Source organism: Anomaloglossus baeobatrachus (assembly GCF_048569485.1).
Source record: "Anomaloglossus baeobatrachus isolate aAnoBae1 chromosome 5 unlocalized genomic scaffold, aAnoBae1.hap1 SUPER_5_unloc_25, whole genome shotgun sequence".
Classification (NCBI taxonomy): Eukaryota; Metazoa; Chordata; class Amphibia; order Anura; family Aromobatidae; genus Anomaloglossus; species Anomaloglossus baeobatrachus.
Window position 1 is genome coordinate 29216 of NW_027441801.1, and position 121896 is coordinate 151111.

General features: G+C 47.0%; 2 protein-coding genes across 2 annotated transcripts; one reads left to right on the top strand and one right to left on the bottom strand.

Annotated features, from left to right (window-relative positions):
- The first annotated feature begins 3392 nt into the window (after positions 1-3392).
- LOC142259082 (uncharacterized) lies at positions 3393-121502 on the top strand. The gene is made up of 6 exons (XM_075331600.1): positions 3393-3512; positions 3596-3706; positions 14050-14975; positions 29858-29871; positions 47616-47627; positions 119925-121502. Exons 1-6 carry the CDS (start codon positions 3395-3397, stop codon positions 121420-121422), a joined length of 2679 nt encoding a protein of 892 aa, XP_075187715.1. The 5' UTR covers positions 3393-3394; the 3' UTR covers positions 121423-121502.
- LOC142259090 (uncharacterized) lies at positions 63589-71635 on the bottom strand. The gene is made up of 4 exons (XM_075331608.1): positions 71414-71635; positions 69303-69426; positions 69106-69219; positions 63589-66318 (listed from the first exon to the last, which is right to left on the bottom strand). Exons 1-4 carry the CDS (start codon positions 71633-71635, stop codon positions 65063-65065), a joined length of 1716 nt encoding a protein of 571 aa, XP_075187723.1. The 3' UTR covers positions 63589-65062.
- Positions 121503-121896: the final 394 nt, after the last annotated feature.

Consider the following 121896-nt stretch of genomic DNA (forward strand, 5'->3'; position numbering starts at 1 on the left):
TTCAATTTCTTGAGCTACCCCGCCACGTCACGGCAAATCTCTATTGGGGCAGTCCTACGCTAAAATATTTTTATAAAATGTGCCATATGGCCTCACATATGAAATAGTAGAACTGCTCTTAGCAGCACTCACCTGGTCTATTTCAATCCCGTACCCATGACTGAGTCATGGCTGTGGGCGGGACAGGTCCAAGCAAATGCTGCATGAAGTAAATAGCCTGTGGACAGGGCCTGATGACTGAATGTGAACAGTCACCAACCGCTAAAATCTAGACAGGTGGAATACATCCCAAATTGGGGTGCATAGCAAGGTGGGGGTCAGCCACGGACCACCGATGTGAGCCCTAAAAATGGTTTTGTAAATTCTGTTGAAAATGAGAAATTGCTGATGAATTTTGATCCCTTCTAACTTCCTAACCCAAAAAATGTGGTATCAAAACTTGTGCTGATGTAAACTGACATGTGGGGAATGTAATTTATTAACTATTTGTGTGACATAACTCTCAGGTTTATGGGCAGAAAAATTAAAAAATTATTTTCAAAATTTTCATCAATTTTCCACTTTCTTCACAAATACAAGCAAAAAATATTGTCGTAAATTTATAACTACCCTAAACCACAATATGTGAGGAAAAAACAATGTCAGAATCACCGGGATCCGAGGAAGTTATCACCTCATAAAGTGAGACTGGTCAGAATTACAAAAAATGGCTTTTTATGACGACGCTGAAGTTGGATTCTTATTATTTTTTCTGTTTTTTGGGGGGTTTTTTACAGGTTTTTAGCAACAAAAATAAAACCAATATAATACATTGCAGTGTGGAGCTAAGATGTGAATACACTGAAAAGCACCAACAAAAATGGTAAAACGTGGCATCGAAGGGCGTTACGGAAAGGGTTAATGACTCCACACTGTATTGTGATTGTTTTACATTTGTTGTTAAACCTGTAAAAAAAAACTGAAAAAAAATCTAAATAAGAAACCGACTTCAGCCCCGAATAAAAAACTGACCAATAAGAAACCAACTTCAGCATCGAGTTTTTATTGCTGATGTGGAGCGATACTGGTGGGAAAATAAGGGAAATGTCTGTTATTACCACATACCGTATTTTTCGGATTATAAGAAACACTTTTCCTCTCAAAACTTTGGGAGAAAAATTAGGGGTGTTTCTTAAAATCTGAATATAGCATCTGTGTGGCCAGCGGTTGGCATCTTTGTGGCTTGCGGCGTGTATCTGTACGACCGCCATCCTTGTAGCAGGCAATGGCAGGCATCTGGGCAGCCAAGGACGGGTGTTGAGTGAGTTGAGCCAAGGAATGAGTGTTGATATGCAACACTGATTATTTTGTATATATGGCTGCTTTCTTTACCTGATTGGAGCTAATAAGATTTGGATTGACAGTGGTATCGTCCTATATTTCACACATTCGGGGGAGGGGGTTAGTTCTGTATTTAAATATTTGTTATTTTCATCTTACTTCTTTTATAACTGGGGCTGATATAATGACTCAGCAGTGATCACATATCCTCTGTGTATGGGGGAGAAAGCACCATCAGCTTTTTCTACCCTGTTTCCATGAAATCCTGAAAATAAGCCCTAGTAGGATTTTTAGGGCTTTTTTGAGTATAAAGCCCTTGTTCTGTCCTCCCTACACGAGCCCTGAGGCGTGTGAAGCTTGACAGGCAGGTAAACCTTTATCCACCATAGGTTAATAAGGAGACTGTTGCTGGAAGTCTGTTTTTATTAAACATTGCTAAATGTGTTTGGTGAAACTAGGACCTGAACTTGACTTAAACTTCATTTGAAGTCATTAATTGGGCAGTTTGCATCTCCACCCACATGCAGCAATAAACAGATCACTTCCATAGGAGAGTTGGTTAGTTTTTTTTCTATTTTTTTTTTTTTGGGGGGGAGTGCACACTATTTCCGATCATGCTGTTGTTACCCCCAGTGCAAGCCGATAAACACTGCAGGCGGCTCACACCGGGCTGAGCACCGAGCGTACCCGAGCACAGCGATACTTGCGAGAGTGGTTTGCATATGTAAAGCATCCAATCTGAGTTTGTACCGGACACTGAATTTCAGGTTCACTCATCTCTAGTGGTGAATAAAAATCACTTTTGTAGAAAAAATCAGTTTGTGTCGCCATTTTCTGACATCGGTAACATTATTCTTTTTGCGTTGATGGAGTTGAGTGAGGACTTGTTTTTTCCTTGATGAGCCGACATTTTCATTAATACCATTCTAGGTGCAATATGGATAATTCATCACTTTTCATTGTATTTATATTGCTATAAAAATAATGTGCTACTTTTATCAGTCGGTTTTACTACTTATATAGCACATTTCATGTCGAATTTTTTTCCTACTCAAGTGATATCTTACCTCCCTTATTATCTGCAGTATTTTACATATGGGCTCATCTCCTTCCCATTCAGGTCGTTATAATATCAGATCCTCTCAGTGGTTTTAATCTATATAAGAGAATTCTCCTGATTGCCCCGTGAAGGACTTTCTTGGTGTTTTTCTCTCGCTGATTTCTATGAATTGTGAGGTTTTTGTTCCTTTTCCTCTCATAGATACAGACGCCCCAACTATGAGAGGCTGGAAGTGAGGAAACCCGTCTGCCCTCAGTCCTCGGCCCCTTTCTGCCCTTGGTCCTCGGCCCCTTTCTGCCCTCAGTCCTCGGCCCCTTTCTGCTTTCACTCCTCGGCCCCTTTCTATCCTCACACAGTATAATGTTCCCCAGAATGTTCTCATTATATGTTTCCCCTTATTATCTCCAGTAATTGTATTATTACAGTGGATTCTTTATGATGTTACATCGTCATCTTCTCCCCATTCAGGTCCTTACAATATTGGATCCTCTCAGTGGAGATCTTCTATAGAAGAGAATTCTCCTGATTGCCTCGTGAAGGATGGATATGGACAGGGACAAGATGGCGGAGAGGATATTACACCTCACCCTAGAGATCCTCTTCCGGCTTACTGGAGAGGTGAGAGATTCTGATGACGTCACATTACATCATTCTTATCTATGGGAATAACAGATGGACAGAACTGGAGAGGTGAGGACTCTGGAAATGTCTGTAGTGAGATTTATTACTGTGTCTCTCCATAACCAGGATTACACAGTAGTGAAGAAGACCTCTAGTGAGCGCTGTCAGGCCCCTGTGTCTGAGGGATGGGGAAGACCCCTGAGCCCAATCACAAGGCCTCCACCTCACCCCCTGATACATGGGGACATCAATGACCAGAAGATCCTAGAACTCACCTACAAGATGATTGAGCTGCTGACTGGAGAGGTGACACTGCTGGGAATGCTGGGACATTATACAGTAACGCTATGAAGGGATCGGGGGTGACGGTATCATTGTATGTGTCAGGTTCCTATGAGGTGTCAGGACGTTACCGTCTATTTCTCCATGGAGGAGTGGGAGTATTTAGAAGGACACAAAGATCTGTACAAGGACGTCATGATGGAGGTTCCCCAGCCTCTCACATCACCAGGTAATAGACAGGACTAAATACACACGGCCTATAATTATCTGTATGTAAGGAATGAATTCAGTCCTTGTATGTGTCTCCTCCAGGTCTATCCAGTAAGAGGACAACACCAGAGAGATGTCCCCGTCCTCTTCTCCCACAGGACTGTAACCAAGATCCCGATGTTCCTCAGGTTGTGTTTCCTCCAGCTCTATCCAGTAAGAGATATCTACTCATGTACTTTCTGCACTTATTTTGTATTTACATTTTTAGACTTTGCTCTGTTTTTTTTCAGCTGTATTTTCTTTGCTTCTGATTCTTCTGCTGTTTGTTTCTAGTACCTTCTCTATGTTGTTATGAAGACAACTCAAAGACCTGCAGAGGGTTTGTGAATACCCTATTTCCCTGAAAATAAGACCTACCCCAAAAATAAGCCCTAGCATGAATTTATGGGATTTGTGGAGAATACTTGAAAAATAAGCCCTACTCCAAAAATAAACCCTAGTTACAGTCAGGGCCAGCTTTGGGAGCAATTTTTCAGGAACTCCACTGTCTTAGGAACCCCATCAGTGTTATTCTGGGACGTCTGATGACTTCAAACTCATGTGACATGATGTAACGAAAGGTCTACTAATTGCAGGAGTCTAAGGGGTACTTTGCACGTTGCGACATCGCTACTGCGATATCGTCGGGGTCAAATCGAAAGTGACGTACATGCGGTGCCGGTAACGACGTCGCAACGTGTAAAGCCTAGATGCGCCGATAAACGATTGCAAAAGCGTCGTAAATCGGTGATCTGTGTAGCGTCGGACATTTTCATAATGTCGCACCAATAAGAGATACGATGTTGTTCCTTGTTCCTGCGGCAGCACACATCGCTCTGTGTGAAGCCGCAGGAGTGAGGAACATCTCCTTACCTGCCTCCACCGGCTATGTGGAAAGAAGGAGGTGGGCAGGATGTTTACGTCCCGCTCATCTCCGGCCCTCCGCTTGTATTGGCCGCCTGCTGTGTGACGTCGCTGTGACGCCGCACGACCCGACCCCTTAGGAAAGAGGCGGGTTGCCGGCCAGAGCGACATCGCAGGGCAGGTAGGTTCGTGTGAAGCTGCCGTAGCAATAATGTTCTCTACCGCAGCTATCACAAGATATCGCATGTGCGACGGGGGTGGGTACTATCGCGCTCGGCATCGCTAGCATCGGCTAGCAATGTCGCAGTGTGCAAAGTACCCCTAAAGAACTGAAAAGAAGACAAAGCAAGAAGGCCTGCGGAGACACCATCACATGTTTCTCAACGCTGGCAATATTTCCCAGGGGGCATTGCTCTAGAATCACTGCGTTGAGAAACACGTGATGGTGTCTCCGCAGTGGTGGATGTTGATCTCCCTAAGGTCAACCATCCTTGCTCACACTGAAAAGAAGACAGGCTGGCATGCAGGACTGGCATTAGGGGAAAGGGAGAACAAAGTGGGCAATTTCACAGGGCTCCCATTCTCCTAGGTGCCCCAGTGTTTGTATGCCGATTATAGGACTGCTTAAAAACCTTTTCGACATCACGTCATGTGACCAAAGGTCTTAATTGCAGGAGTATGAAGGTGAAGAGGAGACAGGCTGGTGTGTGTGTTCACGCCAATTTTAATCAGCTTTGCCAAAAAGGAGCAAAGCTCAGCCAGAACAAGGGTGTGATGCCACGGTTTCTCTAATTCATACCAAACTGGGACATTCCCTATGCCAAAAATCTCACTCCAGTCCCTGACGTAATTTTCCAGTGTACATCGCCACAATCGTTGTCCCGGACAACCCCGTTAAATATCTGGCATCTGTCTGTAACTATTTTATTTTCGAAAAAAAAATCTCTTTGAAAATGTCTATGTTGTGGATCACTGTTGCAAGGAGATTTTTGCAGGTTTATCAACTGTCATGGCGGCGTCAGGATCTATGGAAATTATAGATTCTTAAGGGGGCTTTACACGGTAGCGATATCGCTAGCAATTTGTAACGATAGCGAACGTGTAAGTACCCGCCCCCGTCGTGCATGCGATTGTTTGTGATCGCTGCCGTAGCGAACATTATCGCTACGGCAGCGTCACACATACTCACCTGGTCGGCGTCGTCGCTGTGACTGCCGAACAATCCCTCCTTCAAGGGGGAGGGACGTTCAGCATCACAGCGACGTCACCGCAACGTCACTAAGCGGCCGGCCAATAAAAGCGGAGGGGCGGAGATGAGCAGGACGTAACATCCCGCCCACCTCCTTCCTTCCGCATTGTGGCCGGCGGCAGGTAAGGAGATGTTCCTCGCTCCTGTGGTGTCACTTATAGCGATGTGTGCTGCCGCATGAGCGATGAACAACCTGGATAAACAACCCTTACCGATTTTTGAGTTTGGGACGACCTCTCCATGGTGAACGATTTTCACCATTTTTGAGGTCGCTTAAGGTCGCTGGTCAGTGTCACACGCTGCGATATCGTTAATGACGCCGGATGTGCGTCACTAACAACTTGACCCCGACGACCAAACATTAACGATATCGTAGCGTGTAAAGCCCCCTTTATACATTGCATGTTAACTTCTCTGATGTCTGTGAGCAGTGCAGGGAGACGCAGGCGTCGAACCACAGACTTAGGCAGGCTAACGAGTTGTTCTCTGCGGGGCTGCTTGTTAATGTCTTTGATCACATGCTGTAGAGTAGAAAGTATCATTTGCTCCCCTCCTGTATATGCTGGCTGGACTATTTAATTAAAAAAGTTGTCCAGTTACCAAAACTGATTTTTTTTTTCTGATAAATCTTGCTAATATGTGCCCCTCAACACATCTATTATGTTTTTTCAGCAAAATTACCTTTTATTGTGCACTAGCAGCACATGCTCATTGCTGGCTCCAGCTCTGATGGGGTTAATCTCTCCTCTGACTTCCTGTGTTCAGTTCCTACAAGTCCCAGAATTCTTTGTGGCTCTAGGGCGGTGTCTGGCTTATCTAACACACCCATTGTGTCTAATACACCCACTCTGCTCCCACCCAAACCCTCCTCCCTGCCTCTTCCCTGTGGATGTACTGAGAGCAATCATACAGAGACAGCAGCAGCTCTACACAGCCAGGGGAAGAAAGTGTGTGTGCGCGTATATACAGTGTATGTGTATATACAGTGTGTGTGCGTATATACAGTGTGTATGTGTATATACAGTGTGTGTGCGTATATACAGTGTGTGCGTATATACAGTGTGTGCGTATATACAGTGTGTGTGTGTGTATATACAGTGTGTAAGTGTATATATACAGTGTGTGTGTGTGTGTGTATGTCATACTCACCTGTCTGCAGGGTCCCAGTGCCATGCCCGCTCCCAGCTCCTGTCCCAGTACCGCCGCTCTGGCTGTGTGCAGTCTCCCCGGGGCACGTACGAAGCTTGCAGGACCTGGCGGTGGATCACCTGACGCATCAGCTGATCGATTCTCGTGGTGTCGCCGGCTTCTTCGCGCTCGGCCGGCTATCAGCTGATCCTGCCGTCAGGGGACTTCATCAGCTGATTACCGGCAGCTCCTGCAGTGATGGGCCAGGATCAGACTCCGCTGCAGTTTTTTGCACTGATGCTTCAGCTGATTGTATAATCGGCTTTTATACAATCAGCTGATGTGTGATGTGATTCACGTAGTTTAACCTGACACATCATCTGATCGCTTTGCCTTCCAGCAAACCGATCAGATGATATTGGATCCGGATTGGACGGCGCGGGACCCTTAACCCAGGATTACTGCGGAGGGGGGTTTATTTCAATAAAGATGGAGTCACTAATTGTGTTGTGTTTTATTTCTAATAAAAATATTTTTCTGTGTGTTGTGTTTTTTTTTTTTTTATCATTACTAGAAATTCATGGTGGCCATGTCTAATATTGGCGTGACACCATGAATCTCGGGCTTAGGGCTAGCTGATAATATACAGCTAGCCCTAACTCCATTATTACCTAGCTAGCCACCCGGCATCAGGGCAGCTGGAAGAGTTGGATACAGCTCCAGAAGATGGCGCTTCTATGAAAGCGCCATTTTCTGGGGTGGCTGTGGACTGCAATTCGCAGTGGGGGTGCCCAGAAAGCTTGGGCACCCTTCACTGTGGATTCCAATCCCCAGCTGCCTAGTTGTACCCGGCTGGACACTAAAATTAGGCGAAGCCCACGTCATTTTTTTTTTTTTAAATTATTTCATGAAATTCATGAAATAATTAAAAAAAAAAAGGGCTTCTCTATATTTTTGGTTCCCAGCCGGGTACAAATAGGCAGCTGGGGGTTGGGGGCAGCCCGTACCTGCCTGCTGTACCCGGCTAGCATACAAAAATATGGCGAAGCCCATGTCATTTTTTTTTCTTTTTGGGTAAAAAACTGCATACAGTCCTGGATGGAGGATGCTGAGCCTTGTAGTTCTGCAGCTGCTGTCTGCTCTCCTGCATACACTAGTGAATGGAGGATCCTGAGCCTTGTAGTTCTGCAGCTGCTGTCTGCTCTCCTGCATACAATGAACATTTTGAATAAGGAAATGACATCAGACCTTTTTTTTTTTTTTTTTTTCATCAACAATCTTTAATGGCATTGTGCACTGATTAAAAACGCAGTGAGCAAAAACGCAGCAAAAAAGGCACCAAATCGCGGCAAAAACATGACATGCAGCACCGCAGGTGACAGAGCAGAGCAAGTTGGTGACATGCTCTGCTCTGACACATAGTGTGCTGCATGTCACTGTATCCACTCTGGGACTTGTTGTGCAGGTGACCGGATGATACATGTCACTAACTGCCCCACTCTGTGATTTCTGCTGCATAGTACCAACTGTATACACTCTCACCTGCACAACAAGTCCCATAGTGGAGACAGTTAGTGACATGTAGCATCCGGTCACCTGCACAACAAGTACCAGAGTGGAGAAAGATAGTGACATGCAGCACACTAAGTGTCAGAGCAGAGCATGTCACTGTCTCCACTCCGCTGACCTCACAGCCCGTAGACGCTGCGATGGATGCAGGGGGACACAGAACAAGTAATCGGCCGACACTGGAGTCATCTGATTACTTGGGATGAATGAGAAGTAAAATGCTCTGGTGTTCGATGGGCGAAGCCCATGCCGATTTTTTTTAAAAAAAATTCATTAAAAATAAAAAAACAAAAAAATCACATTGTTTGTGGGCTCCCGCTGCATTTTCTATTGCTAAGGGTAACCAAAGCAGCTACTGGCTGCTAGCCCCCGCTGCTTGGTGTTACTTTCACTGGCAATAGAAATGCAGGGAAGCATTTTTTTTTTTTTATAAAGGTTTTTCCCTGAAAACGTTTTTAAGAAAATGACGTGGGCTTCGCCATATTTTTGTATGCTAGCCAGGTACAGCAGGCAGCTACGGGCTGCCCCCAACCCCCAGCTGCCTAGTTGTACCCGGCTGGGAACCAAAAATATAGAGAAGCCCTTTTTTTTTCATTAATTTCATGAAATAATTAAAAAAAAAATAAAAAAAAATGATGTGGGCTTCACCAAATTTTTGAGTCCAGCCAGGTACAACTAGGCAGCTGGGGATTGGAATCCACAGTGCAGGGTGCCCAAACTTTCTGGGCCCCCCACTGCGAATTGCAGTCCACAGCTGCCCCGGAAAATGGCGCTTTCATAGAAGCGCCATCTTCTGGCGCTGTATCCAACTCTTCCAGTGGCCCTGGTGGCAGGTGGCACGCTGGGTAATAAGGGGTTAATACCAGCTATGTTTTACCAGCTGGTATAAAGCCCGAGATTCTTAATGTCAGGCCAAGTTTAACCTGGCCATTAAGAATCTCCAACAAAGGGTTTAAAAAAAAAAAAAAAAGACATCACACAGAGAAAAATACTTTATTAGAAATAAATACACAGACACAGTAGGGACTCCATGTTTATTACTCCCTCTCACCCCTCCACGATGGAGAGATTTCTGTACTGACCATGCCAGGAGAGAGCGAGGAAAAGAGAGCGAGCGGGGGGGGAGAAAGAGAGCGAGCGGGGGGGAGAAGAGAGGGGGGGAAAGAGAGAGAGGGGGGGGAAGAGAGAGAGGGGGGGGGGGGAGAGAGAGAGGGGGGGGAGAAGAGAGAGAGGGGGGGGAAGAGAGAGAGGGGGGAGAAGAGAGAGAGGGAGGGGAGAAGAGAGAGAGGGGGGGAGAAGAGAGAGAGGGGGGGGAGAAGAGAGAGAGGGGGGGAGAAGAGAGCGGGGGGGGAGAAGAGAGCGAGGGGGGGAGAAGAGAGCGGGGGGGAGAAGAGAGCGGGGGGGAGAAGAGAGCGGGGGGGGAGAAGAGAGCGGGGGGGGAGAAGAGAGCGAGGGGGGGGAGAAGAGAGAGGGGGGGGAAGAGAGCGAGGGGGGGGAGAAGAGAGCGAGGGGGGGGAGAAGAGAGAGGGGGGGGAAGAGAGCGAGGGGGGGGAGAAGAGAGAGAGGGGGGGGGAAGAGAGAGAGGGGGGAGAAGAGAGAGAGGGGGGGGAGAAGAGAGAGAGGGGGGAGAAGAGAGAAAGGAGGGGAGAAGAGGGAGAGGGAGGGGAGAAGAGAGAGAGGGAGGGGAGAAGAGAGAGAGGGGGGGGAGAAGAGAGAGAGGGGGGGGAGAAGAGAGAGGGGGGGGAGAAGAGAGAGAGGGGGGGGAGAAGAGAGCGGGGGGGAGAAGAGAGCGGGGGGGGAGAAGAGAGCGAGGGGGGGGAGAATAGAGAGGGGGGGAGAGAGAGGGGGGGAGAGAGAGGGGGGGAGAAGAGAGAGAGGGGGGGGAGAAGAGAGCGGACGGGGGGGAGAAGAGAGAGAGGGGGGGGAGAAGAGAGAGAGGGGGGAGAAGAGAGAAAGGAGGGGAGAAGAGGGAGAGGGAGGGGAGAAGAGAGAGAGGGAGGGGAGAAGAGAGAGAGGGGGGGGAGAAGAGAGAGAGGGGGGGGAGAAGAGAGAGGGGGGGGAGAAGAGAGAGAGGGGGGGGAGAAGAGAGCGAGGGGGGGAGAAGAGAGCGGGGGGGAGAAGAGAGCGGGGGGGGAGAAGAGAGCGAGGGGGGGGAGAATAGAGAGGGGGGGAGAGAGAGGGGGGGAGAGAGAGGGGGGGAGAAGAGAGAGAGGGGGGGGAGAAGAGAGCGGACGGGGGGGAGAAGAGAGAGGGGGGGAAGAGAGCGAGCGGGGGGGAGAAGAGTGGGGGAGAAGAGAGAGAGGGGGGAGGAGAGAGAGAGGGGGGGAGGAGAGAGAGGGGGGGAGAAGAGAGAGAGGGGGGGGGAGAAGAGAGAGAGGGGGGGGAGAAGAGAGAGAGGGGGGGAGAAGAGAGAGAGAGGGGGGGAGAAGAGAGCGAGAGGGGGGGGAGAAGAGAGAGAGAGGGGGGGAGAAGAGAGCGAGAGGGGGGGGAGAAGAGAGCGAGAGGGGGGGGAGAAGAGAGCGAGAGGGGGGGGAGAAGAGAGCGAGAGGGGGGGGAGAATAGAGCATGAGGGGGGGAGAATAGAGCGTGAGGGGGGGAGAATAGAGCGTGAGGGGGGGGAATAGAGCGAGCGGGGGGGGAATAGAGAGAGGGGGGGAGAAGAGAGAGAGGGGGGGAGGAGAGAGAGAGAGGGGGGGAGGAGAGGGGGGGAGAAGAGAGAGGGGGAAGAGAGAGAGAGGGGGGAGAAGAGAGAGAGAGGGGGGGAGAATAGAGAGAGAGAGGGGGGGGAGAATAGAGCGAGCGGGGGAGGAGAGAGAGGGGGGGAAGAAGAGAGTGGGGAAAGAAGGGGGGGGGGGGCAGAGGTGCTCTGTCACCAACTGTCTCCACTCTGTGACTTGTGGTGCAGGTGACAGTGTGCAGACAGTTGGTCCCATGCAGCAGGACAGATGGCAGAGCACAGCGGTGACATGCCTGTCAGTGTCTTGCTGCTGGGAGGAGCAGAAGATCACACTGCCCGACACCGGCCGCTCTCCTGACATCGCAGCAGAGCGGGCGGGTGGACAGTGTGATCACATACTTACGTGCAGGGGGGGATTCAGCTGAACCCCCCCCCCTGTACTGCACACTGGCGCCCCATGCCTCACCATCTGCAGGACGCTTCCGGCTCCACACTGACGTCCTCCGGATCCTCCCCTCGATGCTGAGCTGTGACGTGCGGTAGTCACCGCCCACAGCCCTGTCACTCAATCTGAGTGGCGCCGGCATCCTGTGACGTACCCGTCTTGTTTGAGAGCCCGGAAATGCCGGGACGTCAGAGGATGCCAGCGGCCACAGCTCCAGGGGGTCATGTGACAGGCACTGAGCGTGCAGCATAGCGCCGCTCAGTGCCAGAAATGGAAATACAAGCCAATGGAGAAGACGCCTAGAATGGCAAGTATAACTCCTACAGAAAATAAAAAAAATGGGTGAACCACCCCTTTAATGCCAGCTATAGCTTACCTATACTGGTCTGGTCAGGTGTTGTGATCCAGACTTACGGGTGGTTGTTGTGCATTATTACTGTGAGCTGTTGTGGTGTTAACCCTTGTTGTCTTTTTATTGCTGCTTTCCTGCTGTTTCTTTTCTCCTTAGTCTTTCACTGTTTGTTTCTGTGAGTTTGCGATGTGTTTCATCTGTCTTAATCTGTGTTTCCCATCTGTCTTATTCTGTTTCCAGCATATTTCTGCCCCTTCCTTCCTCTGGGGATTACAGATTAGAAAAAACACCAAAAAGGAGCCAAGACAAATGATATGTGCACACACAGAATGTGGTGAGCCTTCCTCATAAAGATGGCTGCAGCCGAGGTGCAAGATGCTGATGTCACAGCCACTCAACCTCCACACTAGGGGGGAGGGGCGGCTGCTTAGCATAAGACATGCACACTAATAAGGCTTGCACTGGGAGCCCATCATATAATGAGTGAAATGCACAGTGTCTGAACTGTGACCTATAAATGACGCCAGAAACCCAGGTCAGGCGGGCAAAACAGCACTATATAGGTGCATCTCGCACGGATACACGAGACGCACAGTGTCTGAATAATGGCCTATAAATGACGCACAACACCAGGTCCAGGCGGGTCAGTTAGCATTATGAGTACATAACACATGACAGGCTCACCATTTAACCACCTGAATTCAAAAGGTCCACACACATCCTGCAAAAATGGATAAAATGTGCCATACCTCAAATAGTGAGATATTAGTTTATATTTTGGCCCAAAATATGTAAGCTCGCAATCCGTTCGTCAAGGATTCTCACACTTGCGAGTCCCTACACTGAATTAGTTAGAAAAACCACAAAGAACTATATCAAAAAAACACCAAAAAGGAGCCAAGACAAATGATATGTGCACACACAGAATGTGGTGAGCCTTCCTCATAAAGATGGCTGCAGCCGAGGTGCTGTTTTGCCCGCCTGACCTGGGTTTCTGGCGTCATTTATAGGTCACAGTTCAGACACTGTGCATTTCACTCATTATATGATGGGCTCCCAGTGCAAGCCTTATTAGTGTGCATGTCTTATGCTAAGCAGCCGCCCCTCCCCCCTAGTGTGGAGGTTGAGTGGCTGTGACATCAGCATCTTGCACCTCGGCTGCAGCCATCTTTATGAGGAAGGCTCACCACATTCTGTGTGTGCACATATCATTTGTCTTGGCTCCTTTTTGGTGTTTTTTTGATATAGTTCTTTGTGGTTTTTCTAACTAATTCAGTGTAGGGACTCGCAAGTGTGAGAATCCTTGACGAACGGATTGCGAGCTTACATATTTTGGGCCAAAATATAAACTAATATCTCACTATTTGAGGTATGGCACATTTTATCCATTTTTGCAGGATGTGTGTGGACCTTTTGAATTCAGGTGGTTAAATGGTGAGCCTGTCATGTGTTATGTACTCATAGTGCTAACTGACCCGCCTGGACCTGGTGTTGTGCGTCATTTATAGGCCATTATTCAGACACTGTGCGTCTCGTGTATCCGTGCGAGATGCACCTATATAGTGCTGTTTTGCCCGCCTGACCTGGGTTTCTGGCGTCATTTATAGGTCACAGTTCAGACACTGTGCATTTCACTCATTATATGATGGGCTCCCAGTGCAAGCCTTATTAGTGTGCATGTCTTATGCTAAGCAGCCGCCCCTCCCCCCTAGTGTGGAGGTTGAGTGGCTGTGACATCAGCATCTTGCACCTCGGCTGCAGCCATCTTTATGAGGAAGGCTCACCACATTCTGTGTGTGCACATATCATTTGTCTTGGCTCCTTTTTGGTGTTTTTTTGATATAGTTCTTTGTGGTTTTTCGGATTACAGATTAGATCTCATCAGCAGAATAGTAAGGCACGAGACTCAAGCATCTCCATCTTCAGGGGTAATCCAGAGGTTAGGAATAGCTTAGGGTCCTCTAGCGTGAGGGACAGTATAGGAGCCCCCTGTCCCTCATTATCCTGCAGTCACATTGTGACAATCAGTCAGATTATTTACTGTAGCACATTCCAGAGAACTGGTGCTAGGAATGGGAGATCTGAATTAACGAAGAAGTAACAGATGTCAAAATTGGCCAACAGATTAAGAATACATTTTTTCCCTAATTTAATTTCTGATGTTATGGTTTAAAAAAAATAAATTAACTTTCAAGATAATATGATTAAAAAATAACATTCTGTTTATTTTTAGCACATGACTGTATTGGGAGTTCAGATGGATCTCTAATATCTTCAGAATTTATAACCGATAATGACAGTATCACACATAATACATATGAAGAACATGATGTTGTCCCAAATATACCTCCAGTCCTTCTTCGGAAAGCTCTGTCATCTGATCTTTTCAAACAAGACCAAAATTCCAATCATCAAAAAACTCTCACTGGGGAGAAGCCATATTCATGTTCAGAATATGGGAAATGTTTTATTCAGAAATCAAAACTTGTTGGGCATCAAAGATCTCACTCCGGGGAGAAGTCATTTTCATGTTCAGTGTGTGGGAAATGTTTTATTCAGAAATCAAACCTTGTTACACATCAGAAAATTCACACACGGGAGAAGCCATTTTCATGTTCAGAGTGTGGGAAATGTTTTATTCAGAAAAAAGAACTTGTTGGACATCAAAGATTTCACATCGGGGACAAGCCATTTTCATGTTCAGAGTGTGGAAAATGTTTTATTCAGAAATCAGACCTTCTTAGACATTACAAAATTCACACAGGGGAGAAGCCATTTTCATGTTCAGAGTGTGGGAAATGTTTTATTCAGAAAAAAGAACTTGTTTGGCATCAAAGATCTCACACAGGGGAGAAGCCATTTTCATGTTCAGAGTGTGGCAAATGTTTTATTCGGAAATCAGAACTTGTTAGACATCAGAAAATTCACACAGGGGAGAAGCCATTTTCATGTTCAGAGTGTGGGAAATGTTTTATTCAGAAAAAAGAACTTGTTTGGCATCAAAGATCTCACATAGGGGAGAAACCATTTTCATGTTCAGAGTGTGGGAAATGTTTTATTCGGAAATCAGAACTTGTTGAGCATCAAAAATTTCACACCGGGGACAAGCCATTTTCATGTTCAGAGTGTGGAAAATGTTTTATTCGGAAATCAGACCTTGTTAGACATCACAAAATTCACACAGGGGAGAAGCCTGTGTGAAAAGGCTCCACCATGAGTGGTTCTAACCACACAAGGGGTTTCACCAACAGTAGATATAAGAAGACTAGGTTTCAGCAGTTCAGTAGCATTAGATCACATTCTACGGATCATAGTGTGTCATCTCCAATACTAGTCAGTGTTAAAGACAATAGTTCACAAAACATTGACCAAGCGATCCCTCCTGTTCGGACCACTAACTACCCCCCTACAGTCCATGAGAAACACTCATATCTTCTTCCTTCTATTGAGGTTAATAAAATACACATTTCTTCTTCTATTGCTCCTATCACTACTAATACAACGCTTATGGGGACAAATACTCTGTCCTTGGATGGTAATAAGGTTTTTGATACCAATTCAGACAAATTAAACACTGATAAAGAACAGGATTTGGCTATCATTCAGACGCGAATCGATAAATTGAGGCAAGAGATCTGTGGTTTCTTTGATGGCAGCTAATTCCAGCTCCTTTAAGGAGATTGGAATAGTTGACTCTGTATCTAAAGGCCCCGTTACACGCAACGACATATCTAACGATATGTCGTCGGGGTCACGGAATTCGGGACGCATATCCAGCATCGTTAGCGACGTCGTTGCGTTTCACAGCTCCGAGCGAGTGTTAACGATCAAAAATACTCACCTTATCATTGATCGTTCATTTCCAAAATCTCATTGGTCTTTATGGACGTAACTTGTTCGTCGTTCCTGAGGCAGCACACATCGCTACGTGTGACACCCCGGGAACAACAAACAACAGCTTACCTGCGTCCTCCGGCAACAAGGTGGGCATGTCGTTAATGCGGCTGTTCTCCGCCCCTCCACTTCTATTGGTCGGCCACTGTGTGACGTCGCTATGACGGCGCACGAACTTCCCCCGTAACGAAGAGGTTGTTTGCCGCCCACAGCGACGTCGCTAGGAAGGTAACTATGTGTGATGGGGCCTAGCGATATTGTGCGCCACGGGCAGCAATTTGCCCGTGACGCACAAACGACAGGGGCGGGTGCTTTCACGAGCGACAGCGCTAGCGATGTCGGTGCGTGTAAAGCCCCCTTAAGCCTCTGGCGTCTGATAGAAATATTAACCCTCTAGTATCTAATACATGTAGCAATACTTCATTTGATTTGCTTGATCTCACCATTCATAATACAGAGGATTTTACTGCAACCCCTGGTTCATCCTCTACACTACCTGATCATAATAAACTTATCACTATTGATAATTCCACTAATGCTGCAACATTGGTGCTTTTTTTACCCAAGGCCACCCCCGGTCAGAACAATGGGATAACCAATTATCTAACTCCAAAGTCGGTAAAAAGAAAAAGCGTTACAGAGGGACCAGAGCTGGAGCCAAAACAAAGATAAAAATGGGAAAAAGTTCATCTGCTGTATGCTTAAATAAGACAAATGCATAAAAAATCAATGCAGGGAAAAAATCAACTGCTGGAATTCTTCCAACTTCAAGGGGAAACCAGCAGACCCTGTGAAGTAGCAAGCACACCTTAAATACAATTGGTGTATAAGCAAATATGACTAATCAACCGGATGTGCAGTTTACATGACACAGCTGCTTATTCACACTCTGTTGATATCACTAGCAGCAGCGTCATCCATCAAATTATTAACCACCAGTTAAATAATAGCAAGAAGTCCTGATTAGACCCCAGCTACCAGTGCAATTAAAGATTATTTCACAACCGGTTGATATTGAAAAACAATAACCAGGGATGCAATCTCCATAGGTTAACCTGATGCTCTCTATCAGGGAACAATCTCACCCAAATCCTGGTGTCTTGTTTCCCAGAGGGTCAGTGTGTCATCATATTGGCATGGCACAGCATACAGGACCAGCGCTGTGACCGCCTGATTAACCCAGTTTAGGTCTACTCCTTAATGCTCCCCTGATGAATGACACACAGGAAACGCGTCGGGAGGAGGAGAGTCTGGGAGAGGAGAAGTGGGTCTATTCATAAGGGGTCCTAGACCGGCTTGATAAAGGTCTTTTGGATTACGCCGAATATGATGACACACTGACCCTCTGGGAAACAAGACACCAGGATTTGGGTGAGATTGTTCCCTGATAGAGAGCATCAGGTTAACCTATGGAGATTGCATCCCTGGTTATTGTTTTTCAATATCAACCGGTTGTGAAATAATCTTTAATTGCACTGGTAGCTGGGGTCTAATCAGGACTTCTTGCTATTATTTAACTGGTGGTTAATAATTTGATGGATGACGCTGCTGCTAGTGATATCAACAGAGTGTGAATAAGCAGCTGTCTCATGTAAACTGCACATCCGGTTGATTAGTCATATTTGCTTATACACCAATTGTATTTAAGGTGTGCTTGCTACTTCACAGGGTCTGCTGGTTTCCCCTTGAAGTTGGAAGAATTCCAGCAGTTGATTTATTCCCTGCATTGATTTTTTTATGCATAGGCAAGGTGATCCTTCCCTATTTTTAGAGGAATCATTAAAAGTTATATTTTAGGTATTATTGCTGTATTTCAGGTCTTTCACATTGATATACCATACCAGTGGCTGCATTATATTATGCTTAAATAAGACAAATAATATATTTCATCTTTCAGATTATACACCTACTACTGCTGAAATGTCTTTACTTAATAAGGGCCTTTCTTTTTGTCCCACTTTTAATAAAAAATAATTTGATTTATTTACCGATCTACAGACATTTATTAGAAAATTGACTCTGTAGAGACACTATACCATTATGGCGGGTAGGGAGACATCCAATAGTGCACTTTCAGGTGATTCGGTCACCGATCAATTCTTACACACTGACCTTAGAAGGACCTCTCACTTTTATCCTACGGAAAGTAAAGGACACAATTTACACACATTCTGTAAAATGGTGCTTCAGGATTTCAACCTGTTAAAAACCCGATGCGGAAATATTCCTTATAACTTATCCAGATCTGAAAAGAGGGCATTAAACTCTCAAAAAGGGAATAATGATATTATCAGACCAGTTGTAAAATAATGAGTTTATTAAAAATTATTATTTGAACTCATTAAATACAGGCCTTTAGCTTGTATGAATGTATAGACCCCTCATCCCTAAGACGTGTGTTTGTGAGTTTGAAGAATTTCTAGCCAAAGCACCTGACATGATAAATCGCTAACTGGCTGACAGCCAGTGCTATTCTTCATCTGGTCTCTTAGCAATGGTCTGTAATTAGCCATGAAGAGCTTATATACATTACATTAGGTTAAAGGTTAACTACCCTTGTTCTGGTAAACAAGTTCTGCGCATGACATATACATACAACTTAGAACTCATATTCGATGGTTACATCATGCAAAACCAAGAATGGAAATGAGGTGTATATTGGGTTCCGAAGACACTGCAGAACCATGTTTAGTCAGTGTAGTGAGTAGCGCTGTAGCAAAATAGTATATAAGCTGGGTCATATTCTATGGGTTCAGAATGCCCCCATCATTCTCAACCAAAGACTGATGGAAGATTGCCGTGACATCATAGCTATGTAAGATAAATGGACTCTTTCTTTTTCTTCTTATTACTCAATTTTAATTAAGCCAAGCATTCTTTTTCTGTAATGATTTTTAACTCTAAATAAACCCATATGTTTTGCACCTCATTTTCTCTCTAAACAATTATTTTATACTAGCTAAGTATATACGCCAATCCTAATTTTTCCACATTTGGCGAGCTTCAGCCTGATTGATTGAGAGGCACAGGTGTCTTTCCCGTTTTGGCATGCGTGGTGAATTTTCACTTTCATGCTAGTTCTTGCTGTTTTTTGGTTTACGGGACTTTTCTTCCGTTACACTTCCCTGACCTTTTGTCCAAAGAGGGGGGCCAGTGAGGAGGAGTAACGTGTTTGTTCAAAAGACTGTAGGAAAAGACCCACACTGTGTCTAAATCAAACGGAACCTTAGAAGAGTGACAAGGATTGACGTAATTCCACCGCAAGAAGGTCGTATGAGTCGTGCCCTGATGGACATCTGAGGATCCACCCAGGACCATCAATCCAGGAAATCCCCAGAAGAATCCTTCCAGGACAAAAAGACCATCAACCCACAGACGGTTGGACCCATTCCAGGACAAACGCATCTACATATATATTTATATATAGGTGAGAAAATGGATTTTATTCATGATTTTTCTAAGAAAAGTAATGTGGAGTATACATTTGATCATAAGCATAGTGATGCTCAATTATGGTCAAATCTGTACCGTCAATGTGAAATTGAGAATAATAAGATAGATAAGAAAATCTTTACTGTGAGAAAATTGCAGAGGAAGGTACAGAATGTATTAGGCATGGTCTATATCTATAACTCCATGGTGGGTGGGGCACAGCCAACACACAACATCTGCATGGTGACAGACACATCCAATACAATGGACATACACATATCAGATGCAGAAACAACATATTGTTCAATATTAGCTGAACATATTGAAAATTTGGAAGATCAGTTGGAAACTAGAGCAGATTTAATATCAAAATTACGTAAAGATATAAAACATGTGTCTGCCAAAACACGACAAAATCAAAAAGATGCCTCAGCATCACCTGCCTCAGGTTCAGATATTCCTGAATAGTGAAATACAACTGTCGAGGAAGAGCTGGATGAGGGAGAAATGCGTAAAAAGAAATTACATGAAAAAGCAGCCCGTCTTAATATCAAAATCCATGACCAATTGATGAAAATCATAAAAGACATACCCAAATATGATGATAAAATGGACGCGTTCCATAATGCGGACATTTTTTAATCAAACGCAGATAAATACAATCTTACGGACGATCAAAGGAATAAAATATTTAGGGTATGGCTTCCCTCTGATATGACAAAAAGGTTACAAGCCACACCTAGGACAAATGAACACAATGACCTGATCCATGATACAAAGGAAGATAGGCTGAAACAGTTAATTCTATTCACAACAGGAGAATGTACCCCAACTGTTGAAATTTTAGAAAATCTTAAAACACACATACAAGAGAACCCTTTCGTTTTTTTTGTCAAATTCGAACAAGCTTACCGAATGATATTGGAAATCGGATCTGAACAAGAACCGACTTCCATGGTCAAAGCTTTTGTTAAAAAATTTTTAAAATTTTGACCCTGCTTCATTCGAAATTGCTTCTAGGATGGACAATCTACAGGAGGCCACGACATTTATTGATAGAATACGGAGACAAATGAAGCAAAATCAGGTAAAGTCAAAAATAAAGGAGACAAATGATGACAAATCAGTATCACAGAAAAAACAAAATAGTAAGAACAAGAGACCCATACTGAATTCTAAGAACAAGCAGTCAGGGGGGGCAAGCAAAAAAAGCAACATTCATTGCTTCTTCTGCAGCATTCCTGGCCATCTTAAGTGGGAATGTAAGAAATTCCTAAGGGCGGGAGCAGAGGAAAAGCTGGGTAAAGAGAATGGACTGATGCCAAATACATCAAGCGCACCTCCCCCATCTTCAGCGCCTCCTTCATACACACCCACTCATACTGACTACAGGAATAACCAATCACCATATGTACCACTGACCAAACAAATTAGGGAAATGACCATAAAGGAGTTAGATGCAAGGAACAAGACACCTGCTGCTCTTCTACCTTCTCCATCTTCCTGACTAGCAAAGCCTGTCCCCAGACTTCATCCACTGGAATTTGTCACTCGAGTTTCAATGGATAGCTGTGGTCGACCATTTTTAAAGGTAGATCTTAATGGCCAGGAAGTAATGTTTCTCCTTGATACAGGTGCGCAATTGAGCGTAACAAATGTTGATCTACATTTAAAGCCAGATTCCCCTGTATGTGCAATTGTTGGTTTCAGTGGCAAAAATGGAACAAAGGTAACTTTAACTCAGGATGTTTTTCTGGAAATACCTGGTTCTTTGGAAACAAAAATGGATATATGGTGTTGTCAGGATACTGAGAACATAATTGCCACTTATTTTATGGAAAAGCATGGCTGGATTATTGATTTGGGTAACAAAACAATTTGGAAAGACTGTAACGGTTGCAAGGCGGTAGTTATTGATCCATATGAATATAGTCATGTCGGAACCATTTGTTTGAACGATGTAGTGTCCTCTGATCATTTGTGGCCTGAAACTGGTGGTAATGAAGTATTGACTGAGATAGTACAACGGTTTCCTTCTCTTTGGGCTCAATACAGAAATCAAGTAGGAACTATAAAGGATTTAGTGGTGAAAGTGGAAGGGCGGGATGCGCCTCCACAGCGTCAGTATAAGTTGCCCCCAGAGTCAATTGCTCCGATGTCTAAAATTATTCAGGAATTGTTGGATCAAGGTGTCATACGTAAGGCAAATTCTGTTTGTAACAATCCATTGTGGTGTGTTCTGAAAAGCGATGGTAGCTATCGGATGATATTGGACTTATGGATGTTCAATAAATGTACTCCCAATGTTGCACTGATTGTAGCTGATACACATAACATGATGTCAAGATTGAATGCAAAGGCGAAGTATTTCTCAGTATTGGATATCAATAATGTTTTTTTCAGTATACCGATTGAGAAAAGTTGTCAATATAAGCTTGCGTTCAACTATCTGGATCAACAATACATGTTCTGTAGGCTACCTCAGGGGGCGCATATGTCGCCAAGCAATTTTCATCAGGTGCTAGCAAAAATTTTGTCAAAATTTTCTCATCTGGAATGTATATTGCAATATGTGGCCGATATGTTGCTATGTACAGAGGATGAGGAATTGCATATTTCTCTATTGGAAGAGTTGTTTGAGCTTCTGCATGATGCAGGATTGAAACTGAATACCAAAAGGTCAAATTGATGCAGACTGAGGTCAGATTTTTAGGAGTTCTGCTAAGTCGAGGTAAAAGGCGACCCCTACAGGACAGAATAGAGGCAATAGCATCCCTTCCAATTCCAACATCACACAAGGCACTAAGACATTTTTTAGGACTTGTAAATTATTCAAGGGATTTCATTGAAAATTTTGCTGACAAAGCCAGACCTTTGTATGATCTTTTAAAAGGTGATAATGATGATTATTTTGGTCCCTGGAGTGTCGAATAGGAAAAAGCCTTCACACAATTGAAACATGATCTACAACACTCACCTGCATTAACTATGGTGGAAAAGAACGCACCTTTTGCGCTCCAAGCACACACTTCAGAGACAAGTATCTCTGTGGTTTTGCTGCAGCTGCAAGGGAGGAATAGAGAATCTTGAGTTACTTCTCTAAGCTTCTCTCACCTGTTGAGGGGGTTCAAGGTGTGCGCAAGACACCTGGTGGGAGTGTATTTCGCAATAAAAATAACCGAACATATACTGTATTTTTCGGACCATAAGACGCACTTTTTTCCCCCCAAATATTGGGGGAAAGTGGGGGGTGTGTCTTATGGTCTGAATGTAGGGCTGCGTGGAATGAGGGTGCTGCGGTGGAGCGGGTCATCGGGGGCATGAGCAGGCTGTAGCAGCGCCTGCCGTGACCACGTGGACCCGCTCATTTAATATGCACGCCCATCCTCCCGCCCATCATCTCTCTGCGCTGACAGGTGGGCGGGTGGATGGCCGAGGGATAAACAGCAGGCCCACATGATCACCCCTGGCAACTGCAGCCTGGAGTGATCATGTGCGGCTGTATTCACTGCCCCCCGTGCATCATCATCAGCGCGGGGTTCAGTGAATCAGTACACTCACCTGTCACCGTTCCCCTGCAGTACCGCGATCTCCTCCTGGCTGCCGGCGGCCGCTGAGTGGAGCCATCACCGTTCCCCTGCAGCACCGCGATGTCCTCCTGTCTATGCGGCGGCCGCTGAGTGGAGACTAGCGGTGCGCACAGCGATGACGTCATCGCTGTGCGCACATGTCCACACGCAGCCGCTGGCAACCAGGAGGACATCGCGGTGCTGCAGGGGAACGGGGACGGCTCCACTCAGCGGCCGCCGGCAGCCAGGAGGAGATCGCGGTACTGCAGGGGAACGGTGACAGGTGAGTGTACTGATTCACAGCACCCCGCGCTGATGATGATGCACGGGGGGCAGTGAATACAGCCGCACATGATCACTCCAGGCTGTAGTTGCCTGGGGTGATCATGTGGGCCTGCTGTTTAACAGGGACGGGTCCACTCAGCGGCGCTGCAGCTGACACAGACGGGAGGAGGAGCTATGTTGCAGGGAGTGAGGTGAGGTAAGATGAGTATGAACATTTATTTTTTTTTATGTGCCACAGGATGCGGGCCGTATACCAGCATGGGGGTGTATAGCAGGACGTGGGTATATTATGAGCAGGATGTGGGAATATTATGAGCAGAATGGGGGTATATTATGAGCAGAATGGGGGTATATAATGAGCAGAATGGGGGTATATTATGAGCAGGATGAGGGTATATTATGAGCAGAATGGGGGTATATTATGAGCAGAATGGTGGTATATTATGAGCAGAATGGGGGTATATTATGAGCAGAATTGGGGTATATTATGAGCAGGATGGGGGTATATTATGAGCAGAATGGGGGTATATTATGAGCAGAATGGGGGTATATTATGAGCAGGATGGGGGTATATGAGCAGGATTGGGGGTATATGAGCAAGATGGGGGTATATACTGTATATACAAGGCAGGAGGATCATTACCAGGATTCTTAGTAGAGAATTTGGGGACATTACCCCCATAACAGTGTCAGCAGCAGATCCTCACCCCATAACAGTGTGTCATGACTCAATTTTTTGCTTAAAATTTTATTTTTCTATTTTCGTGCTCTAAAACCAGGGTGCGTCTTATGGTCAGGTGCATCTTATAGTCCGAAAAATATGGTAATTGGGTTCAATCGAATTATTCTCCAAACGCCACATTCCACACTAAAGCTCCTCTTTGAGAAAAATATTCCAGGTGTGTCACATCAGAGATTTGCCCATTGGTTACTCTCATTGTCTCCAAATCAAATTGAGGTAGATTATAAGGCCAAATATGCTCTTCCTCAATTGATGCAATATGAAGGACAAACCCATGATTGCCTACAAACGTTCCAAGAACCAAGTCCATCTCTCTTCAGACGTCAGTCGGAAGACACAGATGAACCTGTGTTTGTAGACAGTTCTAGATTTTTCTAGAGGGACACTTTTACACAGGATATGGAATTTTCTATTCCAAAAGAGGACAAGTGGTAAAGCACAAATTACCAAGTCATTTCTCAGCTCAAAGGGCAGAGCTAGAAGCGGTAAGAATGGTCCTACAGCTGAATGAAGCTGATGACTAGGTTCCAATGGTAATTTACAGCGATGGCTCCTATGTTGTCAGGTCCCTAATCGATTATCTGCCTATCTGGGAGAGAAGAGGTTATGTGGATTCTTCCAACAAGACCTTGGTGCACAGTGACACTTTAAAAACAATTTTCTTTGTCGCTCCATTGGGAGACCCAGACAATTGGGTGTATAGGCTATGCCTCCGGAGGCCGCACAAAGTATTACACTAAAAGTGTAAAGCCCCTCCCCTTCTGCCTATACACCCCCCGTGCTCCCACGGGCTCCTCAGTTTTTTGCTTTGTGCGAAGGAGGCAGACATGCACGCATAGCTCCACAGATTAGTCAGCAGCAGCTGCTGACTATGTCGGATGGAAGAAAAGTGGGCCCATATAGGGCCCCCAGCATGCTCCCTTCTCACCCCACTCTTGTCGGCGGTGTTGTTAAGATGGAGGTATCCATTGCGGGTACGGAGGCTGGAGCCCACATGCTGTTTTCCTTCCCCATCCCCCTTAGGACTCTGGGTGAAGTGGGATCCTAACGGTCTCCAGGCACTGAGACCGTGCTCCATCCACAGCTCCTGAGGACCCTGCTGGATAGGAGCCGAGTATCGTTCAGGGACATGGCCCTGCTACTTTGAGGTACTCTGTGTCCCCGTGGGGACCGCGCACAGCAACACTCCAGCATTGCTGGGTGTGCTAGTGCACCGGGGACCGCGGCGCTGACCGCGTTTGTGCCATTATACACTGCAGCGTCGCTGAGTGTGTTTGTGTATGGGGACTACCGCGCTGACCGCCGCTGCCATTGTTATTACTGAGGCGCGGCTGGGACTGTTAGTGCGCCGGGGACTCTGCGCCGGCCGCGCTTATACGGCGGCCGCGCTTATAACTCGAGTCCCCGGCTTTTGGGCCTAGTCTCTTTTTCTTCCCGCCCCCAGCCCTGCCAGTCAGGGGAAGGGCGGGACGCTGTACAGCACGGCAGCACTGAGGGCTGGAGCATGCTTTGCATACTCCACCCCCCTCACTGTGAACAGTGGGGCACCAGTTCCCGCACTTTCTGGGTCACGCCCACGGCTCCCTCCTCTCCTCAGGACGCCGGCAGCCATTCCTGTCAGCTCCTCGGACGCTGCAGAGAGGAGACAAACTCTGGGGGACCCAGGCAGGGATTCTGATGGCCACATAACCGCTTTAAGCGGGCGGTAAGCAGCACCTGAGGTGCTGGCCCCACTTGTGCAGAAGTGTAATTATAGTTTATATGTTTACAGGCTATACCTTACACTGTATGGTGCACAGTTGATTCTGGCTATATACCCTGTTGTGTTGCTCAAAGGAGACAACAACATGGCGCCCACAAGAAGCAGGGGTGCCAAAACACAGGCTTACTATGCTGCCTGCGCCGCATGTACGACCTCGCTACCAGCAGGTTCCACTGACCCTCATTGTGTGCACTGCTCGGCCCCTGTGGCACTTACTCAGCCGGAGCCTCTGCTAAGGGGGCCCAGGGGGAACAACCAGCTAACACTGTCCAGGTGACAGGGACGGAGTTTGCAGTTTTTACTGACAGACTTTCTGAGACTATGGCTAAGATTCTAGAAGCTTTGCAGTCCAGACCGGTATCTCAGACCATGGGCACTGTGGAATCACTGCCCCCTGGTTCCCCTCAGTTGGAACAACAATGTTCCCCCGGGGTGTCTCATAGATCCCAGGGTGAGGTCTCTAACACGGACCGCAGTCCCAGACCGCCTAAGCGAGCTCGCTGGGAAATCCCCTCGACCTCATCACATTGTTCAGGGTCTCAGAGGGATGACTCTCTGTATGATGAAGCGGAGGTAGCTGATCAGGATTCTGATCCTGAGGCCGCTCTGAACCTTGATACTCCTGATGGTGACGCCATAGTGAATGATCTTATCGCGTCCATACATCAAATGCTGGATATTTCTCCCTCGGCTCCTCCAGCGGAGGAGTCAGCCTCTCAGCAGGAGAAATTCCGTTTCAGGTTCCCCAAGCGTACAACGAGTATGTTTCTGGATCACTCCGATTTCAGAGAGGCAGTCCAGAAACACCGAGTTTGTCCAGATAAGCGTTTTTCCAAGCGCCTTAAGGATACACGTTATCCCTTCCCCCCTGACGTGGTCAAGGGCTGGACTCAGTGTCCCAAGGTGGATCCTCCAATCTCCAGACTGGCGGCTAGATCCTTAGTTGCAGTTGAAGATGGGGCTTCGCTCAAGGATGCCACTGACAGACAGATGGAGCTCTGGTTGAAATCCATCTATGAGGCTATCGGCACGTCTTTTGCTCCAGCATTCGCAGCCGTATGGGCACTCCAAGCTATCTCAGCGGGTCAAGCGCAAATTGACGCACTCACACGTACGTCTGCGCCGCAAGTAGCGTCCATAACTTCTCAAACGTCGGCATTTGCGTCCTACGCTATTAATGCTGTCCTGAACTCTGCGAGCCGTACGGCGGTTGCAGCCGACAATTCGGTGGCAATACGCAGGGCCTTGTGGCTACGGGAATGGAAGGCAGATTCTGCTTCCAAAAAGTCCTTAACCGGTTTGCCATTTTCTGGCGACCGTTTGTTTGGTGAGAGACTGGATGAGATCATCAAACAATCCAAGGGGAAGGAAACATCCTTGCCCCAGGCCAAACCAAAATTACCCCAACAGAGGAGGGGACAGTCGAGGTTTCGGTCCTTTCGGGGTGCGGGCAGGTCCCAATTCTCCTCGTACAAAAGGCCTCAGAAGGATCAGAGGAACTCCGATCCATGGCGGTCTAAGTCACGCCCTAAAAAGACCGCTGGAGGTGCCGCTACCAAGGCGGCTTCCTCATGACTTACGGCCTCCTCACACCGCATCCTCGGTCGGTGGCAGGCTCTCCCGCTTTTCCGACATTTGGCTGCCACAGGTAAAAGACCGTTGGGTGAGAGACATCCTGTCTCACGGTTACAGGATAGAGTTCAGCTCTCGTCCTCCGACTCGATTTTTCAGAACATCTCCGCCTCCCGAGCGAGCCGATGCTCTTCGGCAGGCGCTGGGCACTCTGAAGGCAGAAGGAGTGGTGGTCCCTGTTCCTCTCCAGCAACAGGGTCACGGTTTTTACTCCAACCTGTTTGTGGTTCCAAAGAAGGACGGGTCTTTCCGTCCTGTCCTGGACCTAAAACTGCTCAACAGACACGTAAAGACCAGGCGGTTCCGGATGGAATCCCTCCGCTCCGTCATCGCCTCAATGTCCCAAGGAGATTTCCTTGCATCGATCGATATCAAAGATGCTTATCTCCACGTACCGATTGCTCCAGAGCATCAGCGCTTCCTGCGCTTCGCCATAGGAGACGAACACCTTCAGTTCGTGGCACTGCCGTTCGGCCTGGCGACAGCCCCACGGGTTTTCACCAAGGTCATGGCTGCAGTAGTGGCGGTCCTCCACTCTCAGGGTCACTCGGTGATCCCTTACTTAGACGATCTGATGGTCAAGGCTCCCTCTCAAGAGGCATGCCAGCACAGCCTCACCGCTACTCTGGAGACTCTCCAGAGTTTCGGGTGGATCATCAATTTTCCAAAGTCAAATCTAACACCGGCCCAATCGCTGACATATCTTGGCATGGAGTTTCATACCCTCTCAGCGATAGTGAAGCTTCCGCTGAACAAGCAGCGTTCACTACAGACGGGGGTGCAATCTCTCCTTCAGGGTCAGTCACACCCCTTGAGGCGCCTCATGCACTTCCTGGGGAAGATGGTGGCAGCAATGGAGGCAGTCCCTTTCGCGCAGTTTCACCTGCGTCCTCTTCAATGGGACATCCTACGCAAATGGGACAGGAAGCAGACGTCCCTCGACAGGAACGTCTCCCTCTCTCAGGCAACCAAAGCTTCCCTTCGGTGGTGGCTTCTTCCCACTTCATTATCGAAGGAGAAATCCTTCCTACCCCCATCCTGGGCGGTGGTCACGACGGACGCGAGTCTGTCAGGGTGGGGAGCAGTCTTTCTCCACCACAGGGCTCAGGGTACGTGGACTCAGCACAACTCCACAGCGGTGGCTTACATCAACCACCAAGGCGGAACACGCAGTCGGCAAGCCTTCCAGGAAGTCCGGCGGATTTTCATGTGGGTGGAAGCCACGGCCTCCACCATCTCCGCAGTTCACATCCCGGGCGTGGAAAACTGGGAAGCAGACTTTCTCAGTGGCCAGGGCATGGACGCAGGGGAATGGTCCCTTCACCCGGACGTGTTTCAGGAGATCTGTTGCCGCTGGGGGAAGCCGGACGTCGACCTAATGGCGTCCCAGCACAACAACAAGGTCACGGCATTCATGGCACGATCTCACGATCACAGAGCTCTGGCGGCAGACGCCTTAGTTCAGGATTGGTCGCAGTTTCAACTCCCTTATGTGTTTCCTCCTCTGGCACTGTTGCCCAGAGTGTTACGCAAGATCAGGGCCGACTGCCGCCGCGCCATCCTCGTCGCTCCAGACTGGCCGAGGAGGTCGTGGTACCCGGATCTGTGGCATCTCACGGTCGGCCAACCGTGGGCACTACCAGACCGACCAGACTTGCTGTCTCAAGGGCCGTTTTTCCATCTGAATTCTGCGGCCCTCAACCTGACTGTGTGGCCATTGAGTCCTGGATCTTAGCGTCTTCAGGATTATCTCAAGAGGTCATTGCCACTATGAGACAGGCTAGGAAACCAACGTCCGCCAAGATCTACCACAGGACGTGGAAAATATTCCTGTCGTGGTGCTCTGCTCAGGGTTTTTCTCCCTGGCCATTTGCCTTGCCCACTTTTCTGTCCTTTCTTCAATCCGGATTGGAAAAGGGTTTGTCGCTCGGCTCCCTTAAGGGACAAGTCTCTGCACTCTCTGTGTTTTTTCAGAAGCGCCTAGCCAGACTTCCACAGGTACGCACGTTCCTGCAGGGGGTTTGTCACATCGTCCCTCCTTACAAACGTCCGTTAGAACCCTGGGATCTGAACAGGGTGCTGATGGTTCTTCAGAAACCACCGTTCGAGCCAATGAGGGATATTTCTCTCGCACGCCTTTCGCAGAAAGTGGTTTTCCTAGTTGCAGTCACTTCACTTCGGAGAGTGTCTGAGCTAGCAGCGTTGTCATGCAAAGCCCCTTTCCTGGTGTTTCACCAGGACAAGGTGGTCCTGCGTCCGGTTCCGGAATTTCTCCCTAAGGTGGTATTCCCCTTTCATCTCAATCAGGATATCTCCTTACCCTCTTTTTGTCCTCATCCAGTTCACCAATGTGAAAAGGATTTGCACTTGTTAGATCTGGTGAGAGCACTCACATTCTACATTTCTCGTACGGCGCCCCTGCGCCGCTCGGATGCACTCTTTGTCCTTGTCGCTGGCCAGCGTAAAGGGACACAAGCTTCCAAATCAACCCTGGCTCGGTGGATCAAGGAACCAATTCTCGAAGCTTATCGTTCCTCGGGGCTTCCGGTTCCCTCAGGGCTGAAGGCCCATTCTACCAGGGCCGTGGGAGCGTCCTGGGCCTTGCGGCACCAGGCTACGGCTCAGCAGGTGTGTCAGGCAGCTACCTGGTCGAGCCTGCACACTTTCACGAAACACTATCAGGTGCATACCTATGCTTCGGCGGATGCCAGCCTAGGTAGGCGAGTCCTTCCGGCGGCGGTTGCCCACCTGTAGGACGGAGCCGTTACGGCTCTATTATGAGGTATTATTTACCCACCCAGGGACTGCTTTTGGACGTCCCAATTGTCTGGGTCTCCCAATGGAGCGACAAAGAAGAAGGGAATTTTGTTTACTTACCGTAAATTCCTTTTCTTCTAGCTCCAATTGGGAGACCCAGCACCCGCCCCTGTTTTTTTGTGTACACATGTTGTTCATGTTGAATGGTTTCAGTTCTCCGATATTCCTTCGGATTGAATTTCCTTTAAACCAGTTTATAATTTCTTTCCTCCTTCTTGCTTTTGCACCAAAACTGAGGAGCCCGTGGGAGCACGGGGGGTGTATAGGCAGAAGGGGAGGGGCTTTACACTTTTAGTGTAATACTTTGTGCGGCCTCCGGAGGCATAGCCTATACACCCAATTGTCTGGGTCTCCCAATTGGAGCTAGAAGAAAAGGAATTTACGGTAAGTAAACAAAATTCCCTTCTTTGAAATAGCATCTAGGGCCCCAAATAGGTTTGCTATAGTGAAAGTCGCTGCACATAAAAAATCTGATGATGAGTTATCTGTAGGAAATGCAACCGCAGATGCTCTAGCCAAAGAAGCTGCCCGGACTGGAAAAGAAGTGTTTGACTGTGAACCTTCTGAGATTTCAGTGGTTCAAAGAGCAGATACATACATACCTTCATTTGCAGAAGAACAGAGGAAATATCCTTCTCTTGTTACTTCTCAGGATGATCCAAAACCTCCTTTTATCTGTGAAAATGGGGTTTTGTGTCACAATTCAAATGGAGAATTGCGTCCCGTTGTACCAAAACATCTACAGGTAGAATTCACTCGATATAACCACGAGAGCTTAGGTCACTTGGGCCAACAAAAAATGTTAGTCATTCTCAAAGAGAAATTTTATTGGGAAAAAATGAACGAAACAGTTCAAAGTGTTGTACTATCATGTCTCATTCGTGCCCAAATAAATCCAAGACCTAAAGGACAGAAGCCACCACTTCTACAAATCGCACCTGCAGATGGTCCATGGTCTACATTACAAATAGACTACATTGGTCCTTTACCCTCAGGTAAACATGGTCTCAGGTATGCATTGATTGTGGTAGATGTGTTCTCAAAATGGGTAGAAATTTGACCTGTTAGGAAAGATGATGCTTTGTCCACAGCAAGAGAATTGGTACAACATGTCTTTTGTACTTGGGGGATCCCAAGGATGATTACCTCTTATCGAGGAAGCCATTTCACAGGTAAAATCATGCAAACTGCTTGTGCTATTCTAGGGGCAGGACAACAATTTCATGTCCCCCATCATCCACAATCTGCGGGAATTGTGGAAAGAATGAATAGGACAATCAAATCCAGAATTGCAAAGATGCTTTTGGATAAAGGTAACACCTGGGTTGATAAGGTACCCTTCATACTAATGAGTATAAGAGGTTCAATCTCCTCTACAACTCAATTCACTCTTTTTGAGTTGATGACAGGAAGAAAAATGTCATTGTGGTTTCCACATGAGCCATTTTTATCCACTCCGCAAAAAGATGCCATCTCAAGGTCCCAATGGTTGAGAATGCTACAGGAGAACCTGAAAGCGATTCTGCCATATGTGGCATCAAGAATGCAGAAAATGGAGCCACCCTATGAGTCCAAATTCAAGAAGGTGCTCTAGTGATGATCAAAACCTTTCGCAATATCCTGGCTGGAATATACTCAATTGACCACATTTCTAAAAAAGAAATTCCCGGGAAACGCTCTATTATCCAAACCTACACACTTTGAGACCCTAATTTCATTAAAAGCCGAGCCGCAGCATGCCATCGCATTGATCTACAACCTCTTATGTACAGCCCAGTATAAAGGGAAAACAACGTATCTGGAGGCCTGGCAAAGAGAGCTCCAGATTACGCTGTCGGAACAAGATCATCTCAAAATCTTTACACTCTCTCATAAAATGTCCATTTCCTGTAATGCACAGGAGAAAAATTTTAAAATTCTTACACGCTGGTACAGATGCCCTGACGTACTGCATAAGATCTTCCCCACAGTACCAGATAGCTGCTGGAGATGCGGAGTCGAATTTGGTACTATGAAACATATATGGTGGGATTGCTCCTTGATAAGGTCATTCTGGGATTCAATCTTTGAAGTGTACTTTCAACTCTCCGGTATTCGAGTAATCCCCACTCCTCAAATAGCCTTACTGTCCCTAATTCCTGGATCTCTCTCTGTGACCAAAAAGGTATCCTGCGCTTTTTTCTCATCGCTGCTCGTATGATTATTCCAAGACATTGGAAGACAACTACCACCCCCTCTATGAGGGAATTTTTGGAGGAGATAAATAGATTGGAGCGTATGGAATACCTGATGGCAGATGATAGTGACAAATGGGATGCACATGCTGGCACGTGGACTTCCTGGCTCCTTTTCCGAGAGACTCCAGAATATTCGTCTTGGCACAGATAAGGGGCTATACTGTGGTCGTTTATCCCCCAGGTTCCTTTAACTGATATTTGTAATCTTTACGAAGATTCGTATATTTGTGCGTATGAGCTCTCTGGACGCCCGACTTACTCCTATCTATCTATCTATTCCCCCCCCCCCTCATACCCTCTTCTCTTTCCTATACCTATCTCTTTCTTCCTTCTTCTCTCTTTCTGATCTTCACTCAGTCTTTATAGTTAAAATAGTTTCCATAATACTGTTTTGAGAAGTCTTACCATGACACGGTATAATCTGAATTGATTTTCTTTCTCTGTTTTTTCTGTTTTCTTTTCTTACCATTCCTATCTTGGTAAAAGTATTCACAATACAGTGTTATTTGCCTGATCCACATGTTTGAATTAACTTTAACCGATGTACATTTACATCTTATATGTGGTATGAACGATACTTTGTTCACTTTGCCTTAAACTTAATAAAATTATTTACTGGAAAAAAAAACCTTTCGCAAGAGTGGTCCATGGGAGTGTAATTGAAGTGAAGTCTTTGAGACTATGGGACAAGTCATGATTCTCGTGTAGCGAGCATCCAATGTGGTAAAAATACCCGCAGACAACAGAAAGTGTGGGTCCACATTGGCCAGTGCAAATTGTTTGTAACAAAATAATGATACTGCATTTCTTTACAGAAAGAAATGGATTCCGATAAGAACTGGAATAAGAAACCTAAAGACTTTGACGGAAAGATGACATCAAGCCTTCCGGAAAAAGAACATTTTTCCAAGCTCAAGAAAAGCTTCTATGTGATGGGAACTACTTTCCTGCTGCTTTGTCTTATTTCAATCATTATCTACAAGGAAGACATGTTACAAGGAACAATCACCAATGATGTGAATGAGCGGACCAGAAAGATTCAACATTCACAAAGACCGAGAGGATCAGAGACACTGAACTTACTAAAAGAGAACATCACGGATGATTCTGTGGAGATAACAGGAAATATCTGCATGGGATATGGAACAAAATGTTGCATTGAATTGCATTTTATACACAACACAAATATAACATTACATGCTATTGCAGGACCTAAAACTAGATTCACACAATTACAAGGAGAATATGTACATAATAATAAGACAGGTACATAGGACTGTTCTCATACTGATGTACTATACTGGAACATAGAGATCAGAGGTGATGAACCTGCTGTATGGTCCGGTGATATTACAAATGATATGATTGCTAGGGGAAAGTTTGGAAGATCCAAAACAGAAATTTTGTTTAAAACACAGGTTTTTGGGAAAATTTTGGATCCTTCATTACTCTCCATTACAGAAGGAGATAAAGATTGGGTAAAAACATGGAATTTCCAGATAACACGGGACCTGTACAAGTTCAGGTATCTGTAGTGTTTACCGTTACCAACACTATAGTTCCAGAAATAAGGGTTTCACCACAGACAGTACATAATAAACAAAATACATCCCCTATAATGTTAAAATGTAACACAAGGTCTCTGTTGACATGGACCAAAAATTCATCATTTTTGGGAAGTTTTTTAAATAGTCCAACTAATGTCATTCACAGAGGTCAGATTGGTAATATCAGATGGATGGATGATAATTTCATTTTTTCCATAGAAAATCCATCTTCCAGGGACTCTGGAATTTACCAGTGTTGTGTTGAAACAAAGACTCATTACAGACATTGTAAAGACGTTAGTGTGAATATTTGGTCAGCAGCAGATAATGCATGCACAAACACAAGATTCATGCCATCTACTCCTTTCCAACTTAATCAATTTCAGTCTAAGTCCTTATTAAGGGATGGAGAATTTATGACAATGGTATGGACTTTCAATATGTCTCATTGAAAAATCTCTACCAGTTTTCCTCAGTGTCAATCACATCTCACTAACATGGAGATGGGGATAGAACAATGGTTTGGGAGAAGAACAACTCAGACTAGAAGTAAGAGAGGAGTGTTAGAAGGAATTCTGGGAGGAATAGGGACAGTGGGAAGTCTGACTAATGCCATGAATATACAGACACTTAAGTCAGATTTGGATAATATTGGTTTCATTGGAGGAAAAGGAGTAAAGATTCAGAAGAGTTTGAATCAACTTCTTGAAAAGATAGTTCTGAATACAGCTGCTGTACTAGGGTCTTCCGTGTCACATCTACAGGATGCTACATTAGCTCTCGTGGAAAGCACACACGAAACACAAGTAGCTAAAGCGTGCCTGGAGATACAGGTAGAGTATTCTTCTAATCTGAAGCTGATTGCACAAGCTTTACAGAGTGGAATTACTCCACTGGGAATACTGCGAAATTTACCTGTAGAGTATGATTTTGCATTGAATCATACAATTTGTGGGTAAATAAGTGGTTAGGATGTGAACGAAACATTTGTGTTGGCACATCGCTAATCCCAGTGATCGGAAGAGAAGGGACTATTGTTCCTGTTACAGTTTTGGGTATACCTGTGAGTAAAACACAACAAGTGTTCTATCAACTGCAGTACACAGATTTTGCATTTGATGGAGTGAACACTGAACAATTAGACATTTCTTCATCTTTACATTTTGTTTCTAAGGTGATGTGTTTACCTGGACAGGATAAGGTGATCTATCATTCATGTTTCCATAATCATTCTTCTTGTCATTCCAGAATAGAGACTGTACAGACACTACATGATCTGGTGACTCCAGTAAGTCCAAATAAGATTTGTTTCCAGGTCATGTCTGAGACAGACATGTTTCAGACAGACAGGTTTCTGCTTTCTATTCCACTTGTGTACATAAGGAAAATCTACCTATGGGTTTGTATTGTATAGAAGGAAATGTGAGATCTCTTTCAAAGAAGAAAGGAAGTTTTAATATCACTTCTATAGGAAAGAGAAACCTAACGGCATTTCCCATACAATTCAATTTATCACAAATAAATGATTTCCCTTAGGATATGTGGACAAGTGAAATAAAGAAAGATAAGGGTTTGTTAGATTTATTAACGAAACAGTTAAAGGAAGCAGAAATTATATTCAGGCATGAACAAGGTGAATTAAATGATATTGAACACGAATGGAACGGGATGTCAGGTAAAACTTGGTGGAAAAGTTTTGGGAGGTCAGTACATTGCTGGTCTCAGTCATCATTTCAGACAGCGGTTGGAAATATTTTATTTAATCCCATCATAATCATATTTTTATTAGTTTTGATGTGTATTATTTATTAAGCTTTTGTGATGTGTAGAATTCAGAAGATATATAAGAATATAAAAATAGAAATGAAACAGGGAGATAACATTCTTAGAGGAATGTTAAATCGTAAGATGACTTTTTGACAGAAAGTTTCAGATTGGTTTATCAAGTCAGATATTGGTCTAGAATCTTCAACAAGAATGTATGTGACACGAATGATGACACGAATGAGTTAGGATTTCACGGGATTAATCAAATCTTCATATTGGGATTGTAAAATAGTGAGTTTATTATGAATATTTGATTCATAGTATATCTCTTACTTACAGGCCATTAGCTTGTACGTATAGTAATGGATTGGCCTTAGCTGGGGATGAAGTGTGTTTGAAAGCTGTAGATTTCACTGACCAAACCATCTGACATGGTACATCAATAGCTGACAGCTCAGTGCTATATTCTATCTGGTATTTGAACAAAGATCTGAAAATAGCATTGAAACCCTTCTCAGTGTTACACTAAGGTCAAGGGTCAGCAAGCTTCAAAGGGTTTATACATTCTATGCTTAAGGGTAAATTGTTTGGTTTTACAAGTCTGTACTGCGCATGAGACTTACTCTGCAGATTTTGGACCAGGTGATGTGTAGAGTTGAGCGCGGTTCTAGGTTCGAGGTTCTCCAGTTCTAGGCTTGAGTGATTTTGGGGCCTGTTCTAGCTCGAACTAGAACTCGAGCTTTTTCCAAAAGCTCGATAGTTTTAGAAACGTTCGATAATGGTTCTAGCAGCAAAAAAACAGCTAATTCCTAGCTGGCTTTCCGCTGTAATAGTGCAAGTCACTCTGTGACTCACACTATTATGAAATTTCAGTGTATAGTGTGCGTGAACAGGGCCTTAAGATCACTGCTGTTTGTATAATGGCGATCGCCATTTTTTTTTTTTTCCTTGTCTTCCTTCCCTAAGCGCGCGCGTCTTGTGGGGCGGGCCAGCATGTCAGCCAATCCCAGACACACACACAGCTAAGTGGACTTTTAGCCAGAGAAGCAACGGCATGTGTGATAGGATGTCCATGTCACATGTCCCTGCATTATAAAACCGGACATTTTCCTCCAGCACGCCATTATCTGCATTCTGCGTCCTTGGTGTCAGACATCACTGGCGCAGCTCCGTCCTGAGTCCTATCGCCGATACTGCTGTATACGCTCCATACACAGCGCTAGACAGCTTAGGGAGAGCACTTTCTATCAGTCCTTTTAAGGGCTCGTACCGGCAGGGTCAGAGCCATAGGTGACAGGTCCTGAAAACAGAGACAGCGTCTGTGTAGCTAAGGTCAGGGATTTCGTCGCTGCATTTCCCCATTAGGAGGGAATAGAAAGGCAGGCTTCCATTCCTCTACCCAGAGCCCCACAATCCTGGCACTGTACCCTCCTGTCCTCTGCACACTCCAACTCATTATAACTAAGCCATTATACTAGCAAACACTAAGTGTACCTAGTGGCATCCTAAACGTGGCTATTGGACTTTTGTCTAGTCCCACTAGTGCAAAGATATTTGCAGCACGTCTGCCTGCATTGCACACTCAAACTCATTGTTACTTACTAAGACGTTATAATACCAAAAATTGAGTAAACTTAGTGGCATCATAGAACTGGCTGTTGTATTCCATTAGTGCCCCACTGGTGGCAAGCTATTTCTAGCACCTGTGCAGGACACCCTCCTGCTCTGTTTTTAATAAGCTATAATGATAGCAAAAAATACTGCCATTTAGTGGCATCATTGAACTGTCTCTTGTATTCCATTAGTGCCCCACTGGTGCCAAGCTATTTCTAGCACCTGTGCAGGACACCCTCCTGCTCTGTTTTTAATAAGCTATAATGATAGCAAAAAATACTGCCATTTAGTGGCATCATAGAACTGTCTGTTGTATTCCATTAGTGCCCCACTGGTGCCAAGCTATGTGCAGCACCTCTGCATGACACCCTCCTGCTCTGTTTTTAATAAGCTATAATGATAGCAAAAAATACTGCCATTTAGTGGCATCATTGAACTGTCTGTTGTATTCCATTAGTGCCCCACTGGTGCCAAGCTATTTCTAGCACCTGTGCAGGACACCCTCCTGCTCTGTTTTTAATAAGCTATAATGATAGCAAAAAATACTGCCATTTAGTGGCATCATAGAACTGTCTGTTGTATTCCATTAGTGCCCCACTGGTGCCAAGCTATGTGCAGCACCTCTGCATGACACCCTCCTGCTCTGTTTTTAATAAGCTATAATGATAGCAAAAAACACTGCCATTGAGTGGCATACAAAAAATGGCTGTAGGACTCCTTTATTGTGCCACTTGTGCCAAGCAATCTCAAGCACCTCTGCATTCTACCCTCATGCACATTTTGCTATGCTAATTTTATAGCAAACTCAGGGAATTACTTGCTGCATTTGATCATTAGGAGGGATAGAAAGTGAGGCTTCTTTTACTGTCCTGGTACCCACAGAACACGGCCACTGTACCCATCTGTCCACTTTTGCCACGCTATTTAATTTGCCCAAAGAGCTGACTCTTTTTCTGCCATCCTAAAATTGTCTGGAAAACTAAGTTAGTGTTCCTTTGCTGCCAAGCAAGGTACAACACATGTGCATTCTACACTCCTTTCCATTTCTGGAATGCAATTATTAACTGCAGGTAGTCCAGCCAATCTGTAACGAAGGTGCAGGCGTGGATATAATGTAGCCTGCATCCAATGATGGTTCTCTCGATGTCTGACAGCTCAACAATACCTTCTGTTTCCACTTCCAAAACAAGTGACGACCTGCCAATCACACTCCCTGTTGCGGGTAAAGGAGTGGAAGTTCAGTATGAAAAACCATGTGTGACTGCTGTCCCCACAGTCACAGAGGATGAAGAGCACACAGATGCACTTGATGGGGCAGGCGGTGGTTGCACAGGCACGCTAGGCCGCATTGTAGCACAGTGAAATTCACATTGCGACTTATGCTTCATTTTAAGTCGTGTACAGGGTGGGCTCCCCAGTATGCAGCAAAACCAGGCAACAGGAAAAGGACTCTAGGCAGTTGGGTTGATAAATGATTGTTTAACTGTAACGGGGGCAGGGGGCACCTCAGGGGGTGTAGTCGGGTCCCCTCGCCTTGTGGGCCGCAGGCTGAACCCCGGCCCGGCCGTTACTTGCAAAATAGGTGTGTTGTTGGGGCAGACTGTGGATGCATGGGGTCCATTCATGACAGCGTTCTTTCTGTGCTCTCCAGCTCCTTCTTCACTTTCAGGAAAGAGACAATTGCAGGCAGCAGATAAACCAAACACCGATTTATTAAACAAAGCTTCCATCTTTTTGTTTGCAGCAGGTATACTTTAGTACGTTACAAGTTACAGGTTCTTTTCTACAAAAACGGTTTCCTTTTCTCTACGGGCACTTTCCTTTGCCTGTAGGAGACATACGTTAACCTCCTAGTAGCTGCGCTCTAACCCGGATTTACTGTAGGGCAGATCCAGCACACACTACCGGCTCTGGATAAGTTCTCACCTCTCCACTTCTTTGTCAGGGCACTAACCTTCGCCTGCAGGGGCCACTTGTTATCCCCCTGATAGCTGCACTCCACTCTAGTACACACCACCGGCTCCGGACTAGTCCCAACTCTTCCACCGTTTCTCATGGGTTTCCTCTGCTTTCTAGCCAAGAGTACTCACTCAGGCTGACTGCCTCGTCTCACTCCCACACTCTGCCCCGTCACCTCAGACCGAGCTTGCTCGCCTCTCACATCTCACTGCACACTGGACTCTGCATTCAGAACCCTTCCTTCCCCACCTAGGCTGCCCTGCCCCTCCTTCCCTGCCACTGTTACCAGGGGAACCACTGCTCTACACTGGCACCTAGTGGGGAAACAGTTTATGACAGGTAACATTTTACCATCAACATTTACAATTTGCCACCATACTACTGTGGCGTCTTCAGGGGGGAAAAACCGCTCCTTCACTACCAGGGGTCCGACTACCCCTTACATTCCTCCCCTCTTTAACCTCAGCCTCCTGGTGAGGTTCGTACCTGCAAAACAACACATGTAGGAAAACACAATACTTAAAACACACAGACTGGCACACAAGTTTGGTGCCCGGAGTCCCTCCAGGGAAGCTCCCGGTCTTAGTCGCACATCTGCCCGGAGGCCCTCCTCAGGCGCTCCCGGTCTTAGCTGACCTTCTGCCCGGAGGCTATTTCCAAGCGCTCCCGGTCTTTGGGTGGGCAGAAAACAACAGGACAACAAGATTCCTTCTTAACAGTCACGGAAGGAGTCCACGCACAGTTCTGCATTAAGCTCCTCCCGGGTTCAGTACTTTTAACGTTGCTTGAGCTGTAACATTCGCTGGCTCCTAACAGCAAACAGACGTCTCTTCCGGATGACCACCTCTTCACGCTGGGTGGTATGCACGCAGCCATTCGGCCCGCTGGGCCCTCACATGGTTGGAGAGGGACTGTCCAGGTAAGCGGGGTAGCCTACGAAACGGCTCATAACCCGGTGGCTCCGGTACTTCCTTCTCCGGTTCAGGCCCTTCAGCCTCCTGCGGGGGTGAGGGGGTAGCTGGACGGGACCGCAGTGGGCTGCCGACAACAACTACCGGGTGCGACACCATACTCTGATGTATCACCAGTAATGCTGATGCTTCTCTTGGCTTGTCTCCAGCCGTAGGTTCGGCGGCCGCTTTTGGCGCGACCGTCGGGGTACTCTTCAGCCCACAGGCTTCAGCGAGCGCTTGCTTATGCTGAGCGCGCCACGCTCTGTTCTCCATTCTGCTTGGTCCAGGTATTGGAGTTTGCTTCTTCTTCCACTGCCGGGGTTGCAATCGCGCCGGGGAAGGTGGAGGCGGTTCTTTTTTTCCCGCTTCTGCCCATACTCCGCCCCCGGCCTCACCCACCAGGTCGGCACAGCGTTTGCGACGCCTCTTCTTTCTTGCGGCGCCGCCCACGTCTCTAGACCTCTGCAGTATCTCGGGGCAAGCACCTCCCCTCTTTGGGCGGTGCACTCCGGGCTTCTTCCTTACAAGCCAGCCCAGCGCTTTTCGTTTGGCGCCCACTTTTCGCGCCTTCACTAAATCCATGAGGACGGCCGCCATCTTGCCGCCATCTTGTGGCCTGTTCAGTACATCAGGCACCACTTGATCTCTGCTCGGGGTTTCTCCTCTGCGGGCTTGATCCTGCCGACTACGCCAAAATGTAACGGGGGCAGGGGGCACCTCAGGGGGTGTAGTCGGGTCCCCTCGCCTTGTGGGCCGCAGGCTGAACCCTGGCCCGGCCGTTACTTGCAAAATAGGTGTGTTGTTGGGGCAGAGTGTGGATGCATGGGGCCCATTCATGACAGCGTTCTTTCTGTGCTCTCCAGCTCCTTCTTCACTTTCAGGAAAGAGACAATTGCAGGCAGCAGATAAACCAAACACCGATTTATTAAACAAAGCTTCCATCTTTTTGTTTGCAGCAGGTATACTTTAGTACGTTACAAGTTACAGGTTCTTTTCTACAAAAACGGTTTCCTTTTCTCTACGGGCACTTTCCTTTGCCTGTAGGGGACATACGTTAACCTCCTAGTAGCTGCGCTCTAACCCGGATTTACTGTAGGGCAGATCCAGCACACACTACCGGCTCTGGATAAGTTCTCACCTCTCCACTTCTTTGTCAGGGCACTAACCTTCGCCTGCAGGGGCCACTTGTTATCCCCCTGATAGCTGCACTCCACTCTAGTACACACCACCGGCTCCGGACTAGTCCCAACTCTTCCACCGTTTCTCATGGGTTTCCTCTGCTTTCTAGCCAAGAGTACTCACTCAGGCTGACTGCCTCGTCTCACTCCCACACTCTGCCCCGTCACCTCAGACCGAGCTTGCTCGCCTCTCACATCTCACTGCACACTGGACTCTGCATTCAGAATCCTTCCTTCCCCACCTAGGCTGCCCTGCCCCTCCTTCCCTGCCACTGTTACCAGGGGAACCACTGCTCTACACTGGCACCTAGTGGGGAAACAGTTTATGACAGGTAACATTTTACCATCAACATTTACAATTTGCCACCATACTACTGTGGCGTCTTCAGGGGGGAAAAACTGCTCCTTCACTTCCAGGGGTCCGACTACCCCTTACATAACTTTACCAAAACAAACAATAAGAACCATGCATACAATTTAAATAATTTAACAATCTATTCTGTTGCCTACTACCTGCTAATCCCTTTGCGTAGCAGTAATTGTGTGTTTGTGCGTGTGTGTGTGATTGTGTGCGCGAACACGACTTACCAGTGGCGCATCACAAGAGCTTCCAAGTTATCTACCTAAACATAGACAAAACACATTACTCCCCCTGAATACCCTTGTTAGCTGAAGCCTCACAGATAATGCAGATGATAACAGTGTGAATGCAAACCACACAGCTCTGCAACACAGTCATGGAAATCTTGAAAAGCAACAGTCAATGCAAACATGTGTTGCTGTCCCTCTATGATTTAAACTGTATGTGACAATTTGACAGTGCAGAGGCAGCAAGTCTTATTGTCTATAAATAGTCGGCCTACCCAGAACAGATATGTGTTTTGCTAATAAAACAAAGTGTTGCGTGCCCGCATTATTGTCTGGGCACAGCCTACTGTACCCGGGTACTCTGATGTCCAGTTGCCAGAAATACAGACTTTACGCTCCTCTCACGGTAAACAGTATAGACAGCACTGTAAGAATGTTGGTCTGTGGCACAGGGTGCTGCTCACTGGCATTACGGGGCTCATCATCAAAGTACAACATGACTATCCTCACAATTGAACGAAGTGTTTCCGCGGTGGCTCCTTGCTGTAACACACCTTTAGCTTTTCCTTCTGTTCATAGACAGCATCTCCAAGTCCACATCCGAAGAGCAATTTGATATTGCTATAGTGACCAAACCAAGGCAGATCCAAAAAAACAGCAGCCCCTTGTGTGTAGTCTGCAACAATGCATGCAATGGCAAATAAGCATGTTGCATTGACAGTGGCTAAAGCTGAGCAATACACCTTCACGCTATCAATTCATATCCATGTGACACTTCAAGGAGGAACAACTCAAAGGTGTGAGTTTTTGCCTTCTACTTACAGATTGTTGACAAATCTTACAGATTCCATGACTTGGGTGATCCTTTGCGATGTCCATAAATTCACAGGCTAGGCAAGGCTTACAGCCCATGCGACCTGCATAGCCAACACGACTTCTGCTCAGAGTCAAAGTTGTGGTCCAGGATTCAGTTGTTGACTTGCTTCCAGTACTTTGTCTCTGGCCAGGAAGACGCAACGTAACCTCGTCGTCAGTAGCATCCTCCTCCACCTCCTATGCTGACCTCATCGACTGGCTGACTTTGGTTTGACAGTAAGTGTGGTCTCCAACCTCATCAATAACCCTGTGTGTTTTCATTCCCCTCGTCCTGAGTCCTCCGAGAAAACCTCTTCCTGCCCTGACCGAATAGTAAAGTTGTCATTCCAATCAGGTATCTGTGCTCCTCATCATGTTCCCCATTGTCTCCACCAGGAGGATTGACTTTTTGGAAATGAGGGTGTAGATTAGGCTCAGCACCTTCTTCATCGGGGCCTGGATCCCACTCACAAAGCTTCTGGCCATCTGCGCAGATCATTTCCCCTGTCTCATGGAACTCGCTACCTCAACACGTCAGATTATCTGCTACACCCGCAAGCTTCAAACTGAATCTGAAAACTCATCTGTTCAGAAATGACTATAACCTTCAATGAAACCACCACCATACATACTTGACGCTCAACCTACACCACTGCTACTGTCTCCTTCCAAAAATCCTTTTGAATGTTATCCCGCAAGCGCAGGTCCCTCTTCCCTCTGTACCAGTCTGTCTATAGTTACTTGTATATGTATTCTGCATGTAACCCCCTTCTCATGTACAGCACCATGGAATCAATGGTGCTCTATAAATCAATCTATAATAATAATTATACTATAAATCAATAAAAATAATAATAACTTCCTTGTCTGTACTCATTGCAGCTTTGGAGCTGACCTCTGATTCGCAGGCTATAGTGCGACTGAACAGCTATGCAAACTCAACCATCTCTGTTACCCCATACTCAGCAGGGCTGGTGGAAACTTGAGAGCTGTTAGGAAGCAAGTGCGATTGGATTGACACCACAGAGGAATGGAGTATTTGGGATCTTGAAATTGGGGTGGAGGAGAGGCCACTTTATGGAGCACTTCAGATCCATTGAAGCAGCTGCTGTTTTGGCCTCATCTACATTTGTTAGCGATGGTTGTGTCCGTGAAAAAAAGGATCATATCAGATTATCCATGGGAAGAAGTACACCTGTTCTTTTGGATGGTATTTGTTGTTACAAAACCTGTAACCTGAAGCCTGCTGCGGTTTCATTTGCGGCCAGGCGTCAGCTGCCATTTAGGGCTGGGCCTTGGGTTGTCCAGCTGGCTGCTTTCTCCTCCACGTCTAAGTGTGGAGAGGCAGCTAGTGCGCATGCGTGTGCCGATTTACCCCAGCCGCAGCCTAACTACAGTGTTTCGCCTATTGAGTATGCTCAGCCTGACTGTGCCATTGCTGAGGCTAAGTCTTCATTTCGGGATACAGCGCATGCTCCCACACTTAGTGCGAAAAGCCTCTTTGCACAGGTACTTGCACTCCATGCCGGGTCTAGGTCCTGTCCTGTGTTGTGCCTAGACACCATAAAGCTGATAGTCTTTTTTCAGACACTGTATTTCATGCTACTGAGCATGGTCAGGCACTTACTGCATCAGAGACTATGTCCGGTAATGAACTCTTTGGCCCTGCCCCTGATGTGGGAGTCCCATATAGACCACAGGGCATCAGGTGTCCTGACAATGTGGCCAGGCCACTCCCAAATGGCTTGCAGAGGCCCGCCCCTATGACTTGTCACCACATTATTGATGGTCAGACGATGACTGGTGAGGTGTTTGGGTCATGGCAGCCATGAGGTCATCATTGAAGTTGCGGTTCCAAATAGGACGCTAGTTATGCCATTCATGACATGTCACTCTGCTTTTGTCTCCAGGAGGTGCATTGTGGTCCACCCTGGTTTGGGGCAGACCCAGGTTATAAAACGGGCTGGAGCCAACAAGGAGGTGCGCAGTCTTCTATTATGCTCCGAAAGAGCACACCTCCATGTGTTGAACCCATTGCGGCTTTAGGCCAGAGGTAGGCAGGGATAGGGTGTTGATGCAGGCCACCACCACAGTTGGTAACGCAGAACGGTTAAGACCAGCTCCTGTCCTACCAGTCCTGCTTGTGCAGCGCAGTGGCATTAACAGGCCTGCTGCTGCTGATGCACCTGCTGTCCACAGGTGTGGCCCCTATGCACACGGTCAGCGTACTCAATGGCCCCTGTGTTGTTAACAGGGAGTTCCTGGGCTGGGTGGGCATGTGGACCCTGTGACGCTAACAGGGCTCCCAGTCTCCAGATCCGAATGGCGTCTAACTCGGTTCAGGCTACTATTAGTTTCATAGCCACACAGATCTGTATCCTCCACCTAACCTTCCAGTTGCCAACCTCTCCTTTTCCATCTGGGAGCACGGTGGACACTGACTGCTGATGGGGATATATACCTTTCTCTTTCTTTTCTTAATAATTTTCGGTATATAGCGGTAACATAGTATATACCACCTTATCCAAATCTGCCAGTCCCACTGTAACAGATGGTGTTTCTTCAGCAAATGTTACTGTTGCTTAACCACCAAATCCACGGACAAAAACTTTTTTCCCCTTTCCAACACACCTGTTCCCCTTTCCACCAGCATCTGTCCTTTTTCAACTCATTTTGTATATGACCAAAAGTGCAACTCTGCAGGGACACCGTACTCAACGCCATCTCAGCACAGCAGCCAGCCCTCGGTCCCTCAGATGTGGACAAGTAAAAGACCATTTCCTCCTATCCATGACAAAGCGTTGAGATTCACTCTGTGCAGCACTGGTGTTTAGTGGAAAAGCAGATCTAAGATTGCGTACCACCTTCTGCAGATACTCCTGTATACGTGCGTCCATTTTGATGGCAGGAATTATTTTGCCAAATTTTGTCTTGTACCGGGGATCTAACAGTGTGGCAACCCAGTAGTCAGGATTACTTTGAATTCGTACAATCCGAGGGTCATGTTGTAGGTAGTGCAGCAAGAAGGCGCTCATGTGTCTTGTACATCCAGGAGGACCAAGTCCTTGGTGTGTTGGTGGCAGAGAGGTGAGAATCGTGCCTCCTTCCTCTGCCCTCTCCCCACAACCTCGCACAACCGAAATGTGAGCAATCTCTCACTCATCTGCTGAGTCTTCCATGTCCATCGCCAGTTCGTCCTCCATTTCTTCATGGGCTCCTGCACCTTCCTCAACACTTTTTGCTGATACTATGCGCCCTTGTTAATCCCTCTCCCTCACCATGACTGCCGTCTAGGTGCCGCTGACCATCTGGACCTCGTAGATCTTGTTATCACTTCCGCATATGACTCCTCCTGTACTTCCTCCCCTTCCTCTTGTCCCAACACCTGACTCCGAATAATAATTACAGTGTGCTCCATCATGTAGATGACCAGAATTGTCACGCTGAGAATGGCATCGCCAGTGCTAAACATCTTCGTCGACATTTGTAAACTGTGTAGAAGGGTGCATAGGTCCTTGATCTGACACCACTCCAGCAGCGTGATCTGCACCACCTCTGGATCAAGTTATCCCAGGCTATATGTCATAACGTATTGCAGCAGGGTTCGGCGGTGCTGCCACAAACGCTGCAACATGTGCAGATTCAAATTCCTGCGTGTCGGCACATCGCATTTCAGGCGTTTAACCACCAGACCTAAAGACTTCTGTAGCGACGAAAGTTGTTGAGCTGCTGTGTGCGCACGATGGAAGTGAGCACATAGCGAGCGTGCCCGCTGCACAAGGCCATGTAGGCCGGGATGGTGTTTTAAAAATTGCTGGAGAATTAGGTTCAACACGTGAGCCATACAAGGCACGTGTCTCACATTGCCCTGATGATGGCCCGCAGCCAGGTTTGCATCATTGCCGCACACGGCTGTTAAGTCACCAACGGAGTCCGCTCCGTCAATTTGTACTCCAGTCGCCAGGTGACAACGTGTTCCTTTCATGCATAGTGCTGATGATGGGAGAGGAGTCGATGCCAGCGGCGCAGGTGGACGCAGGTTATGCTCACCCACTGGGCTGCATTACCTTGACAGATGCAGAATCTCTGGCTGAATGTAGCTGGTGGGTATCTCACAGATGAAGTACCATCATTCAGCTACAACCAATGGGAAGACAACACACCGTTTTTTATGCCCATCCTGTCTGCAGACCACTGCCAGACATAGCTATGAACCTCTGGTTACTTTTACCCCCAGTTCAGTTTTATGATTTTGTGTGCTTGTTACCTGACTACTTTTCCTGCTTGCTGTTTATGTACCTTGTTGGCCGATCCGCATTTCACCTCTGCTTGTTTTCTGATTAAGTCCTGGCCGTCCCATTCTGTTCCTGTTACTCAATTAATGTTTTGACCCTGCCTGACTACTATTCTCTGGAACTGCAGCCTTCCACAGGTATTGATCACCTTGGGCCCTGTGTAATTCCTAATCCCTGTATAGGGGTTAAAGGGTTTCAGGGTTCTAGGGGTCCTGGTTGGTGAGTGGCTTCCCTCTAGCCTATCATTTACAGCCCATCTGAGTGTGTGGATCAAGGAAGGCGTTACACTGTGCTCTCTGCAGAAGGCCATGTGGGCCAGGATAGTGCTTTAAAAATTGCTGGACAACCAGGTTCAACACGTGAGCCACACAAGGCATGTGTGTCACATTGTCACAGCGAAGGGCCGCACCCATGTTTGCATCATTGTCGCACCCGGCCTTCCCTGGCTGCTGGTTGAGTGGAGACAACCATTGATGAAACTCGGTCTCCAGAGCTAACCGTCCACAACTTCTCAGCGGTGTGACTCACATTTCCCATACATTTCAAAGTAAACCTTTGACCGCCTGATGGCATTGAGCTCTGCTGCCAGCATAGTAAGGAGGTGTGTGGTATTCCTTGTGCGCAGTTACAAGGAAGGGTGGCCTGACCACACAGGGTTTGGGCCAAGGTGGAGGACCCACACGAGGTTGAAGAGGCAGAAGCAGTGTATTAACTTCTACTTACAGAAGGATTGACACAACTCGTGGGGACGGCAAGACTTGTACAGCAGACCCTTCTCCATCTCTCCCCACAGTAACCCATTGCCCAGTCAGCAACATGTAACGCCCCTGTCCATGCTTACTGGGCTAATTATCTGTGGTGAAATGCTCCCTGTCACACAGAGTTTCTCAAGGAATCAGTGATGTTTAGTGCGACATGCTGGTGTAGCGCGTGCACGCCTTTGTTGGAGAAGGAGTGGTGCCCGGGCATCGGCTCTTGGGGCACTGCGATGGGTATAAGGTCTCGAAAATCCTCGGTTAAAAAGGTTGGAAAGGCAGCATTTTGGTAGCCAACAGTTTGCAGATGCTGAAAGTCAACCTCCAAGCCATGTCATGCCCTTCTAAAAGCATGTAAAACACAGCGAGGGGACTCCAACCACAGTCTCCCTCGTTTCCACTAACTGGGCCACACACACCCCACTTGACTGGCATCAGTTGACCCCCCTTTTGAAAAAGAAAAAGATGCTTTGCATGAAGCACTCTCAAAAATACGCGTGCCTTTCCCGTCCCCTGGCTGACCCAGGGGAAGAAAAGTCCTCTGAGAGCCATGACTTGTTCATCTTGGTTCTTTTAGAAACACAGCGAGGGGACTCCAACCACAGTCTCCCTCGTTTCCACTAACTGGGCCACACACATCCCACTTGACTGGCATCAGTTGACCCCCCTTTTGAAAAAGAAAAAGATGCCTTGCATGAAGCACTCTCAAAAATACGCGTGCCTTTCCCGTCCCCTGGCTGACCCAGGGGAAGAAAAGTCCTCTGAGAGCCATGACTTGTTCATCTTGGTTCTTTTAGAAACACAGCGAGGGGACTCCAACCACAGTCTCCCTCGTTTCCACTAACTGGGCCACACACACCCCACTTGACTGGCATCAGTTGACCCAATTTTCAAGATGAAAAAGATGCTTTGCATGAAGCACTCTCAAAAATACGCGTGCCTTTCCCGTCCCCTTGCTGACCCAGGGGAAGAAAAGTCCTCTGAGAGCCATGACTTGTTCATCTTGGTTCTTTTAGAAACACAGCGAGGGGACTCCAACCACAGTCTCCCTCGTTTCCACTAACTGGGCCACACACACCCCACTTGACTGGCATCAGTTGACCCCCCTTTTGAAAAAGAAAAAGATGCTTTGCATGAAGCACTCTCAAAAATACGCGTGCCTTTCCCGTCCCCTGGCTGACCCAGTGTAATACTACTGTATGTTTTGAGGATTTCGATAGCGTAGGGCAATGACAGCCAGAGACGAGTTTGTGGTACAAGATGTTTATGATATGTAACCACGGTAGATACACAACGGAAAAACACAGTATAACAAACACATGAAAATACCTTTCCGAAACGGAGCGAAGGGGATTCCCGGGGCCACGCACCGGACTCCCCCAGGGAGACCACCAGAGCGAACCCCTATACAGGGACTGTCCGGCAATCAACCCCGGAAGGCCTAAATGCGCCGCAGCCGGGACACAAGGGGCAAGCGGTAAAGTCCAGAAGTATCCGTACGGGATGAAAGTCCAGAATGGTTATGAACCGGAGGAAACCGGGCAGACGTGCTGACCAAAGACGGCAGACGGAGTCCGGGCACTGTTTGAAGAAACCGGGTGTGGTCCAGAGTCGGTCGGTAGATTTTCAGGAGGATCCAAAGGTAATCAAGTAGCAGCAGCAGCAAGGCAGGAGCACACAGCAAGCAGTATACTCAGGCACTGGACTAGGCTTAGAGGCGGCCTTTTAAGCAGCTGGACAGGAAGTAGGGCAACAGAACATAAAACTCCATGTTAACCGAGGGCAAGCTCTTTCAAAAGAGGACTGGAAAACCCGGAAACCTGACATTACTCCCCCCCCCAGAAACGGCCTCAGGACGGGTCAGGGCCCGGCTTGTCCGGGTACCGTCGATGAAACTGAGCGATCTTCCGGGGTGCTCGAATGTTACCCACCGGTTCCCAGGAATCGTCCTCGGGGGCGTACCCCTGCCAACGTACCAGATACTGAAGCCGACGACGATGGAGCCGGGAGTCAATAATGTCTTCAACCACGAACTGCTCCTCGCCGTCGACCATCACAGGCGGAGGAGGAGGCACGACACGACCATGAAACGTATTGGGAGAGACGGATTTGAGGAGAGAAACATGAAAGACCGGGTGTACCTTTAGATGGTGCGGTAACCGCAGCCGACAGGCCACAGGGCTCACGATCCCGGTGATCTTGAACGGACCGATGAATTTTTGTCCCAGCTTCTGCGAAGGGACACCCAATCTCAGGTTCTTGGTGGACAACCATACAGAGTCCCCTACCTTATACATGGGTGCCGGTTTCCGGTGAGCGTCTGCCGACCTCTTGTAACGCTCCTGAGCTGTAGCCACAGTGTCCTTCAGAACCTCCAGATTTTGTCGTAGCTCTGTCAATCTGTCCTCCACCGCAGGCACTGAGACCGCAACCGGTGACCTAGGCAAAATAGTCGGATGGTAACCCAAGTTAGCAAAGAAGGGCGTTACCTTAGTGGAGCTGCTCTGAGTGTTGTTATACGAGAACTCCGCCAACGGAAGCATGTTCAACCAATCGTCCTGCAGATGGCTGACATAACAGCGAAGGTATTGTTCCAGGGTTTGATTTGTCCGTTCGGTTTGCCCATTTGTCTGAGGATGGTATGCAGAAGACAAACAGACATCAATCTGAAGTGCCGTACAAAACCCCTTCCAGAACCTAGACGTGAACTGCACGCCCCGGTCAGAGATGATCTCGTCTGGTACCCCATGCAATCGGAATACGTTCTGGATAACCAGATCCACTGTCTCTGCGGCTGAGGGAAGACCGGCACACGGAATAAAGTGAGCAGCTTTAGTCAACCGATCCACCACCACTAAAATGGTATTGTGACCGTCTGAGACGGGCAACTCCACAATAAAATCCATTGAGATAGACCCCCAAGGGCGAGATGGCACGGGTAACGGTTGGAGGAGTCCTGTAGGAGCCACACGAGGGACCTTGCACCGGGCACAAACCACACATGAGTGGACATAGTCCTTTACATCCTTTAAACAGGTAGGCCACCAGAAAAAACGGTTCAGAAATTCCTGCGTCTTCTGTACCCCCCTATGACCAGCCAACACGGAGTCATGGACCAATTTGAGAACCCGAAGTCTTACGGCCTCCGGGACATAAATGCGTCGCTCTCTCAACCACACACCATTCCGAAGAACAAGAGTTACATCATTCGGGGGGGCAGCAAGAAATACGTCACCGTCATAGGCCAGCTTGATGTCCTTCCACAAGTCTTGGTCCTGGATTACTCCAACGAAATTGGCATCCGATAACACGGTCTGAGACGGGGTTCCAGGCACGGAGTCCACGGCGTGGATTCGGGACAAGGCATCGGCTTTCCCATTACGTGAACCTGGACGGTATGTAACGACAAAATTGAACTGGTTAAGGAATAGGCTCCAACGGGCTTGCCGTGGAGATAGGCACCTGGCAGACTTAAGAAATTCCAGATTACGATGATCTGTGAGTACTATCACTTGCTGCGCGGCTCCCTGTAAGTGGTGTCTCCATTCCTTGAAAGCGGAAATAATCGCTAGCAATTCCTTGTCCGCAATGTCATAGTTCCTTTCTGCAGGGGACAACCGGCGGGAAAAGAAAGCACACGGATGTAAGAGACTCTTGTCCCCAGTCCTTTGAGAAAGGATGGCCCCTAATGCGTACGATAAAGGGAAGTGCGGGATTCGGATGTACCAATATAGGCGCTGAGGTAAAACAAACCTTGAGACGATGGAAAGCTTCCTGGGCCTGGGCGGACCACACAAACTTCTGTCCTTTCTTGGTTAACAGAGTGATGGGACGAACGATCTCTGAAAAATTACGGATAAAACGTCGGTAAAAGTTGGCAAAACCGACAAAGCGTTGTACCTCTTTGATGTTCCCCGGTTCCGGCCAGTCTAGAATTGCTTGTATCTTGCCAGACTCCATGTTCAGTCCCTGAGGAGAGATGACATAACCTAAGAATTGTATTTGTGAGCAATGGAATTCGCATTTCTCCAGTTTGATGTACAGGTGGTTTTCCCTCAGCCGGGTAAGTACGGTCTTGACGTGTTCCTGGTGTTCCTGCAGGGAATCAGAAAAGATTAGGATATCGTCCAGATAAATCACCATGAATTGGTCCATGATATCCCTAAAAATATCGTTAACTAGATGTTGGAAAGTCGCGGGAGCGTTACAAAGTCCAAAAGGCATCACTAGGTACTCAAAATGTCCATACCGACATCGGAACGCGGTCTTCCACTCGTCTCCGGGACGTATACGGAGTAGATTGTATGCCCCACGGAGATCCAATTTGGTGAATATTTTTGCCTGTTGGACCCTCTCCAATAGCTCAGGAATCAACGGTAACGGATACCGGTTCCGGATAGTTATTTTATTCAGTTCCCGGTAGTCAATACAGGGTCTCAGAGTCCCCTCTTTCTTTTTCACGAAAAAGATGGGTGCCCCTGCTGGTGAGGTAGACGGACGAATAAATCCCTTAGCTAGACTTTCATCAATGTATTCTTTTAGTGCTTCTAGCTCAGGTGCCGCCAACGGGTAGACATGACCAAACGGGATCTCCGCCCCTGGGAGTAAGTCTATGGGGCAATCATACGGTCTATGCGGGGGAAGCCGATCGGCTTTTCTTTTGTCGCATATATCCGCAAAGTCATTATACACCGGGGGTAGAACAGGTACCTGTACAGTGCCCTCCGCATTCGGTGTTACTGGAACCGGAACAGTTGGACTAATGGTCGGAATACTCTGCGGTGGGAAGGATATTTCCTTAGTTTCCCAATCGATGACCGGATTTGTAGACCGTAGCCACGGAATACCTAGAATAATCGGAAAATGAGGAGAAGAAATTAACATGAAAACAAGGGTCTCCTGCTGACCTGGCTTCATGACGCATTCTAGCGGTACGGTTTCCCGATCAACTGGTCCAGAGATTAACGGAGATCCGTCAACCGTCTCCATGGTAACCGGTGAGGATCTTTGCTGAGTCCGGATACCGTGTTTCCGGGCAAAAGAGGAGTCCATGAAATTTCCCCCTGCCCCAGAATCTATCATTGCAGAGGTAGGTATTAGCTGTCCCTCCCACCGGATCTGAATGGGGAGCGAGCAATGGGTATATTTCCCTTCCGAGTCCTTCCGTGAGGTTGACATTACAGTCAAGGGAAATACCGCATCCAAGTGTCCGCTTGCCTCAGAGATATCGGACTCTGCGTCCGTGTTGTCACACTCTGCCATGGCTGCCAATACCTTATTTGGGCGATTCGGACGTTTCGGGCAGTCGATCAAGAAATGGTCCGATTGACCGCAATAGAAACACAAACGCTCACGGAGCCGGTGTTCGCGACGTTCATTGGTCTCTCGCTTTTGCAGAGAGTCCACTTGCATAGGAACGTCCTCGGCCTCCCGTGGCGTCCTGAGAGCGGGTTCTCTGGAAGGAAATGCAAAGTTGTTCACACGGTTTACAGCTGCCCATTTTTCCTGTCTACGTTCCGTCAAGCGGGTATCAATACGCACACAGTGCTGGAGAAACAGTTCAAAATCCCCTGGCGATTCGGAACGGGCTAACTCGTCTTTGATGGTACCGGACAAACCCTTTCTGAAAACAGACAATAATGCATTGTTTCCCCAGTCGGTGTCTACCACTAACCTCTTAAATTCAGTGGCGTATTCAACGACAGAACGCTTTCCCTGACGTAAGGAAAGGAGAGCCGATTCAGCGGTAGCACGGCGATTTGGATCATCAAACATCTGCGCCATTGCGGTCAGAAAGTCCTCCAGGTGATTTAAACGGATGTCCCGGTTCTCTATCATAGGATTAGCCCAAGCCAGTGCTCGTGAGGTTAATAACATAATTATACATAACACTTTGGACCGGTCAGAACGGTAATAATCAGCATGTACATCAAAAAACAGTATACATTGGTTCACAAATCCACGAAACTGACTACGGTCACCATTGAAACGGAATGGGGGTAACCTAGGCATACCGGCAGCTGATACGGACGTAGTGGGGCCGGCTTCCTGAGCCTCCACTCTGACTTGCAAATCCTGTATAGCCGGACCCAGTACCTGGTGATCATGGCCCAGCTGTGTCTCCACATCTCTAAGTTTAGTCTGCACCACCTCCATATCCTGCTGCAAGGAGTTAATCATAGAAAAGAGCTGATCTATTCGTGTCTCAGTCATTGCCCCAGCGAAATCCTCTTAGTGGCCTGAGTATAATGTAATACTACTGTATGTTTTGAGGATTTCGATAGCGTAGGGCAATGACAGCCAGAGACGAGTTTGTGGTACAAGATGTTTATGATATGTAACCACGGTAGATACACAACGGAAAAACACAGTATAACAAACACATGAAAATACCTTTCCGAAACGGAGCGAAGGGGATTCCCGGGGCCACGCACCGGACTCCCCCAGGGAGACCACCAGAGCGAACCCCTATACAGGGACTGTCCGGCAATCAACCCCGGAAGGCCTAAATGCGCCGCAGCCGGGACACAAGGGGCAAGCGGTAAAGTCCAGAAGTGTCCGTACGGGATGAAAGTCCAGAATGGTTATGAACCGGAGGAAACCGGGCAGACGTGCTGACCAAAGACGGCAGACGGAGTCCGGGCACTGTTTGAAGAAACCGGGTGTGGTCCAGAGTCGGTCGGTAGATTTTCAGGAGGATCCAAAGGTAATCAAGTAGCAGCAAGGCAGGAGCACACAGCAAGCAGTATACTCAGGCACTGGACTAGGCTTAGAGGCGGCCTTTTAAGCAGCTGGACAGGAAGTAGGGCAACAGAACATAAAACTCCATGTTAACCGAGGGCAAGCTCTTTCAAAAGAGGACTGGAAAACCCGGAAACCTGACACCCAGGGGAAGAAAAGTCCTCTGAGAGCCATGACTTGTTCATCTTGGTTCTTTTAGAAACACAGCGAGGGGACTCCAACCACAGTCTCCCTCGTTTCCACTAACTGGGCCACACACACCCCACTTGACTGGCATCAGTTGACCCCCCTTTTGAAAAAGAAAAAGATGCTTTGCATGAAGCACTCTCAAAAATACGCGTGCCTTTCCTGTCCCCTGGCTGACCCAGGGGAAGAAAAGTCCTCTGAGAGCCATGACTTGTTCATCTTGGTTCTTTTAGAAACACAGCGAGGGGACTCCAACCACAGTCTCCCTCGTTTCCACTAACTGGGCCACACACACCCCACTTGACTGGCATCAGTTGACCCCCCTTTTGAAAAAGAAAAAGATGCTTTGCATGAAGCACTCTCAAAAATACGCGTGCCTTTCCCGTCCCCTGGCTGACCCAGGGGAAGAAAAGTCCTCTGAGAGCCATGTCCACATTGTCAGTGGACAGACACGTGTGCTTATCTGCCAGCAGACCCCCAGCAGCACTGAAGACAGGTTCCGAGAGAACGCTGGCTGCAGGACACGACAAGATCCCCAAGGCGTACGTGTCGAGCTCAGGCAATTTATCCAGATTGGAAGCCTAAAATGAGCAGGGCTCAAGTTGCACAGTAATGGCATCGATGTTTCCTTGCATATACTCATATATCTGTGTCTCCTCCTCTTTTTCCTTGTCCAGCTGTTTTGTTTTCACATGAGTATATGTCCTTGTCACTTTCCCATGTGTTTGTGTTGTGTTGTGAGTTGTTTATCACCTTTTGGACACCTTTGAGGGTGTTTTCTAGGTGTTTTTATGTGTTTGTGATTGCCTGCCATTGTTTCCTATGCAGTTCGAGTTCGGTTCGTCGAACGTTCGACGAACCGAACTTGAACGGGAGCTCCGTTCGGCGAACCGGCCTCGAGCCGAACCGGGACCGGTTCGCTCATCTCTAGTGATGTGACATAATGCCATAGCTAAAAATGATTGAAATAATGTTTAAGACCATTTAAAGAGACAAGGGGAATCAGGGGGTGTGGTTATTTATATTTAAGCAGACCACACTTCAAAGAGGTTAGAATGGGACCATTCTCAACCAGACGAACCAGAGAGAAGATGGCTTATCACAACATCACAGCTATGTAAGATAAATGGACTCTTATTCCCTATCTTCTTATCTTTCTCTCTTCACTAACTAAAGCCAAAACATTATTTTTCTGTAATGATTTTAACCTTTATTGAATAAATCCACATATGATTTTGCACCTATTTCTCTTTAATCGTTAATATACTGGCTAAGCACAATATACGTCAAATCCTATTTTTAACAACATGTCGGTAAGTTTCAAAAAAATTGAACTTCCGGTTATTCATTGTTCCCGAGGCAGCACACATCACTCCGTGTGACACCTCGGGAACGATGAACACAGCTTACCTGCGTCCCGCCGGCAATGCGTAAGGAAGGAGGTGGGCGGGATCTTACGTCCCGCTCATCTCTGCCCCTCCACTTCTATTGGCCTGCCGCTGTGTGACGTCCATGTGACGCCGAACGTCCCTCCCCCTTCAGGAAGAGGATGTTCGTCACCCACAGCAAGGTTGTTTGGAAGGTAAGTGTGTGTGACGGGGGTTATGACTTTGTGCGACACGGACAAGAGGTTTCCCGTGCCACACAAACGATGGGGGCGGGTGTGATCGCACATGCGAACGCACGATTAATCGACACGTGTAAAGCAGCCTTTAGACACATCCTGTAGTTATCTGAAGTCCAGCCCTGTTATGTGTCACCAGAGTGGAAGTATGTGGGTGTAACTTGTGTTAATAAAATGCTAATGTCAATTATGATCCTCATTCAACATTGCTGTATAGGATTGTTCCACATTCCATTGGCGTCCTTCCCACTATAAATCTGAATCTATGTTTGTGATGCAGGTTTATTTATTTTCTCTCGTTATTCCCTTTTATTTTATGTAATTTTATATGCTGTATTGTTTTGGTTCCCTTTGTAACATCTTTTATAAACCCCCTACTTTTCAGATTAAATATATAGAATTTAATAGCATGTGGCTTCGGGATGTGGTTTATAGATTAAGAGGAAGCTACCTCTAACATGTGTCCAATCGACCTGTATAAGCAAAAGACCCTGATTCTAACAATGTGTGACTTACTTGGCTGCTTTCTGAAGTATTGATTAACAGTTTTATCTGCTTAAGATCTACCAGTTCTCGAAATGCTCCTCTGTGTATAACCTCACCCACACCACTGCTTTTCAGCTGTGTATAATGAGCATAGACAGAAAGCTGCCAATCAGGTGAGAGCGGGGTTATACAGAGCTAATGGAGATGGAGGGTAACATGGCAGCAGTTTTACTAGCTCTGTAGTGATAATCCCCTAGCGATAATACAATGATTTTATTTTAACTACAACAAGCAACCCAGTAAATGACACTTCATTGGAATCAGACTCACTCTGTCACTGGTAACAGACAGTCCTGTGGTGTCCGAAAATAGAAGGTCACTGCATTTGGCTGGGCAAAATACTCCCTTTCTATTATTTCTGCTGTTAGTATTCAGTGTACTGGTATCTCCTCTGCTGGTTTTTCATCTTTTTTTTCTTTAGGACCCAGGGGAGCTCCTCTTCCCTTCAGCTACTAATAATCTTTATTTCCCATTGGGCTTAAATACTCTAATTTTCCCTGGACTTGGGCTGGTGATCTTCAGTTCTTTCACAAGCTCTGGATGCAAGCAGGCGGCTTGAACGCATCAGTAGGATCATTGTTGCTCTTTACCGAACTTCTTACTGAGTCGTCTAGAGAAAAGTTGTATATTGTTTTCCCTTGTTTGTTATCCCTGTGTGTCCTTTAGTGCCTAGTGGGGTTGACGAAGAGCTCATCCCATCTGCTCCCTACCTAGGTCCCAGATCATGGTCAGCCTAGGGTCAGGTATCAGGCTCGGTGAATAGATCTAAGGCGGTGAGGGAACCCAGGGCCCAGCGGTATGCTTGGTCAGAGGTCACCATCTTCCCTTTTGCTAAACACAGGGTTTCCCTTTAGCCGTTCACTTAGTACTTCCCCGTACCTAATGTGACACTGTCTTTATATTATCCTGATTTTTAATTAAGGGGTATTTTTAATTAAGGGGTAAACACTTAGTGACAGAATCCCATAAAATTCACAAAACCCCAGCATAGGTATCATAAATGTTACTTCCTCTCCACCAAGAGATAAACCACTTTCAGTTCTGGTCTCTTCTACACCCATAATCTAAACTGTAATAAAGGTTTGTGGGCAGAGATGAGCGAATCTAAATAGTAAAGTTCGGTGTTTGAACCAAATACAGACTTTATAAAAAAAAATCAGTGTTAGAGTTCGGAGTTCGGGTACTTTATGTATCCTAACCACTCGATCTAGCATCGGTGTGCTCGGGTACACTCAGTGCTCGGCCCAGTGTGAGCCGCTTGTAGTGTTTGAATGGCTTTCACAGGGAGGTAAAAACATCATTATAGGATGTATTGTGTACAAGGAAAAAACTCTGTCCTCCCTCCCAAGATACTAAATGCTCTGTTTATGGCCGGTTGCATATGGGCAGAAACCCGAGCTGCCCAATCAGTGACTTCCAACAGGGTTCAGGACAAGTCCGGTTCCCGATTTAAACTTTATCTAAAGTCCGACTGAAAAAGCTGAACCCGAACTTCAAAGGGTGCACTTATCTCTATTTGTGGGTAGCCTCACAAAAAAAAATAATCCCTTGGCTATCAGACAGATAAAATCCTTTTGTTCTTTTATTACAACAATTATCCTTTGTTAAAGGGGCCACTCCTGATTCATGAAGTGGTACATGACTCTCCATGAAACTGGAGCATTTGACGAGTGGCATGTTCCTCCTTGTACCATGCTAGAAATACAATGTATTACTCCCATCAGGGACTGGAGTGAGATTTCTGGCATAGGGAACGCCACAGCTCGTCATGAATAAAACCCTTCACCCCTAAAGGCCACTAAAACACCCTAATGACTGGGCTATTTTGTGCAATTACGACCAGTGTCACTTTGACAGGTTATAACTGTGGAACGCTTCAACAGATCCTGGCGATTCTGACATTGTTTTTTTCGTGACATATTGAACTTCATGTCAGTGGTAAATTTAGGCCAATATTTTTTGCGTTTATTTGTGAAAATTTCTGAGATATTGCGAAAATTTTGCAATTTTCAAAGTTTGAAAATGTATGCCTATAAATCTGAGAGATATGTCACACAAAATAATAATTTTAATTAATAATTTTTCCAACAAAATTTACAAAATCTTTTTTTTTTTTAGGGGCCACATCACACCTGAGGTGACTTTGAGAGGCCGAGGTGACAGAAAATACCCAAAAGTGACCCCATTCTAAAAACTGCACCCCTCACACTGCTCAAAATTACATCCAAGAAGTTTATTAACCCTTCAGGTGTTTCACGGGAACCAAAGCAATGTGGAAGGAAAAAAGGAAAATGTTACTTTTTAACACAAAAATGTTACTCTAGCCATAACATTTTGTATTTTTACAAGGGAGAAAAGAGAAAATGCAACATACAATTTATTGTGCAATTTCTCCTGAGTACGCTGATACCACATATGTGGTAAAAATCAATTGTTTGGGCGCACAGCGGAGGGAAGGCGCGCCATTCGAATTTGAGCGCAAAATTAGCTGAACTCATTAGCGGATGCCATGTCGGGCTTGGAGACCCCTTGAGGTGCTTAAACAATGGAACTCCCCCATAAGTGACCCCATTTTGGAAACTAGAGCCCTCAAATATTTTTTCTAGATCTTTGGTGAGCACTTTGAACACTTGGGGGCTTCACAGAAGTTGATAACGTTGAGCCGTGAAAATAAACATTTTTTTTTTACCACAAAACTATTTCTTCAATTAGGTACCTTTTTTTTCCACAAGGGTATCAGGAAAAAATCCACCATAAAATGTATCGTGCATTTTTTTCTGATTACGACGATACCTCATATGTGGTGGAAAGTAATTGTTTGGGCGCATGGCGGGGCTCAGAAGATTAGGAGTTCCATTTGACAACAAAATTGGTTGGAATCATTAGCTGACGTAATATTGCATTTGGAGACCCCCTGAGGTGCCTAAACAATGGAGCTCCCCCACAAGTGACCCCATTTTGGAAACTAGACCCCTCAAGGAATTTATCTAGATGTTTAGTGAAGCCCAAGGGGCTCCACAGAAGTTGATAATGTTGACCCACGAATACAATTTATTTTTTTTTACCACAAAACTGTTAGGCTATGTCCGCACGTTGCTTTTTACCTGCTTTTTTGCTACTTTTTCAACTGCAGCGTTTAATGCCAAAATGGTTGTGTTCTGCTTTTCAAGCAAAGTCTATGGGAATTTGGGTTTCTTGTCCGCACTATGCAGTTCAAACTGCAGCCTTTTTGTTGCAGAACTTTGGTCAAAATCTCAGCTTTGCAGTGCAAAACCCAAATGGCAAAAACAATTGACATGTCAATTGTGGTGGAAAGTAATTGTTTGGGTGCATAGCAGGGCTCATAAGAGACGGAGCACCATTTGATAGCAAAATTGGTTGGAATCATTAGCAGACAGCATGTCACGTTTGGAGAGCCCCTATGGTGCCTAAACAGTGGTGCTCCCCCACAAATTACCCCATTTTGGAACTAGACCCGTCAAGTAATTTATCTAGATGTTTGGTGAGCCCCTTGTACCCCCAGAGGCTCCACAGAAGTTGATAACGTTGAACCATGAAAATTATTTATTTTTTTTTTACCACAAAATTTGTGCTTCAACCAGGTAGCTTTTTTTTTTTACAACGGTATCAGGAAAAACTGCACCATAAAAAGTGTTGTGCAATTTTTCCTGAGTACGCAGATACCCCATATGTGATGGGAAGTAATTGTTTGGACGCATGGCAGGGCTCAGAAGAGGAGCGCCATTCAACTTTTCAAACGCACAGATGCCGCGCTTCACTGATCGGCCGCTGCAGGACGCACAGTCGGATGAGATACAAAAAGCGTCGGGGATACGGAAAAAAAGTCACACCAAAAATTGGCTGATCCGTTATGTGCATCCCTGATCAGCGCTCGGCTGCTGCAGGATGCGCACACGGATGAGATGCAAAAAAACGACGCAAGCTACAGACAAAAAAAAAAAAGTCCTGCCGAAAATTGACCACAGATGCAGATACGCTATCTGCATCACTGATCAACGCTCGGCGGGTCGCACAGAGAAATGTGGTGTAAAAACGGACAGAGGATACAAAAAAAAAAAATAATAATTATAGAAGAACTGCAGGAGGAATAGAAGGAAGAAAGTGGACAGCTTCTTATAGGAGCAGCAGGCAGGCAGTTGGACAGCTCATCAGAAGACCCAGGAAGGACCCAGCGATGGAGGAAGATATGATCTGGCCAGTGCAAACCTTGGACGACCCGGTGGAGGCAGGTAAAGGACGTCGGAGGGAGAGCAGATGGAGAGGGGGGAGATCGGAGAAGCAGAGGCAGAATGGGAGCAGAGTAGATCACGGCGGGGGGCAGATCACGGCAGGGGGCACATCAGCAGGGAGCAGATCGCAGCAGGGGGCACTTCAGCAGGGAGCAGATCGCAGCAGGGGGCACATCAGCAGTGGGCAGATCGTGGCAGGGGGCACAGCAGCAGGGAGCAGATCGCGGCAGGGGGAACATCAGCAGGGGGCAGATCGCGGCAGGGGGCACATCAGCAGGGGGCAGATCACGACAGGGGGCACATCAGCAGAGAGCAGATCGCGGCAGGGGGCACATCAGCAGGGGGCAGATCGCGGCAGGGGGCACATCAGCAGGGAGCAGATCGCGGCAGGGGGCAGATCGAGGCAGGGGGCAGATCGAGGCAGGGGGCAGATCGAGGCAGGGGGCAGGGACATCACAGAAGCACACAGTGGGCGATCACAAGAGCACACAGGGACCATCAGGGGGAGCGCGCAATACTCACGTGGAGCAGGAGCGTCGGCGCAGCGGTGGCGGCAGCAGCTTCGGCGTGGTATTACAAGTACCAGCCGGTGCACGCTGCAGACATGTTGGGGGGAGGGCTTCCTAGACCACCAGAAGCCTGGGGAGGGAGGTCACCTCCAGATCAGACCGCCCCACTGCACGCTCATTGGAGCGATTGCGCGTCATAGCACGATCGCTCCAATCAGTGCTGCAGGGGTTGGGGGGTGCCATGTTTGAGCTTCAGCTATGATGTGCTGCAGCACCTCATAGCAGGATCTCGCAGTATCGCACTGGTTCAGGCATTGTTTTAGCCAAAACCAGTGCGAACGATGTGGTTGGCAGTTCAGATTTAAACAGCCAATCACAACGATCGTTGATGGGGGTGGCGATGCCACCCCTCCTGGGGTCAAGCAAAGGTCTCCTGCTGTAAGAAACAGCAGGGGACATCATTTGAAATCTATTGCTTTGGCCACGGCAATCAAATGAATATTAGGCAGTAAAGTTACGTCCCTGGTCGTTAAGTCACGTAAAAATAGGACAGAACTCTACCCACGGTCGTGAAGGGGTTAAAGTAGCTGTGCTGTCACACACCCGTCCCGCCCAAGCTCTGTCAATTTTGGAGTGAAAATGCCAAAAGCCACCAAATATTGATGTGACGCCCTGGACCCCCAGGGGTCACAGTACACTAACATCACACACACACACCCTCCTGGGTAGGTGACACCAGTCAGTCAATCAAATCCTTGTTGCCACCCTCCAGGCTTGATGTCCACACCAGGTGGTGCAGAGCAAGGTGGTTGACCCCGCCCACCAAGCAGTTCACAGGCCTGGAGGCGGGAAAAAGCAGTAGTTATAATGAGGAGTTCATGTTAGGCAGTGGAAGTGAGAGGAGTGAAAACTGTTGGTGTCTGGGTTGGAGCCCAGGCATGTTCAGCAAGGTCGGCAGACGGTGGTGGCCATCTGCAGGAGTTGGTGTAGGTCAGCGGAACCGTAGGACCGGGGTCGGGCGGTGGCCCGCCGGTACCGAACCGTGGAGCAGATTGAAGCCAAGCACCAGGGCAGGGTACTCAGACCCCGACCAGGTCATATGATCTGATTGCGGTCTGGACCTCGGGTTCATTCCCACCTAAGTCCCATCAGAAGGCAACAGCCCAACCCGTCCGGATAAGTGCCACCGCCAAGGGCCAGAGATCCAAGGGCCAGCGCCTGCGGGCAAATGGGCTCTCCCGACATGTACACGCCGGGGAGCGGACTACCCGTGGGAAGCCATAGGAGTCAAATACACTTACACAGATGCAGGAAAACGACAGCCACCATCAACCCGTCCGGGGAGAGTGAGAACACCGCAGCCGGCTGTGGGCCCCGTCCATCCAGCCGTTTGGTTTACCAGAGACTCTGTCCTTCTGTGTCTGAGTGAGTACCACAGTGCCACCCGGCACCGCAACGTTGCAACCGCGCCCACGCTGCCTCCCCGCCTCGGCACCTGCACCTATACTTCCTCTCCAAGCTCCCGAACCGGGGCCCCGGGACCAACACCTTAGCTGCTCCCCGCCATCGCTCCCAGGATCCCCCGTCACCAGCAGCGGTGGTGTCCATTATCACCACAAACCCGTGGGTGGCGTCACGACCGACATCCCCAAAAACATCCACCAAAAGAAACCTCCCCTTTTCACTCGTGGGCGAGGAGGCGCTGCTCGAGCCCCCGGGTCCGGCCCCATGCTCGAGCCACCGAGGAGCAGAAGCACCGGACCCGAGCATCAGCGATTCCAGGCGAGCGGCGTTCCCAACCCCTCCGCCCGCGACATTGACACATCTTTCCGAATTTTGAGACTTTTCAGAGCTTTTGTGACAATTTTTTTGGCATAGAAGCTTTGATGATTTGTGCCCAGAGCGTCTTAACTTCCACATATCTAGGATGCAGTGTGATTCAATTCTCCCCTCACTATTTTTGTGTGAAATGCCTACAGGTCTGCGCCAACTCTAGAGGTTCTGAGGCAAAATCATCACATCTAGACAATAGAGAAAGCTAGGCATGAAGAATATATATTTTACAAGCATTTATTGACAAAACAACAAGATTTGAAATGCAATTATATACAATATGATATACTTCAGAGTTCCTATCTCCAATCTGGGGCTGCTCTTTTTACTAAATAAAGCAGTGGGAAACCTGAGATTAGTGAATTATCTAAATATAATCCAGTATCAAAACTATTAAAAAATATTCTTAGAGGCTTTCAAAAGGGCTAACAGTGTGCCAGCTAAAAAAGAAAATGAATATTCACTGTTCCCCACGCCATAATCCCGCCCACCTCTAGGCAATGAAGCCAGCGCCAACCAAGAGTTGGGCGGTATTATAAGCGTGAGGAGCAGTGAATATTCATTCTCTTTAATATTGGGTACATATGATCACCCAGCCGTCGGCTTATTGCTGTGGCTGTGCGATCACGTGTGTCTATTAGAGAATGAATATTCACTGCTCCCCAAGCCCATAATCCCGGCTGTGGGGAGCAGTGAATATTCTGGCAGCTTACGTCTGCGTGTAACTGGGGGCACATGGCAGTAATGTCATGCGCTGCGCCGCTTATATGCTAAAGTCACTTGCCAGCATCAGAAGAGTACACCGTTCACCGGGAGAGCGGAGGGATGGTGAGTATAATCATTTATTTTTTTTATGTGTGCAGCGTGATTGGGAAATATATACAAGAATGGGCCCGAGATGAGGGCCATATATACAAGTATGGGGACATATATACTAGGACAAGAGCCATACTGTATATACCAGGATGGGGATCATATATACTACTATGGGATAAAGATGGGCAAAATATATACCAGGATGAAAAACATATATATAAGTATGAGAGACACATATACCTGGAAGGGGCCCAGTATGGGGGACATTAGTACAGAATTGGGGGATTTTATCCCCGTATTAGTGTTAGCAGCAGATCCTACCCATGACAGTGCTTTATGACCACATTTTTTTGCATTATTTTTTCCCTATATTCCGCCTTCAAAACATAGGTGTGTTTTATGGTCCAAAAAATACAATAATTTCGAAAAAGAAAGAAAATGGTTCTTTCCCTCACAAATTCTTACTTAAGGAACTATAGCCGATTTTAGGAAAAAAAACTTTAAATTATGGAACCATCATGATGGCTTCTCCCGTGTGACTCATCTGACAACAGACCTCTAGTCTTGAGGCTGCAATTCACATGCTTGTAATGTTGCATGTTTATTGAACATTTGTTACAGCTCAGTTTTTTTGTGTTTTTAGGACCTGATTAATGATAAAACACATTTGGAAAATTCTGAAAGCAAAAATGGCTGCTCCACTGTTGGTTTTCTGATTTGGGCAAGACTTGATTTACCAGTTAAACATTTCAATTCTACACAATATGAAAAAGGTTCCTTCCCTGTGCGGCTTCTTCACATGTTTAACAAAATCTGATTTCTGAGAACTACAATTTACACATTCAGAACATAAAAATGGTTTATGTTGAGTGATTTTTTTGATGGTGAACAAGACCTGATTTCCTAGTAAAACATTTATCACATTCTGAACATGAAAATGGCTTCTCATCTGTGTGACATTGTTGATGCACAACAAGATCTGATTTCTGATAAAAACATTTTCCACACTCTGAACATGAAAATGGCTTCTCCCCTGTGTGACATCTTTGATGCACAACAAGTTCTGATTTCCAATTAAAACATTTCCCACACTCTGAACATGAAAATGGCTTCTCCCCTGTGTGACATCTTTGATGCACAACAAGTTCTGATTTCCGAATAAAACATTTCCCACACTCTGAACATGAAAAAGGCTTCTCCCCGGTGTGATATCTTTGATGCACAACAAGATCTGATTTCTGAATAAAACATTTTCTACATTCTGAACATGAAAATGGCTTCTCCCCTGTGTGAGATCTTCGATGCACAACAAGATCTGATTTTTGAATAAAAGATTTCCTACACTCTGAACATGAAAATGGCTTCTCCCCTGTATGAGATCTTTGATGCCTAACAAAAGCTGATTTTTGAATAAAAGATTTCCCACATTCTGAACATGAAAATGGCTTCTCCCCTGTGTGATATCTTTGATGCCTGACAAGATCTGATTTGAAATGAAAACATTTCCTACACTCTGAACATGAAAATGGCTTCTCCCCTGTGTGAAGTTTTCCATGGTCAACAAGATTTGATTTCCTAGTAAAACATTTACCACATTCCAAGCATGAAAATGGCTTCGCCCCTGTGTGAGATCTTTGATGCATAACAAGATTTGATTTTTGAATAAAACATTTCCCACACTCTGAACATGAAAATGGCTTCTCTCCTGTGTGAATTCTTTGATGCTCAATAAGTTCTAATTTCCAAATAAAACATTTCCCACATTCTGAACATGAAAATGGTTTCTCCCTTGTGTGATATTTTTGATGGTTATCAAAGATTATTTTCTGAGTAAAACATTTTCCACATTCTGGGCATGAGAATGGCTTCTCCCTTGTAGTAGCCGTTTCATGTTCCACATCCCATCTGGAACTTTTATTTTGCTTACAATTCTGTGATAAATCGGAATTTTGGACTTGTTTGAAAAGATCTGATGATAATGCTTTCCAAGGAAGAGCTGGAGGTATATCTGGGACAATAGCATGCTCTTCATATGTATCATGTGTGATACTTTCATCATCTGTTTTAAATTCTGAAGATAATAGATTTCCATCTGAACTCCCAATACAGTCATCTGCTAAAAATAAACACAATGTTATTATTTTTTAATGATATCTTGAAAGTACATTTTTTTTTAAAACCATAACATCAAAAACTAAATTAGGAAAAAAATGTATTCTGAATCTGTTGTCCAATTTCGACATCTAAAGGGCGCTTTACACGCCACGTGAAAGCACCCACCCCCGCCGTTTGTGCATCACGGGCAAACCGTTGCCCCTGGCGCACAATATCGCTAGGAGCCGTCACACATACTTACCTTCCTAGTGACATCGCTGTGGCCGGCGAACAGCCTCTTTCTAAGGGTGCGGTTCGTGCGGCATCACAGCGACGTCACACGGCAGGCGTCCAATGGAAGCGGAGGGGCGGACAGCAGCCGCATGGAAGTCACGCCCACCTCGTTGCCGGAGGACGCAGGTACGGTGTTCGTCGTTCCTGGGTGTCACACGTAGCGATGTGTGCTGCCTCAGGGACGACGAACAACCTGCGTCCAGAACAAATAATGACATTTGGGAAATGGACGACGTGTCAACAATCAACGATTTGGTGAGTATTTTGCATCGTTAGCAGTCTCTCGTACGTGTCACACGCAACGACGTCGCTAACGAGGCCGGATGTGCGTCACGAATTCCGTGACCTCAACGATATCTCATTAGCGATGTCGTTGCATCTAACGGGGCCTTAAGACTTACATCTTTGTTAATTTGAATTCCCCATTACTAGCACCAGTTCTCTGGAATGTGCTACAGGAAATAATCTGATTGATTGTCACAATGTGACTGCAAGATAATGAGGGACACTGGGCTCCTATACTGTCCATCACGCTAGGGGACCCTAAGCTATTCCTAACCTCTGGATTACCCCTGAAGATGGAGATGCCTAAGTCCCATGCCTTACTATTCTCCTGACCAAATCTAATCTGTTATCCCCCGCGGAAGGAAGGTAACCTATAGCTTTCATTAATGAAATAGTCCAGCCAGCATATACAGAAGGGGAGCGATAGATACTTTCTCCTCTACAGCATGTGATCAAAGACATTAACAAGCAACCCAGCAGAGAATAACTCTTGCTAGACTGCCCAAGCCTGTGTTTCGACGCCTGCGTCTCCTTGCACTGCTCACAGACATCAGAGCAGTTAACAAGCAGAGTACAAGGATCTATAATTTCTACAGATTCAGATGTTGCCATGACAGTTGGCAAAACTTGCAAAAATCTCCTTGTAACATTGATCCACAACATAGACAATTTCAAAGAGATTTTTTTTCAAAGACGAACATTAGGCCTGTTTCATACGTCAGTAAAAAACACAGACGTTCTTTACTGACGTGTAAAAAACGCCTATGCGGTTGTCCATGTGCAATATGTGATACGTGATCCGTACTCCGTGATTGCCCATGGACATAACTCACCTGTCACGTTCCTGTTGTCCATGGTGCTGAACTCCTCGGCTCTGCAGCATCCGCTCACCGCTCTCTGCAGCTTCTTCCGGGTCGGCTCTGGCTGCATTCATGAATATGCATGAGCCAGCCAGGAAGCTGCAGAGAAAAGGCTGCACAGAACGTCGCTGGAAAGGTGAGTTGAAAATGTTTTTTACTTTATATGTAAAAAATTTTTCTGGTACGTGTTTCATGGACCACATCATAGTGTGGTTCGTGGGAAATCAGTAACACCAGAAATAAACGGACTTGTGTCCGTGCGGCAATCACGCGTGTACGCTGCACGGAAACACGGTCAGTGAAAAAAAAAAATCACTGATTTGTGAGCAGACCCATTGATTATAATGGGTCTGCATAGGTCAGTGATTCTGGTACGTATAAAAAAAAAAAAAAAAAGCACAAACGTACCAGAATTACTGACGTCTGAAACAGGTCTCAAATAGTTTAACTTTATTAAAAATTAATTAATATTTAACGGGGTGTTCTGGGACTATAACGTTGATGGCCTATCCTTACGCTTTGTAACCAAAGCATGTAGCAGGGTCTTGCAGTCTGTGCAGACAAACATTGAGGCTCCAATTCATCAAGACCAGCTATGGACACTGACAAATGACGTCAGGGACTGGAGTGAGATTTCTGGCATAGGGAACGCCGCAGTTTGTTATGAATTAGAAAAGCGGTGGCATCACACTCTTTTTCTGGCCAAGCTCTGCCCATATTGGCAAAGCTGGTTAAAATTTGCGTGAACAAGCTTTTGGTCACATGACGTGATGTCAAAAAGGTCCTTAAGCAGTCCTATAATTGGCATATAAACACTGGGGCAGCTAGGAAAATGGGGGCCTGTGAGATTGCAGTTTGCTCTCCCTTTCCCCGAATACCAGTCCTGCATGCCAGCCTGTTCCTGTTCAGTTTAGACTCCTGCAATTAAGAGACCTTTGGTTACATCATGTCACATGACTTTGAACTCATCAAAGGTCCTTAAACAATCAACCTTAGAATACAACTGATTGGGTCCCTAAGAAAGTGGAGTTCCTGAGAAATTGCGCAGTTTTACTCCTCCCAACACTGGTCCAGACTGTAACTAGGGCTTATTTATGGAGTAGGGCTTATATTTCAAACATTGTCTAAAAATCCCATAAAATCATGCTAGGTCTTGTTTTCGGTGTAGGTCGTATTTTCAGGGAAACAGGATATTCATGAACACTCTGCAGGTCTTTAAGTTGCCGTCATAATGTCATAGAGAAGGCACTAGAAAAACAGCAGAAGAAGCAGAAGGAAAGAAAACACAGCTGAAAAAAATAACAGAGCAGAACGTCTAAAAATGTAAACACAAAATTAGTGCAGAAAGTACATGAGTAGATATCTCTTACTGGATAGAGCTGGAGGAAACACATCCTGAGGAACATCGGGGTCTTCTTGTTTACAGTCCTGTGGGAGAAGAGGACGGGGACATCTCTCTGGTGTTGTCCTCTTACTGGATAGATCTGGAGGAGACACATACAGGGACTGAATTCATTCCTTACATACTGATAATTATAGGCCGTGTGTATTTAGTCCTGTCTATTACCTGGTGATGTGAGGGGCTGGGGAACCTCCATCATGACGTCCTTGTACAGATCTTTGTGGCCTTCTAAATACTCCCACTCCTCCATGGAGAAATAGACGGCGACGTCCTGACACCTTATAGGAACCTGACACATACAATGATACCGAAGGGTTAGGTCTGGCTCGACCGGATCAGGTGGTGCTAAATAGTGAAAAAACTCAAGATAATGTAGAGACTATAGCACATTTCTAGAATAATGGAGAAAGTTCTTAGTGGTTTTTCAATGCTTTTTAATGGTGCTAATACAGAAAAAATTCCAAAGAGTATCAGTCCTAACGTTTCGACCTGTGATAGGTCTTCATCAAAGGATTTTATCTGTGTTTATATATCAAAAATCAACAGTCAGTGTACAAACAATAATGTGTCAATACAAAAAGGCGTCCGGTTCACTCACCACATGCGTTCCACCAACCAGGAAGTGCGCACTTACAGCAGCGGTATAAACTCTATTAGCTTTCCGGTGTCCACTTACATCACCACTGCACGTCCTGGATTAGGGTGAGTTACACGAGTTATCTCACTCAGCTGATTTATTTGCTCATATTGGGATTCATTACTTTATCTTTACCCCCAGCATAGAACCATGGTATTTTCAGCAAGGGGAAACAATCCATTGTACATTGTATGCCATTTTGCTTCATTAATAGAGTGAGTTTCTACTCCACACGCCTGCCACCTTTCTACCTACACCATTGCTATAGGAGCAAAGCTTCCTTTAGTATGGGACAGATTAATAAGGGCATTCTACATGTAAGGATATAATGCATATAATGTGAGACATGATTCTTGAGTATACAAACTGCTTTCAGACTTGTCACCTTATTTAGTGTGGCTACATATCACGTATGCCAAGCCTTATTTGAAACAAGTTTATGATCTAAAATGGAATATTACATTATATTGACACTGTCATGTGGGATGGTTATAATGATATATGGTCCTATATACTCACCGTTCACACACCTATATATTCACCTTTACGCCCTCATAGGATGGTATAACATGTTTCATATTTTTAACAGAATATTTTTTACATGCATTACAGATTTTGTGCATAAAATACAACTGTAATACATTGATATGATATGTGGTGGCCTTTGTCCGTCGTTGCAATTTACCTTTCGTAAGATAAGAAGAATTTTCCTGGCATTTACCTGACCTGAGGGTGAAATAAACTATTCACCTAGAGGTGTGTATTCTATAGACACAATCATCAATTCTTCACAACTTCTCCTTTCCCCCATTCCCCCCCCCTCTTTTTTCTGAAAAATCTTTTTCCCCCTTCTCTTACAGTATCTAACTATATTTGTATTTCAAAGCTATACATATATTCTCTATATGAATCTGTATCAGCAACATCCATAGATCTACTGTAGTTACTGACTTGTCAACTTGATCATAAAAATTATTCTATACGAACATTTAAGGTACGCAAACGTTTGTCACACATACATGATACACTCACAACCTTGAAAACGTCAAAAAACGAATTTCCGTTAGGTTTCATGATTATAGACGTTTGACTCATAATCGGACACGTTTGTCCGTGTCAATTTACAACTTAAGGTTGTTCTATTAGGTATGTGCTTGATGCCTTTTTCCTTTCTTTCCTTTTCTCCCTTATTATTATATTTTTTTGCTACTATGTTTATTTCATATATGTGTGATCTTGTTTTGAACTATGCTTGTTTTATATGATATGGTGGAAATATTTAAGATGCTTTACACTACATACTTGGTGATGTATTGATATGTCATTTCTGTACATATATGACTTGCATGTTTTGTATTGACACATTATTGTTTGTACACTTATTGTTGATTTTTGATATATACACACAAATAAAATCTTTTGAGGAAGACCTATCACAGGTCGAAACGTTAGGACTGATACTCTTTGGAACTTTTTCTGTATTGGCACCATTAAAAAGCATTGAAAAACCACTAAGAACTTTCTCCATTTTTCTATAAGTGTGCTATAGTCTCTACATTATCTACATACAATGATACCGTCACCCCCGATCCCTTCATAGTGTTACTGTATACTGTCCCAGCATTCCCAGCAGTGTCACCTCTCCAGTCAGCAGCTCAATCATCTTGTAGGTGAGTTCTAGGATCTTCTGGTCATTGATGTCCTCATGTATCGGGGGGTGAGGTGGAGGCCCCGTGATTGGGCTCAGGGGTCTTCCCCATCCCTCAGACACAGGGGCCTGACAGCGCTCACTAGAGGTCTTCTTCACTACTGTGTAATCCTGGTTATGGAGAGACACAGTAATAAATCTCACTCCAGACATTTCCAGAGCCCTCACCTCTCCAGTTCTGTCCATCTGTTATTCCCATAGATAAGAATGATATAATGTGACGTCATCAGAATCTCTCACCTCTCCAGTAAGCCGGAAGAGGATCTCTAGGGTGAGGTGTAATATCCTCTCCGCCATCTTGTCCCTGTCCATATCCATCCTTGTTAAGAAATTTTCTGAAACAGAATAAAATCGCCGAGAGGATCCGATATTATAAGGACCTGAATGGGAAAAAGATGAGCCCATATAGAAAATTAATGGAGATAAGGGAGGTGAGATATAATTTGGGTAGTAAAAAAAATTATCATGAAATGTGCTATGTAAATAGTACAACTATAAAGGTGGTGTCACACATAGCGACGACGACGACGTCGCTGCTAAGTCACCATTTTCTGTGACGTTGCAGCGACGTCCCGTCGCTGTCGCTGTGTGTGACATCCAGCAACGACCTGGCCCCTGCTGTGAGGTCGCCGGTCGTTGCTGAATGTCCTGCTTCATTTTTTGGACGTTGTTCTCCCGCTGTGAAGCACACATCGCTGTGTGTGACAGCGAGAGAGCGACGAACTGAAGCGAGCAGGGAGCCGGCTTCTGGCAGCCTGCGGTAAGCTGTAAGCACAGTATACATCGTACTATGAAGAAAAAGACATGGATCGCACATCCCAAAAATACAATGATCTAAAGCCGCTAGGCAAAAAATTAAATAGAACATGAGGTTCTTTTGTTACCATTCTGATCAGATTGTATTAAGCCCACTGCCACGTCACGGCAAACCTCTTGAGTGGGTCCCTAACCTGACCTTTTTGTGTGGCACCGTGCACTGACCACCGCCGCAGCGACAAAGCGCCAGCAGGGCGGGCGACCTGGTGCCTCACAGCACCCATGCTGCAAGGCAAAGCCCCCAAGGCTCCAGGCCGCGCCGCCCCACCGACACCACAACAGCAGCCACCACACAGCAGCAGCACACAGTGAGAGGAGCTGTGCACTCACCTCCCACTGGCTCCCATATGTGAACTGGGAGCAAAAAGAAGGCTGACCCCTCTTGCAGTCTCCTGCTGATTAAAATCACCTGTGCCAAATGGGGAGAGTGCAGATCCAAGCAAAAAAAAGAGGGGGATAGACTGATATAAATACCATACTATGAAGAAAAAGACATGGATCGCACATCCCAAAAATACAATGATCTAAAGCCGCTAGGCAAAAAATTAAATAGAACATGAGGTTCTTTTGTTACCATTACCATGTATTTTTGGGATGTGCGATCCATGTCTTTTTTTTTCTTCATAGTATGGTATTTATATCAGTCTATCCCCCTCTTTTTTTGCTTGGATCTGCACTCTCCCCATTTGGCACAGGTGATTTTAATCAGCAGGAGACTGCAAGAGGGGTCAGCCTTCTTTTTGCTCCCAGTTCACATTTGGGAGCCAGTGGGAGGTGAGTGCACAGCTCCTCTCACTGTGTGCTGGTGCTGTGTGGTGGCTGATGTTGTGGTGGTGTGGTGTCGGTGGGGTGGCGCGGCCTGGAGCCTTGGGGGCTTTGCCTTGCAGCATGGGTGCTGTGAGGCACCAGGTCGCCCGCCCTGCTGGCGCTTTGTCGCTGCGGCGGTGGTCAGTGCACGGTGCCGCACAAAAAGGTCAGGTTAGGGACCCACTCAAGAGGTTTGCCGTGACGTGGCAGTGGGCTTAATACAATCTGATCAGAATGGTAACAAAAGAACCTCATGTTCTATTTAATTTTTTGCCTAGCGGCTTTAGATCATTGTATTTTTGGGATGTGCGATCCATGTCTTTTTTTTTCTTCATAGTACAGTATACATCGGGTAACCAAGAAGCCCTTTCCTTGGTTACCCGAAATTTACCTTAGTTACTAGCGTCCGCCGCAATCACGCTGCCAGTGCCGGCTCCCTGCACACATAGCTGGAGTACACATCGGGTATCTAACCCGATGTGTACTCTGGCTAGGAGTGCAGGGAACTGGGAGTCGGCACTGGCAGCGTGAGAGCGGCGGACGTTAGTAACTAAGGTAAATATCGGGTAACCAAGAGAAGTGCTTTCCTTGGTTACCCGATATATACTAGTTCCGCTTCCATGTGTCGCTGCTGGCTGGGGCTGGTCACTGGTGAGATCTGCCTGTTTGACAGCTCACTAGCGACCATGTAACGACGCAGCAGCGATCCTGATAAGGTCAGATCGCTGGTCATGATCGCTGCTGCGTTGCTACGTGTGACACCACCCTAAAAGTAGCACATTATCTTTATGAAAAAAAAAACAATTCTTCATACGGAAATGTGAGCGGAAAAATAAAAGCGTAATTGCTCCCGGAATAAAAGTAGCAAAATAAGAAAGTACAAAAACAAATAATTTTCCAGTTTTTTGGTTAACAGGGCATTGGAATTAGGATTCGATGTATTCTTGTTTCTAACGGAAGAAGAGGGGCCCACACATGGCGTACAGGTCTGTGCACTCGCTGACGCACAAAATTTACCACCCATTTCTTGTATGAATGGAGCAAAATAGTGAAAGTTAACCCAATTACAAAATGTGCCCACGTTACAGTATATTTCCCTCCTAAACTTGAAGAATTATGTAAATAAAAAAGTTTAGATATTTTAAACTGGTTTCGGACTGTTCATAGACTTTACACGTGTGTACCATCTGACTCCTACTCTGCAGTGATGTTCTACAATGTCATTACATAGCAGTGCATAAACAAACATGTAGCAACGGAGAGGAAATCTCTACATAAGGCAGAGACTGTTTATTACTGCCTCTGCCTTCTCTGTCACTGTATCCACAGCTCTGCGGCGCAATGCAGCTGGAACAGCTGTCAGGGAACTGACAGCGACACAGATCTCTGTGTGAGAGCCCATCCACCATCAGTACTTGCCAACTGTAATTGTTTGGGATCTGGTAAGTGCGATTTTTGTTTTTTTTGGGGGGATTTGGTTTCTTTTGGGGGTGTCTGCTTTCTTTCATACGAGTACTGCCGTATTCTTTAACTTTTTTAGCTGCTTGGACACTTTTCTATGGAATCGCAAGTATGGCTTATTTTTGGAGCAGGGTCCTGTGGTGAGCCCAGCGCTGGATCCCCTGCAGTTCGCCTACCAGCCCGGCATCGGGGTGGAGGACGCTGTCATCTACCTGCAGCACCGATGTCTCTCTCACCTAGAGCAAGCAGGAAACACTGTGAGGGTCATGTTCTTTGACTTTTCCAGTACTTTCAACACTATCCGGCCTGCTCTGCTGAGAGGGAAGCTGGAGGGAGCCAGAGTGGACAAACAGCTGACAGCATGGACGATCGACTACCTCACCAACAGACCACAGCATGAAGCTTCACGACTGTGTGTCTTATGTGGTAGTTTGCAGCACAGGGGCACCACAGGGCACGGTCCTCTCACTCTTTCTGTTCAGTTTGTACATGTCAGACTTCAGGTATAACTCGGACCACTGCCACTTTCATAAGTTCTCTCGGATGAGACGGCCATCATTGGATGCGTATCAGACGGGAATGACTAGGAATACAGGGGTGTCATCTGTGACTTTGTTGGCTGGTGTGAGACCAACGCTCTTCAAGTAAATGCCAGCAAGACGAAGGAGATGGTCATAGACCTTAGGAGGAAGTCACCCCCTACAGCACCGGTGAACATCAAGGGAAAAGTTGTTGAGACAGTAGACTCTTGCAAGTACCTGAGTGTTCACCTCAACAATAAGATGGACTGGACTACGAACACAGACGTCCTGTATAAGAAGGGCCAGAGTCGACTCCACCTACTGAGGAGGCTGAGGTCCCTCGGTGTCTGCAGAACTCTGTTATAGACATTCTACGACACGGTGGTAGCATCTGCCCTTTTTTATGGAGTGGTCTGCTGGGGGGGCTGGATGTACTGAAAGGGACAGGAACAGGATTGACAAATTGATACGGAGGTCGAGCTCTGTGCTGGGATGTCCTCTGGAGCCTGTGGTTGTGGTGGGTGAGAGGAGAATGTTAGCAAACCTGACAGCCATCATGAAAAACCCCCTCCACCCTCTGCATGAAACCGTGGGGGGCCTGAGCAGCTCCTTCAGTCAGAGACTAAGGGGTGCTTTACACACAGCGAGATCGCTGCTGAGTCACGTTTTTTGTGACGCACCAGTAACCTCATTAGCGATCTCGCTGTGTGTGACACTGAGCAGCGATCTGGCCCCTGCTGTGAGATCGCTGCTCGTTACACACAGCCCTGGTTCGTTTTTTTATTGTTGCTCTCCCGCTGATAAGCACACATCGCTGTGTGTGACAGCAATAGAGCAACAATCCTGAATGTGCAGGGAGCAGGAACCGGCGTCTGACAGCCTGCGGAAAGCTGTAACCAAGGTAAACATCGGGTAACCAAGGTGGTTACCCGATATTTACCTTCGTTACCAGCCTCCGCCGCTCTCACGCTGCCAGCGCTGGCTCCTGCTCTCTGAACATGTAGCTGCAGTACACATCGTGTAATTAACCCGATGTGTACTGTAGCTAGGAGAGCAGGGAGCCAGCGCTCAGTGTGCACGGCTCCCTGCTCTCTGCACATGTTGCAGCACAGCGACGTGTGTCGTTATGATCACTGCTTTGGCTGCTGTGTTTGACAGCTAAGCAGCGATCATAACAGCGACTTACAAGGTCGCTGTTACGTCACAGAAAATGGTGACGTAACAGCGACGTCGTTGTCGCTGTCGCTTAGTGTGAACCCAGCTTTAAACATCCTCGCTGCAGGACGGAGGGCTTCCGTAGGTCCTTCATTCCAACTGCAGTTAGACTGTATAAACACATCATGATGTTATCATTCAATTAGATAATTCACCTACACTGCCATCACTAATATGCACCTTCATATACATATATTTATTTGCTGTATTAGGTATATGTACAGTACAGACCAAAAGTTTGGACACACCTTCTCATCTCTAGAACAACTGTTAAGAGGAGACTTTGTGTAGCAGGCCTTCATGGTAATATAGCTGCTAGGAAACCACTGCTAAGGACAGGCAACAAGCAGAAGAGACTTGTTTGGGCTAAAGGACACAAGGAATGGACATTAGACCGGTGGAAATCTGTGCTTTGGTCTGATGAGTCCAAATTTGAGATCTTTGGATCCAACCACCGTGTCTTTGTAGAAAAGGTGAACGGATGGACTCTACATGGCTGGTTCCCAACATGAAGCATGGAGGAGGAGGTGTGATGGTGTGGGGGTGCTTTGCTGGTGACACTGTTGGGGATTTATTTAAAATTGAAGGCATACAGAACCAGCATGACTACCCCAGCATTTTGCAGCGGCATGCTATTCCATCCGGTTTGCACTTAGTTGGACCATCAGTTATTTTTCAACAGGACAATGACCCCAAACACACCTCCAGGCTGTGTAAGGGCTATTTGACTAAGAAGGAGAGTGATGGGGTGCTACGCCAGATGACCTAGTCTCCACAGTCACCAGACCTGAACCCAATCGAGATGGTTTGGGGTGAGCTGGACCGCAGAGTGAAAGCAAAAGGGCCAACAAGTGCTAAGCATCTCTGGGAACTCCTTCAAGACTGTTGGAAAACCATTTCCAGTGACTTCCTCTTGAAGCTCATCAAGAGAATGCCAAGAGTGTGCAAAGTAGTAATCAAAGCAAAAGGTGGCTACTTTGAAGAACCTAGAATATAAGACATATTTTCAGTTGTTTCACACTTTTTTAAGTATTTCATTCCACATGTGTTAATTCATAGTTTTGATGCCTTCAATGTGAATCTACAATTTTTAGAGTCATGAAAATAAAGAAAACTCTCTGAATGAGAAGGTGTGTCCAAACTTTTGGTCTGTACTGTACACTGTTATATATCACGTGTATAGTGTTTTAAATCTTTCTTTCTTTATTCTATCCCACCCTCTCCTGTATTGAGCTGCAGTAATGTGCAAATTTCCCCACTGTGGGATCAATAAAGTTTATCTTATCTTATTTTATATATTAAGTATAGTCAAAAAAGCTCCAAAAATCCTACTGGGGCTTATTTTCACGGTTTCCAGGAAACAGAATAGAAAGATCTGATGGTGCTTCCTCCCCCATACTCAGAGGATATGGTCACTGCTGAGTCATTATATCAGCCCCAGTTACAGGGGAAGTAAAATAAAAATACCGAACTAATTCCCCCCCCCCCCCCCCCCCCGAATATGTGAAATATAGGAAAATAGCACTGTTAATCCAAATCTCTGTTATTATCAGGTAAAAAACAGCCATATTTACAAAATAATAAGTGTTACAAAATAGCTAAGAAATATTTACACGTGGTCATAAACATATAATATGACAGTGTTCGGCTTTCAGTCATAGGGATGGCCCCGATAAGGTTTTAGTCATTGCTCAGTATACAGTGACCAGTGGTTGTATACGCTCTCAGCACTGACTGACAGCAGGTTCTAATGCTGAGCGGCTGTCAGTCACTGCGGGGGAAGGGGATATGTGGTAATAACAGACATTTCCCTTATTTTCCCACCAGTATCGCTCGACATCAGCAATAAAAACTCGAGGCTGAAGTTGGTTTCTTATCTGGATGGGTTTTTTTACAGGTTAAACAACAAACACCAAAAAATAACTAATAAAGTACAATACAGTGCAGAGTTATTAACCCTTTCCATAACACCCTGCGTTTGATGCCGATTTTTGTACCAGTTTTATCATTGTTGTTGCTGCTTTTCAGTGTATTCACATCCGGCTCCGCACAGCACTGGACGAGATAGGTTTTAATCTACAAAAATAAAAACAGTAAAAAAGACCCCAAAAAAACCCAGAAAAAAATAAGAAACCGACTTCAGCCTCGTCATAAAAACAAACAAAAGACGACGACAGAAACATGAAAATGAAGGAAAGCGAAATACTAGAGACCCTGCACCTGCCTCCACCTGCAGAGCCGCACACTAGATATATAATACCCTGCACCTACCTCCACCTGCAGAGCCGCACACTAGATATATAATACCCTGCACCTACCGCCACCTGCAGAGCCGCACACTAGATATATAATACCCTGCACCTACCTCCTCCTGCAGAGCCGCACACTAGATATATAATACCCTGCACCTACCTCCACCTGCAGAGCCGCACACTAGATATATAATACCCTGCACCTACCGCCACCTGCAGAGCCGCACACTAGATATATAATACCCTGCACCTACCTCCTCCTGCAGAGCCGCACACTAGATATATAATACCCTGCACCTACCTCCACCTGCAGAGCCGCACACTAGATATATAATACCCTGCACCTACCTCCACCTGCAGAGCCGCACACTAGATATATAATACCCTGCACCTACCTCCACCTGCAGAGCCGCACACTAGATATATAATACCCTGCACCTACCTCCACCTGCAGAGCCGCACACTAGATATATAATACCCTGCACCTACCTCCACCTGCAGAGCCGCACACTAGATATATAATACCCTGCACCTACCTCCACCTGCAGAGCCGCACACTAGATATATAATACCCTGCACCTACCTCCACCTGCAGAGCCGCACACTAGATATATAATACCCTGCACCTACCTCCACCTGCAGAGCCGCACACTAGATATATAATACCCTGCACCTACCTCCACCTGCAGAGCCGCACACTAGATATATAATACCCTGCACCTACCTCCTCCTGCAGAGCCGCACACTAGATATATAATACCCTGCACCTACCTCCACCTGCAGAGCCGCACACTAGATATATAATACCCTGCACCTACCTCCACCTGCAGAGCCGCACACTAGATATATAATACCCTGCACCTACCTCCACCTGCAGAGCCGCACACTAGATATATAATACCCTGCACCTACCTCCACCTGCAGAGCCGCACACTAGATATATAATACCCTGCACCTACCTCCTCCTGCAGAGCCGCACACTAGATATATAATACCCTGCACCTACCTCCACCTGCAGAGCCGCACACTAGATATATAATACCCTGCACCTACCTCCACCTGCAGAGCCGCACACTAGATATATAATACCCTGCACCTACCTCCACCTGCAGAGCCGCACACTAGATATATAATACCCTGCACCTACCTCCACCTGCAGAGCCGCACACTAGATATATAATACCCTGCACCTACCTCCACCTGCAGAGCCGCACACTAGATATATAATACCCTGCACCTACCTCCACCTGCAGAGCCGCACACTAGATATATAATACCCTGCACCTACCTCCACCTGCAGAGCCGCACACTAGATATATAATACCCTGCACCTACCTCCTCCTGCAGAGCCGCACACTAGATATATAATACCCTGCCCCTACCTCCACCTGCAGAGCCGCACACTAGATATATAATACCCTGCACCTACCTCCACCTGCAGAGCCGCACACTAGATATATAATACCCTGCACCTACCGCCACCTGCAGAGCCGCACACTAGATATATAATACCCTGCACCTACCTCCTCCTGCAGAGCCGCACACTAGATATATAATACCCTGCACCTACCTCCACCTGCAGAGCCGCACACTAGATATATAATACCCTGCACCTACCTCCACCTGCAGAGCCGCACACTAGATATATAATACCCTGCACCTACCTCCACCTGCAGAGCCGCACACTAGATATATAATACCCTGCACCTACCTCCACCTGCAGAGCCGCACACTAGATATATAATACCCTGCACCTACCTCCACCTGCAGAGCCGCACACTAGATATATAATACCCTGCACCTACCTCCACCTGCAGAGCCGCACACTAGATATATAATACCCTGCACCTACCTCCTCCTGCAGAGCCGCACACTAGATATATAATACCCTGCACCTACCTCCACCTGCAGAGCCGCACACTAGATATATAATACCCTGCACCTACCTCCACCTGCAGAGCCGCACACTAGATATATAATACCCTGCACCTACCTCCACCTGCAGAGCCGCACACTAGATATATAATACCCTGCACCTACCTCCACCTGCAGAGCCGCACACTAGATATATAATACCCTGCACCTACCTCCACCTGCAGAGCCGCACACTAGATATATAATAACCTGCACCTACCTCCACCTGCAGAGCCGCACACTAGATATATAATACCCTGCACCTACCTCCACCTGCAGAGCCGCACACTAGATATATAATACCCTGCACCTACCTCCACCTGCAGAGCCGCACACTAGATATATAATACCCTGCACCTACCTCCACCTGCAGAGCCGCACACTAGATATATAATACCCTGCACCTACCTCCACCTGCAGAGCCGCACACTAGATATATAATACCCTGCACCTACCTCCACCTGCAGAGCCGCACACTAGATATATAATACCCTGCACCTACCTCCACCTGCAGAGCCGCACACTAGATATATAATACCCTGCACCTACCTCCTCCTGCAGAGCCGCACACTAGATATATAATACCCTGCACCTACCTCCACCTGCAGAGCCGCACACTAGATATATAATACCCTGCACCTACCTCCACCTGCAGAGCCGCACACTAGATATATAATACCCTGCACCTACCTCCACCTGCAGAGCCGCACACTAGATATATAATACCCTGCACCTACCTCCACCTGCAGAGCCGCACACTAGATATATAATACCCTGCACCTACCTCCACCTGCAGAGCCGCACACTAGATATATAATACCCTGCACCTACCTCCACCTGCAGAGCCGCACACTAGATATATAATACCCTGCACCTACCTCCACCTGCAGAGCCGCACACTAGATATATAATACCCTGCACCTACCTCCACCTGCAGAGCCGCACACAGATATATAATACCCTGCACCTACCTCCACCTGCAGAGCCGCACACTAGATATATAATACCCTGCACCTACCTCCACCTGCAGAGCCGCACACTAGATATATAATACCCTGCACCTACCTCCACCTGCAGAGCCGCACACTAGATATATAATACCCTGCACCTACCTCCACCTGCAGAGCCGCACACTAGATATATAATACCCTGCACCTACCTCCACCTGCAGAGCCGCACACTAGATATATAATACCCTGCACCTACCTCCACCTGCAGAGCCGCACACTAGATATATAATACCCTGCACCTACCTCCACCTGCAGAGCCGCACACTAGATATATAATACCCTGCACCTACCTCCACCTGCAGAGCCGCACACTAGATATATAATACCCTGCACCTACCTCCACCTGCAGAGCCGCACACTAGATATATAATACCCTGCACCTACCTCCTCCTGCAGAGCCGCACACTAGATATATAATACCCTGCACCTACCTCCACCTGCAGAGCCGCACACTAGATATATAATACCCTGCACCTACCTCCACCTGCAGAGCCGCACACTAGATATATAATACCCTGCACCTACCTCCACCTGCAGAGCCGCACACTAGATATATAATACCCTGCACCTACCTCCACCTGCAGAGCCGCACACTAGATATATAATACCCTGCACCTACCTCCACCTGCAGAGCCGCACACTAGATATATAATACCCTGCACCTACCTCCACCTGCAGAGCCGCACACTAGATATATAATACCCTGCACCTACCTCCACCTGCAGAGCCGCACACTAGATATATAATACCCTGCACCTACCTCCACCTGCAGAGCCGCACACTAGATATATAATACCCTGCACCTACCTCCACCTGCAGAGCCGCACACTAGATATATAATACCCTGCACCTACCTCCTCCTGCAGAGCCGCACACTAGATATATAATACCCTGCACCTACCTCCACCTGCAGAGCCGCACACTAGATATATAATACCCTGCACCTACCTCCACCTGCAGAGCCGCACACTAGATATATAATACCCTGCACCTACCTCCACCTGCAGAGCCGCACACTAGATATATAATACCCTGCACCTACCTCCACCTGCAGAGCCGCACACTAGATATATAATACCCTGCACCTACCTCCACCTGCAGAGCCGCACACTAGATATATAATACCCTGCACCTACCTCCACCTGCAGAGCCGCACACTAGATATATAATACCCTGCACCTACCTCCACCTGCAGAGCCGCACACTAGATATATAATACCCTGCACCTACCTCCTCCTGCAGAGCCGCACACTAGATATATAATACCCTGCACCTACCTCCACCTGCAGAGCCGCACACTAGATATATAATACCCTGCACCTACCTCCACCTGCAGAGCCGCACACTAGATATATAATACCCTGCACCTACCTCCACCTGCAGAGCCGCACACTAGATATATAATACCCTGCACCTACCTCCACCTGCAGAGCCGCACACTAGATATATAATACCCTGCACCTACCTCCACCTGCAGAGCCGCACACTAGATATATAATACCCTGCACCTACCTCCACCTGCAGAGCCGCACACTAGATATATAATACCCTGCACCTACCTCCACCTGCAGAGCCGCACACTAGATATATAATACCCTGCACCTACCTCCACCTGCAGAGCCGCACACTAGATATATAATACCCTGCACCTACCTCCACCTGCAGAGCCGCACACTAGATATATAATACCCTGCACCTACCTCCACCTGCAGAGCCGCACACTAGATATATAATACCCTGCACCTACCTCCACCTGCAGAGCCGCACACTAGATATATAATACCCTGCACCTACCTCCACCTGCAGAGCCGCACACTAGATATATAATACCCTGCACCTACCTCCACCTGCAGAGCCGCACACTAGATATATAATACCCTGCACCTACCTCCACCTGCAGAGCCGCACACTAGATATATAATACCCTGCACCTACCTCCACCTGCAGAGCCGCACACTAGATATATAATACCCTGCACCTACCTCCACCTGCAGAGCCGCACACTAGATATATAATACCCTGCACCTACCTCCACCTGCAGAGCCGCACACTAGATATATAATACCCTGCACCTACCTCCACCTGCAGAGCCGCACACTAGATATATAATACCCTGCACCTACCTCCACCTGCAGAGCCGCACACTAGATATATAATACCCTGCACCTACCTCCACCTGCAGAGCCGCACACTAGATATATAATACCCTGCACCTACCTCCACCTGCAGAGCCGCACACTAGATATATAATACCCTGCACCTACCTCCTCCTGCAGAGCCGCACACTAGATATATAATACCCTGCACCTACCTCCTCCTGCAGAGCCGCACACTAGATATATAATAACCTGCACCTACCTCCACCTGCACAGCCGCACACTAGATATATAATACCCTGCACCTACCTCCACCTGCAGAGCCGCACACTAGATATATAATACCCTGCACCTACCTCCTCCTGCAGAGCCGCACACTAGATATATAATACCCTGCACCTACCTCCACCTGCAGAGCCGCACACTAGATATATAATACCCTGCACCTACCTCCACCTGTAGAGCCGCACACTAGATATATAATACCCTGCACCTACCTCCTCCTGCAGAGCCGCACACTAGATATATAATAACCTGCACCTACCTCCACCTGCAGAGCCGCACACTAGATATATAATACCCTGCACCTACCTCCACCTGCAGAGCCGCACACTAGATATATAATACCCTGCACCTACCTCCACCTGCAGAGCCGCACACTAGATATATAATACCCTGCACCTACCTCCACCTGCAGAGCCGCACACTAGATATATAATACCCTGCACCTACCTCCACCTGCAGAGCCGCACACTAGATATATAATACCCTGCACCTACCTCCACCTGCAGAGCCGCACACTAGATATATAATACCCTGCACCTACCTCCACCTGCAGAGCCGCACACTAGATATATAATACCCTGCACCTACCTCCACCTGCAGAGCCGCACACTAGATATATAATACCCTGCACCTACCTCCACCTGCAGAGCCGCACACTAGATATATAATACCCTGCACCTACCTCCACCTGCAGAGCCGCACACTAGATATATAATACCCTGCACCTACCTCCACCTGCAGAGCCGCACACTAGATATATAATACCCTGCACCTACCTCCACCTGCAGAGCCGCACACTAGATATATGGCTGCTCTGTGCTTACAGGGCCTGTGATGATGTCACATGGAGGGGAGGAGTCAGGGGTCACATGATCAGCTCCTCAGTGTATGCATGCAGGGCTCTGCTGTGCTGGGTGTCAGGGTATGTGCGCACGTTGCTTTTTACCTGCTTTTTTGCTGCTTTTTCTTCTGCGCTGTTTAATGCCAAAATGGATGTGTTCTTCTATTCAAGCAAAGTCTATGGGAATTTGGGTTTCTTGTGCACACTATGTTGTTCAAAATGCTGCCTTTTTGTGGCAGAACTTTGGTCAAAAACTCAGCTTTGCAGTGCAAAACCCAAATGGCAAAAACAATTGACATGTTGCTTCTTTGAAAAGCTGAGTTTTTGACCAAAGTTCTGCCACAAAAAGGCAGCATTTTGAACAACATAGTGTGCACAAGAAACCCAAATTCCCATAGACTTTGCTTGAATAGAAGAACACATCCATTTTGGCATTAAACAGCGCAGAAGAAAAAGCAGCAAAAAAGCAGGTAAAAAGCAACGTGCGCACATACCCTCATGGTGCTGGGTGAGGGGAGGTTATGTCAGGGGGTAAGGGTATGTGCACACGTTGCTTTTTTTTTCAGCGCGGAAAAAAACGCACCCTCTGGCAGAGGGGAGAATTGTAAACAATGCTTTTTTGAGAAAAAGGCATCGAAAACGCATGCGTTTTTCATGCGTTTTTCATGCGTTTTTCATGCTTTTTTCATGCGTTTTTCATGCGTTTTTTTAGGTGCGTTTTTTAAGACTTGTCAGTGTTAATAAAGTTGGTTGAACACAGACCTTTGGAAAAAAAAACCTGTGATGTCATTTCCTTCTCCACATTCTGTTTGGATAAATGGGAGGGCTTGGAATGGAAGGAGCACCATGTCACATTAGCAGAGCCCCTTGGGTACCTATACGTCAGAAAACCCCCACAAGTGACCCCATTTTGGAATCTGCACCCCTCAAGGATTTTATTCAGGAGTATATTAAGCATTTTGAATCCACAGCTACTTCCCCCAAAATGTTGCTGTAGCAACAATATTCTCACTTTTAGGCCCGTTTCACACGTCAGTGAAAAACAGTGACGTTTTTCACTGGCGTGTAAAACATGCACATGTCCCTCCGTGTGCCGTGAATCACGGCACACATGGGTTGTCTAAGTGCAATCCGGGCTCCGTTCTCCGTGGCCCGTGATTGCACTTAGAGATTAACTCACCTGTGCCCGCTCCCGCTCTCCATGGTGCTGATCGCTCACGCGGTGCAGCATCCGGCTGGCGCTGACCCCCGCAGCAGCTGCTTCCGGGTCGGCTGTGTCGCACATCATGAATATGCGCGACAATAATGAGCCAGCTCAGAAGCAGCAGGCTGCACGGGCTGCAGAGGACATCACTGGACGCCGGGTGAGTAAAAATGATTTTTATTTTAAAAGCACTTTTTTTCTGGCACGTGTTTCACGGACCACACCACTGCGTGGTCCGTGGGACATCAGTGATGCCAGAAAAAAATGGACATGTCTCCGTGCAGCTATCACGCACACGCGGGTACGCCGCACGGAGACACGTGCAGTGAAAAATCACTGATGTGTGAGCAGACCCATTCATTATAATGGGCCTGCGTATGTCAGTGATTCTGGTTTAAAAAAAAGCACAAACGTCCCAGAATCACTGACGTGTGAAACAGGCCTAAGGCTATGTGGCCATGATCCAGCGACACGGCGTCCAGTACACAGTGTCAGCCTCCTGCAGAGATGTGAGTGTTGTCCACGGGAGAACGCAGCTGGCCATGCCCACGATTTGGGTTCAGGCTGCTGTGGAGCTCTATGCTACCTGCAGAGAACACTCATCTACGCAGCATAAATTGACATGCTGAGGCTCGGGAAGCCACGCCACCGGTCAGTTTATGCTGCGGAGAAAAGAAGCACAGTGGGCATGAGATTTCTAAAAATCCTTCCACTGTGCTTCTACTGCACAACGCAGCGTCATGGACGCAGGGAAAACAATCTGCGCCCAAAACGCTGCAAACCCCGACTGTGGGCATCCAGCCTAAAAAGCGTCAATGGAGGTCAAATATATATACAACGTCCCACCCCCCCCTGCATATTCTAAGCTGGCACCTTTAGTACCTTTCATGTGGCACTAAAGGGTGCCTAGCCTAGTTTTATCACAAAAACCAAAAAAAAAAAATGGCGTGGGGTCCCCCCTATTTTTGATAGCCAGTCAGGGTAAAGCAGACAGCTGTTGCCTGCAAACCACAGCTGGCAGCTTCATCTTGTCTGGTGATCAATTTGGAGGGCTCCCCAGGTTTTTTTTTTTTATTTATAAATAAAAATAATAAAAAAAAAATAACATGGGGTCCCCCCAAATTAGATCACCAGCCAAGGTGAAGCTGACAGCTGAGGTCTGGTATTCTCAGGGTGGGAAGAGCCATGGTTATTGGACTCTTCCCAGCCTAAAAATAGCAGGCCACAGCCGCCCCAGAAGTGGCGCATCCATTAGATGCGCCAATCCTGGCGCTTCGCCCCAACTCATCCCGCGCCCTGGTGCGTTGGCTAACAGGGTAATAAATGGGGTTGATACCAGATGTGTAATGTCACCTGGCATCAAGCCCAGCAATTAGTGATGTCACGGCGTCTATCAGACACCCGACATAACTAATTGACAGTAAGCAAAAGCAAAAAAAGACAACAAAAAATGTTTTATTAGAAAAAACACTCCCCAAATCATTCCCTTGTTCTCCAATTTAATAAAAAAAATGGGTCCGCAGAAATCCATTTGGATGTCCCACGTCGGCTCTGGACCTTCTAGAATATGGGGGCACGTTCAGGGAACGTATCCCCCATTTTCTAGGAGGGCAGACCCTCCATTTGAGGAGAGTGGGTGCAAAAATCTGCACCCACTCTCCCCGGGTCACAGCTGCAGACTGCCGAGCAGCCAGCACAGCTCTCACTGAACACAGTGCTGGTTGTCAGCTGATCTGCTCATGTGACCGGCCGGCGTCTGCTGTGAAGGAGGAGGGGGACGCGGGGGATCAGCGCTGCGACCGGACAGGTATGTATGACACCGGGGGGAATTGGGGTGAACGGGCAGGGCCTGGGTGCATTTTTCTGTCGCATGTCTCAAGGCACATGCGACAGATAACATAGGAGCAGGGCGGCCGGTGCGCTACTGTGCGCGCGGCCATGTTGGATTTTCGGGAGGGGGTCGGGGGTCGGGGCGGGCACTTTGGCGACACCGGGGGCTTTGCCAGGAAGTGAGGTCAACAGGAAACCTCTTGACCTCACTTCCAGGTAAATGCCTGCGTTCTGGCGTGCCGACAAAGCCCGCGGACCGCAACAAAAAAGCAGGTCCATGCGGTGTAGCTGCGTTCTGACCCCACATCATTGATTTCAATGGGGGAGAGAACGCAGCCACAACGCACAAAAGAAGTGACATGCTGCTTTTCTTTCCGCACCGATTTTTGGCATCCAAAACGCTGCGGAAAGAAACGCAGCGTGTGCACTGATTTTTCAGCTTTCCCATACACTTTGCTGGGAAAGCTGAACGCATGCAATTTGCCACTGAAACGCTGCGGTTCAAAACGCAGCGTTTCCGCGGTAAAAAACGCAACGTGTGCACACATCCTCACAGTGAGGTAATGGAGGCTGTATGTAGACAGGACACATCCTGGAAGCCGTGGACGGACATGGAGCAGATATCCTGGAAATCCAGGGATGAGCAGTGAAGTCTGAGGGGGCAGTAGCCACAGCTGTTTCTAGATTGTTCCAGAACTATTTACCCCGGCCACAGTAAGCGACGAAGCTGAAGTTGGTTTCTTATTCGGCAATTTAGTATTTTCAGTTTTTTTACACATTTAACAACACAAATAACACATCACAATAATACAATACAATGCACTGAGGTGCCCTAATATAAATACACTCAACATCAGCTGCGAATAAAACTGGCAAAAAAAATGGGCATTAAAGTATGTTAGTGAAAGGGTAAAATGGCTTTGGGACACTGATCTAACACCATAATTGCATATCTAGTGACGCCCCTATTCAAACTCAAGTGACTCCAGCCTGGCCCAAAGGGGTTCTGGGCATCAGAACTGGCATCAAAGTGGGCACACAGCCAATTTTCACAGATTTGAATAAGTAACTGGTGTTTTTGAGGGGTTAAATGGCTTTGGGTCACTGATCTCAAACCCCATTTACATACCTAGTGATGCCACACATCAAATTCAGATCACTCCAGCCTGGGCCAAACAGGTTCTGGGCATCAGAACTGGCATCAAAGTGGGCAAAACCCCAGTTTTCACAGATTTGAATAAGTAACTGGTGTTTTGGAGGGGTTAAATGGCTTTGGGCCACTTATATCTTGCCATAAGTGCATATCTAGTGATTCCACACATCAAATTCATGTCACTCCAGCCTGGCTCAAATGGGCTCTGGGCAGGGCCGGCTCCAGGTTTTTGTGGGCCCTGGGTGTAAGTGTCTCAGTAGGCCCCATCCACACAGAGACATGCACAGATACATACACATACAGGCATACGTACACATGTATATTTAAAGAGAAATTCACAAAAACACATATAAATAGACATAAATATAGACACAGTCATATACACTGACATACGAGCAAAGCTTGCTGTAAATTTGTAACTCGGCTTACGAGAAAGCTTTGCTGTACGAGCAAAATACTCACCGCACACACTTCCGGTCCCGTACATGCACCGCGCTCTGACCCGCTCTTGCAGTCCACACAAACACACACAAGCACACACAAACACGCACGCGCGCACACACACACACACACACACACACACACACACACACACACACATATTATGCTCACCTTACCTTCCGTTCCCTCGCCAGCCTCCTGGAACATGCATGTAACGGGTAACCATCGCGACCGATGCCGGACCTTCCGCTCCCAGCGCGCTGACATCAAAGGCAGAAGCCGCTTGCCTCTGATTGGTCAGAGCGCTGCCTTTGAGTAGCGGCTGACAGCAGAAGGTCCTCTGTTGTCGCGATGCTTGCCGATACACATGCTGTTGCTGCGAACTACAAGACCCAGGAGGCCGGCGATGGAACGGAAGGTACACATATTATGCTCACCTTACCTTCCGTTCCATCGCCGGCCTCATTGTTTTTATAGTTCGCCGATACAGGATGTGTATCCGGTAACCATCAGCGACAAGGGAGGAACTTCCACTGCCAGCCGCTACTCAAAGGCAGCGGGCTGGCCAATCAGAGGCAAGCGGCTCCTGCCTTTGACGTCAGCGCGCTGGGAGCGGAAGGTCCGGCATCGGTCGCCTTGGTTACCCGATACACATCATGTACCAGCGAACTACAAGATCCAGCAGGCCAGCGATGGAACGGAAGGTAAGATGAGCATAATATGTGTGTGCGTGCGTGCTTGTGTGTGTTTGTGCGTGTTTGTACGTGGGTGGAATGACACAATAGGGGACCAGGATGGGACATTTAACAAGTTGTGGAACGAATTGTTTGCATTGCAATGATTTCCTATCTATATTTCCTAAATCTTGCTTTGCTGAATGAGTAACTTGGCTAACAAGCACACTCCCAGAACGGATTGTTTTCGTTGACCAAGGTTCCACTGTATTTCTAATATTGGGAAGCCGGCAACAGCCTCATTCACATCCCCCACTTGTCTCCATCCAGCTCCTCCTGGGCATGTGTCTGTGCCACGCTGATTGGTGGCAGTCACTAACAGACATGGCCGCACATAAAGCACACTGACACTGCTGTATATACATCACAAGAGAGGCTGGGGACATACACATTCCTGCGGGGCATACATATTACTGAGTAAAGAGGTATACAGCAATGCAGGGGCACACAGCTCAAGAGTAGGGCATACAGCTCTACAGGGGGGCATTGGCTCTGAGGTGGGGGGACAAACAGCTCTGAGGTTGGGGGTGACATGCAGCTCTGGGGGTATACAGCTCCAAGGTGGGGGGTGACATACAACTCTGGGTGTCTACAGCACTGGGGCTGGGGTTCATACAGCTCTGAGGGGGTATACAGCACCGTGGTGGAGGGGACATACAACTCTGGGGGTATTGTAGTATGCGCCCCCAAAGTCCTCCATATGGTGTTATGAAGCCCCAATTGTCCTCCATATAATATTATGTAGCCCTCATATAGTATTATGCAGCCCCCATATTGCACTATGCAGCCCCCATATGGCACTATGCAGCCCCCATATGGCACTATGCAGCCCCCATATGGCATTATGTAGCCCCCATATGGCACTATGCAACCCCCATATGGCACTATGCAACCCCCATATGGAACTATGCAACTCCCATATGGCACTATGCAACACCGATATAGCACTATGCAACCCCCATATAACATTAAGCAGCCCCCATATAGCACAATGCAGACTCATATAGCATTAGGGACCCTCATGTAGTATACAGCCCGCATATAGCACGATGCAGACCCAGATAGCATTAGGCACTGTGACGGGGTTTTTCTACCATATCACACAATCAACAGAGCGAGTAATGGCTGTATAATCCAAAGAGCATTTATTTCAAGCAAATCAAATGGTCTATAACATAATCCACAAAACAGAGGGTAAAATTAGCAAAGAAAACACGAATATAGTCCAGTAAATATAATCCAGTAATGGATAAATGTCCAGGTCTCTCTGAGGAGCCGCACCTTCAGCCCTGAGGTTCAATCTTTGTCCTTCTATCTTCAAGTTCTCAAACAGACTGACTCATCCCCCACCCCCCTGAAGATAAGCAGAGAGTTTACAGTAGGTGGATTCCAGGCCCCCTCCCCCAGACTTAGGGACAGGAACACTACAGGGGGTGATTACCTACAGACAATACAATGTACACACAAGCAATACAAATAATGGACAGTGAACCAAGCGTAAAATGCAAACCTACACAGCTTGATACACAGTACACGATAGCCCACCATCACAACCTCTCCCTCCTTCTGAATAAGTGAGTATGCCATGAGGTCTACACAGACCTCTGGCTATCTTACTTAAGTCCATGTCGCTCAGCTGTGGATAGTCTATGGTTCTTCTTGCCGGGACAGTTCATCAGCATTTTGGTGTTGGCTTTCACGCTTGTATTGGATGGAGAAGCTGTAGATAGTCCCTAGTACAGCGGTAGGGTTGCAAGGGCAAGCTTACCTTTGTGTCCTCCTTCACTTAATCTGTGTTTCCGGCACCCACAAATCAGCATTGTTGATCTCCCACATCATTCCTCAGGAGAATATCTGCAGGCCGGCTGCTCATCACCCCAACCACACATTGCTTGACCCCAAAGCCAAAGTCTAGATCTAAAGTCGTCTTTGGGATAGTCCTCCTTTGTCCTCCAGCCAATTCAATAACAATTCCTGGTCCATGATGTATCGCCTCTGGCCGAACCACTCAGTGATCAGCTATTGTGAGAAATGCCCCAGAGTCACAAAATCCAATAACTCTCTGTCCATTCAGCACGACCTCCTGTAAGTGCTTACTTTGATGGTAAGAGGAACTCAGGGCTGTGGCTCGCACCCCATAAATCCCTAGTGGTCGACCACGAGTGTCTGAGTTATTAGGCAAGTCAACTTGAAGGGGTGAGAACTCTTCCCCCATTGTGTTTGGCTGTAGAGAATGAACAGGTCAATTTGATGCAAGGTCATTGGCCCTCAATCAACCAGCAGGGCAACTGTTTTGCAAATGCCCAGGCTGCCCACATCGATATCATCTGCGCTGTGTCATACACCTTCCAATGTGTATTCTGGAGAAGGCAGTAGGAGAACCTGGTGACAAAGGCCGGAGTCCATACACTCCAACAGGGGCATCTATGGTGTAGGGGTCAGCGGTACATTCTGATGGAGGTGGTCATAAATCTTCCTCAGGTAGGATGGAGTGCACAAAATGTACCGGACGAGATGGAGGTGCATGGGGGTCCCTCCGAGTCCTTGCGGTACAACTGTATTGCAGGTGCCCAGGATCCCCGCACCCATAACATCTCCTCTCTGTAATTCCCCCCAGGGTGTGGTCGGAGCTGTTGGGGCCCAGGATTGTGAGAGGTGGTTGTCATCGGCCTGTGGCTGCGTGGAGGGGCAGATATAACTGGAGAGGGCAGGGGAGCAGGAGCAGGCTGTGGCTTATTGTCCAGAAGCCCCCTCCATTGCGGTCGGATAGTAAGGGCCTCATCAGCCAGGGCTGCAGCTCTATCCAAGGTGCATGGCGTGCGCTCTCTGACCCATTCCCGTATTTCTCAGGGACATTTGTAAAAAAATTGTTCTATAAGAAATACCTGTATAACGTCTTCCACAGTGAAAGCGTCTTCCGCTTTCAGCCATTTCCGACATGCCTGGGACATCTTATAGGCATACATCCTAAATGATCCCCGCATGGTGCATGGAAGGTCTCGGGACTGTGCCCTATTTGAGTCTGGGGTGATGGCATGTGTAACAGCGTGTCCCTCCCCCGCCTCTGCTCATGATGTAATAGTCTGTCCCTCCTTGACTGTCCTGTCTGTGTTACGCCCACCGAGGAGCGGTGAGCGTCCGGAGGTGGACCCACTGGACTGTGCACCGGACTCCCCCGAGGAGACGACCAGCAGCGAACCCCTATACAGGGACTGTGCGGTGCCTCCTCAAAGGGCCTAGATGCACGGCAGCCAGGAACCGGTAGTAGGAGTCTCTGAAAGGCCAGGCGTAGCACAGGTGTGATGTTCGCAGCAGGCAGAACATGGTTATGGCACCGGAGATGTTCACAGCAGGTGGTGTCCACAGTAGGTACGGCACCGGTGACGTCCACGGCAGGTATGGTGCGGTGAAGTCCACTGTAGGTATGGCCAGGGACGTCCACAGCAGGAATGGTACAGATGGCACTACAGCGAGACAGAGGATTAGAAACAGGTAGATGATGCACGTATTCAAACGATAGTACTCAAGGGACATTAGCAATGCACTAATAGGAGCGTTGCTCAGGCGCCTACTGCCAGGGGAGGCGAACTTAAATACCCATATGGTAACAGGTGACCTCTGAGGTCACTCCCAGATAATGGAGCGCTACCACTTTAAGAAAGGGGGCGTGGCCTCGCGCACAGCCTAGAATCACTCACTGCAGATCTGTGTGTGGCCGGGAGACAGGAAGAGGCTGCAGCAGCCCCTGGAGCAGGACGCCCGACCCGGGAGTGAGCAAGACGCACAGCAGGAGCCGAACCAGGAGCAGAGCCTGCAGAACCAGCAGAGCCATGGGACCGGTAAGAGGAAGGACGTCGTTGCCGGAGACTGGGACCGGGAGTGCACGTGGGGGCCATGCTGGGGCTGGGCAGATGTGAGGGAGAGCGCCCCCCTCGGGATCTGGCGGGACCAGGTGCTACAGTATGTATTACTTCTGGTGGGAGATTGTTCTTCTCAGCATGGGACTCATCCAATCCACAACTTGGTAGACAGAATAGAGCCATGACATCTAGAATCCTTTCATGTATCAAATGTCCAGGTGGAGGTGGGCCCTTCTGCCCACCTAAGGGGCTGATCGAAGGAGAAGAGAACAATGAGTCTCATGTTAGTCAGTTAATTGGATCTCGGCTGGAGAAAGACTAGGATCTATAGCTGAGGCTAGAGCTTAGAGCCTGTGTATGGACTGTTACAGTTGGAGATCAGTGCACACGTGGGATTGTGTTTTGTTGTTCACCCTGTTGGATTCAAGGAACTCATATAAGGACCATAGCCATATTTTCCCTGGCGTCGGAATACTGGGAGGCGCCACCGGATCTGTTGTTTTGTTGTGGACTCCTTGCAGAGTGTAAGGATTTATATTCATGAGTGGTGCTTTATGTTTGTGGTTCCAATAAAGCCCTTTGGATTGTTCCTTGGCCTGGCGTCCCTTACTGCTCTGTCACATACCGCATCACAAACTGGTTGGCAGCAGAGGGATCAGAGCAGAAGTAATGGAGGACAATGGCCCATCCACATTTGGAACCAGAACCTCAGAGTACAAGAACTGAACTGTGGGGAGCCTACAAACAAAGGCCCATGAATTAGGAGTCGGCTACAAAGGACTCTCCGAGGAGCAACTAACTGAGGCTTTGGAAGATGCTTACCTGCAAGATGGCACTGAGGAAGGATTTCCACAGCAAGGGGAGGAAAGACGGGAGCTGGAGGTAAATACCCAAAAAAGTCAGTGGGTTGTGTGGTATGAGGAGGAGATGGCACTGCTTGGAGATGAGGCCACCATAGAAGATAAGAGGGAGGCTATTAGCGGAGCTAAGGAGAGAGCATTGCTGGAGGGGAGGCTCGCTGTGGAAGCAGCTAAAAGCTCCAGACAGACTGTAATCACAGCATCCACCATGAGGGAAGTCCCAAGAGTGCCGCACAAGGACTTTAAGCTATTTAATGAAGCTGCAGGTGACATTGAGGGCGTCTTCCAGGACTTCAAGTGTGACGCCCCTGGACTATCAGGTCCCCGGTTGCATGGGATTGTGGCAAGGGGCACAGAACTGTCGAGGAGGACAGCTGGCGGCCTTGCACCATCACCGGGTTGGGGACAAGGCACGACGGGGTACGTGGACCCTAGGTCAGGGAGTAGCTCCAAGCAACCTGACAATTCACCCGGGGAGAACGGAACCTTCAAAATCCGTTCCCAACCGCTCCAGTATCGGGGTACTGGCGCAACGAGGGGGATAGGACTTTCCACTAAAAATGGTTCAGAAAATCCCATGCGTGAACCCTGAGAGCAAGCTCCCACACTTAGCCATAGTGGGAAGCGGGACCTGGCAAGTTTCACACTACCGTGACCACCAGAGAAGTAAACTTAGTGCCAGGAGGCAGGTCACGGACCACCAAGCAACACCATCGGGGACGTAACCCAAACTAGCTCCCCTCAGTGGCAGCGGTGTCCAGAACTTTGGTTTACCCAGTTGTCGGTGTCAGCTTAATGGACTGAGTGAGTACGCAAGTGACCCCTGCATCCCACGGCCTTCCCCTCTCACCGAGTCCCGGGGTATCCGCCCTATCCATGAAGGGTCCCAACACCTGGCTGCCCCTGTCATCAACCCGGGTACTCCCCAACGGCAGCGGTGGTATCCACCTCCAGTTACCGCATACCATGGGTGGCGTCAAGAACTCTATAACTATCCCCTGTAAATATCCCCCTTCATTTGAGTGGCCGCACGACCCCCGGGTACAGAGATCCTCGAGCCACCGAGCACCCAAATCCGAGCAGCCCGACTCATGAACATCAATGTCGATTAATGGAAGTCCCGGAAAGGGAGCGAGTCAGACACCTGGTTGGGCTCTTAGAGGGTGGAGCTGCTGAAGCTTATAGAATTATAGACCCTCGGTGGAACTGCAATTATGGGACCATTAAAGAAACCATATTGGAACATTATGCTGTGACCCCAGATACATACAGGGCTCAGTTCCGTACTTTAGCCAGTGATGGGGAAAGGTCTTTCAAACTGTATGCCCACAGACTAAAACAAGCTTGTCATCGCTGGCTAGAAAGAGAGGGGGCCTTAAGGTGGTGTCACACAAAGCGACGCAGCAGCGATCACGACTAGCAATCTGACCTTATCAGGATCACTGCTGCGACGTTACATGGTCGCTGGTGAGCTGTAAAACAGGCAGATCTCACCAGCAACCAGTGACCAGCCACCAGCCAGCAGAGACGCGTGGAAGCGTAACTAAGGTAAATATCAGGAAACCAAGGAAAGCACTTCTTTTGGTTACCCAATATTTACCTTAGTTACTAGCGTCCGCCGCTCTCACGCTGACAGTGCCGGCTCCCTGTTCCCTGCACTCCTAGCCAGAGTACACATCAGGTTAATTACCCGATGTGTACTCCAGCTACGTGTGCAGGGAACAGGGAGCCGGCACTGGCAGCGTGAGAGCATATCCATTTGGCGGGACCTCGGGCCTTCACCTAATGATACGGAGAGATGCTTTGCATTCTCCACTTTATCACAAATTTGAAAATAAGACTTTCCTATCTATTATATTGATGCAGTTCATAAAACCTCAATTCAAATTTTCTATAAGGAGAAACAAAGGATTTGAATTTATCTGCCCTTTTCTGCATTCAAGCTGAGATTGGCCTCACATCTGCTAGATAATTCTCTTTAGTTACCTGTTTCCAAAGGAAGGGGTCAGCTTCATAAGAGTCTTGTTGAGTCTTTATGGATTTTATCATTTCTATATGACACATGGCTACATATTATTTTTCCAAAATCGAGCTTTTAACCCATTGAAAGCCAAGGTCATTTTTTTGACACTTTCCTCAGCTTGGTGCTTGAAGCTTTCATTAAAATCAAAAATATGACACTGCCAACTATCCAAAATAACAAATAAAAAAGAAAAGGCTGCCCTAAAATCATTATGCAATGATTCAGATATAGTAACTCCATCAGCCGACAAGGGGGATGGAATAGTCATCCAAAGCAATGATGACTATATAAAAAAGCTCAGAATATCCCAACAACCCCATACACTAAGGGATTACAACTATGGGACCTTTTTATACATTTAAAACAAAACATGCTCTCCTCATAACAAAAGTTTTGGAGGAAGGAATCTTACAGAGAACCAACCACCATCCAACATATTGTATAACGATTTAGCACAGACATCAGCTGCATTGATTGCAATCTACGGTAAGTAGTATTATTTTCCAAAATGTCAGATTCTCATTAGAGGCTCCAATAGCACTATACATCCCGCCTTGTCTGACTTACGTATAACCAAATAGTTGTTATTTTTAGTTCACAATCTACATTATATTGATTTTTTGTTAAATTATATACTTTTTTATTTTTATTGGAGGAGACATAACGGTGCAGAGCCAACTGGTCCTTTTCTATCATATTCTGGAACATGTGTAATGATGGTGCGTGAGATGTTACTGGATAATAATGAGGGTTTGAGGCCTTTGGTTTTACATCATGGTCCCCACCAATTCTTCCAAATTACAATCCTCATCCATTTAGTTTAGCATTACAATGGCCTTCTGTTCAGAGGAGGAGAATCCTTCAAATACATTAAATGTTGTAAATATATTAGTAGAGTAATTCTGACCTGAAAGATTTCTATCCTTATCAAAAAAAAAATGCAAAATTTTATCCCCTGGTCAGGACTTTGATCTGCTCAACCAATAAGACTGACCAAAATATTATGCCACGCCAGAGCGTACAGAAACTCAGCATGCAGCGTAACACAAGGGTAACAATGGAAATGGTAGAAAGGAAGGCCCTAACATAGGGAGAGTGGAGAGGGGACACCTCCTTCAACTCACTTGAGTCTGTACCCTATGGTCCCTAACGTCTTTATACGGATCCTTCCCTCTCATCGTCATAACATACCTCGGCACTCATTCATCCTGGCTAGTGAGCAGGCTGGGGAGAGCAGTAGTCTCACTACTTCAATAATACAACACAAGGTAAAGAAGACAGAAGGAAAATAGACACAAAAAGGAAAAACACTTCAAGTTTTCCAATGCAGCTAAACATCACAGCTGCAATAGTCACAACTCCTCAGCTTCTTCCAGAGACAGGCTCCTTCCAAAGAGGTCAGCATGAAATGTTTGCTCAGTGTTGGACAGAAATAAAATCCATTTTAGTATAGGTTATTACTTATGTTGTGCTCTGATCTGGAAGAACAGGAATTGTGAGCACTTTGGGAATTTCACAGAATGGATTGATAAAGGTATAACTAGATTGTCCCCATTATTTAGAGGAATGTGATATGTACATTGTGTAATGTTCAGCAAAGATTTGGGTAACAGAAGAATGACTTTCACTATCTGCAATTATTATTTTACTGGATAAATGATAAAAATAAATGTTATTCACTGATAAAGGGGAGAATAGATCAATAGAGAATTAATTAATAGATGTAAGGGGAAGAAAATAAAGAGTTGTCACAATTTTATGGCTCATTGTTGGAGATTTGTCTGACCACATCCACTTGTTACACGCCTGTCCCGTGTCTGGGATCTGCCCCTTCCCCCGCTCTGCTAAACTTTCCTGTGCTCCATGTTGGGGTTTGTAAGTAGCCGGACACGCTCCATGTGCTGAGCTTAACTGGCCTATATAAGGCTACCAAGATACTCACCTGTGTCCTGGTATTAGGACTATTAGTTTGTGTGTGCACAGCGACCTGTCTGCAGTCTCCAGAACATCTCCAGACTATCTGTGGCCTCCAGCACCTCAGCTACCAATCTGCCTGTGGCTTCCAGTATGTCTGCCCCTGTCTGAGGTCTCCAGGACGTCTGCGGCTTCCAATACCTCAGTTACCTGCTCCACACACACATGGAGCTGATCATGTGACCCCTGACTCCTCCCCTCCATGTGACATCATCACAGGTCCTGGAAGCACAGAGCAGCCATATATCCGGTGTGCGGCTCTGCAGGTGGAGGTAGGTGCAGGGTCTCTATTAGGGTATGTGCGCACGTTGCGTCTTGTCTCTGCAGAAATTTCTGCAGTGATTTGACAGTATATGTCCGCGTCAAATCGCTGCAGAAACACTGCGTAATGAATGCAGTGAAAAAGCCGATTTCATGCACTCTGGATACAGCCCCCACCATAGACAGAGCGGGGGCTGCATCCAAAGCGCACGGAATAAGTGACATGTTGCTTTTTAGTACGCAGCAATTTGGCAGCATGCAAATCTCTGCATTCTAAAACGCAATGTGCGCATGTATTATGCACAATCTTCATAGATTGTGCTGGGGACGCAGGACGCATGCAGTTACGCTGCAGTGCAGTACGCAGCGTAACTGCATGCAAATACACAACGTGGGCACAGAGCCTTCTTTTTTCTCTTTCATTTTCCTGTTCCTGTCGTCGTCTTTATTGTTTCTTTGCTTTTATGACGAGGCTGAAGTCGGTTTCTTATTCGGGTTTTTCCTGTTTTTTTTTTCAGGTTTTTATCAACAAAAATCCCAACAAGAAAATCCAGTGCAGAGCCCGGATGTGAATAACTTACAGGGAAGGGAATAAGTATTGGATCCCTCGCTGATTGTGTAAGTTTCCCACTATCAAAGACATGAACAGTCGATAATTTTAAGGGTCACTTAATTTTATCAGTGAGAGAGAGAAAATCCAAAATAAAATCCAGAAAATCACATTGTATAAATTATATACATTTATTTGCATTTTGCAGAGAGAAATAAGTATTTGATCCCTCTGGCAAACAAGACTTAATACTTGGTGGCCATCCCCTTGTTGGCAGCGCAGCAGTCAGTCGTGTTTTCTAGTTGATGATGAGGTTTAATGTCTGGAGGAATTTTGCTCCACTTCTCTTTTCAGGTCATCTCTAAATCATTAAGATTTTGAGGCTGTCACTTGGCATCTCAGAGCTTCAGCTCCTCCATAAGTTTTCTATGGGATTAAGGTCTAGAGACTGGCTGGGCCACTCCATGACCTTAATGTGCTTCTTTTTATGTTTGGATTTTCCATTTAAAAATAAAATCACCTAATGGATTGAATCTGAGGCGCGATGTTATATTTCATTATTAGAATTTGTTTATGCTGTTATAGATTTGTATGTATTTTTATATATATTTGTATATACATACAATTTTTTGCTTATATGTTGATTGTATGTTTTCCTTTTTCTTTTTTCCCTTTTGTTTGTATTGATAATGTGTATTGTGTGTTTTTACTGATTAAGTCCACTCCATGTCTGATTGGCTGGAGTGGACTTATATGCCTTATGGGTAAATGTTCCCATTGGGGTTGACAAAGAACACAGACCATTTTGTCTTGCTGTTTGCCATGTCTTTCTGGCTTCATTTCATTATATTTTGCTATATGTCCATTTTTCTTCTGGATTTTAAATGAATGCAAAGTTTTTTAAGGACAATTTGGAAGCTGGATCTCTTCTTCTTAGCCCCCAAAGGAAGCGTACACCCTCAAAAGATAGCAGAAAACCCCCCCAGACTAGAGCCCAAATAATTATAATTGGCACATACCAATGGTGGATGGGCTCTCACACAGATATCTGCGTCGCTGTCAGGTCCCTCACCGTTCCAGCTGCATTGCACCGCACAGCTGTGTATACAGTGACAGAGAAGGCAGAGGCAGTAATAAACCGTCGGTGCCTTATGTAGAGATGGACGGATTTATTCTCCGTTGCTATATGTTTGCGTATAGATGCACTGCTATGTAATGACATTGTAGAACATCACTGCAGAGTAGGAGTCAGATGGGCCGGATGTGTAAAGTCTGCGAGCTCCGAAACCAGTTAGGAATATCTAAACTTTTTTATTTACATCATTTTTCTAGTTTAGGAGTGAAATATAATGTGGCACATTTTGTAGTTGGGTTAAAGGGAACCTGTCACCTAAAATATGCGTTCTGACCTATCAGCAGACGCATGTGTGCCATAATTACACCTCCCTACCCATCCCTGTGTTATAAAATTGTATAATATGAAAGTAATAAAAAACGTTTTATTACCTTTATATTTCCTATGTAAATAGCAGGGAATATGGTCACAGGGGCGGCGCCTAGCCCTGCATACTTTCCGTGGTATCACGCCCCTGTGGGCGTGATACCATGGAGTCACATGAGTGAAGTCACCGTTGCTCATTCTATCCTGGGCACGTTTACACTTACTATTGCGGCAGGCTTCTCTTCCGGGTTCTCCTTGTCAGTTTCAGACGCGCACTGCACATGCGCAGTGCGCGTCTTTAGCCGGCGCGTGAACACTCGGAAACGAAGCCTGCCACAATGCACGCAGGATAGAATGAGCGACGGTGACGTCGCTCATGTGACTCCATGATATCACGCCCACAGAGGCGCGATACCATGGAAAGTATGCAGGGCAAGGCGCCGCCCCTGTGACCATATTCCCTGCTATTTACATAGGAAATATAAAGGTAATAAAACATTTTTTTATTACTTTCATATTATACAATTTTATAACAGAGGGATGGGTAGGGAGGTGTAATTAGGGCACACATGCGTCTTCTGATAGGTCAGAACGCATATTTTAGGTGACAGGTTCCCTTTAATTTTCACTATTTTGCTGCCTTTATACAAGAAATGGGTGGTAAATTGTGCGCGTCACCAAATGTACAGATCCGTACACCATACATGGAGGTTTGTGTCTCTTGTATAAGAGGGACCTTACTACGGTCACACTTGTCTCCGGGATCTGATTTCCATTGAAGCGCTCTCACTGTGCCACATCACTACACTGTGTGCAGAATTATTAGCCAAGTTGTATTTTAGAGGATTTTTTTATTATTGATCAACAACTATGTTCTCAATCAACCCAAAAGACTCATAAATATCAAAGCTTAATATTTTTGGAAGTTGGAGTGTTTTTTTTTTAGATTTGGCTATCTTAGGAGGATATCTGTTTTGCAGGTAACTATTACTGTGCAGAATTATTAAACAACTTAATAAAAAAACAAATAGATTACCATCTCACTTGCTTATTTTCACCAGGTAAACCAATATAACTGCACAAAATTTAGAAATAAACATTTCTGACATGCAAAAACAAAACAAAAAAAAATTAGTGACCAATATAGCCCCCTTTCTTTCTGATGACATTCAACAGCCGACCATCCATAGATTCTGTCATTGCTTGATCTGTTTACGATCAACAATGCGTTCAGCAGCCACCACAGCCTCCAGACACTGTTCCGAGAGGTGTACTTTTTTCCCTCCCTGTAGATCTTATATTTTATGTGGGACCACAGGTTCTCTATGGGGTTCAGATCAGATGTACAAGGGGGCCATGTCATTATTTTTTCATCTTTTAGACCTTTACTGGCCAGCCATGCTGTGGAGTAGTTGGATGCATATGATGGAGCATTGTCCTGCATAAAAATCATGTTTTTCTTGAACAAATACCTACTTCTTCCTGTACCACTGCTTGAAGAAGTTTTCTTCCAGAAACTGGCAGTAGGTCTGGGAGTTGAACTTCACTGCATCCTCAACCCAAAAAAATCCCACAAGTTCATCATTGATGATACCAGCCCATACCAGTACCCCACCTCCACCTTGCTGGCATCTAAGTCGGAGTGGAGCTCTCTGCCCTTAACTGATCCAGCCTCTGGCCCATCCATCTGGCCAATCAAGAGTCACTCTCATTTTATCAGTCCATAAAACCTTTCAAAAATCAGTCTTAAGATATTTCTTGGCCCAGTCTTGACGTTTTATCTTATGTTTCCTGTTCAGAGGTGGTGGTTTTTCAGCCTTCCTTACCTTGGCCATGTCCCTGAGTATGGCACCCCTTGTGCTTTTTGATACTCCAGTAACGTTGCAGCTCTGCAATATGGCCAAACTGGTGGCAAATGGCATTTTGGCAGCTTCATGCTTGATTTTCCTCAATTCATGGGCAGTTATTTTGCGCTTTTTTTGCCCAACACGCTTCTTGCAACCCTGTTGGCTATTTGCCATGAAATGCTTGATTGTTCGGTGATCACGCTTCAAAATTTTGGCAATTTCAAGACTGCTGCATCGCTCTGCAAGACATCTCACAATTTTGGACTTTTCAGAGCCTGTCAAATCTCTCTTCTGACCCATTTTGCCAAAGGAAAGGTAGTTGCCTAATAATTAAGCACACCTTATATACAGTGCTGGCCAAAAGTATTGGCACCCCTGCAAATTCTATCAGATAATACTCCGTTTATTCTTGAAAATGATTTCAATCACAAATTCTTTGGTATATTATCTTCATTTAATTTGTCTTCAATGAAAAAACATAAAAAAAATTGTCATAAAGCCAAATTGGATATATTTCCACACCAAACATAAAAAAGAGGGTGGACAAAAGTATTGGCACTGTTTGAAAAATCATGTGATGCTTCTCTTATTTGTGTAATAACAGCACCTGTAACTTACCTGTGGCACCTAACAGGTGTTGGAAAAAACTAAATCACACTTGCAGCCAGTTGACATGGATTAAAGTTGACTCAACCTCTGTCCTGTGTCCTTGTGTGCACCACATTGAGCATGGAGAAAAGAAAGAAGACCAAAGAACTGTCTGAAGATTTGAGAATCCAAATTGTGAGGAAGCATGAGCAATCTCAAGGCTACAAGTCCATCTTCAAAGACCTGAAAGTTCCTGTGTCTACGGTGCGCAGTGTCATCAAGAAGTTTAAAGCCCATGGCACTGTGGCTAACCTCCCTAGATGTGGAAGGAAAAGAAAAATTGATGAGAGATTTCAACGCAAGATTGTGCGGATGGTGGATAAAGAACCTCGACTAACATCCAAACAAGTTCAAGCTGCCCTGCAGTCCGAGAGTACAACAGTGTCAACCCGTACTATCCGTCGGCGTCTGAATGAAAAGGGACTGTTTGGTAGGATACCCAGGAAAACCCCACTTCTTACCCCGAGACATAAAAAATCCAGGCTGGAGTTTGCCAAAACTTACCTGAAAAAGCCTAAAACGTTTTGGAAGAATGTTCTCTGGTCAAATGAGACAAAAGTAGAGCTTTTTGGGAAAAGTCATGAACATAGAGTTTACAGGAAAAAAAAGAGGGATTCAAAGAAAAGAACACGGTCCCTACAGTCAAACATGGCAGAGGTTCCCTGATGTTTTGGGGTTGCTTTGCTGTCTGTGGCACTGGACTGCTTGACCGTGTGCATGGTATTATGAAGTCTGAAGACTACCATCAAATTTTGCAGCATTATGTAGGGCCCAGTGTGAGAAAGCTGGGTCTTCCTCAGAGGTCATGGGTCTTCCAGCAGGGCAATGACCCAAAACACACTTCAAAAAGCACTAGAAAATGGTTTGAGAGAAAGCACTGGAGACTACTACAGTGGCCAGCAATGAGTCCAGACCTGAATCCCATAGAACACCTGTGGAGAGATCTCAAAATGGCAGTTTGGAGAAGGCACCCTTCAAATCTCAGGGACCTGGAGCAGTTTGCCAAAGAAGAATGGTCTAAAATTTCAGCAGAGCATTGTAAGAAACTCATTGATGGTTACCGGAAGCGGTTATTCACAGTTATTTTAGCTAAACTTTGTGCAACCAAGTATTAGGCTAAGGGTGCCAATACCTTTGTCTTGCCCATTTTTGGAGTGTTGTGTAAAATGATCAATGATTTGATTTTTGTTTCATTCTCTTTTGTGTTTTTTCATTGCAAGCAAAATAAATGAAGATAATAATACCAAAGAATTTGTGATTGCAATCATTTTCAAGAAGAAACTGAGTATTATCTTACAGAATTGCAGGGGGTGCCAATACTTTTGGCCAGCACTGTAGGGTGTTGATGTCATTACACCGCACCCCTCCTCATTACAGAGATGCACATCACCTGATTTACTTAATTGGTATTTGGCTCTCAAGCCTATACAGCTTGGAGTAGGACGACATGTATAAAAAGTATCATGTGATCAAAATACTCATTTGCCTAATAATTCTGCACACGGTGTAGAGTCTTGCCATGGGGAAATAGATTTGCAGGACCCCGATGCAGAGGCCAAGTCAGTAATCCACGGGGGCTGAACAGGAGCCATGTGAACATTTTCTTTTATTCTTAAACTAAACAACTGAAGGAAATCGCACAGGCCCCATATGAATTAATGACTCGCCCACCCCAGGGCTATGGGACACCCGGTGCCGGGCCGGACTAGTCCGGGGGTAGTCAGTGGTGGCGGGGCCCGGCTCCGTGGCCCTGGTGGGTGTCAGTTAAATATGGCTGATGAATTAAAGTTGAATAAAGTTTGTGTTCGTGACGCCACCTGTGGTATGCGGCTATTAAGCCGCCGCTGCTGTGTAAGGCCTCCGGGGTGATGAAGTGGCAGCAATGATGATACTGCTCCCCACAGTTGGAGCAATGCCCCGGGGCACTGTTGGTGCTCGTGAGAGTCTATGGTGTAGTGGAAGTCAAAGCAGCTAAAATAACAGAGACCACTCCAAGGGTGCAGTTCAAGTTCTTTACTCACAATTCTTGTCAAAGCCGGCAGGAACCCTTGGACTGCTGGGACCACTGTCAGGGACCTCCGCCGTTTCTGGGTGATTCTTGGAGCAAAACCCGGTGCCCTTCTCTTAAGTGTCTCTGTCTTCCACTGTCTTCCTAAGCCTTGCCTTTTTGTAGGGTAAACCTGGCTTGGCCTCCACAACAGCCTCCAGGCTGGGGGGTCACCTGTCGGCTGATTACCCCTTTTCTAGAGGTGCTGCTGTGGGCTGTGGCCCGGGGAGTTTACAACATTCCCTGGGCCTCGGTTTTTACTGTTTGGAGATGATTTTGCACTCCTCCGGTTTCAAGGGACCGTCCCCTGTTGCAGCTTGATCCCTCCACCGATGTTCCTGTGGAACAGGCCACCGCAGCTCTACAGCTACCCGTGGCCCTGGGACCCCTTCTGTTCCCTGCTTGGTGGCACCTGGACCCTCTGAGTCCCAGGATCTTCACCAGGAAGCGTCTCTTTCTTCTTTCAGCTCCTGACTGACTTGGAGCTCTCTTTCCTTTCACTTCTCCTTCTTGCCTGCCTCCTGCAGGCCTCCTTCTCCTTCCCCTCCCTCTCTCTATCTTCTACTAACTAAACTTGACCTTCCTTTCTTTGTCTGCACTCTTGTGGCTCCTCCCACCTCCTCAGTTGCTCTGATCTACCCTACAGGAGCAGGGATGGGTCTTACGGCCCCTCCCAGCATGCAGCATGGGAGGGTAACTGCCACTATCCCTGGTCCCAGTGTGTTCCTAGCAATAGGTGTAGTGTAGATTTACCAGGGGACCGGTGTTCACTCCCTTCCTCACCTAGAATGGGCATCACACCGCTGGATGGGGTGCAATGACCTGTGGCGACGGAAGCCTCAGGGGCGCCACACTCCCCCACAGCGAATCCCAGCACGTCCTCGGGCTGAAAAGACAACAAAAACATGTGGAAGAACTGCAAAAACATTTTTCATTTTTGTTATGCATAACAATAAAACAATTAAACATTACATCCCTTTATGGGAGGCACATAAATAACACATTCACCGGGGACCACATTCCAGTCCAGTGGCCCGGCAACACATAAACAGGGGGGGTCATCTTCAAAAAGAACAGGGGACAAGGATTCAGGAATAGGGTGTCATCTTCGAAAAGAACAATGGGCAGACATTCAGGGGCTATGTACTGTCCTGACTCCATTAACTCCTTGTCGTCCTCCACCAGGGGCTCCGACCCTTGATGGCGCCCACTGGGACTCCGACCCAGCGGCGGTCAACAAGTCAGACAAGGTCCTCCTCCTTCCACCTCTTGTGCTGGGTGGCGTCTCCTGGAGAACTTAGGGACATTCAACAAAGGCAGGAGGCATTATTTCTGGAGCAGGTCCTTTAAAACTTTCAACTCGAACGTTTAACTTCAGGGGTTAACTTACGGATGCGGTTACCATTGCATGGGACCATACTGTGCCAATGTCGTACGGGACACCGGACTTCTTCTCCAGGCACAATACATCCCCGGGCTCTGAACCTCCAGTGGGAACGGTAGCGGGGGCAGCGTACACGGTACCTCTTGATCCCGGAGTGGTGCTTCACAGGGCTCACTCGTCACGGTGCTGTCGGGTCCTGGCTCCCAGCTGAGGAGGGATGCCGTGGGGGTCTGTGTGGCTTTACCGTCACGCGACACGGCTGCTGCGGCGGCCCTCTGTTCCTGGGCCCACACCGCAGCGACCATCCTCCGGACTTCTGCCTTCCAGTCGAGCACCTGCTGCAGTGTCTGTGCTCTCACCCGGACGCAGAATCGACCCAGCTCCCGCTCCAACCAGGCAGCGGTTCCCGCAGGGAGCTCACTCGGGCCGCGATCCTCCACATCAAGGGCCACTCTGCGTCTTCCACTTCGGAGTCCCGCCATGCTGCCGACAGGGCTGAACGCAGACATCTTCCGTCCGCTCCCCCTTGGTGTTTCCGGGATTCTCTTTCTCTGGCCGGTAAGTCGACTTCTCCTTTCTTTAGGCAGCAAGCCGAACAGCCAAACAGTCAATTCTCTTTTCAGGGCGCCATTTTTCAATCCCTGCTCTGCATCGCAGGCTTAGCTTCGCGCTCTGCCTTGCAAGACAAGGGGGCGGGGCTTACTTTTGCGCTCTTTCTACAGGCACGCCCCTCTTCTTCCCGCGCTCAGCCAGGCTAATGGCGGCAGTTTTTTCGGTAAAACTGTTCTTTCACAGTCTTTTCAGGCGCACAGTACCCGGTGGGTCCGGGCACGAAATCCTGTTCGTGACGCCAAAGTTGACTCGCCCACCCCAGGGCTATGGGACACCCGGTGCCGGGCCGGACTAGTCCGGGGGTAGTCAGTGGTGGCGGGGCCCGGCTCCGTGGCCCTGGTGGGTGTCAGTTAAATATGGCTGATGAATTAAAGTTGAATAAAGTTTGTGTTCGTGACGCCACCTGTGGTATGCGGCTATTAAGCCGCCGCTGCTGTGTAAGGCCTCCGGGGTGATGAAGTGGCAGCAATGATGATACTGCTCCCCACAGGTGGAGCAATGCCCCGGGGCACTGTTGGTGCTCGTGAGAGTCTATGGTGTAGTGGAAGTCAAAGCAGCTAAAATAACAGAGACCACTCCAAGGGTGCAGTTCAAGTTCTTTACTCACAATTCTTGTCAAAGCCGGCAGGAACCCTTGGACTGCTGGGACCACTGTCAGGGACCTCCGCCGTTTCTGGGTGATTCTTGGAGCAAAACCCGGTGCCCTTCTCTTAAGTGTCTCTGTCTTCCGCTGTCTTCCTAAGCCTTGCCTTTTTGTAGGGTAAACCTGGCTTGGCCGCCACAACAGCCTCCAGGCTGGGGGGGTCACCTGTCGGCTGATTACCCCTTTTCTAGAGGTGCTGCTGTGGGCTGTGGCCCGGGGAGTTTACAACATTCCCTGGGCCTCGGTTTTTACTGTTTGGAGATGATTTTGCACTCCTCCGGTTTCTAGGGACCGTCCCCTGTTGCAGCTTGATCCCTCCACCGATGTTCCTGTGGAACAGGCCACCGCACCTCTACAGCTACCCGTGGCCCTGGGACCCCTTCTGTTCCCTGCTTGGTGGCACCTGGACCCTCTGAGTCCCAGGATCTTCACCAGGAAGCGTCTCTTTCTTCTTTCAGCTCCTGACTGACTTGGAGCTCTCTTTCCTTTCACTTCTCCTCCTTGCCTGCCTCCTGCAGGCCTCCTTCTCCTTCCCCTCCCTCTCTCTATCTTCTACTAACTAAACTTGACCTTCCTTTCTTTGTCTGCACTCTTGTGGCTCCTCCCACCTCCCCAGTTGCTCTGATCTACCCTATAGGAGCAGGGATGGGTCTTACGGCCCCTCCCAGCATGCAGCATGGGAGGGTAACTGCCACTATCCCTGGTCCCAGTGTGTTCCTAGCAATGGGTGTAGTGTAGATTTACCAGGGGACCGGTGTTCACTCCCTTCCTCACCCAGAATGGGCATCACACCGCTGGATGGGGTGCAATGACCTGTGGCGACGGAAGCCTCAGGGGCGCCACATTAACGCTCGGCCCCTCTGCTTCTGTTAGGAACAAGAATACATTGAATCCTAATTCCATTCCCTGTTCTTAACTGTAAAACTGGGAAATGTTTAATTTTTGCTCTTTCGTATTCTTCTTCTCTTATTCCCGGAGCAAGTGTTCTTTTATCTTTCAATCCACATTGCTGTATGAAAAATTTTTTTTTGAAGATGACTCATAATTTTTCATTTTACTATAAAATGTACTGGAAATGAAGTAAAATTTCAAAGTGCGGTGAAATGGTGAAAAAAAAACCAACAATTCCACCATTTTTTTTTAGTGTTGTTTTTACTATGTTCATTGTGTGCTGACAGTGACCGGTTAGCGTTATTCTCCAGGTCAGTGTGATTATGGCAATATCAGACATTTATTATCTAAGTGGTGACTAGAGATGAGCGGACCCGTGGACGTTTGGCTTCTGCTGGTCCAGCTGAACATTTGTAAAGATCGGTTCTGGACTTGGACTTGACCTGAACTTTATTTGGAGTCATTAATTGGGCAGTTCACGTCTCCAACAACATGCAGCCATAAACACATCACTTCCGGAGTAGAGTGCTTTTTTTCCATCTTTTTTGTCTTTGTGCACACTACATTTGATCTCGCTGTTGTTACCCTCCACTGTGAGCCGATCAAACGCTGCAAGCGGCTCACACCAGGCTGAGTACCGAGCGTACCCGAGCACAGCGATACTCGCGAGAGTGGTTTACATGCGTAAAACGCCCGAACTCTGAATGGGACTTTTGTTTTCTGGGGTTTTGAGTTTGTACCGAAAACTGAACTTCAGGTTCGCTCATCTCTAGTGGTGAATGAAAATCAGACTTTTGTAAACTTGTAACTTGTTTTTTGCTTGATGAGCTGACATTTTCATTGATCCCATTCTAGGTGCAATATGGGTAACTGATCACTTTTCATTGTATTTATATTGCTACAAAATAATGTGCTATTTTTATCGGTCAGTTTTACTACTTACATAGCACATTTCATGATGAAATTTTTTTTCCTTCCCAAGTGATATCTCACCTCCCTTATTATCTGCAGTATTTTACATATCGGCTCATCTCCTTCCCATTCAGGTCAATACAATATCGGATCCTCTCAGTGGAGATCTTCTATAGAGGAGAATTCTCCTGATTGCCCCGTGAAGGATGGATATGGACAGGGACAAGATGGCGGAGAGGATATTACACCTCACCCTAGAGATCCTCTTCCGGCTTACTGGAGAGGTGAGAGATTCTGATGACGTCACATTACATCATTCTTATCTATGGGAATAACAGATGGACAGAACTGGAGAGGTGAGGACTCTGGAAATGTCTGGAGTGAGATTTATTACTGTGTCTCTCCATAACCAGGATTACACAGTAGTGAAGAAGACCTCTAGTGAGCGCTGTCAGGCCCCTGTGTCTGAGGGATGGGGAAGACCCCTGAGCCCAATCACGGGACCTCCACCTCACCCCCCGATACATGAGGACATCAATGACCAGAAGATCCTAGAACTCACCTACAAGATGATTGAGCTGCTGACTGGAGAGGTGACACCGCTGGGAATGCTGGGACATTATACAGTAACGCTATGAAGGGATCGGGGGTGACGGTATCATTGTATGTGTCAGGTTCCTATAAGGTGTCAGGACGTCACCGTCTATTTCTCCATGGAGGAGTGGGAGTATTTAGAAGGACACAAAGATCTGTACAAGGACGTCATGATGGAAGTTCCCCAGCCCCTCACATCACCAGGTAATAGACAGGACTAAATACACACGGCCTATAATTATCTGTATGTAAGGAATGAATTCAGTCCCTGTATGTGTCTCCTCCAGCTCTATCCAGTAAGAGGACAACACCAGAGAGATGTCCCCGTCCTCTTCTCCCACAGGACTGTAAACAAGAAGATCCCGATGTTCCTCAGGATGTGTTTCCTCCAGATCTATCCTGTAAGAGATATCTACTCATGTACTTTCTGCATTAATTTTGTGGTTACATTTTTAGACTTTCTGCTGTGGGTTTTTTCAGCTGTAGTTTCTTTGCTTTTGCTTCTTCTGCTGTTTGTTTCTAGTCCCTTCTCTATGTTGTTATGATGGCAACTCAAAGACCTGCAGAGGGTTCATGAATACCCTGTTTCCCTAAAAATAGGCCCTAGTTACAGTCAGGGCCAGCGTTGGGAGGAGTAAAACTGAACTGTGTAATTTCTCAGGAATTTTTGTCTTAGGCAGTGCTTTTTTTGTAAAAAAATATTTGCTGGCACGCGTCCCTGAGACGAGGAGCGGGGGGGGGGGGGTGCTGTAAGGCGCCGGCGGCCAAGATTGAGAGGGGGGGGATCCAAGGAGTGGGAGGGGGTGCTGTCGTGCTGTCGGGCAGCTGGGAGATCCTGTGCACGGTTTAATACATACGGTACTGTATGCTGGAGAGAGAGGCAGGGGGTGCAGAACTACAAGGCTCAGCATACTCCATCCACTAGTGTATGCAGCAGAGGCAGGGGGAGCAGAACTACAAGGCTCAGCATACTCCATCCACTAGTGTATGCAGGAGAGAGAGGCAGGGGGAACAGAACTACAAGGCTCAGCATACTCCATCCACTAGTAGAGAATATAGAGGAAAAAATTCCAGCAACTTGATCCAAGCAGGAAAATTTCTTTAAAATCCAAATTCTTTATTTAAATACATCTTTAAAAAGTTCATGATATGCAGGAGTTTTTTGCCCAAAAACGTAAAATGTAAAAAAAAAATAAATGACGTGGGCTTCGCTATATTTTTGTATGCTAGCCAGGTACAGCAGGCAGGTATCTATGGGCTGCCCCCGACCCCCAGCTGCCTATTTGTACCCGGCTGAGAACCAAAAATATAAGGAAGCCCTTTTTTTAATTATTTCATGAAATAATTTAAGAAAAAAAAATGACGTGGGCTTCGCACAATTTTTGTGTCCAGCCAGGTACAACTAGGCAGCTGGGGATTGGAATCCGCAGCGCAGAGTTCCCAAGCTTTCTGGGCACCCCTGCTGAAAATTGCAATCCGCAGCCTCCCCAGAAAATGGCGCTTTCATAGAAGCGCCATATTCTGGTGCTGTATCCAACTCTTCCAGTGGACCTGGAGCTGGGTAATAAGGGGTTAGGGCCAGCTGTGTATTATCAACTGGCCCTAAGCCCGAAATTCATGGTGTCACGCCAATATTAGACATGGCCACCATGAATTTCTTGTAAAGATAAAAAAAAAAACAAGACAGAGAAAATATTTTTATTAGAAATAAAACACAACACAATTAGTGACTCCATCTTTATTGAAATAAAGAACCCTCCGTCCGCAGTAATCCTGGGTCAAGGGTCCCGCACCGTCAAATCCAGATCCAATATCATCTGATCGGTTTGCTGGAAGGCAAAGCGATCAGATGATGTGTCAGGATCAAGGACGTGAATCACATCACACATCAGCTGATTGTATAAAAGCCGTTTATACAATCAGCTGATGCATCAGTGCAAAAAAAAAAAAACTACTCACCTGTCTGCAAAATCCCCGGACACGACTGATCGCTCCAGGAGCCGCCGGTAATCAGTTGCTGCAGTCACCTCAGAGCATCACCTGATCGCTTAAACCAGCTGGGCTGTAAAAAGCCGGCCCCACCGCTGGACTTGGACTGTCAGCTGATGCCGTAGCGTAACTGCACCAGCTGATTACCGGCAGGTCCTGAAGCCGATCACACGTGTCCCGGGAGGCTGCAGACCGGTAAGTGTGAGATTTTTTTTTCTAGTGTTCCCGCTTAGCAGCTGGGAGCGGACATGGCGCCAGTGGTAGCAGGTGGAACCAGGGGGGGGGGAGAGGGTCGTTGGCGAGCACTGGGGGCCGGGGGGGTGAGTACTGGGGGCCAAGGGGCTGGCGAGCACTGGGGGCCGGGGGGCGGAGGGGTGAGCACTGGGGGACCCGATCACCTGCGGCAGGAGCAGCACAGTGATTACAGGGCAGGTGGGAGGGAGCGGAGGTCGGGGGGCGTTGAATCGGACGACGGGGGGCACGGAGGTCTGGGGAGGAGTGGAAGACAGAAGAGGGGAGCAAATACCTTACCGGATGGCGGCAGATCGGAGTGACCGGCCGTGACCTTGATATTGTGCGTCCATGAACATCTTGAAGAGGGCGGGCACCCACTGCCCCTCCACATCTGATTGGAGGGATAGCGTCACATGGATGCTAGCTCCAATCAGATCAGAGGGGGGGGAGAAACAGAGGTCACCCTGCTCCAGCCAATGGATGATGATATAGCAAATTCACAAATTAGCCATGTGGACAGAGCCAGAGGTGCTTATCCTCAGCGCTCTTCAGATTTTCCGGTACGCCGTACCGGCGCGTATCACCGCAAAAAAAGCACTGCTCTTAGGGACCCCATCAGTTGTATTCTGAGGTTGATTGTTTAAGGACCTTTGATGAAGTCATGTGACATGATGTAAGCAAAAGTCTCTTAATTGCAGGAGTCTAATAGAATTGAACAGAACACAGGCTGGCATACAGGACTGGCATTAGGGGAAAGGGAGAGCAAACTGGAGATAGATAATAGAAAAAAACAGTTACAGCCGTACACGGAAATACCAAATTTTTAAACTACCAAAAAAAATCTAATAACATTATTGCTGTAGAGAATGTGAACTATTGGCAAACTACCCTGGAAGGACTGGAGACACCTACAGAAGGAGATTTGACACCTTGACCTTGATTCTTCAAAGTAATTGTACCGCCCCGTGGGCTCGGCTGCGACCACCAAGCCGCTCGGATCCGTGCTCGTTCTACGGGTGGTGGCTCGAGCCTCTCACGGACCAGGGGGTCTCGTCGCTCTGCATGGGGGTTGGCGCTACACACGGGGACTTCCACGACTGGGGGCCGCGGTAGCTTGATTTGGGATGATAGTTCGTGACGCCACCCACGGGTTGTGGTGATTGTAGACACCACCGCTGCGGTGTAGGTATGGGGGCTCCCGGGAGCTGTGTAGTGGCGCAGCTAGGTGTTGACCCCTCCATGGGTAGGGGATGTTGGTCCCGAGGGGGGGCCCAGTTGGTGTGGGCCGGGGGGGAAAGGGTGAAGTGTTGCAGTGCAGCGCGGTGCGGTGCCTGATGGCACTGGTGTACTCACTCTGACACAAGACACTGGAGTCGCTGGTAAACCAAACGGAGTGATGAACGGGGCCCGCAGCCGGCTGCAGCTTTTCCAGATCAGGTTGGTGGTTTCCACCTTTCTCCTGCACCTCTGTGTGTGGTTGGTGACTCCTGTGCCTAAACACCGGTAGTCCGCTCCCCGACATGTTTGTGTCGTAGGAGCCCATTTGCCCGCAGACGCTGGCCCTTTGGATCTCTTGCCTTTCGCGGTGGCACTTATCCGGAATGGTTGGGCTGTTGCCTTCAATCGGGACTTAGGTGGGAATGAACCCCTGAGGTCCAGACCGCAATCAGTTAATTTGGCTATGTTGGTGGCTTCCACCCTAGCTCGGGGTCTAAGTATCCTGCCGGTGCTCCAGTATCCAGTTGGTTCCCCGGTTCGGTTCCGGCAGGCCTCTACCCTGCCCCGGTCCCTTACGGTTCCTCCGGTCGTCTTCCCGGTCTCCTGCAGGCGGCCACCACCGTCTACCTCCTTGCCAGAGGTGCCTGGGCTCCGACCCAGACACCAAGTAGACTGCTGGCAGGCCTGATCACAGGTCTGCCCTTGAACTTCACCCTCCTCCTTCACTGTCCAAAACTAATCTACTACTGAACTACTGCTTTCCCGCCTCCAGGCCTGTGAACTCCTCGGTGGGTGGAGCCAACCGCCTGGCTCCACCCCACCTGGTGTGGACATCAAACCTGGAGGGTGGTGACAAGGTTTTGTGAGTTTGACTGGTGTTACCTAACTGGAAGGGGTGTGGTGTTGTGTGTGACTACCTGAGACATCTTGGCTAGTCCAGGGCGTCACAGAATTATGCCAGAATTCTGTCAGAAATCACTTTTCAATCAACTTGTTGTGCAAAACAGAGTTGTGAAAAAAGATTGTGCTACTAAATCATCATGGTGCGCTGTGCTGACATGACTTGTATGTCCTTCAGCTCCTAGCAGTACAAGCAGATATGGCCTCGTCATGACCTTCACCTTCGAAGAAGCTGACTATCAAGCGTGTGACTGTGATCGGAGGAGGTCTGATGGGTGCCGGGATAGCGCAGGTAGCTGCAGCAACCAGACACACTTTTGTTTTAGTGGACCAGACTGATAACATCTTGAAAACGTTTGCCAAAAGTATTGAAGACAGCTCGAAAAGGGTCACTAAGAAGATGTTTGCGGACAAGCCTGAGGCTGCTTCATAGTTCATCAGCAAAACCCTCTCAAACTTCAGCACAAGCACAGACCCAGCGGCCGTGGTGCACAGCAATGATCTGGTGTTGGAAGCCATAATAGAAAACATGGAAGTGAAAAACGCACTAATGAAGACACTGGACAAATTTGCACACACCATATTTGCCAGCAACACATTCTTCTTGACTTAGCCAATTCCACAACTAGGCAGGATCAGTTCAGATGGCTGCATTTCTTTAATCCAGTACCAATGATGAAGCTGGTGGAGGTCATTAAGACACAAATGACTAGCCAAATGACTTCTGACTCTCTCATGGACTTCAGAAGAACACTAGGAAAGTTGACTGTGTCATGTAAGGACACCCCAGGGTTCATTGTTAACCGTCTTCTGGTACCATACCTAATGGAATTCGTGTATCTTCATTAAAGAGGTCATGCATCTAAGGAAGACATGGATGTTGCAATGAAATTGGAAGCCCGTTACCCAATGGGTCCTTTTGAGCTTTTGGATTATGTTGGTCTTGACACTAGTAAATACGTCATTAATGGTTGGTACCACATGGAACCTGAAAACCCCCTTTGTGCCCCCAGTGAATTGCTCAATAAGGTTGGAAAGAAGACCGGAGAAGGATTTTATAAAGACAGATGGTTGGCCTGGCTGCACTGCAGAGCTACCGTATTTTTCGGACTATAAGACGCACTCCCCCCCCCCCAAATGTTGGGGGAAAGTGAGGGGTGTGTCTTATGGTCTGATTATAGGGCTGCGGCCGGGAATGAGGGTGCTGCGGTGGAGCGGGCCATCGGGGGCACGAGCAGGCTGTAGCAGCCTGCCGTGACCACGTGGGCCCGCTCTTTACATATGCATGCCCGTCCTTCCCCCCATTATCCCTCAGCGCTGAAGCCACTGACAGGTGGGCGGGATGATGGGCGTGGGGTGCGCGCGTAATTAAGAGCTGGCCGTGATCACCCCTGGCAACTACAGCCTAGAGTGATCATGTGCGGCTGTATTCACTGCTCCCCGCGCATCATCATCAGCGCGGGGTGCAGTGAATCAGTACACTCACCGACCACTTCCGTGCAGCACCGCAATCTCCTCCAGTCTGCCGGTCAGCTGATCTGTGTAGCGAGCGGTGAGCACAGTGATGACATCATGCAGGTCAGCTGACAGGCAGACAGGAGGAAATTGCGATGCTGCAGGGAAACGGGGACAGCTCCACACTCCAGCGGCGCTGCTGCCACCACAGACAGGGGGAGGTGCGCGATGCTGCATGGAACGAGGAAAGGTGAGTATAAACGTTTATTGTTTTTTGTGTGATACAAGATACATGCCATATAGCAGGATGAGGGTATATAACAGCATGGGGCCATATAGCAGGATGGCAGTATATGGGGGTATATGGCAGGATGGGGGTATATAGCAGGATGGGGGTATATACCAGGATGGGGTACCTTAGCAGAGAATTTAGGGACATTACCCCCATAACACTGTCAGCAGCAGATCCTCGCCCCATAACAGTGTGTCATGACCACATTTTTTGCTTAAAATTTTATTTTCCTCCTCTAAAACCAGGGTGCATCTTATGGTCCGGTGCGTCTTATAGTCCGAAAAATACGGTATATTTTTATAGTCTCTTGTTTACTTTGATTACGATGACCGCAGTTGTTTTTACATTGCACTGTTTTCTCAGCACTTATTTACACTCTAGTACCTTAAGGCCCCGTCACACATAGAGATAAATCTTTGGCAGATCTGTGGTTGCAGTGAAATTATGGACATATTGTTCAATTTTTACACAGCCACAAACCTGGCACTGATTGTCCACAATTTCACTGCAACCACAGATCTGCCGCAGATTTATCTCTGTGTGTGACAGGGGCTTTACAGCCATGATTCTCTATTTCCTCCACATCGTCTTGTACCACTGATTCCAAACATTTATAAGTCATAGCCATTCTACTGTCAATAAAAAAATAAATGTAAAGAAAAATAAATTGTGCAACTTTTGGAGGTTTCACGCCAATTTTAACCAGCTTTGCCAAAATGGGCAGAGCTTGGCCAGAACAAGGGTGTGATGCCACCGCTTTTCTAATTCATAACAAACTGCGGCATTCCCTATGCCAGAAATCTCACTCCAGCCCCTGACGTAATTTTCAGTGTACATCGCAGGTCTTGATGAATTGGAGCCCTAATGTTTATCTGCACAGACAGCAAGACCCTGCTTTGGTTACAAAGCCTAAGGATGTAATCAATGTTACAGTCCCGGACAAGAATTAAATATTTGGCTTCTGTCTCTATTTTATTTTCGTCTTCGAAAAAAAAACCTTTTTGAAATTGTCTATGTTGTGGATCAATGTCACAACGAGATGCTTGCAGGCATCGCCAAGTGTCATGGCAGCATCAGGATCTGTGGAGATTACACATTCTGGCACTCTGCTTGCTAACTTCTTTGGTGTCTGTGAGCAGCACAGGGAGACACAGGCATCGAACCACATACTTAGTAAGACTTGCAATAGTTATCCTCTGCTGGGCCCCTTGTTAATGTCTTTGATCACATGCTGTAGTGGAGTCAGTATCATTTGCTCCCCTTCTGTATATGCTGGCTGGACTATTCCATTAATGCCAGCTATGGTTTACCTATACAGGTCTGGTGAGGTGTTGTGATACAAACTAGTGGTTGTTGTGCATTATTGCTGTGAGGAGTTGTGCTAACCCTTGTTGTCTTTTTGTTTCTGCCTTCCTGCTCTTGCTTTTCTCCTTAGTCTCTCACTGTTTTATTTCTGTGAGTTTGCAGTGCCTGAATTTTTCTTTTCCCGTTTGTCTTAATCTGTATTTCCATCATACTCCTGCCCCTTCCTTCCATGTTCAGAGGTAATCTAGAGGTTAGGGATAGGCTAAGGTTTCCTGAGGGAAAGTATAGGAGCCCCCTGTCCCTCATTACTCATTATCCTACAGTCACATTGCGATAATCAATCAGATTATTTACTATAACACATTCTAGAGAACTGGTGCTAGGAATGGGAGATCCGAATTAATGAAGATGTATCGTATTTTTCGCTTTATAAGACACACTTTTGTTACCCCAAATTTTAGGGGAAAGTAGGGGGTGTGTCTTATAATCCGAATATACGGGGCCAGGGGAGGTGGGGGCAACTCTGGAGCGATGCTGGGGGGGCTGGTAGAGGCTTGTGAAGGCTGCTGGAGGCAGCGGGAGATCTCCTGCTCCCGCTCATATAATATGCACAGCCGCTCTCCATCACCGTTGTGCTGAAATCGCACCGTGGCGATGGGCTGGGAGAGCAGCGCATATTATATGTGCCTGCGCCCCCCTTTGATCGCACATGTTCACAATCCCCCCCCCCTTCCCGTGTTAGATATGGCCCCCATGTTGCTGGCTATTCTAAAATAAAAAGCTTTTCTTACCTCCTCCAGCGTGTCTCCCGGTGTCTCCCCGATCTCACTGCTGCCGCTGTGATCAGGCACGCAGAGATCATATCACTCTGCTGTGCCGATCACATGAGCGGCACCAAGAACCAGGAAGTGCAGGAGCTCAACCGCATGGAGGGAGACACGAGGTAAGACAGAATTGGAGAACGTAAAGTATAGTGTTTATTTTACTATGGGCAGCAGCATAGGGGCCATATCTAACACAGGGGGACGTGTGCCAGCAATAGGAGACCTGTGCCATCTGTATGGGATGTGTGCCAGCAATAGGAGACCTGTGCCACCTGTATGGGACATGTGTCAGCAATAGGAGACATGTGCCACCTGTATGGGATGTGTGCCAGCAATAGGAGACCTGTGCCACCTGTATGGGACGTGTGCCAGCAATAGGAGACCTGTGCCAGCTGTATTGGATGTGTGCCTGCAATAGACCTGTGCCACCTGTATGGGATGTGTGCCAGCTATAGGAGACCTGTGCCAGCTGTATGGGATGTGTGCTAGCACAAGGGGGCTATATTCAATATAAGGGGGCCATATCCAGATTAAGTGGGCTAATTATAGGATGGGGGGCTATAAGAGACATATACCCTATATGATTTGTTAGACGGACACTGGCATTATAAGATGGACCCCATTTAACATTAAAAAAAATAAATTCTCTTTTCCTTCACCAAATTTGGGGGTGCATCTTATAATCAGGTGCATCTTATAAAGCGAAAAATACGGTAACTCTTAGATCTTGAAATTGGAAAACAGATTCAGAATAATTTGTTTCCTAATTTAATATCTAATATTATGGTTTAAAAAAATAAATGTGCTTTCAAAATTATATCATTAAAAAATAATAACATTGTGTCTATTTTTAGCAGATGACTGTATCAGGAGTTCAGATGGAAATCTAATATCTTCAGAATTTAAAACAGATGATCAAACTATCACACATGATACATATGAAGAGTATGCTGTTGTCCCAGATATACCTCCAGTCCTTCCTCGGAAAGCTTTATCATCTGATCTTTTCAAACAAGTCCAAAATTACGATTTATCACAGAATTGTAAGCAAAATAAAGGTTACAGAAAGGATGTGGAACATGAAACGGCTCCTACAAGGGAGAAACCATTTTCATGTTCTCATTGTGGGAACTGTTTTATTCAGAAATCAGACCTTGTTAGACATCAGAAAAATCACACAGGGGAGAAGCCATTTTCATGTTCAGAGTGTGGGAAATGTTTTATTCAGAAATCAGATCTTGTTTCACATCAAAGATGTCACACAGGGGAGAAGCCATTTTCATGTTCAGAGTGTGGGAAATGCTTTATTTGTAAATCACATCTTGTTTCACATCAAAGATGTCACACAGGGGAGAAGCCATTTTCATGTTCAGAATGTGGGAAATGTTTTATTCAGAAATCGCACCTTGTTAGACATCAGAAAAATCACACAGGGGAGAAGCCATTTTCATGTTCAGAGTGTGGGAAATGTTTTATTCAGAAATCAGATCTTGTTTCACATCAAAGATGTCACACAGGGGAGAAGCCATTTTCATGTTCAGAGTGTGGGAAATGCTTTATTTGTAAATCACATCTTGTTTCACATCAAAGATGTCACACAGGGGAGAAGCCATTTTCATGTTCAGAATGTGGGAAATGTTTTATTCAGACATCAAACCTTGTTAAGCATCAAAAAATTCACACAGGGGAGAAGCCATTTTCATGTTCAGAATGTGGGAAATGTTTTATTCAGAAATCAAACCTTGTTAAGCATCAAAAAATTCACACAGGGGAGAAGCCATTTTCATGTTCAGAGTGTGGGAAATGTTTTATTCAGAAATCGGACCTTGTTAGACATCAGAAAAATCACACAGGGGAGAAGCCATTTTCATGTTCAGAGTGTGAGAAATGTTTTATTTGGGAATCAGATCTTGTTTCACATCAAAGATCTCACACAGGGGAAAAGCCATTTTCATGTTCAGAATGTGGGAAATTTTTTATTCAGAAATCAGACCTTGTTTCACATCAAAGATCTCACACAGGGGAAAAGCCATTTTCATGTTCAGAATGTGGGAAATGTTTTATTCTGAAATCAAACCTTGTTAAACATCAAAAAATTCACACAGGGGAAAAGCCATTTTCATGTTCAGAGTGTGAGAAATGTTTTATTTGGGAATCATATCTTGTTTCACATCAAAGATCTCACACAGGGGAGAAGCCATTTTCATGTTCAGAATGTGGGAAATATTTTATTCAGAAATCAACCCTTGTAAAACATCAAAAAATTCACACAGGGGAGAAGCCATTTTCATGTTCAGAGTGTGGGAAATGTTTTATTCAGAAATCAGACCTTGTTAGACATCAGAAAAATCACACAGGGGAGAAGCCATTTTCATGTTCAGAGTGTGGGAAATGTTTTATTCAGAAATCAGACCTTGTTAGACATCAGAAAAATCACACAGGGGAGAAGCCATTTTCATGTTCAGAGTGTGGGAAATGTTTTATTCAGAAATCAAATCTTGTTTACCATCAAAAAAAATCACACAAAATAAATCATTTTTATGTTCAGAATGTGGAAAATGTAATTCTCAGAAATCAGATCTTGTTAAACATCTGAATAAGGCTATGTTCACATTTCCGTTGTTTTGCATCAGTCACCTGCATTGCTTAAAGGGAATCCGTCCCCCCTTTCAGACCTAAATAACAACTTTATAAAATATTACCTTTTGCTATGGTAATGAGGTTTGCTGGCCCCAGGGGCGGGCTGTATTTCGTCTGTTATCCCCCCTCCTGTCGATGTTCGCCGTCCCCAAGTGTTCATTTACATAGATGAGGCCGCCGCCCTCATGTTTCACAGTGCTCCTGAAGTCTCGCGCATGCGCAGTGGCACTATCGCGGGACCGAGCACTGTTTTCAAATCGCGAGCGCCGGTGATGTTATTGTGCAGGCGCGAGATTAAGGGCGGCACTGTGAATGTCATCACCAGCGTCATCCAAGTACCCGCCCATAATCTCGTGCACGCGCTTTTACCTCTGCCTCTAACATTAAGCACATAACGGTAGAGGCAGAGGTAAAAGCGCGTGCACGAGAT

What these genes read in the sequence shown, in the direction of transcription:
- LOC142259082 (XM_075331600.1), top strand. Translation starts at nt 3,395, where the DNA reads ATGAGGTGTCAGGACGTTACCGTCTATTTCTCCATGGAGGAGTGGGAG. An exon ending in CCAGCCTCTCACATCACCAG is followed by an intron (nt 3,513 to 3,595) that starts GTAATAGACAGG and finishes TGTCTCCTCCAG; the next exon opens with GTCTATCCAGTAAGAGGACA. An exon ending in GTTTCCTCCAGCTCTATCCA is followed by an intron (nt 3,707 to 14,049) that starts GTAAGAGATATC and finishes GTTTATTTTTAG; the next exon opens with CACATGACTGTATTGGGAGT.
- LOC142259090 (XM_075331608.1), bottom strand. Translation starts at nt 71,635, where the DNA reads ATGTCTGGAGTGAGATTTATTACTGTGTCTCTCCATAACCAGGATTAC. An exon ending in CCAGCCCCTCACATCACCAG is followed by an intron (nt 69,220 to 69,302) that starts GTAATAGACAGG and finishes TGTCTCCTCCAG; the next exon opens with ATCTATCCAGTAAGAGGACA. An exon ending in GTTTCCTCCAGCTCTATCCA is followed by an intron (nt 66,319 to 69,105) that starts GTAAGAGATATC and finishes GTTTATTTTTAG; the next exon opens with CAGATGACTGTATTGGGAGT.